The 113,279-nt window shown below is 45.5% G+C and overlaps 1 protein-coding gene across 7 annotated transcripts; it reads right to left on the bottom strand.

Moving 5' to 3' along the window:
* Positions 1 to 10,804: 10,804 nt before the first annotated feature.
* Iqsec2 (IQ motif and Sec7 domain ArfGEF 2) lies at positions 10,805 to 92,955 on the bottom strand. Of its 7 annotated transcripts, XM_015987494.3 has the most exons (16): positions 91,994 to 92,955; positions 69,777 to 69,806; positions 55,778 to 55,873; positions 34,086 to 34,347; positions 32,937 to 33,338; positions 27,215 to 28,110; positions 25,553 to 25,714; positions 24,963 to 25,085; positions 23,592 to 23,758; positions 20,216 to 20,355; positions 19,353 to 19,478; positions 16,947 to 17,046; positions 16,072 to 16,233; positions 14,224 to 14,397; positions 13,686 to 13,735; positions 10,805 to 13,097 (listed from the first exon to the last, which is right to left on the bottom strand). In XM_015987494.3, the coding sequence occupies exons 1-16, from the start codon at positions 92,698 to 92,700 to the stop codon at positions 12,132 to 12,134; spliced, it is 4,563 nt and encodes a 1,520-aa protein (XP_015842980.1). In that variant the 5' UTR covers positions 92,701 to 92,955; the 3' UTR covers positions 10,805 to 12,131. The 7 variants fall into 7 exon arrangements, with proteins under 7 accessions (XP_015842980.1, XP_006994055.1, XP_015842983.1 ...); XM_006993993.4 differs by lacking the exon at positions 55,778 to 55,873; XM_015987497.3 differs by lacking the exon at positions 13,686 to 13,735 and having other exon boundaries at positions 91,994 to 92,953.
* Positions 92,956 to 113,279: the final 20,324 nt, after the last annotated feature.

Genomic DNA, 113,279 nt, shown 5'->3' with positions numbered 1-113,279 from the left:
GCAGGCTTTCAGCTCCTCCCCAATGTCCTTTACTTCTCCCATGTCTTTTCTGTGTGAACCACGGAAGGCGGCGATTTCGAGGAATCTCCGCCCCCTTCCGCCCCCCCCCCCCCCCGCATTCGGTGTGCCTGCTACTGGGGGAAGACTTACAAGATTTACACCTCTGGGATTTTTTTTGTTGTTGTTTTATTTTTAAAGGAAAGCAGGAAACTGCTCACTCTCTAGAGAATGTGGATTTTTAGAAGCTTTGATTTCACATAGAGTAAAAATATATTATGCTTACCCCAGCATCATTGGCCATCAGCATTTTAATAAATGCTTTCAGCTGTTCTGTATGCATTGAACTGTATAAACACTAAGGGTGTATATACTTTGGTGCAACTACTGCTACAAAAAACAAAAAGCCTGGATGTTTACATTTTTGTTTATTCCATGTATATGCATGATATGTGCGCCTGGTACCAGTCGAGGTCGGAAGACAACGTCCAATTCCCTGGAACTGGAGTTATGAATAATTGAGAACCACCACGTGGGTGCTGGATGCAAGAGTTATAAGTGCTCTTAACCACTGAACCATCTCCCCAAACCCTGTTTTTGTATTTTAACTATTGGATGTTTAAGCAACAGTGTATTTATTTTATCCATCACCCACCAATGACTTCTGTGTAAAACACCTGTTTGCCAGTTTGTGAACCTGTAATGTACTGCTTTCCAAACATTTACATGCATATAGGTTGTAATTATTGTGGGTAGCTGTTGTAATATGTATTTTAGTACCTACTACATGTACATCTACCGTGTGCAGGTTCCTTAAGCTGTTTCTCCATAGGTTCATCCGTGGCAGCTATATATCAAACCAGTACTTTGGTGCTGGAGTTGTAGCTCAATGGTAGACATTTGTCTAGCATATGTAAGGCCCTGGATTCAACCCATAGCACCACACACAAAAAAATACTTGGGGGTGGTGGTGACATATATCTGTATTTGAGGATCATCTAAATTATTCATGAAGTGTGTACCTATATGCACAGATTGTGTGTCCACTGTTTGAGTACCTGTGCACATGCTAATTAAATTTATATTCTCCCATCAGACTGAATTAATTAAGCGCAGGGACCCTTAGTACCTTGTATAGTAAGCAATAAATGTTGAGTAAACAAAAGAAAAACGAATGCATTTTATAACTGATAGCTTATATTGACTGAAAATAATGTACTCTTTGCAAACATTTCTTGTATACTATAAAGAATCTACCATACCTTGAATGTGTTTGAAAAGGAGGAGTATTATTGTTCCTGTTGTTAACTGTTACTAATCACATACAGTAACAAACTAAGTAGATTCTACTTCAGGACTAAGCTTAAGCCATCCTAGCAGAAGAAGTAGGGTACACAGGGAGAAGGTCACACCCCGCAGTCCCACAGACCTGTTGTGGTGGTATTGTGTTCAAATATGTGCACCCTAATAAACTTATCTGGGGTCAGAGACAGAACAGCCACAATATTAAACATAGAGGTTAGGCAGTGGTAGCACACACCTTTAATCCTAGCATTCCAGAGGCAGAAATCCATGTGTTCAAGGACACAGCCAAGCATGGTGACTCAGCCTTTAATCCCAGAAAGCGAGCCTTTAATCTCAGGGAGTGATGGCAGAAAGCAGAAAGGTATATAAGGCGTGAGGACCAGGAACTAGAAGCTTTTAGCTGGTTAAGCTTCAGGCTTTCGAGCAGCAGTTCAGCTGAGAGCCATTGGGATGAGGACACAGAAGCTTCCAGTCTGAGGAAACAGGATCAGCTGAGGAACTGGCGAGTTGAGGTGGCTGTGGCTTGTTCTGTTTCTCTGATCTTCCAGTGTTCACCCCAATACCTGGCTCAGGTTTGATTTTATTAATAAGACCTTCTAAGATTCCTGCCACAACCCTGCCTTCTCATCTCCCTAGCTCTGCTATTTTCTAGTCCTAACTGAAATTGAAATGAGGATGAAAATGCCTGCCTTGCAGAATTGTCTGACAGTACCTAGTGCATAGCAGTCCCTCAGTTATTTGGTAGTTATTATTTTTTGTTTCTTAAAGTTAGCATGTCATTACAAAGTAAAGCTCACTGCAGATCTCACTGTTGTTGCAGTGTGGTGGCTCCTGCCAGCAATCCTAAACTGAAGCAGAAGAACTGACTCTTCAGGCCGACCTGGACTACATATCAAGTTCCAGGCTAGCCTGAGCTTCGAGACCCTGTCTCAAAACAGAAAGAATATCCCTTGTGCCCAGCTAATATTTTCATATTTTTTTCATTTGTTGTTTGGGGTTTTGTTTTGTTTTTGAGACAGGGTCTGACTATGTAGCCCTAACTGGCCTGGAACTCACTATACCTCTGCCACCTAAATGTTGGGGTTACAGGCATGAGCCAACACACCCAGCCTTGGGAAAGATGTAAGTCAAGTTTCCATTCTGTGGAAGAGGAATCAAGTTCTAGAAAGATTTAACAACTTGCCAGTGTTGCAGAAATTGCAGGTTCCTGGTCAAATGTTTTTCCTATCATATGCCCTGCTTAGATACATTTCCTCACAAGCTAAGTAAGGATAAGTATTTAAGGTAATAATAAGATTCACGGATGGGCGGGGGCTGGAGAGATGGCTCAGCAGTTGAGAACATTTGCTGTTCTTGCAGAGATCTGGGTTCTATTTTTAGCACCCACATGGCAGTTCACAATCATCCTCAACTCCAATTCCAGGGGGATCTGGTGCCCTCTTCTGGCTTCCAAGGGCACCAGGCATGCACAGAGTGCACATACATACATGCAAGCAAAACACTCATACATGTAAAATAAAAATAATAAATAAATATTCCCAAAAAATCTTTTTAAAAAGGTTCAAGGCTGGTGAGTTGGTGTATGGCACTTCCTGCCAAGCCTAATGACTTGATTTTGATTCCCAGGACCAACGTGGTAGAAGGACAGACTGACTCCTATTCTCTGACCTCTACATGCACAGTGTGGCACAAACATGCCCACACACAAAACGCACACAAATAATAAATATATAAATGTGATTTAAAAAAGATTCGGGTCCAGAGAGATGGCTCGGTGAAAGCAGTTGCCACCAAGCCTGACAAACTGAGTTTGATCCCCCAGGGCCCACATGATGAAAAGAAAGAACCAACTCTCACAAGTTGTCCTCTGACCTCAACACATGCAGCTCAATGTAGTACACACACACACACACACACACACACACACACACAGAGAGAGAGAGAGAGAGAGAGAGAGAGAAAGAGAGAGAGGGAGAGAGAGAGAGAGAGAGAGAGAGAGAGAGAGAGAGAGAGAGAGAGAGAGAGAGAGAGAGAGACTAAAAAAATTTTAAGAATTCAGGTAGTTAAAAAAAAACCTTGAGCTGGGCGGTGGTGGTGCATGCCTTTAATCCCAGCACTTGGGAGGCAGAGGCAGGCGGATCTCTGTTAGTTTGAGGCCAGCCTGGTCTCCAAAGCGAGTTCCAGGAAAGGTGCAAAGCTACACAGAGAAACCCTGTCTCGAAAAACCAAAAAAAAAAAAAAAAAAAAAAAAAACCTAAGAAAAAACTTTTTTTAAAAGTGGCTCTGCCAGTAATCCTAGCACAAAGGAGGCTAAATAAGGAGGATTTTGAGTTTGAAGCCAACATGAGCTATATAGCAAGATCCTGTCCCACATGTAATAGTAATGATAACAATATAAAGTAAGAGGGACAGGCAGGAGAAAAGTGAGTAAAATTAAGGTTGGTGAGTTTGCTGTTCCTCAGCTAAAGACAGTTTGACTTTTCTACCTGGAGGAGCTCAATAAAGGGTAAAGAACACGAGGCTTTTGGTCTCAGTACCACTCAGTCTTCTACAGTCTTCTCTATTGTCCTTAGCCTAGACATACTACAGGGCAGAAGAAAACTGCACACTCTTTAAAGCCAGTGAGACTGAGTCCATTAATTCCTATTTGTGAAAGTCATACTATGCACCAGAAACTATTGTGAGCATGTGGAAATACAAAGGCATGCCTTCCTGGAGCAGATATGCACTCACTGGTATCTGCCAAGTACCTCATGTCCCTGATCCTTGATTTTCTTGTTCATAGAAAGAACTTAAGTAATCCTTTCATTAGAGATAATTATGTCTGCCTTTCTTTAAGGGCCAGGTGCTATGGAGTAGTATTATCTCTGTCTTGCAGATGAGGAGAATGAAACTCAAGTGCAAGTCACATAACTGGAAAGTGGCAGAGCCAGAATTCAAACCTACAACTGTCTTAGTCCCCCAAAATTCTACCTGTGAAAGTCTCGGATGTTGTTCCTCACACAGAAAAGTGTTTAGGGAAATGAGTTCCGTTTCCAAGCTTCAAGTCTTATTGGGGACCAATCAGAGACTGGGCACTGCAGGCTTCAGAATTAGGAAGCAACAGGGATCTGACTTTGTGGTGAAGGCTGGCTTGGCCTCACCCAGCCACCTGGGAGAGATGGGCTGGAATAGAATATTAGGCAGAGCAATAACTCAAGGTCTTGCCTGGGCTCCCAATCATACTCCCATCTATTCTGTAAATAAAAAGCATGAGAATGACACTGTGCTTTAGTGGTAGGGATGACACCCAGTGCCTTGAACATAGGGTCTCATATATGCTAAGCAGGTGCTCTGCCGCTGAGCTGTCCCTCCAACCCCTATGCCTCCTTTTAATTTAGGTCTGCAAAATTCCAAACTAGGTATGCATTGTCTTTTGTTATTTGGTCTTTGATTGGGGCTGTTTGCTTGTTTATTTGTTCAACATGGGGCCTCACTTGCTATGTAGCCAAAGATGACCTTAAACTCCTGGTCCTCCTGCCTCTACTCAAGTACTGTGTTTACAGGCAGGAACCACCTTGCCGAACTCCCAAATTCTCTGGAATCCATCTCCTCTCACCTCTACCACCCTCTTCTACATCACTCGTGAACCATTTACTATCTTTCTACCATGAAATATTTAAAAACATTTTATTATCATTATTTTATGTATTCAGGTGTTTTGCCTGAATGTAGGTTTGTGTCTTTGGAGGGCACTGGATTCCCTGGAACTGGAGTTACATACAGTTGTGAGTTGTCATGTGGGTGTGGGAATTGAATCTGAGTTCTCTGCAAGAGCATCCAGTGTGCTTTACGACGGATGAGCCTTCTCTGCAGCCTCTATTCTTTTTTTCTTTTTCTTTTTCTTTTTTTTTTCTTGAGATGGAGTAGCACCATAATGTTGGCCAGGCTGATCTTGAGCTTGTGTACTCAAGCAATTCAACTATCTCAGTCTTTTAAGTGGATGGGACTATAGGTTTGTACCACCATATCCAGATTCTACCCTGAACTATTTATTATAAGGGCCTTAACAAGATATATGTGATAGAGAATGAGAGAGTCAGAGACATACTCAAAAAGAAATATAGGTGTATAGTATGTGTATACTTTAAGAAATTAGGAAATAGCCGGGCGTTGGTGGCGCACGCCTTTAATCCCAGCACTCGGGAGGCAGAGCCAGGCGGATCTCTGTGAGTTCGAGGCCAGCCTGGGCTACCAAGTGAGCTCCAGGAACGGCACAAAGCTACACGGAGAAACCCTGTCTCGAAAAACCAAAAAAAAAAAAAAAAAAAAAAAAAAAAAGAAAGAAATTAGGAAATTATAAGACTAAGAGTATTTTATGGTGACTGAAAAAAGGCGATGCTCAAAGAAAGATGGAGACAGATACTTAACAGCAAAACCATACAATCAAAATAATGATAATTCGACATGAATTATGACACTAGTAGACTTTAAATTGATTCAAATAAAAATCAATAACTCCACACTGATATACATAGAGAAAAATAGAGAAAAGGGAAAGTTTGTTTATTGTTCTTTCGGTTTTTAGAGACAGGATTTCATGGAACCCAGGCTGGCCTTGAACTCCTGATCCTCTTGCCTCCACCTCCTAAGGTCTAGGATTATTATATATCACTATACTCATCTGAGAACTTTTAGAATTCTAAAAAAAAATATGGAAGGAATAATGGACCTGGAAAATCATCAATAGATGCTGAAGCTTTTTCCAAATACGATGATATTATTAACGTAGATCTATAATCCTAATGTCTAAATCTTAATCTCTCTCTTTTTTGGAGGTGAGTAGGTAGAATAAGACAGGGTCTCACTCACTGGCCTAAAGGTGTAGGGAGGCTGGAGTTGGCTTAGTGGTTAAGATCCCTGTCTGCTCTTCCAGAGACCTAGGTTCAATTCTCACATGGCAGCTCATAATTGTAACTCCAGTTCCAGGGGATCCAAAGCCCTCTTCTGGCCACAGGCACCAGGCACACATGTATACAGACATATATGCAGGCAAAACACCCCTACACATACAATAAAATAATTAAAAAAAAAAAAAGACAGAGTCTTGGTTGCCCAGGCTGGTCTTGAACTCACTTTTCAGTCCTGTAGCCCAAGCTAGGACTTGTGGTCCTCCATCCTCAGCCTCCAGAGTAGCTGAGATTGGTGGCCAGTGCCATCATGCCCAGCTAATGCATTTTGGACACTAAAATATTGATGTTAATGGAGTCAGGTGTGGCGGTGCACAATTATTCCCAGCACTTGAGAAGTTGAGACAAGAAGAACCTAAGTTAGAGGCCAGCCTAGGCTAACTACATACTGAGACCCAGTCTCAGAAATTGAGAGAAGTATGGAGATCAGAAGGGATGGAAGGGAAGGGTAGAAAAAGAAAGAGAGGAAGGAAGGAAGGAAGGAAGGAAGGAAGGAAGGAAGGAAGGAAGGAAAGAAGGAAAGAAAGAAAGAAGGAAGGAGTGAGATGGGGAAAAGGCTGTGGTTTGAAGGAAAGAGGGAGAGGGAGAAAAGAGAAGGGAGAAAGATTTAGACAGTTAAAAAGAAGCAGTTTGAATTAGAATAATAGGAAAATGCCTTAAGGTTATATCAGAAATTGGTAGGATCCCACTAATCCCAGTCTCAGGAACGTAAATTTTTGCTTTAAAAAAACTGGGTGAGCCAGATGGTGGTTGGTGTACATCTTTAATCCCAGCACTTGGGAGGCAGAGGCAGGCAGATCTCTGAGAGTTCAAGACCAGCCTGGTCAATAAAGTGAGTTCCAGGACAGCCAGGGATGTTACACAGAGAAACCCTGTCTCGAAAAACACCAAAACAAACACCAAACAAAAATCTGGGTGATGAGATAGCACAGTGGGTAAGGGCACTTGCTACTAAGCCTGCGACCTGAGTTTGATCCCTGGAACCCATACAGAAGAAGGGGGGAAAAACAATTCACACAAGTTGTTGTGTTCTCTGATCTCTACCACATGTGCCACTGCCTCCCACACACAGCATGCACACAAACACAAATAAGTACATAAATAAGTAAATATTTTTTAATTAAAAAGAGCTCTGGGAGCAAAATGCTGAGGAGATGGGTCATTTGGCACAGTGCTTGCCACAGAAGCAAGAGGACCTGAGTTTGACCCGCAGCATCCACGTAAGAAAGCCAAGTAATCACAGCACTGAGGTAGAGACAGGAGGATCCCTAAGGACTGATGGATAGGTTTAGTGAGAGACCCTATCCCCAAAATAAGATGGGAGGATGCACAACATCAACCTCTGGCCTACACACACACACACACACACACACACACACACACATACACTCATGACCAATGCTCACACTTCCTAGGGAAATGTTTTCCTACTCTCTGTCATCCTGGCACTACAAGACAGGGAGTGCCATGGTCTAAGTCCCTCATCCTATAGTTGACAGCAGAAGTTGGCCACCATCCTCATGATGCTGATTAATTTAGGTTTGGTTTAGTTTGGGGCTTTCTGAGACAGGGTCTCAAGTATATCTCAAACTTTCTATATAACTCAGTTACCCCTGAACTTCAAATCTTCCTGCCACCACCTCTCACAAGGGCTGTGTGTACAAGCATGTGTCATCACCTGGTTTCTGTCAGCACCCCTACAGGCAACCCTTGAGAGGGCAACAGGTAAAGCTGTGAGGGTGAAGTTGAAAAGTCTGTGGGGATCCCGGGAAGTTCAAGACGTCAGGGAAATGGAAACGTCTGCTAAGGAAAGCTTCAGCCAGCCAACAGGGCCAGCCCAAGAAAGGGGCCATGTGGGCTCCAACAGAAGGGCCAGAGGGGCAGGACTTTCCAGGCCCTTTGGATGCCACATTATGATACCACATGCCCTAGACACCAGACATGAAGTTACAGGATGTAATGTTCACCCTACTTGGTTTTCAGCCTTGCCTTGGTCCTGTCCGTCCTTTCTGTATCCTCATTCCTTATGGAATGAGAGTGTTTATTCTGTACTACCACTCCTTTGGAATTCTGTAACTTTTTTAATTTTAAAAATTCCATTCATCAATTGTGTGTGTGTGAGAGAGAGGGGGGGGCGGGAGGCAGGGGGGACTTCTGAGATCTTGGCTAGGGCATCCTGTGAAGAACTCCTAACTTTTGCACTTATTTCTGTAGTGCTGAGAACAGCTGACTGTAAGTCTGGCAGGAGGTAGGCATTTTACATGCATCAGCTAACAATTGTCCTGTAAACCAGGCTGGGGGGGGGGGGCAGGCAGGTGTCAGGTGAATTGCCAGAGAAGCACAGGTCAGTATCTGAGTGCTAAAGGCTAAACTTTGCCTACATAGAGCCCATCTCCAGCCGAAGGTAGAAAAAATGGGGAGAGACCAAGGATAGCCTAGCTTAGTCCACCAAGGAAGAAACCAAAACATGTTGTGTGGACCCCACATCTGGGCTCTTCAAACACTCAGGTCCAATTCATAGGGAGGCACCAAATGCTTATATGGCTCTAGCTGCTGCTCTTGCTAGCTATCTTCTTTGGATGGCCTTTCAGCATGCTTTACCAGGAAGAAATCAAAGGCACTGATCCAAGAAGTGTATGGTCATCTAAACCATTCTACCTTTTCAGGTTCTGTGAAAGCAGCAAAACTATCAACTGAATATTGTCAGACCCTGCTGACTCTAAGAGCCATTACTCTGCCCCATCTGTCCTGTGCTAGGCTGAGACCCAGGGCATAACTATTGGTGCTAGAAATGGGTCCATTTTACAGGGAAGCAGCTTGGGCCAGTGGAAATGGATCTGGGCTACAAGTCAAGAAAAACCTCATCTTGACTTGCTGTGTGGCTTGTCTCCTCTGTAAATGAAAGATAGCTCTTTGTTATTTAATATCCTAGATGTATACGCAGAGCACATATAAAGAATCTAGACCCAGGCTTCCTGGCTCAAGTCACTTCCCTGCCCTCAAGAACAAAAATATGGCCAGCCATTGCATGGAGGGCCAATAGCAGGGGTTTCAAGGCAAAACCAGGCCAGTCACAGGAAGGGTGAGAACAGAGGCCACATGCTTTCCACATGGCCAACCTCTACAAAGAAGACCAGAGAACTATTTTGCTGAATATCTACTCCATCCTAGCTGCTTGGAATTAGTTAGTTCATACAGTTATCACAGTTCTATGTAACTGTAACTAGCCTGGCAGAAAGGAAAATATTCTTTTTAAAAAGAATTCTTTTTAAAAAGATTTATTTTTATCTGCAATTATGCATATGTGTGTATGCATATGTGAGTATATGCAAGTGAGTGTGTTGGATCCCCCAGAGTTGTGGAATTATAGATAGTTGTGAGCCACCATTTGGGTGCTGGGAATCAAACTCCAGTCCTTAGCAAGAACAGGAAGTGCTCTTAATCACTGAGCCATCTCTCTAGCTTGAATATTTTAAAGAGACAGTTGTGTCTCTCAATCTGACTTTCAGATTATTCAAACAATGGGCCCCAAAGAAAGGGGATTTCCCCAGGAATCTCATGCCAGGAGAACTTGTCTCCAGGAGAGAGATTTTACCTAGTTCAAAGCACCATACAGGAAAGGGACTAAAGCCAGACAAGGAAGGGTCAATGGTGGCTCGGACCTCGCCTTGACCCAGCCTGCTTCCATGTGCCTATCCTTGACCCTCTATATAAAACTTTGACCTCCCTTCAGGACCCTGAAGACAGATGTGGGGGGTTCTCTAGACCTCTTCGTTCTTCTTCCCAATACCGTCACATTGAATAAATCGCTTTTTCATTCTGCTTTCCTTTTTTTTTTTTTTTTTTTTTGGTTTTTCAAGACAGGGTTTCTTTGTGTAGTTTTGGTGCCTGTCCTGGAGCTCTCTGTAGACCACGCTGGCCTTGAACTCAGAGATCTGCCCGGCTGGGATTAAAGGCGTGTGCCACCGCCACTCAGTACTTTCCTCTTTTTTTTTTTTTTTTTGGTTTTTCGAGACAGGGTTTCTCTGTGTAGCTTTGCGCCTTTCCTGGAACTCACTTGGTAGCCCAGGCTGGCCTCGAACTCACAAAGATCCGCCTGGCTCTGCCTCCCGAGTGCTGGGATTAAAGGCATGCGCCACCACCGCCCGGCTCCTCTTTTTTAATTGGCTTACTGAAGACAAGTGGTTGAACCTAACTCTGCGCACAGGTTGTGACCTCCAAATTTGATAGCATAGCAACACGTGGTCATCCCAAGTGGTAAATTTAAGTGACGAAGACTTGGGAGGATGATTCTCTGAAACTCTTGTGCCCAAGTGTGTACTCAGGATATGGACTGGATCAACTCCAAAGCCCACACTCCTGCCACTGTCACGCAGACAACATATGAAATGAGACAGAAACCCGACCCTTGTCTACCCTCCTACCCAACCAAAGCATCGTGCCGACCCAGTTGTCTGAATTACCATTAGCACATCACCTCCCTGGACTGGTGCCTCTCTCTCCATGGGCTGCACGGTGGGGAAGGGGCAGAAGTAGGAGGCAGAGGCCAGAGGTGAGCACAAGGTCTTTTATGAGGCATCAAATATACATTCTTATATACAAGGAGGGAAAAAAGACAATGCCTGAACCCCCGCTCCTCTCCATACCGTCCCTCCCACCAACACCCTCCCATCACCCTAAGCCCCAGGGACCCTTTGACATAGAGGGTCCATCTGTCTGTCTGTACTGCAGCCCATACTGGACAGGGGAGAGGAAGGCAGGGACTGTGGAAGGAGCTGGATGTGTAGGGCAAGAAGAGGAGCTGGGACTTGTAAAAAATATATTTATAATAAATAAACAGGGCTGCAAAAGGGCTGGCGAGGCAGTGGAGATTTTGATGAACAAGAGGGGCTTGGGCATTCTGGCTCGCAGCCCCAGCTCTGATGGCTTCAATCTCTGCCTCAGGAAGGACATCTTGGGCTCAGGGTGGTCCTCTGGGAGTCTTTCCCCAGGGCTGATGCTGGGTGCCCTGCCCCAGTGAGATATGTGTGGGTGATATCTGTAAAGTGCATTGTCTTCAGTTGTTGGTGGGAAAAGTAGGAATGGGGGCGGGCATGCAATATGGGTGAGGGAGGGCAGTACCCTTCTCATCCCAGACCTGAGCCCCCCCCTCCACCTCCAAAAAAAAAAAACCTGTCTGGACTTTGATCAGGATAAGAACATTGCAGGGCAAGGCAGGTTCCTGAAGCCAAAGAGGTCTGGGCTGGGGCCTATTAGGAGAGAGGGCGCACACAGACTGGCTCAAGAGAGGAAGCACTGCCCTCAGTGGGGGCCAGCACAAGCGGGGTCCCACCCACGGAGTGCACTGATGGTCTGTGTCCTCCAGCAGGCAGAAAGACACATGAAGGTGTGTGGCTAGGCCCTGAGGTTTGGCCAGAGCTCGGCAGAGCTCTGTCCTAGCCCCACACAGCAGAGGAGTTTCTAGGGAAGCCTTCCCTCTCACAGCTCCAGGAGCCTGCCTTCTCCACCAGCTTGCAAGGAAGCTCACATTTGTCCAGAGGTCTGAGGTCACCAACCAGACCTCCAGGGACAAGAAAGAGAAGAGGAAGACAGGAAAAGGAGGACAAGGACTGCGGAGAGGTCCCCCCCCCCACTTCCCAGCACTGCAGGGCCTAAGTTCAGGCCGCACGTGGCAAGGGCCCTCCAATCTGGAAGGCAACCCCATGACGACTGCGGGGGGTGGGTGGGAAGAAGGGTCTGGAGATATGGAGGAAGTGGAAAGAAGGACACTGCTGAGTGTATATATAGTTTGAAAAAACCGAGGAAGAAGAGAGGGGGCCAGGTCCCTCTCCCGTGGATTTCCCCAGACTATCCTGTTCCCCAGCACACTCACTCCATTCCTCAGACCACAGTGCTGATCCGGCTTGGCTTGGCCTTGGGGTTTGCACTGGGTGGATTAGCCGTGCCAGGGGGCCCAGAGGCGTGCAGTGGGCCATGGGGGGAGGTGGGTGGGAGGGGTGAATGTGGGGTGTGGGGTGAGGGTGGGGGCAGGGGCGGGTAGGAGGGGTGAGGTGGGATGGGTGAGTGTGGTGACAGGGGCGACTGGGGGTGGTGAGGGTGGGAGTAGGATCCCCCTGGTGGCCGGGACCCAGGGCCCCCAGCTGCACCTGCTGCTGGCATCATCTGTGGGTGGTGACTGAAGATGAAGTGCTTGGGGCCCTGTTTATGGGCAGGAGGGTGCTGTGGAGCAGGGCTGTACAGGGGTAACGGGGATGTGGGCTGGTGCAAGGGGTGGCGGCCATGTGGAGCAAACTGAGGGTGTCCTCCAGCCCCTCGTCTTGGGGCTCTGCCTGGCCGGCCCAAGGTATAATGCTGGGGTCCTGGAACTGGGCCATGGGCATGGAAGTGTCGATGTGGCCCCACAGGTGGGGCTGAGGCAGGTGGTGGTGGAATGGAGCCCAGCTGGGGCAGGGGTGGAGGCTGCTGAGGGGGTGGAGGCAGAGGGGGTTGCTGGGGTGGGAGGTAGGGTGGTGGGGCAGGGCCCGGTCCTTGGCAATACTGGGCATGCAGGGCCTGGAGCTTGGACTGCCCATCAGGTAGCACCCCCAGGCCACCATGGCTGTGACCATGGTGGTGGTGGTGATGGTGGTGGTGGGTGGAGGAAGCAGATGAAGACGAGGCAGAGGCCTGGCCTGTTGGCGGTGGTGGCATCTGGAAGGGCCCCTTGCCTCTCTTGCTTCCAAATAGGGAGCCCAGGAAAGATGAGGAGTTCGAGACTGGCCTCTGGCTCTTGTACTCCTCTGGCGGCGGGGGTGGGGGCGGAGGTGGCATCCTCTGGTGAGGGCGTGGACTGCTAATAACAGACCCCTGAAAGGGGGGAGGGGGGGAAGTCAGGCCAGTCTAAATACCCTAAACCCCCAGCCCTAAACTCCACCCCTGTCCCTGAAGCTGGAGCAACAGGGACCCCAAAGTAACAGCAAAAACCAAACAGCAGTCCTGTATTTGTGGCCAGCTCTGCTCCCCAGCTCTGTTGCCACATCCACTACCTCAGTTGAACCTCAGAGGGCAGAGGAAGAATCAGTAGGACCTCCTTCTCATGACCATTTCTCAGGCCAAGAAAATGTTAGGCTAGAGAGGCAGAGTGACTCGCTCCAGGTCAAAGAGCAGGATTTGGAAGTTAAAGTTTCTTGAGGCCCAAGTCCAAGGGCATCCCTATTTGGAGTTGGCCCTGGGGTTAAGAAGGGACATGGGAGAGTGGAAGACAGACTGAGAGACAGGCAGAGTGAGGACAGACAGAGTTGAGGACAGATGGAGAAAGTGGTTGGCTGGGAGAGGCAGCCATATGGTTCCCAGCACGGAAGAGGGGGGTAGGCAACAGGTCCCCTCCTCCTCTGGGGCTCCATGGCCAGGGCAGGGCTCATGCAGACAATGAGTGGGGCAGGAGCTGACACTTACTTCGATGGTGCTGTCCAGCGATCCCACGCTGTTACGCCGCCCCCGCTTCCCTGCACCCACAAGCAAGGAGCCCAGCGTCAGAGCAGCAACCCTCCCTCCCCACCCTGCTGGGCTCCAGAGCTGGGCACCAGGCCTAGGTCCCTCCCAGGGACAGACACCCCATTACCCCTTTCCCCCATTGAAGAGGGGGAGGTAGGGAGGAAGAGAGGCTGAAAAGGAGGAAAGAGAGGAGGAAAATATGGAGGAGAGGCAGCAAAGGAGAGACAGAAGAGGGATAAGAGGAGAGGGGCTGAGTCTGTGGCCCCACTTTATACTCCCTGGCAGAAACCCTGGGCCCCACCTGTTCTGACCTGGCTACCAGGCCCCCGTGACATAGTGCCAGGGCTCTGAATGAAGGGTGTGTGTGTGTGTGTGTGTGTGTGTGTGTGTGTGTGTGTGTGTGTGTGTGATGGAGGAAGGCTGGCAGCCAGTGACAGGAGGCAAAGAGGACACCTGGTCCCGCATCTCCCCAGCCAGGGCAGGGGCCCAGAACACTTACCTGCATCAGAGAGGTCTCGCAGGGAACTACTGAGTGCACCCCGCTTGAGCCCATCGCCTGCCCCATAAGTGTCCTCCAGACTACTGCGGGCCAGAGTCCCGTTCACCGAGTCCTTGGCTCCTCCAGGCTGTGAGGCATTAGGCCGCATCATACCTTTCTGCTTCTCCAGCTCCGCTGGAGAAAATGGGAAAAGGTCAGGAATAACATTAAGAACCCACCTGATTGACTAGCAGCCTACCTCTGTTTTCCTCCTGCCTTCTGCTCCCTTCCCCCACCCCTACTCCCCTAGTAGTACTCTTCCCCCATCCCACAAACTGCAACTCTTATCTTCAAAGCTCCTTAGGTGCCCAGCCCATCCTACGCCATCTACCCCTTCTTTTTCTTTCCTCCCTGTGAATATAAGTGTGTGCCGACTCTTCTTGTTCCCTTCCCCTCTTGTTATCTTTCATTTCTTTACCCTTTTGTAGACAGGCCTCCCTTAACACCCCTGCCCTTTAAACATGGGCTCTGCAACAGATGACTCATAGTAAGGATGGGAAGACCCTTCTGGCCTATGGTGAAAGACAGTCCTTTCAAAGTTCACTCCGTTCTCAGATGCCCTGCTTCATAGCAGCGGAGCTCTTGGAAGAGCAAGGGCATGAAACTGATGGGCCTCAAAGCCTCTATTATGTGCCAGGCAGTATGCTGGGGACAGCACATACTTGATCCCTCTCGTTCCACATTATGAGCATCATCTACATTTTGCAGGAGAAGAACCCGAGAACTCGAGAAGTCATAGAGTTTGCTCGGGGTTGGACAGTTGAAATCAGTGAAGCCAACACTCTAGAAGCAGGTCTATCCTGCTCCCCTGGGCACCCCCTATACCTCCAACGAGGTCATGGAAACTCTGGTCTAGTGGGCCTCTCCTGATATAGCTAATCTCTTGCCTGGAACCTCAGGGGTTCCAGGACTCTACTGAACTGATACTCCGCCTTGCTGAAAACCTATCAAGGAACTGACTACTGCTTCTGTTCCTCTCTGTCTCCTTTCTCCTCAATGCCACTCAATGTTACTTAACTGTGATTGCTTAGCTTAGAGAAAAGAAAACCTGGAGGATACCAGGAAGAATGAGATCTAATCACCATTTTCCATCATCTATGATCTAACTAACTTGGTGGAAGCCCTGGGTATTGAGCTGGACCTCAGCTCAGGAGCTGATACTGAGGATTGGAGACAGGAAATGATACTGTTGAAAACCATGGATGCACTGGTCTCTTCTCTCTGCCTCTCCTTCATCTTCAACTTCTCCCTCTCCTCTCCATTTTCTCTTCCTCTCCCTACCCTCTCTTTGTGACAGAGACTCAATACATAGCCACGGCTGGCCTGGGAATTTGAAATCTTCCTGCCTCAGCCTCCTCAGTACTGAGATTACAGTACTGAGCAACCACTATGTCTGGCTCCTTGTCAAACTCTGTGAAGATTTCTTTATTCCTGTTTGATCTAAACAAAGGGTTAAGAGGGCCACGAAACTCACCCAAACTTGCCTAGATAACAGATAGCGGACATGAAGTATGAAGCTATAGTCCTAATTCCCATTCCCTGAGTCTTTTCCCTCATACCATTCAATAGAAGGAAGAAAGGATGGGGGTGGAGAGCACAGCATAGAGTCTCCATGACTGGAATAATAATCTGAGGTTAGGAAGTAATGACCCTCTCGTCTCTGAAACCATTCAGGCAGAAGCTGAAGGATTCCTAGAATGAGGGTAGGAAGGTTGGGCAAGCTAGCCCTCAACTCTACAGTTCTCAGAAGACAGGATTCTTGGTATCTGCGGGTGACAGGGGGAAGGAGTCAAGGCTGTAGCTACTCACATTCCACGCGGTACTTCTCCATCTCCTGCACCTCAGCAATGGACTCCCGCAGGTCAGAGGTAAAGCGCAGCCTGTCTTGGAGGCTAGGAGCATTGAAGATGATGAGGACTTTTCGTTCCCCTCCAGGTACCGCAGACAGTAACTTGATCCCAAACTGATAATCTGCGCCAATGAGAGGGGACAGGAGAAGCTGGGTATTTCTGTCAGGTGTGAAGCAAAGAGGCTAAGACAAGAAGCTGAGAAATGATACAGCCCACTCCCCACTGCTGCCAATCATCTCTGAGACAGACTCACGCTATTTGGCTAGTCTCAAACTCCTGGGCTCAAGTAACTTTCCTGCTCTGCCTCTCAAACACTGTCCTACAAACACACATCATCTTGTCCATCTTGGAAATTATTTCTGTAACATCCAACTCTGAAATGCCTCTTCTGTGCCCAAGCATCTTCAGTGGTTTCCCCTTGTCCCCAAATTCCTGGTAGCCTTGGCAACCTTATACCAGACTCCAGGATGTAAAGGCAAACAGAATTCTGAACTGCTTTCTAGAAACCATTTCCTTTGTCCCTCTGCCTCTCACAGTGACTCTGCTCTCTTGAATGGCACTCAATCCTGCTCTTCCCAGTTCAGTACTTCAAAGCACAGTGTGCCTGCCACATCTGCTCACTAAGGAACACATAAAACATTGCTGTTCCATGTCCTCCAGGGGCCACACCCAAATCATACTCCAGACTTCCTTTCATCCTTGGACAAGTAGATACTTGGGAGACTTGAACCCAATTGTAGAGGACTTCAAAGGCTGGAAGCTAGTATAGATGAAGGATGAGCATGGGCTCTGATAAACCCTGGGATGCATGCTAGGGTTCAAGAGGGGACTCACATGAATTTTGGAAGAGCTGCATGTGCATTTCCACCAGGGGAAAGGACTGACGGAAGCTGTATGTCACCAAGATCTTCTTCTTCTGGAAAATTTTGGTGACCTTTGGCAAACAAGGGTGGGAAAGAGATAAGAGGCTGAGTTAAGGGTGGGGAATTTCCAAGCGATACCCATTTCTAGTAACCACCTTCCCCACCTATTCCCAGTAACAGACATATACACATGAGCACATATACCCCCACAAGGGAGAACTGAAACTTGAGGAACAGAGAGGAGGGAGAAAATGCAAGTTCGTGACATCATGAGCATACACAAGCACCTGCAACTTTTAAAAGAACTAAATGAATGCGGTCCCTCTAGAGAGCCTATCCTAATACCTCACATAGACTTCTGTTTCCTTCTTTTGAGCTTCCAGGTTGCCGGTTCTATCTATACCTTTTCTTTTGTCAGACTCTATGGTAGTTCTGACTATGTGATCTCCCCCTGCTGGCCTAGAGGGCAGGGGTCTCGTTTTCTGGTTCTCCCACCTACTCCAACCTCCACCATCCAGAACTAGCTTATAACGGCAACTTCCACCTAGCCTGTGAACAGGATTAATAACCTCTCAACAACCCAAAGTCTTTATCAAGTATTTAGGCATTCTGGATTCTACACTAACATAAGCTCAGACAATCTGCAAGTGGCTGTTTTATTTCGTTTATTTTGTATGCTGGGAATGAAACCTGGAGTCAGACAAGTACCCTTATCTCTAAAATACAGCCTCGTCCCCTACAAATGGCTCTTAAAACAAACGTTTGGTTTTACGTTGGTTACAGCACAGCATGGTGTCAAACACTTTTTGGTGGAATGTGGTGTGGTGGTTGAAATAAGGCCTCCATCACGTAGCCCAGTCTGACTTTAGCTTCCTGTTCCTTTTGCCTCCACCTCCCAAACGCTTAGGTTACAGGGGTTTATCACCACACCATGTTGCAAAACACATTTTAGGTCCTTTGGATTGTGAGTCCCTGAAAACGAGGACTGAGTCTGATTTATCTCCATGTACTCAGTGGCTAGCATAGAGCTACATACACAGAGGGTGTCCATGCATGAAGGGTATCTAACAGTGACTCAGCACCTGTGTGCGCCAGGCATGCCTAGGGTTAAGGTGTGATTGTCTCTTCCCCTTCTTTTCTTTTGTAGTGCTGGGAATAGAACCCAGATCCTTGCATATACTAAGCAAGCACTCTACTACTGAACCGAAATGCCAGGCACTGACTTCTTATTTCATCTTCTTGACAAATCTAAGAGAGAAGGGTTAGCACTATTTCATGAAGCAAGCAACTAAGATTTGGGGAGGATGTTGGCGGCATTTTCTCTAAAGTGGTGATTCTCAACTGGAGATGATTGTGACCCCTGCTTCCACAGGATGCAGATGAATGTATGGAGAAGACACTGCTTTCTTTTCTTTCGTTCCTCCCACCTTTTCTTCCCTGAAGATGTTCTCTCCCTCTCCCACCCCTCCTCTTTTTTGCTCTTCTCTGGAGAACACTTTTTTTTTTTTTGGTTGAAGGTTTGCTGTTGACTTCTAGTAGGTATCTCAAAGAGCAGATAAAATACTACATTGTACAAGACCAAAGAAGGAACAAAATTGCTGTTCTCAAATCCCTGGAGTACTGTCTCAGAGCAGAGGGGGAATACTTATTCTTTGTAATCCCGAGAAACAGTGGAGAACATAGAGTAGGAGGCGAACCACATTAGGAAGCAGATTCTAGTCAGGTGTGGCAGTGCACGCCTTTAATCCTAGCATTCCAGAGGCAGAGGCAGGTGGATTTCTGTGAGTTGGAGGCTAGCCTGGTCTACATAGTGCATTCCAGGACAGTGAGACCCTGTATTAGAAAAACAAAACAAAACAAAACAACAACAACAACAAAACCCTTTCCCCCCAAAAAACCTACAACAGATTCTAGCAGTCAGGGCTAAGCCATCTTGAAGAGTGGTTCTTGCCCAGGAAATCCTGAAAATCCCTTCTTATCCACAGAATCCAACAAATCCCCTCACTAAAAGATGTGTATCTCCGTACCAGTGATGTGCTTTGTTTCAATCACTTCCAACATCAAGACAACTGAAAAGTTCATGGGGCCACAGATTCATAACGCTCTGTGCTACTGTGATGGACAGGGACATTTCCTACCACATCCCAGGTTATAGGTCTTCCATTGTCCCCTGATCCTTACATTGTCTGCCCTTGTGTGGCTGTCACTACATCAACATGAAGGGAAAGGAGGGCAGAGAAGGGTTATGCCTCACTGGAGACCATGCAGATGGCATGCGGAGCACTGGCCCCGCCACACTCCACATACCATGGTTTGCTCTAGAGCCAGCAGCTGTGCTGACTATCTCCCCCCATTTCCTTCTGCCCAGTGCCCATACCACAAGGAGGTCATTGAAGAGGAAAACCTCCCGCTGATGCAGCCCCAGCCTCTGGGGGCGGTTTGGATCTGGCACCTCATAGAGCTGGCAGCAGCAAACCAGTCGACGGTGAGGAAGAGACAGGACCTGGATAGATGTGGAAAAATAGGCGTCAGCAAGGTCACCCCATCAGTTTCAAGCTTCTGAGTACCTTAACAAGGCAAAACGTACATCTGACACACAAAGACTATAAACAACTAAGTCCCTTAAGCTTTTCTGCCACCTTGTCCTTGTCCCGATAGCCATTGGTCTAAAATGCCTTTACCGCCCAGCTCTGCATGGCCGTATTTTGCTCCCCTTTCAAATTGCCAATTCCAAAGTTATTTTCCAAGAAGTCTTTCGGACTTCCCTTGGCTTAAAATGGCCTCTCCCTGATTTCTGTTTCTCTAAATTAGACCACAAGGCCAAAATATTATTTGTGTCTTTGTCTTGGAACCTCACTCATCTCTGAGTGTCCCTAAAGACAGAAATTGTGTCTGATTTCACTCTATGCCTCTGGATTCCAGTAAAATGCTGGGATCAGGAATAAGCCATCCATAAATGTTTGTTGGCCAAAATATATCTGTTTCATAGAAAATATTAGCTTGACTCTTCTTACTTGGGATGGGCAGACAAAACCATAGATGAGAAGAAAATATTTATACAGCACCTACTATGAACTTTGCAATATACTAGATGCATTTACATGGAGAATCTCCCATAATCTGCACCATGATCCCCAATGAATACAATATTTTCCACTTCATTTTACAGATAAGGGGAATCTGGGGCTGGGGGAGGGGAGTGACTTACCACACAATAGTGCCCCCTTCCCAGGCACTCACCGGTTTCTTGCCAACAATCATGCGCTCCACAGCCTGCACCTGAGACACATGGTCATCATTGGTACGCAGTTCACGACCTTGGATGCGCTGGTAGATGCCTACCAGGAGGTCTCGGGGGATGTCCTCACCATTGTCGACCCCTACATGAAAAATGTAACACAGGAGTATGTTATGTCAATATGGAGGGTAGACAGTAGGGGGGTCTCCATAATCTCCCACACCCAGCATGAACCTTAGCAAAAAAAAAAAAAAGTGGGTATTCTTGGTCTTTTAGCTATGAATGGGACAGGGGAAGGTGCTTTTCAACAAAACAGCCAATTACTTTTTTAGCCAGGGTAGGGATTTTGTCTAAAACACTTATAACACACTGTAATTGAGACAATCAGGTACTACTTTTTTCCTTCCATGGTTTTTTGTTCTGTTTTAAGATTTATTTGTTTGTTTGTTTGTTTTTACATATATGAGTGCTTTTGTCTGCACGTATGTTTGTGTATCATGTTGCTGGCCTGCTGTCTTTAGAGGTTAGAAGAGGGTATTGGATCCCTTGGAAATGCAGTTACAGACAGTTGTAAGCCACCATGTAGGTGTTGGGAATTGAACCAGGGTGCTCTGGAAGAGCAGCAGTGCTTTTAACTGCTGAGCCATCTTTCCAGCCCTCCCCCATGAATGACTTTCTTCCTACCTTCCCTTCCTTCCTTCCTTCCTTCCTTCCTTCCTTCCTTCCTTCCTTCCTTCCTTCCTTCCTTCCTTCCTTCCTTCCTTCCTTCCTTCCTTCCTTCCCTTTCCCCCTCCCTCCCTTCTCTCTGTCTCTGTCTCTGTCTCTCTGTCTCTGTCTCTCTCTCTTTCATTCCATCTGCCTATATTTCCTAAGTGCTAGGATTAAAGAAGTGTGCCACCACACCTGGCTATCTTTGCTCTCTTAACTGGGAATACTACTTGAAAATAATATCCAGAGTTGTTAAGAATCTGAGGGCTTTGGCATGGATACTGATGTAACAGTTTCAGAAACTAATCTGGCAGGAGCCTAACTATTCAGACTCATCAATTCCTTTCCAAGGAATCTATTCTAAGGAATTATTCAGAAATGTATGTGAGACTGATGTCAAAGAGTGTTCACCAAGTGCTATTTATGAAGAAATTCTGGAACAGCTTAATTTCTAACAATAGAGAAATAGCTAAGTAAAGGATAGTTTATCTATAAACTTGATGCTTACTAAAATATTTCAATAATGTGAGAGAATCCTTGTAGCAAGTTAAGTGAAGAGTAAGCTAAGAAAATACACGGGGGCCAGAGAGACGACTGAGCAGGTAAGGGTGCCCGCTGCCAAGTCTGACAGCTTGACTTCCATCCTCAGGACCTACATGTGGAAGAAGAAAACTAAAGCCTGCAAGATGTCTGTCCTCTGACCTCCAGAAGAACACCATGGCATGTGTACGCCCACACATCACACACACACACACACACACACACACACACACACACACACACACACACTCCACACCCCAATCAACAAACAAATAAATGTAAGAAAAAAATAATTGTTGGCAGTGCTGAGCATTAAGCTCAGGGACCTCATGATTATTAAGTACAGTCTGTTGCTGAAATAGAGCCTCATGCCCTACATTCCTAAAATTAACATGTATTGTTTGTTTGCTTATTTATTCAATCACTGAAGGAAATATATACAGTTACACACACAATCACCCCCTCTATATCCATAGGCGATTGGTTCTAAGATCTTCCATCAATACTCATATCTGAAGATGCTCATGTCTCATATATAAAATAGGACAGTCAAGTACAGTCGCCAAATGGTAAGGTGTTGGTCTTGTAAAATGTGGTAGTATTTTCATATAGCCTACATACATTCTCTTGTTACTTTAAATCATCTGTATATTACTTACAATAGCTACTGCAATGTAAACTGGTTTTACTGTATTATTCAGTACAGATACAAGTTTTTTTTCCCAGATATTTTCAATCTACAGTTGGTTGAATTCATAGATGAAGAACCCACAGGTATGGAGGACTGGCTGTATATGTGGTGAGCATATGTGTATGGATGAATGAATTATGAGAAACAGAAAATCTACCATCTTTTTCCACTCTTGACTGTGTGCTGAGTGAAACCTTCTCACTCTCCTCTTTAAAGCTTCTGCTATTTAAAAAAATGACTTCTCCTTTGGAAATACCATACTTCTTCCTTGCACAAGTGCTAAAAGTACGTTCTTCTCCCCACTGCCTTTTTACCTTAGCTGCCAGACAACTCAAAGCCTTCAACTACATAAATGATGACAGTCAGCGACTCTCTTGTTCTCCACATCTCTATTTCCCTTTTTTCATTTCTTTTGAAATAATCATATCTGTGCCATTTTAGTAGGCTGCTCTTTGGCAAGAGCTAGGGCTTGACATCATTACAATAGACCAAAAGAAAAGATCAAAGTGACATCATTTATCTGGTACTGGAGAACCTCAGATAGTGGATCCACTTGACCTTCCCAAGTGTTCATCTGCCCCATCTCAGTTGTTCGCTAAACAACTTCACATTTTCTTCCATCTGGGCCTTTGTTATTCTTTCTGCTAGGTAAGCCCTCTTCTATTTTTAGTCTGTCATCTTCGAGTCCTCTGGGAAGTCAGTGGGAGGTAAGATCTCCTTCCGTACAGCTCTGGTTGTCTATTGGCCTCTTTGACATCACTGTTCACTTTCTGTCTTATCGTGGTTATCTAGGCACTACATGTCAATCTCTCCCTTAAGCCGGGAGAGCTCTAAGAACAGAGACTATAGCAGACTCCCCTCCATTGTCCCTGGTCCTCATTTTACTGGGTACACATTAAGCATCCAGTAAGTAGCTGACTGGTTGGTTGGCTCAATGAATAAATGAATGGAGGGAAAGGTATCTAAAATAATCAAATGAGTCTTTGTGGGTATAAATAGGAAAGATAAGGAGAGCGATAATAAGGAATGGATAAAGGAATAACTGAGTGAGTGAATAGTTTAAGAGCTAGGCTATTTTTGTTTTGTTTTCTGAAACAAGAGTCATATTCTACAACCTGACTCGATACTTAGTAAATAGCTGGTTTGAGAGTGAGTACATGGACAAACACCTGGTTTTTCTTTGCAGTTCTGGAAATCAAACTCAGAGCCTTGCACATGCGAGGTAAGCACTCAGCTACTGAGCTACCCACACAGCCTGGCAAATAATTGAGTGAATTAATAAGCGAATGCCCTGGGGACATCCAGCCGTGAGATAAAGTGACAGCATTGAAGGCTAATTTATAAAGACATCTGGGATCTCTCTCACCCTACTCCCATCCCCACCCTTGTTTCTTTTCTCTGATGATGGGCAGGCAAAATAGATGGGAAATTCTGGTCACCTCGCAGGTTCTTAATGAAGTCATCCAGTTTCATCTTGCGTTCAGCCTTGACACTGGGGCTGTACATGTCGGTATTGAGGAGGATGATGGCAAAAGCAAGGATGAAGATGGTGTCTGGGTTCCGGAACTGGCGTACAAGGGCAGGGTTACAGACACAGTACCGCTGGCTGCGAGACAACAAGGGTCAAGTCTAGACTCAGGTGCCAGCAATCTCCACCTACCCACCATTTGCCCAGGGTGCCATCAGAAACCCTTTCCTTCAAGAAACACTCCCTTAGTATTCGGAGTCTGTCTTCTTTGATTTCCCCAATACTACCACGAAAAATCACTACCTTCGCAGAACTTTTCCAGGAGACTTATGTGCATTGTCTCATGCAGTTGATCACACCGCTGCATGATTGCTATTTCCCCATTTCTTTGGGTATGTAGTGGTGGGGATAGAACCTTGGGCCTTGAGCATGTTAAGCATATGCTCTGCCACTGAGTCACACCTCCAACTCCCAAGCAGTCCTATTCTACACAGTTATAATGAAGGCTCAAAGTGGTGAGGTAACTTGCCCAGGCAATAGAGCTGGTGAATGGTAAAGCTGGGGTGAAAACAGATCATCTGGCTGCAAAGCAAATCTTTCTCCCATAATGGGAAATGAGTTCTCAGCAATTCCTCCATCTCTCCTGTAAATGCTCCAAAGGCGTGGAGCAAGATTTAGACCCAGCTCTGTTTGATCTTCAAAGCATTTAGAGCTGAGCACAGATATTATGGCATTAGATACACTCAAGTTCAAATCCTGGTTCAGCTAACTTACTCTAATGTCCCTGAACTTCAGATTTGTCATCTACAAAAATAGAAATACCAACAGAAGCATCTACCTCATAGAATGGTAGCCTTTTTCTTTTTCCTTTCCAGTACTGGGCACAGAAACCAAAGGCTCATAGTCATGCAGCAAGCAAATGCTCTATCACTGTTTTACACACCCAGATCCATGAATGTTACCATTTACTACTGATGTTGTCATTAATATTAATATGCCTATATCTCAGTTGCTAGAGCTAGATACTTTATATTTACTACCTCTGAACCTTACAAAAGGCCTCTCAAGATGGGATTTACCATTTCTGGATTGTTGTTTGTTTGGTTAGTTTTTATTTTGTTTCTTTGAGACAGGGTCTCTCAATGTAGGCCTGGCTAGCCTGGCACTCACTATGTAGACCACACTGGCTTCGAACTCAGACATCCTCCTGGCCCATCCCTCAGCACACCTGACCTTCATTTCTGTTTCATGGTGAGAAAATTAAAATGCTCAGAGAAGCGCCTTGTGGAAACAGGGCACCAAAGTACAAAGGGATGGCTTCAGGAGTGGGAAGCAGGCACACCTGAAGGCTTCAATGAGTCGCTCCACTTTCTGGGCCTCACCCTGAACGCGAATATGGGATTGGAACTTCCTGAGCGCATCATCCAAATCCATAGAGGAGAAGTCCATCTCATCCACCACACAGCTGGAAAGTAAAGAAGTAGGGTGGGTGGGTGGTGGCCTTCTTCAGTTCTCTACACAAACCACTGAGCCACCCACAAGCAGAAGCAGCCCAACACTCCCACCGACATGCTTCCAAACTTTGGACCTAAAACACCTGAGAACAGAAAGTTTGAAGTTTAAGAAAACTGAAGACACATGGTCACTAAGAGTACTTTCCATTAATCTATTCATTTCAGTGATGGGAAACTGAGGCCCAAAGCAAAGTATTAGGTGAGCATGCCCCGTGGGGAACCACTCTTAGAACACTTTAGGAATAGGGTCAAGAGAGCTAAGATCCTTTAGGAGCAGAGGGGTATGGGAACAGGAAAATCTATCCATCTTGTTTTGAAAAGGTTTATCTGAGCCCAAAAGACAGACTGCCCCCTCCCTTCCTCCTGCCTTCCTTTTCCAGGAATCCCTAGCCCGCCTGCCCCATGTTGGGGTCCTCACTCCAACACATCTCGGTTGAACTGCTTCTGCCGGTTCCCCAGGAATTCCCCTATCATCTGCCGGCTCAGGCCTTTCCGCTCCAGGATGAAGTGAGCCACCCCCACAGGAGTGTCCGACAGGAAACCTCGCTCGATCAAATACTGGATACCCTTCTCTGGCTTCCTGCAGAAAGAGAAGAGGTAGGTGAGATAGTTGGTCCTCTAGAACTGTGCTTGGTCCCATTTCTAGAACTGATTTGGGGCCCAACTAACCAAGGCTTCAGAGAGCTGAGGCTCTATAATGTGGTCACAGCACAAGAAGAAGCACCTTTCCCATTTCACAGAGTTTCAAAATTCCAAGGCATCCTCACACTAATTTCCTCTTTTAGTGGAGGCATACCACAGTTGGAAGAAAATAAGTATCGAAATGAGAACCTACTCTCTGCCTGGATAGTTCCAGAAACCATCAGAGTCTTGAGAAAAGGCCTGAGCTCTAGACCAGACTGCATCTCAGGACCCTCAGGACAGGGAAGAAGTGAATAGGTTACTTTGTTCCATGTCCTACATCCTACCCAGCCTCTGTGGCTGTTTCTACAGATGAGGTGCCTCCAATGTTTTCAGAGAGTGGGACCAAAAAACCTGGGTTGGAATTATGCCCTGTGCAGAACTTGAATGCCCCATGAAACCAAAATTTGGAAGTTTGGACTTTGATGTCCTAGGGGTCTCTCTGAGCAATCACTTTCTAACTGTATGGCTTTGCAGAGCCTCTTTTACTTCTCCAGATCTCAGTTCCTTATCTCTAAAATAAGAACATTACTACTGGCCTTGCTGAGTTATTGTGAAACTTAAATATAGGTGGCAGTGTTTAACAGACTATAAAGATGTGAGGTATTACATCAAATGCCTTCCACTATATCTAATGTTTTCTAATTGCATCTTATGTTTTCTAATTATTTTCTAATCAAATGCCACACTCTCACCCCCATTCCTAAGCACCTGGCACAGGACCAGGCACCTAGGAAGAGCTTAGTCACCGTTAGTCACAGCAGCCTGCTGCCAAATACACAACCCTACTTACAGAAAGATGAAAAAACTGAAGCCCAAAGAAGGAACACAAGTTGCCTAAGGCTAGACAATGAGTGAACAAAGGCAGATTAGGGGTCCTAGTCCCCATATTCTAGATTGCCTCCCCTCTGAAAAGGGGGTATAGGGATGACAACACCTGGAAGCCATTTTTGGGGAACATCTTGCCATCTTGCTCAAGATCAGACAAACAGATACTGAAAGCACTAGGACCCGAACTCAGGCATGTTGGGGGCCTCTCTATTTGGCAACCCTGTTTTTCCACCTTTGTTTCTTATTTTGGTTAATTGTCTTTTGAGACAGGGTCTTACTCTATAGCCTAGGCTGGCCTGGTGCTCACAACAGTACCTAGGCTGTCTTCTAACTATGGCAATCCCTTTGACTAAAGTCTACTGAGTGCTAAGCTTTCCAAGCATTCACTACTGCATCCACCTTCTGCCACCCTTCTACTAGTCCTTGATACCTGGACATCTGGGGAGAAATACCATTTCACCAAATGACAGGATGGTAGAACCAAGGTCACTGCTTCGAGCTAGGACCTAAAACAAGGTGCCCATGCAGGATGGGAAGAGGTAAAGAAGCTAGAACTGAGAGCACATACTTATTGAAGAGGTTGAGGCCAATTCTGTAATGCCGCCTCTGTACCACATCATTGTTGAAGGCTGGTGAGTCCCAGCTGTGCCGCGTTTCCCTCTGGTAAGTCTGCTTGCACAGGCCAGTGGCTGGAGGTTCCCTCAGGCTATCCCGAGAAGAGGAGCCAGAGCTGCAGTTGATGGTCTCATTGGAGTTGCTGGAGCTCTCAAGGCTCTCATTGTCTCCACCATCAGAGTTCTCACCTGCTGCCTCACACTTCCCCAACCTCCGACCTCCAGCCACACCACTGGGCCCAGTGCCACTATTGGGGGCTGCTGGCAGGGGCCCTGGCGGGGCTGGAGCTGGACCCTCAGGGGCAGGGTAGTGGCGGTGTGGGATTGGGGCCCTGCCTGGTGGCCCCTTGTGCTTCAGGGTCCCATGGGGGCTGCAGCCATCAGCCTCATACACCAGCTGGCGGTGGACAGACCCGCGATCTGAGCGGTCACTCAGGTCTACAGAACTGTCACTGGGAGGCTCAATGGTAAGGAGGGGAAGGTGTGCAGCCCGGAGCCGGAAATCCCGGCACTCCAAGCACCCAGGACCCCTGCGAGCGCCTTCCTCACGGCTACCATCTTCCCGGGTCCCTGGTGGCATCGGTGGAGGAACTGGTGGGAGGGGAGCTGGTGCCCAGAACTCAGGGCGGCCCTGGGGTGGGGGTTCTGTGCTGGGCAGTCGTTCGGGTGATGGAGGAGGAACTGGGTCATCCAAGTAGAGGGGAAGGTCACTGAAGGATGTGGCTGAGCTGTCCTCTTGATGTTCCTTTGATTCCCGCTTCTCCAGCTGGGCTGACCCTGGCTCCTCAGACATAGGCCCCGATGGGTGGCAGTTCAGAGCCTCATCGATGGATTCAGCCAGAGACTTAACCTGCACACAGTGAAAGGTGAAAAGGGAAAGGGAGGAATGATGACGGGAGGAATGGCACAAGGATCAGAAGGAGAGAAAACAGAAGGAAAGGCAGGGAAAGCTTCCTGGTGGGTCGGCTAGAAAAGCAGGTGTCTGTGTCACCTCCCCCCACCCGTAGGTTCTTTATTTTAAACTTTAAAATATTTATTTATTCACTTAGTGTATATGGGTGTTGGGTGTTTTGCCTGCATGTTATGTCTGTACACCACATGTATGCCTGGTGCAGTGGAGACCAGAAAAGGGTAGCAAATCCCCTGAAACTGGAGTTATAAAGGGTCATCACCCACCATGTGGGTGCTGGGAATCAAGCCTGCCACCTCTCCAGCCCTTTGTTACCCTTTTGTATGTATGTATATTTTTTATTGAAAATAAATTTATTTTCACACAATATATTCTGATCAAAGTTTCTCTTCCCCCAACTCCTCCCAGATCCTCCTTACCCACCCAACACCATGCCTTCTTTCTCTCTTTAGAAAACAAACAAAAAATCAAACAAACCAGAAAAATATAATTAAAAAAAATCAAAGAAAAAGCACAAGAAACACACACATACTTATCCAATCAAAACCCATAAAACACAAAATCAGAAACCATAATACACAAGCAAAAGACCAGTTAGATGAAAAATGTCCAAACAAAGCAGTATGAAACAAGAAGTCTGCAAAAATACCATTGAATTCATTGTGTGTTGTCCAGCCCTTTATTTTACAAGGAAATCTAAACCTAAAGGTTTGTTTGTTTGTTTGTTTGTTTGTTTGTTTTTGAGACAGGGTTTCTCCGTGTATCTTTGGAGCCTTTCCTGGAACTCACTTGGTAGACCAGGCTGACCTCGAACTCACAGAGATTCACCTACCTCTGCCTCCCGAGTGCTGGGATTAAAGGCATGCACCACCACCGCCTAGCTTCCCATAGGTTCTTAATAGTTTACAAAATAACTCCCAGGTAGTCACAGAGTTCACAGAGGCTAGGACTAACAAGGACAAAATGCCTTCACAGACACTCCACTATGTCTATCTCCGTATCAACCCAAGTCAAATAGTACCTCCTCCCTCATTCAAGCCACACTCTTACCTCTGTCATACCATCTCAAATTCCCATCCAGGGAAAACCCCAAATCTCAGCTTCCTCCCAGAGTTCTCTGTGTGAATATCTCTTAGGAAATCCATAATATTTACTCTTGAGGATCTGAACTGCACCCAGTAACTCTACCTCCCTGTATATCTAGCTTCCAAACTGGCCCCTAATGACCTCTTCCTCCTGGTATTCATAATCTTAGATACCACACTGCACTAGAGTTGGTCTGTGTGGCCCACAACACATGGTAGAAATGAAGGTATATCATTTCTGGAATGAGACTGTCAAATTCTGTCTTGCATACTCCCTTTGACTTGTATCCTTCAGACTCCTTGCCTAAGGGAAGCCACACTGTGAACAGTCCTAACGGAGAGGAACTGCCAACAGAGGAGTTAACCTGCCAGGCCCCCTCCAGCCTTTGGAGACTGTGTCCTACACAGCATGACAGCAGCCTCCTGAGAGATCCAGAAGCAGAATCATCCAGCCATGCCCCTCACAGCTTCTTGGCCCTCAGAAACTGCATAATAAATGTTGGTTGGTTGTGTGTGCGTGTGGTGCACACCTGTAATCAGAGCACTTCAGAGGCTAAGTTTGAAGAAAAAACAAAGCAAAGAGATAATTTGTTGCTTAAGCTCAGTTCTAATGTCAGGGTTTCTTATTTGTTTTGCAATTTATTATGACTGTGTCTGTTAGCACATGATGTGTAGGTATAGGTACAGAAGCCACAGCGTGTGTGTAAAGGTCAGAGGACAACTTGGTGGCATTGGTTCTTCTCTTTCCACCTTTATATAGGTTGCAGGGATTGAACTCAGGTCACCAGGCTTGCCCAGCAAGTGCCTTTACCCACTGAATCATCTCACTGGCCCCTAAGGTCAGTTTTAAGTTACTAAATTTTGGGGTAGTTTGCTGTACAGAAATAGGTAAGTAATACATTTCCCCCACATCTGACTTAGATAGCATGGAGTGCTAGATCAGGCCTGGTTCTTCTATCTCTTCCATCAGATGCTATTCTCCTATTCTCTACTCTTCCCTTGAGGAATAGGTGCGAGCTCAGTTTCTATTTTAGATCAGCTACTGCTTGACACAGAAAAGATGCTTAATTATCATATAAATGAATGGATGGATGATGCAGATCTTCCCTTCATTACTTCTTTCCTTCCCTCCATATTTTTACTGGCCTCATAGAAGCATGCATAGACCAATGACAGGGTCAGATAACAGAGCTCAGATCACAGGGATTTCTTCTTTTAAAAAGCCTGATTCATTCAATAATTTCTACCAAGTACCTCCTTAGTTTTAGGAGAAAAAAAAATCCAACTAACTTAGCAGTTACCATATACCAGGTGCTTTCATGCATGTTATCTAGTTGAATGCATCTTCCCAACAGTTCTGCAACAGCACTAAAAAGAAAGCTTTATCTCCCTTTTGCTGGTCAAAAGGTGAAACTGTTTGTCCGAGGTCATACGGCTGGGGAATGGCACAACTGGGATTTTCACCCGCAGAGCCATGCTAAAATATCCTTAGCTTAGAATGACCTCCCATTCCACTCACTGCCATGTCCATTCCCATCATTCCACATTTTTGCCTGAGCAAACAATGCCCTCCTCAACATCTCTAACTAGCTACATCTTTTCAGTCCTGTAAGGCCTAGTTACAATGCTGTCTTCTCCAAGACACTTCTCTGGTCCTCCCAGAATCCCTTCTTGGTTCTGAACATACTCTGTTTTAGGATACAACCATGCACCTATATGTCTTCTATTGTCTACCAGACTGGGAGATCCTGGAGAATATGAACCAGAGCACAACAAGCCTTAGCCTCAGTCTCCTCCTTTAAGAAATGGGGAAAATAATTTCTACCTTACAGATCTGTTGTGAAGCATACAGAGAACCTGGCATCCACCAGGTGTTCATTATCTGTTAGTAAATCCTTTATTTGCTGTTATAGCAAGTTTCAAACAGTGGGGACTTTTTGTTTTCTTATCTGTTCTATAGACTCATATTTTATTGCATTATTGCATTTATTGTGTGTGTGCACTTGCATGTGTGTGCACTTGTGTGTGTGTGCACATGTGCTTGTATGTCACGGTGCATATGCGAAGATGAGAGGAAAACTGTCAAGAATCATTTCTCAGGGCTGGAGAGTTGGCTCATCTGTTGTTACTTTTCTAGCCCCAAGTTTCCAAGTCCTTCCACAATTCTCCCCGAAACATGGTCAAGTCTATCACAGCAATATCCCATGAACCTTGTACCAATTTCTATTCTAGTTACAGTTTCTATTGCTGTGATAAAACTATGACCAAAAGCAACTTGTGGAGGACAGGGTTTATTTCATTTTACATTAGGTTGTCCATCATCCAGGGAAGTCAGGCCAGAAACTCAAGGCAGGAACCTGGAGGCAGGCTAGCTCAGCCTGCATTCTTTCCTCCTTTTTGCTTGTTTGGTTTGGTTTCGATTTTTTGAGACAGGGTTTCCCTGTGTAGCCCTGCCTGTCCTGGAACTCACTCTGTAGACCAGGCTGGCCTTGAATTCAGAGATCCTTCTGCCTCTGCTCCACCAGTGCTGGGATCAAAGGCGTGCGCCACCACTGCCTGGCTCAACTTGCTTTCTTATAGCACTCAGGATCACCAGCCTAGGAGTGGCACAGCCCACAGTGATCTGGACCCTCCACATCAATCATCAACCAAGAAAATGCACCGTGGGCTTGCCCGTGGGCCAGTCTGATATGTGCATCTTCTTAACTGAGGTTTCCTCTTCTAAAACGACCATCTGTCAAGTTGACACAAAACTAGCAGCACAATGGTTAAGAACACTTGTTACTCTTTCACAGGACCCAAGTTTGGTTCCCAGCACCCATGGGTGGCTCACAATCATTCATAATTCCAGTTTCATGGGATCAGACATTCTCTTTTGAATGTAACAGGTATCAGGTGTGCACATACATACATGTAGGCAAAACACCCAAACATATAAAATAAAATAAATAAATCTTTTTATAAATCAGTTTTTGTGGACTGGAGAGATGGCTCAGTGGTTAAGAATATATATTGCTCTTGCAGAAGATTGGAGTTTGGTTCCCAGCACCCATGCCAGATCCCTAATAACCACCTTCAACTCTAGCTCTAGGGTACCTGACATCCCTTTCTAGCCTCCTTGGGCAACTGTACACACCTGGCATACACACCTGGCATACACACAGAGATACACAAACATAAAAATAAAGTACTCAAAATAAACGCTCTGTTCTCTCCTTCCACAGTGTGGGTTCTGGGGATCATCAAGCTTGGCAGCAAGTGCCTTCAGCCACTGAGCCATCTTGCTGGCCCTATGCCCCCATATTCTAACATGCTTGTTTTAACAATGTAGTCCCCCCCAACAGTACTGGAGATAAAAACAGGACCTGGAAAATTCTAGGCAAGAGCTCCACTACTGAGCTACATCCCTGCCTTAGGGTTTTTTGTTGTTGTTTTATATAGGTGTTCCTAATCCTCCTGTCTCAGCCCTGCCAGTGCTTCTATTATACACTCAGCTGTAACTTTTTCTCATGTTAACAATTCTCTCTCATCACTCTCAAACTCCCAATTCAAATCACTGCTATTTGTTGCTATTAATTGCTCAGTAGTGCACGTTCTTGCAGTTTGGAAACTAGATAAAAAGCAGTAGAAGCAGCCAGAGCCTGGGAATGGAGAAGAAAAGCCCCTTTCAGGGCTCCTGACCTGTTTGGAGAAGGAGTCCTCGAGCTCTGTGATGTCATTAGAAAACTCTCCAGATGTGGTGACTGAACTTCCACCACCATCGATGCCCCCACCACAGGAGCCTCCATAGGGGAGACCCCGTTCAAGCCGGTGGCTCCGGGCACCAGCCATGGCACCCTCATCCAGTGAGGCAGGCTTGCCCTCGAAGTATGCAGGGTTCTGTGCTTTTTCGTACTCCTCAAAAGAGAACTGCATCCGCATGTTGGACAAGATGATACGGCGGGACATGCGGCTCTCTGAAGCTGAGCTGCGCAGCCGCTCAAAGTTCTTATTCATACGATACTGGCGAAAGGCTGTCTGGATGGTCCTGGCAGCCCTGCGGCTCAGGAAGGAGCCCCCATACTTCCTCTCCAGCATTTCCACCTGTCAGAGGAACAAGTTCAGAAAGTTGCCAGAGCCTCACAGCCTTGGTCCTCAACCATACCCCACTCAAGTTACAACTAACTGCGGGAAGTCCTGACAGGCCCTGTCTGTGCCCAGTGTTTTCTCACTTATAATCCCAGGATGTATATAGGCGCAAGAAAAAAGGAAACATAGTTTTTAAAATCAGAAAACGCTTAGAGAAACCAAAAAATGAAAGAAAGGAAACAGTAAATGAAGAGTAATAAGTTGAAGGAAGAAGAAAGAGAATCAGAGTAAGAGAAAAGCAGGAAGGAAGGAAAGACGGGAGGGGGCGAGGGAGGATTCACCTGCAGTCCAAACATCTAGGCATAGCCATAATTAACATGTTGATAACTGCCCTTCCAGGCTCTATTTTTCTGGTCTTGTATATTGTCCTCCCTTCCCGCCCTCCCTTTTCTCCAGCCCCAGCCCCTCCAGACAGTGTATTGTATCATACTGTGAAATCGTCATGTTATGTGTGTGCCTCCCCCCTTAGACTGCATGTCTTTGAAGGCTGGATGCAGGTCTCTCTCCTTCATCTTTTGGACCCCATTATTGGAGCTCAATAATGTCTGCTGAGTGCAATGACAGGCCCTGGAGTCAGTCTTCTCCAGTTCCAGCCTTACTGTCCCTCCCTGAATACCACCCTCAAGTACCACACCCCAACCTCCCTCCTTTGGCTCTCTCTGTATCCCACTCCCATTTTTAACCACAGCATCTCTTCTGCACCTTCTTGTCCTGCAGGTCTGTGGAGAGTTCATAGCTGTCTGACAGGGCCTTGGAGCGCTTTATCTCCTCCTCCTCCTGCTTCCTCAGGGCGACACTGGCCGGCTGGAGGCGTGCCCTCTGAGCCCAAGGAAGGCCCACCCCAGCAGGCGGGCCCCCCATGTGGCTGCTGGTGGGGGGCAGCTGGCTCAGTCGGTAGGGGGGTTGGCTCCCAGGACTATCAACCGCTGTGCTCAGGTCACTGCCTGGGGCATCACCCTCCACACTGTGGGGATGAGATAAAAAGAGCTAGGATGTGGCAAGGAGAGAAGCTTGCTAGGCCCAACTGAGTGAGTACACTAGATCCTGCCCCCCAACCCCATCTTCTCCCATTTCCTCAGATACCTAGGGACCCCAACATTTAAGAGACCGTCCATCTGTTTCCTCACTGCCTGCTTCCCTCAAGTACCCTTGTTTATCTTCATCCCCTTTCAGTTCCTTCCCTTTGGAACCCCATCTCCATAACTTCGTTCTGAGACACATTCCCTCCGGGGTGTTTCCTCAGTTCTGTCCTCAGTCCTTCCTACCCACCGCTCCTCACAATGTGGTCCAGTCACAACCCTACCCCTAGTCTCCTCCCACTCCCGTCCCTAGCAGCTCCAACCTCAAATCTTCCTTCCCCTGATGGCCTAGTTTCCCCCTCCCCCCACTTCTCCCCCTCCCAGCTCTAGCCCCTCATAACCCCATGCAATGATTTCCCAGAACTACCCCCAGACCAGTTTCCTTGATGTATAGCCCCCTCCCAGTCTTGTTTGATGATTCCTGTTCCCTGCCCATCCAGGTTCTCCCCTCCCCCCTCCCCAACCCAGCCCTGCCCCTGTGCCCTGCCCCTGCCCTTAGCAGCCTGGAGTCCAGGCCTGGCCAGTTCCCAGGGTTCCCAGGCTGCTGCGGCTGCTGCTGCTGCTGTTAGTGCTGCTGTTACTGCGGCTGCTGCTTCTGCTGCTGCTGCTGGTGAGAGGGCAGGGTGAAGGCACAGGCTGGGCCACAGTGGGAAGTGCCTCCCATTCAGCATCCTCACAGGTAAAGAGCTGCCCTGCGGGGAAGCTTCCTTTTTCTCCTCATGTCCTCCTCTGCTCAGCTGGGGGAGGAGGGCAGGGGGTTCTCAGGTAGAAAGGTGGCAGGAGCCGGGTCCCAGGTCTTGCCTGTTGTTCTGCCCGACCTGCTCCCACAGTGCCATGGCAACCAGGCTGCCAGGGAACCCAGGTGGCGGCAGAGCTCCAGGGCATGGTGAGAAGCACAGAGGTGGGGAGAACCAGGAAGGCTGAGGAGTGGAGGAGGCTGTGGGAGAATGGGTGTGGCTGGGCTAAAAGTATGATTTTTTTCCCCCCTGGGGGAAGCAGTACAGGCTGTGGGAGCTCCTGGCTAGTAAAGGGATTAAAGGACCTCTCCTCAGCTTCTATCGGCAGAGGCCAGGATGCAAGGCAAGGGTAAGTTGGGTGGGTGGAAGGGGTTGCCCACTAGCACAAGAGCTTACACTGTCTGGGGACGGCCAGCCCTCTGTGCTGGAGGTCAGAGGCAGTGGAGCTGGGCTCTGCCCTGGTGGGGATTCTTACTCGATGTTCATCCTCCACCCTCCCAAGTACTAGTCAGAATGAGACTGAAGGACTGCTTTCCACCCTAAATTCTCCTTCCTCTCTGACCTCAGAGACCCCTGCTGCCACCCCCCACAAGTTAGACCCAGCCCAGTATCAAAGACACTCCTGTCTCCCTCGGGATGGCAGGATCCTGCTCACCAACCTCTCACACCTCTCCCTTGGCAGTACACATTTCAAACCCAGCTTTGGTCAACTATCTCCTCTAGCCACAAAAACATCCACTGCTCACACTGCCTACAAGTTAGTCCAATTTCCCATCATTCTGGCATTAAAGGCCCCTCCGAGGTTCAACAGACAATGAATGCTTTCTAGAACACTTAGTATTTAGTCATCGTTCTGACCACTTCGTACTCAATAACTTGGCTGCTCTTTCTAACAACCCTATAAAGTTGTTATTTGTCTTCATTTTATATAGAAAACAAAGTCCAGGGAGGTTAGCTACCAACAATACAAGCAGGATTCAAATCCAGGCAGCATGATTTCAGAATTCACACTCTCTGTAGACCACGCTGGCCTCAAACTCACAGAGATCCACCTGGCTCTGCCTCCCAAGTGCTGGGATTAAAGGCGTGCGCCGCCACCGCCCGGCTGTTCACACTCTCAATCATTAAGCAGCCCCTAATATAACTCACCTGGGCCTAGATCCTGCTTTTTCTCAGATGTTCCTCAGTCCCTTACCTCTCAAACTGCTCATATACTATCTTCCACTCCCAAGGCCATCCCCATCATTTCTGGTAGCACAATCTGAGAAATGCCCCCACATGCTAGTTCTGTTAAGATTCAAGTCATATGCCCCTACTGAGATGCCCCTTAAATCTTGCCACTAGCCAGAAATGACTGCTGATCTTGCTCAGAGCCCCTACCTTTGCACATGACTCCTTTTCCTGGCACAGATTAGCTTTGGCAAAGAGTGCATGACTCTCAGTACCTCAGCATAGGAAGAGAATTTGGTAAATGCCTATCTGGCTGGCAAAGGATATGGGGCATAGACCAGAGTAGGTGTTTCTGGCATGAGGGAGTCAGTGAATGTTCTTGGCGACTGCTCTAATAAGATTCTCACCCGAATTTGTACCCCAAACTCCACTCTATCCTGTGGATAGGGAGAACGTTGAAACATACAAATTAGCCCATCTTGTTTTCTCATCAAATCCTGCCACAGCTTCCTAGAATTCACTCAATAAACAATAACCAAGTGCTTTCCATGTGTCATGCACAGCACTAAGCACCGGAAATACAATAAAAAAGCAAAGCCACCAAATTATTTCTTCGGGAAGGTGATATTGGAGTTGAGGAAAACAGACAAAAGAAAGGAAGAAGGAAAGAAGGAAGGAAGGAAAGAAAGAAGCAAATGTCTATCATTTCAAGTAGAGCTAAGCACTAAGATGGAAAATAAAGCAGAGTGTAAAAAGGTGCTGTTTTAATCGTGTGTGCGTGAGACAGAGACAGAGACAGAGACAGAGACGCAGAGAGACGGAGACAGACGAGCGATAGAAGTCAGAGAATTATGCAGACTTGGCAAGCTCTTTACCACTGGAGCCATAAACCCAGCCAAATGTGTTATTTTAGACGTGGTGTCCAGGAAAGCCCTGGCGAGGGGGTGGGGATGACACAGAAGCAGAACCCTGATGGAAATGAGGGAGTGAGCTGTGCTGAGCTGTCTGAGGCAAGAGAGTAGCCAGTACAACATGTCTACATGCTTAAGGGTCAATGAAAAAGACAGGACAGCCAGAACATAGTGAACAATAGAGAGTAATGAGAGATAAGACAGGCGATGAGATTTGTCCAGGTTAGTTTCTGTCAACTCGACACAAGAGAGAGTCACCTGGAAAAGCAGAGCTTCAACTGAGATTTGCCTCCAGCAGATTGGCTTGTGGGCATATGTGTGGGCATTTTCTTGGTTTATGAGATGTGGGAGGGCCCAGCCCCAGCCCACTGTGGATGGTGCCACCCTGGGCAGGCGGTCCTGGGGTGTATAAGGAAGCAAGCCATTAAGTGGCATGGTCTCTGCCTCAGTTCCTGCCTCCAGGTTTCTGCCCTGAGTTCCTGCTCTGACTTCCCTCAGAGATGGACTGTTACCTGGAAGTGTAAGATGCAATAAACCCTTTCCTCTCCAAGTTTCTTGTGGTTTGTGTTTTATCACAGCAACAAAAGGCAACTAACACAAGAGACACTGAGCCTATCATAAAGATTTTGGCTTCTGATCTGACTGTGATGAACATAGAAGGGATGTAACCTAACTTATCATCAATAGAACAGCCTCCAGCTTCCTTACTTGGCCTGAGTCATATATCACACCCAAATCTGGCTACCTTCTGCTCACACTTCGACATTTAGCTTAGGTGTGCCCTGCCACACCTGCCTGCCTCCTTCATACAGGTTACCTTACATACATGCTACTGTAGGGCTCTGCAGTCATCTCTGCTCCCTGCAACGGGCTTTGCTAGCCCCCTTCAAAGTGAAGAAAGGGAGAGTGGATATCATTGTAACTCAGGGCCATATATTGTTATGAAGTAAGAAAGCCAGGATGCAAACTCAGAGACCAGACTGCCCTCTAATGACATTTCAGCGCTTCTCCTAGTCCCAGGCCTGTGCTGCTCCGGGCTCTCTGTTCCTTGGTAATTCCTCTCTTGAGAACTTGCCCCATTTTGGTTGCAAAGGGAACAGTTGCAGGGACTGTAGGGTGGGAGCATAACCTCCCATTGGAGAGACTGGCCAAAACAATGGAGATTGCTTGAGACATTGCTCCTGCTATCATACATACAGCAAAGGAATCCGGAGGTGTGGAACGCTTCAAGTCAGAGCCCCTAAACACTAAAACACTTCAGTTACAGGCCAATCACATGGAACCCCCCCCCCCACACACACACACGAATAAGTATAACATCACAGATGCATCCATAGCCACACGGAAGTAAACATGAATACATGTCGACCCAAACACACACTGCCTGCTGGACTATTCTTTAGGGGGAAATGAGAGTATCCTTTGCAGAGGGGGAGAATAAGCCATGCTACACAAATAACCACAGAACAAAGTGGAAAGTTATCAGGGCTGGGGAATACAGGAAGTGATGGGGGAGTAAAGGAGAGAGATTCCTTCTGCTTGGGGGTGGCTGAGCAGAATAAAAATAAACTGGTACTTAACTATGCACCTACCCTGTGTCAGGCATTTTCCACACATTATTTAATCTGCATGGCAAACACAAGGGGAGAATTAGGATTCCTGTTTTACAGAGGAAGAAAACAGCTCTAAGAAGGAAACTGACTGACGAAGGTCACAGAGCTAGTAACTGGCAGGATGGGGATTCAGACCCAAAGCCTGTGCTGGCCCTCCTGCTGTCTTGAAGTCTTCCTGGGAGAGGAAGCTCATGGACTGTGCTTTGCCTAGGAGGAGTTAGCAGAGATGAGAGTAGGGGACTCTTGTAAGCCAAGGCTCTAAGATAGGGAGAAGCAGGATAGGATGCCTTCTAGGGACTTGAGGCTGGCTTGACCATGAGAGAGGGTGGGGCACTGACCCTTCCCAGATGCTACTCCTGTTTAGTGTGGGGATGTCTTCTCTCCCTCCGTCTCTTTATTGGTACTGCCCAGAGCCCGGAATTCAGCAGGGAATGGGATCAGAATGCAGTTGCCATGGAAATGAATGGAGACTGTTGCTATGGATACCATAAGATGAGGGCAAGAGGAAAGCAAGGTTGCTGAAAACTATCCCCATGACAACTTAGGTTGGAAAGGGAAGGGACTGGAAGTGAAATACAAAAAAACAAGAAGGTGAGGTTATGGAGACGGAACCAATGGCTTTAGGCTCTAGAGGGAAAAGACTGGGCAAGGAGGTTGGAGCTGACAGAGAATGGCAGGAAATACTAAGGAAAAGCAGCCACTGCTTGACAGCTCTTCTGCAAGATGTTTTTGCTGTCCAATCCAGTGCCACAGAGAATCCAATCCCAAATTCATCCTAGACTAACTAACCACTAGCCTGAGGGCTTACCAGGTAAACAGTGGGAAAGCAGATTCTGGGAGCCCAAAGACCTGGGCAGGAATCCTGAATCTGCTCATTTGAAGCCCCAGAAAAGTATTAGTTGTAACTTATTTATTCTTTTCACTAGGTCTAGCAACTGTGCAAAGTCTGAGTTTTCTCCCTGAAGGAGATACAACATAGATGGGAATCTGAGGTACAGAGAGATGAACTCAGTTGCAGAGTCTCCTACAAGTAGTGGAGGAGCCAGGACTCAAAAGAACACACGAGGCGGGAAGTATGGCTGAGTGGCAGAGCATTTGCATAGCATCTCCAGGTTTTGGGTTCAATCCCCACATCCACACACAGAAAACAAGAGCAAGTCTGCATACAAAGTTCATGTTCTTCCTGTCCCTTTCCACAGTGTAGTCCCTGCACAATCCATCTCTCCATTTCTTCCCATAGTGGCACACAAGGGACTAGACATCCGGTAAATATTTGTGGAGTGGTAAGCGAGGAAGCAGGAAAGCCTGAAGTTAGATGGGAAAAGCTCCCGCATTTAAGAACAATGATTCATGGCTTCTTACATGAGATCCACGGAGCTGGAGTGAACTTGACCAACAAATTTTAAGAACTATCCAATCCCACAGATCCAGGTGAAGCCCAGACAGTGAAAGTGACCTCTCTTCAAAACTTCCCTATCTCCTAGCCAAAAGTTGCACTTTGAGCTACAAAGATCCACGCCACCCCCACCCCAGCACTTCCTGTTGCCTCTCACTCTGCCTTGTATGCTCCAAAGAGGGAACAATAGGCTACTTGCAATTCCTCTATAGCAAGCTCATCCATCATCTTTCCGGGCTTGCATTCACAGACTTGCTTTATTTTTCCTGTCCAAAATGTCTTTTCTTCCGTTCACCTTTGGACTTAACTGGCCTAGATGAGCTCATCTTCATTTTGTGTACCCTGAGCAGGCAGCTCTTCCAGCCAAATCAGTTCTGACTCACTCTCACCCTCCCCAAAACCAACAAGATCAGGTACTGTCTCCTCTGTGTCTCGTGTTCACCCACCTCCTGGTGGCCCTTACCACCAGCTAACGTGATTTTCTCTTGAAGTATGCATTGCCCACTCTTGATCCCCATATCTGTTTTCCAAGAGTAGTGGCCTGGCATGATTCACTTTCATGGAGCTACCATGCCTAGGTCAGGGCCAAGCATACATCTGTTGCTCAGCTACCTTGTTCCCTAAATCCGCTGGTAACATATGCCTGCATGTGTGTAACCATCTGTGTGATAACTGTTACCCTAAGAGCCACAGCCCCATGTTTAAAAGTCAACCATATCTCACCCTTGTGATTACATTCACTGGGCACATACATAGAGACTTCTAGGTACAGAAAGCCAGAACCTCACACAGAAACCTCATATTCTCAGAATTCCTCATGCTGGCTCACACAATCACATTTCCTTAGATCTACAACAGCTCACAGTCTCTCACTACTGTGAGACCTGTGCAGCCTCACACACATGTACACATAGATACACAGACACATGGAGGTATATTTTTCTCACAATGGATATAAGCCTGCTCCCTTCCCACACCACAGAGCCTGTTTGATCCAGCCAATTCAGTTGCCTGAATGGGAGTTACCACTCTTCCAGTTCCCAAGATGACCACCTGCCCTTGACTTGCTCTCTTCCTTCCTTCAGTTAACCCCTGCCCACTTCCTCTATTTCCACTCAAATAAAGCATAGATGATCTCCTTCTCCCAGTCACAGGTCACCTAGACTCACACACCCTGGAGAGACATTTGAACACATTAATTACTCACCACTGCCCAACCTGACCCTGGAGCACCCCTGTGGGTATTGTTTCCCCCATATGGTCCCTATTCCCTGTAATGTCTTCTCACTTCTTGCCACCTAATCAAATCTTTCCCAATACTTGAGACCCAGTTCTTACCCTTCTTCCTCCAGCAAGCCCTCCTGGATCCTACTATTACCCACCCACCTTTCCATTTCCTAATATAAACACATCATGGAAGGGGGAGCACAAATCCATAGAAGCCACTGTCTTCTCTCCCAACAGCACCCCTTAAAGCAGTGGTTCTCAACCTTCCTAATGCTGTGACCCTTTAATACAGTTCCTCATGCTGTGGTGATCCCCAACCATCAGATTATTTTCTTTGTTACTTCCTAACTCTCATTTTGCTGCTGTTATGAATTGTAATGTAAGTATCTGTGTTTTCCAATGGTCTTAGGTGATCCACAGGTTGCGAACCACTGCTTTAAAGAGCCAGGTCAAGGAAATGTTTACATTCATGTTGGGGAAATGGATTCTTCTCAGAGATCTTAAGTTACAGTATCAGAACCAAGGAATCCGAATATTCAAATCATATCATCAGAATTTTTAAATGGTAGAATTATGAAATTTAAAATCATAGGATTGGACAATCCAAGTATCATAACACTGTAGAAAGAGAACTCACAGAACTGTATGAAATATGTCCCTGCATCATCATATTTTCAAAGCTCATAATTACAGCTTCTTAAAATGGTAGCATCTCAGATTCAGAATGTCAGAGCTGGAAGAACTCTGGTGACCCTGGTCAATCCACTCTCCCCATTTTCCAGATGGGTAAACTATATGTATTGCAGAAGTCAAGGGTCATGTCCAAGATTAGCCATTTTGAAGATGCCTCCAGCTAGTGCACTGAAGACAGTAACAGGTGTGCTCATGCTGGGAGACATTCACACATTTATTTATTGAATGACTTTTAGGTGTTGACAATGCCACAAATCAACTCCTACTCTGTCTTCCAGCCCATTACCAGCCCTGGATAGGAAAGAAGGCAAAGTTCTGGTGGGAATGGAGACAGGGAGATGGGGTGGGGTGGAACATACATCAGACAGAGAGAAGAGATCAGCTTTTATTGATGGAAATTTCTTTATACATAGCAACACACATGCTGAAAGGCCTTTTCCTCCTGATCATGTTTACAGAGCGCTATGGGAGTGATAGGGTTGGGGAGAGGGTATGAGGTGAGGCCTTCAAGCAGTGGAGTAAATGGCAGCTATGGCCACAGCAAGGAGCAAGGGGATGAGTGACGGGGAACTAGGCAGGCTGGGTTCCTGCTCCCGTCTGGTCCTCTGAGCCCTAGGCACCCTGCATCTCTGTTTGTGCTCACAGAGGACAGAGGTAGGTCCTTGGGGTGTCATTTGGAGACCTCTCCAGTAGTAACAGGCTCCAGGGTGCCTGGGAAGTAGGGGTATGGGTGCAAGAGGGTCCAGGTTCCAAGCTTCAAGCTCCAAGCTCTGCTTCTCCCATATTTTAGTAAAATCTAGGACTCCAGCTCTTTAATTCAAGGGCTAGAGCCTAGGGGAGACAGCAGGGGTGGGGAGGAATTCCAAGAAGGAGGTCGGGGAAGAAAGAGCATGATGCTTGCCCATCTGGTTCCTGAAGCAGGGGACAGGGTCCCATGAGGGATTCACAGAGGCAGGGGGCTGGGGGCTGGTTAAGGCTTTTGCTTCTGCATAGAAAATGGCCCTTGTCCTCTCAGTTACCGAGAGGAGGGACTACTGCATTCGGAGGCCGGACAGCAGAACTGGTGAGCGTCTTCCTCTTCCTCTTCCTCAGTTTCCTCCTCCTCCTCCTCTTCCCTGGGGCCAGGAAGGGCGGGGTAGAGGCCACAGGCAGGGGTGACAGAGAGAGGCAGAGACATTAGTTTGCAGAGAAGGGGAGATACATGAAGGGCCAGAACTGGGAGGTTGGGCTAGGATGGGGGTCCAAATGGGGAAGCCAGTGTGACACATTATCCAGGGCCACATCCAACTCAGTCTCCAAGGAGCCTATGGGTGGTCCCCTTGTAGAATAGCCCTCCCCAACCCAGCCTCAATCTTAGGGTCACCTTCACAGTATAGAAACACAATTTTTGACTCTGACAGGTGCCCAGCCTTCATTTCCCAATAAATAACAGCAACCTGTTTTGAGCTAGAACTTTGTATGCGCATCTCATCTAACTCCTGCAACAACTCTGCAGAAGCAGCATTTTAGAAATGAACTTAGATAAGTTCACAAAGTTAGATACACTGACCGAGGTCACACAACCGTGTATAAAATACAGTCAGGGTCTGAATCAGGAGTTCTTAGAGTTTCAGGTCTCAGACTCAGTCCTTCCAGGTTTTGTGCTAGAAATATATTCTGTCCTTACAGAACAAAGATTTGTATTTCCTTAAGACTCAAGGTCAGCAAAACCAAGAATGATGCTTAGAAATCACGCATGGAAATGCACAGCGTTAGAAGCAAAAAGACCTGGGTTCATGGGTTAGGGATGTGGCCCAACGCTGGAGCGCTTGCCTGTCACATGCAAGGCCCTGGGTTCCACTCCTAGAACCACAAAAAAAGGGCAAAGAAAGAAAGATATGGAAGAAAGAAGAGGAGAGAAGAGGAGAGGAGAGGAGGGGGAGAGGAGGGGAGGGAGGGAGGGAAGGGAAGGGGAGGAGAGGGGAGGGAAGGGAAGGGGAGGAGAGGGGAAGGGAGGGGAGGGGAGGGGAGGGGAGGGGAGGGGAGGGAGACCTGGGCCTAAACCCAGGCTCTACACATGCTTCTATGTTATGTGCCCTTGGGCATTATATTGCCCCACTTGGGAGTTGTTACCTCATCTGTAAAAAGGGGCTCATGCTGCCAACTGCCAGGACTGCCAACTTCCAGGACTGTTGCAAGGTCTAGAACAAACATTAAATGCCTAGCAAACAGTCCAAATGGAAACAAGAGCAATGGGGGATTTTGTTAACTGTTTCTACACCTCATTTCTAAGGGGCCAGGCTGCATGTGATAGTCACTGGAGTGGGGCTACAGTGTCATGGAGTGTATGGATAGATAGCAGAGCTGGGAGGGCATCAGATGTTTCAGAAGTGAAAAGGTGGGTTTTCTGGGGACAGCCAAGGAAATGGCAACATCCCATTCCCAGACTCCTCAGTTCAGAGACTATAAGAAAGTCTGGAATCCAGGCACGAAAAGGATCAGGAAGAGATGAGGAGGAGAGACAACAAGCAAGGGAAGGCACTGTGGTCCACCTAGCAGACAAGCACATGCATGAACACACACACACACACACACACACACACACACACACACACACACACATCCGTGCACACACCCTTCTCCAACTTGGAGATCCCTCTGACACACTGTTCCACATACACACTGAATCAGCAAAATCACATGACCCAGGTCTCAAGCCCTGAGCCTTAGTTTCCCATTCATCTCTACAACGTGATAAAAATGCCACAACTCTTAAAACTGTCATGAGGAAAACGTGACAGTCCAGTCTTACTGTTCATTCCCCTCTTACCAAGGACAGGCTCCTGCTCTTTCTCCCTCTGACAGCCCCCTTCTCTTTCCTTTTTAGCCTCCCTAAAGTTCACCTTTCGGCACCAACCTCTTCTGCTCATCTTGGCTCCTCATTGTCTGCTGGATAAAGTTAAGACTTCAAGTTGGCATTGAAGGCTCCCTTATTATATGGGCTCAGATGGCTTTTCTGGACAGATTGACTCAAACAGGCCTGAGTTTCAATACCAGCCCCACCACCTACCAGCTTGTTGTGCTGGGATCCATTTCTTCACCAGTCTGGGACTCATTTTCCTTATCTGCAAAACGGGGAAATATCCATCCCATAGGGTATGGTCGGATTAAATGAATCCACAAATGCTAAAGCATCTACCGCAGGAGAGGTTTGGTGCTTAACACATGCTAACATTATTATGGCTGTCATTGCCAGTGGCATCCACATTGTTATACTCACTCCTGCCCAACCGTCATCAAACTAGTTCAATATTACATCTGCATGCCCAGCCTTTTCAGTCCTCTATGCCTTTGCTGATTTCATTCACGCTTCATTTCATGCTCCCGATCCGATGCTGCTTCCTGAGAGGTGTACTCCCTGACTCCCAGCCACAAGTATTCTTTCCTTCTAGCTGGCTCCAGCATTTCTGTGCTTGGGCAGGCTTGTTGATGTCTTTGAACTTCCCTGAAGCATTCCTGGCACCAATCTCGATGCACCTATATACCCATTACCATCACTACTTTTCCTCTCTGGCAGAAATAGGGGCGCCCTATACGACTCAAGGCCAGGTTCCACCTGAGATCTGGGCTCTCTCCTTGCTCTCTCATGCACAGCCACCGTTCCTTCTATCCCCCATATTCTTAACTGTTCTTTCTTTGTTGCCTCCTTCCTGTCCCCATTTATAGAAGCTCAAGTCTTTCCCATCTGGGAATCAAAACCCTCTACCTGCCTCCACATCTCCCTCTGTCCCTCTTTCTTCTTCACAGCTAAGCTTCTTGAGAAATTTGTCTACACTGGCCATCTCCACTTCAGTACCTCCTACGAGTTCTTCAACCCACTGCAATCTGCCTCTTGCACTCATCACTGCATGGAAAATGTTTTTCAGGAAGGTTGCCCAGGACTTCCTGATGGTTAAAGCAATACATTCACTTCTGCCCTGGGCTTAACTCCTCCTGTCCACAAGACTTAACAGTCTTAACAAGGCCACTTTCTTCCTTGGTGAGCCCACTCACAGTTGGTTTTCCTTCTCTGGCCCATCCCTCCACCTCTCCTTGGGCCCATCCTGCAGGTTGGTACCTCTACCCCAGTTCTTCTCTCGTATTTTCTTTCATCTCACTCTCCTTCAGTGACGTCATTTCATTTCATAACTTCAGGTGTGGCTCTATCTAGCACAGATCTTTCTGCTGGGTCTAGTACTTGTGAGCCAGCTCCAAGAGGACAGCCTATATAGCCCTCAGATGTCAGAGGGACCTCTCCCACAACCTTATCAGTGCAAGCCTTGCCTCTTGCATTTCCCACCCGAGTGAAAGCTACTGCCATACACCTAGTCACTTGTGCCCAAAACACACCTTGAAGACCCTATCAGGCAAGTCCAACCTCTTGACATTTTGACATGGTGACATCTACACAGTTTGTACTTAAAAACTGTGCAGTCACATTACAAGAAAAAAAATGCAGAAGGTCTCACAATATTTTTAAGCAAGTTTAAGAATCTGTGCTAGACCACATTCACAGCTATTATTGGCCAAATATGGCCTAAAGATTGCAGATTGGACACACATACTTGATTCTTCAGTCACTAAAACTTGCTCATTCTACCTCCTAAATAGCTCTAACATTCTGCATGTTATCTTCTGCTCCCTTTGCTCCTCATTCAACCTTTTTCAAATTTCATTGTCCTTCCTACACTTGTGTCCTTCAAACACCTGCACCTTCCATCTGGAGTTCCATCTCCTACATTTGTGCATGGCTTGCTGCCTGACTTCCTTCAAGTCTCTGATCAGCAATTCACCACTATAGACTCAACTCTTCAAGAGGCACCTATTCACCACACACACCCTGTGGTTTATTGTCTTGTCTACAGTAAGATCCACCAAGACAGGCATCTGTCTTGTTCAGTGCTCCATTTCTCATGCCCAGAGCAGTGCTTTACTAAGTATTCATGCAATAGATGAATCCATTGCCAAGCCTGAAGACTCCAACCAACTGTGAACTACATTCTCAATCATGTCCACCTCCTCCTCCATCTCTTCTTAAGCACCAAGTCTCTGACTCTGGTCCTTCCTTTTGCCCAATCACTTCTCAGCCCACCTCCTCTGCTCTATGCTTGCTGTCACTTTCCTAGTTTCTCTTCTCTTGGATGACTACTACATCAACCTCTTCCCAAATCTTCCTTCCTTCTAAAATGTTAATTTGATAATGATACTTGCCTATTCAAGAACTGCTCCAAGCTCCCAGCTGTCCCCCTTGAAAAACATAACAAGCCTATACTCCCGAGACAACTGCTTGAGACATGTCTAAACTCTGCCCCCTCTAATATTTCTTTTTGCTCTTTCTTACCTCCAAACTCTGTGCAGACCCTCAGAACATCCTCCATCATCTATTTTTAGCTCTTGACATCACTATGGATCTTAAGTAACTAGCTTAGATGTTACTTTCTTTGGGAAACTGTCTGACTCACAACTTAGAAGTAATATACCTCTCTCTCCCTCTCCCCCTTCTCTAATCCACAGGAAAATACATGTCTCTGGTGTTACTTGGGATCTCTAAGAACAAGGAATAGGTTGGAAGTTAGTAATTATGTATGAGACCAGGGACTTAGGATGATGGATGAGCATTGATGGAAGTTCTTGTTTCTTATACTATTACCCTGGACTGGGCTCTGGTATTCTGTTAATGTCTATTCATTTCTGCCCTCCTATACCTCAGCTTCACTACCTATAACCATTTCTATCACCCAACAATTGAACTGAAGCTATCTTATTAACAACTCTCAAAGGATTTGGATTCCAAATTTTGAAATTAAAATGCCTCTGAATGAATGGTGCCCACCAGAGTCACAAAATGTACTAAGTGTAACTGGCCTTGCCTGACTCTACTTTTTCTTTGCCAGTCCCAAATTAGAACTCACACTGGCCTCTGTGTACACAATCTACTTTTTGCAGACAAGGTTTTCTGTATCCCTGGCTGAACTTCAACTCTTCATATAGTCAAAGATGGCCTCCTGATCGTCCTGCCTCCACCTCCCAAGCGCTAAGATTACAGATGTGTCCCACCCTGTCCAGCTCCAATGATTTTTCATACTGACTGCTAATGTGACAGTTCTAAAACACAAGTTTTATCAAATTATACTACCATTTTTCAGATTCTTTCACATGATACCTTCGTACCAATAATTTTGGCTCTCAACTTTTCTGAGGGGATACAAATCCCTTTATGCATTTAATGAAAGCCATGAACTATCTTGCTCATAAAATTATGTGCATAGTTATACACATGTAGCATTTTGATTCAATTTCAGGAGGTTCGTGGGCCTCATGAAGCCTACCAGGGAGCCATACACTCCACTCTCTTGCTTGATCTAAAAACATCTAGTTCTTTTGCATATGTTATTCCTTCTGCCTAGAATGTTCTTCAGTACTTCACCCATCTGGCTAATTCTTACTTATTCTTTAAGACCCAGAACTCAGGGTGAGTTCACCTGTGCCAGCCCCAGACAGGGCTGGAGCCTTTCCTTTCAGCTCCTATTCTCTACCCTCTACCCCATTGTGTTCTTTTATGTCACAGGCCTTCACAGTCTTCCCGCAGCTAACTGGGGATTCACAGAGGACAACAATAACCTTGCAGAGGCAGTACTCTGTGTCTGCTGAAATAAGTACCAACAACAACAACTCTACAGAGTACCCATTGTGTTCCAGGGACTTAGTGATATGAATTCTGAACGAATTCATTTGAATGGAATCACCCACTCCTCAGCCAATAAAATCCATGATGCTGTTGGCAGTATTCTGTCCTTTTCAACAGAGAAAAAGGGGATTAAGAGACGTGTGAAGTAAGTTGTTCAAGTGATTGAGTTTGGACAGAGCTTGCCATGGTTGTCATGGCAAACAGTGTTACACCATGCCTTACTGCTCTAGACTGTGAGGTTACAAGAGAGCATCAGCAAAAGAAAAGGATTGAGAACTAGGACCAGAGCTATAATTCCCATATATGTCATGCCAAGGCCAGGCACCTGGTGCTCTCGTTATTATGCCTCCTCCACCATCCTCATGTACTATGTTTACCCTCCTCTTTCCCCAAATTCTGCCTGCTATGTTCAGGGCCAGTCTTTGATTCAGAACCATCTTCACACATGTATTGTGTTACACACTTTGTTAGTGGCAAAACAAAATCTGAGTACTCTTTCCTCTTCTATAGTTGGCAGTCACCTGCAGTTTCACATGACCACTTCCAATCCCCAAAACAGCCTTGAGAGGTAGGCAGGCATTAGCCTCACGACTAGATTGAGGAAAGAGAGACCCAGAAGCTAAATGATTTGTCCAAAGTCACAGGAAGTGGAAACTCTTGAGCTTAAACTGACTCGATTTTTCCCCCAATGAAGTTACCATGTTTGGAACAGTGAAAAAGAAGACATGGCCATTCTTCATAAAGGAGGAGAATGAAAGAAAGTTATTTTTTTCAACTCATTAAAAATGTCACCTCCTATAGGAAGCCTTCCCTAGATGCCAGATGGAGTTACATGCCTCTATTCTGGCAGCCAGCTCAGCCTAATTCAGTCCCATTCCAAAGTGCGCTATGCTTCTTTTCTCCCTGCTAGACTAGAACTCCTTGAAAGTAGGACCAGACACACTCCATTCCAAAAGAGCAGCACGTGCACTTAACTACTGACTCATCTCTCCAGGCCCAAGAATATATATATATTTTATTTAAAGTGTAGATAAAAGTTATTTCCATCGCTTTAACAAGTGTATAAACTAGCTAAAGGTAAAGGTTATTCATAAATCCTGCCTGTATTTAAGAGAAGCATACATTATCTAACCTATTAATTAAGAGGTGGTCAAAGGGCTGGAAAGACGGTTCCATGGTTAAGAGCATTGCCTGATCTTCCAGAGGATCTGGGTTCCATTCCCAGAGCCCATATTATCTATAACTCTAGTTCCAAGGCATCTGATATCCTCTTCTGGCCTCTATAGGTACCAGACATGTATGTGGTGCTCAGACATACATGCAATCAAAACACCCATGCACATACCCGAATTAATGAAAACAATTTAGAAGACTTGGTCAAGAGTGGTATTCGAGGCTGGAGAGACTGCTCATCTATAAGAGCATGCTCTTGCAGAGGACCTGAGTTAGACTCCTGGCACACACGTCAGAAGACCATAACCTCCTAGATCTCCATCTAATGCCTCTGGCCTCTAAAGACACCTGCAAGCAGCCTGGTCTACATAGTAAGTTCCAGGACTACATAGTGAGTTCCAGGACAGCCAGATCTATATAGTGAGATCTTGTCTCGAAAACAAACAACAACAACAAAGACACTTGCACTCACATGCGCCACTGCATGACCACACACACACACACACACACACACACACACACACACACACACACACACACACAGAGTTAAAATTAAAATGAATATTTTTTTAAAGGAGTGATATTCTACAGGGGTATTTAATAAGGAGTTGCACAACAAACTTTATGTTTGCAATTTGGATTGGATATTTTAGAAAAGGTTTCTGCCTGGCTAAGCTGGGCTTTCTCTCAGTAAATCCCGAGAAAAATCTTTCTCTGAGGCGTGGTTCTCAGCTTGGAGGAATGTACACATTCAAGATTCTCATGCTTGAGATATCCAGCATCACAAGCCTGTGATGTTAGCACTCAGGAGGCTGAAGAAGGAGAATCAAGAGTTTCTGCCCAGCTGGTGCTAATAACAAGACCCCATCTCATAAATCCAAAAAGGAAAAGAGAAATTCTCCCAGCAACTGACAAAGTGGCCCTACAAAACAAATAAACAAAAACCTGTATTAATCTGTACTCCAATCAATGTACATAAGAGGTTCTGTTTTGATACAATCCTTCTGATCTTTTTAAATGTTTACACTTAAAAAATGGTGCTTTGTTATGGTTTCAAAACCTACAGTTTATTAACGAGTAGTAAGGTAAGTGCCTATTCATAGTTATTACATAATTATCTATTTCATTGTTGAATCATCAAATGGTGTTATTTAAACATTTTATTTTACTTTGAGACAGGACCTCACTCTATAGTGTAGGTTGTTCTGGAACTCACAATGTAGCACAGGTGGGTCTCGAATTCATACAGGTAACTGGATTACAGGTAAAATTCTACCAAGTTCAACCTAATTCTCCATTTTCAATGGGTTGTGTATCTTTTTCTTACTGACTTCTAGAACACAATCTAGATTTAGACAGAGATAGCAACATATTATGTATTAAACTTTCTACTGCCATTATTTATTATGTATTAACTTTGTGTACACCATCTTTCTCCATACAGTTTTAAATGTTAATGAAGAAAAATATTACTCTATTTTATGGCTTCTGGGTTTTGTTGTTGTTTGAGAAGGGATCTGGGATCTCACTATGTTGCTCCTGCTAGCCTTGAACTCCTGACTTCAAGTAATCTTTCTGCTTCAGCTTCCTGAGTATCTGGGACTACTGGCATGCACCATCACAACTGGCTTGGCTTCTAGATTTTGTTTTGGTTTTTTGTTTGTTTGTTTTCTAGACAGGATCTTACTATGTAGCCCTGGCTGTCCCACATACTCACTCTGTAGACCAGGCTGCATTTGAACTCACAGAGATCTTCCTGCCTCTGTCTCCCAAGTGGTGGGATTAAGGCTATGAAACACTCACTGCACCCAGCTTTGTCTTATAGGTTTTAAAGTCTCACATTGCAAGGCCTTCTGTATCTTAATATTATAATTAAAATATTCCAGATTTTCTTCTGGTATCCTACAACCATATTTTCATATGGTCTGAAATGCCTTTTTTTTTTTTTAATCACAAACTAATTTCCCATTTCAACATGTGGATTTGCATCTAAACTCCCTACTTTGTTCTGTTTATATATTCCTCTATTTCTGTGAAGACACAATATTTGCAATTACTGAAGTCTTTAAATTTTTTTTAGATTTATTTATTTTATTATTTTATGTGTACTGCACATCACAGGTATGTTTGGTGCCTATGGAGGTCAGAGGAGGGTATTGGATCCTCTAGAACTGGAGTTATGGATGTTTGTGTGCCACCATGTGGGTGCAGGGAATTGAACCCAGGCCCTCTGTAAGAGTAACCAATGCTCTTAACTACTGAGTCATCTTTCCAGTCCATTAATGCACTCTTATGGTAAAGTTTGGGTACATTTAATAGGTAAATCTCCTACATTATTTCTCCTTTGCAAAAATTTAATTAATGAATATTTACTCTTTCCAATGAACTTTAAAATGCAATTGCTCAGTACCAAAGAAAATACCACTGATATTTTTATGACAAATAAAAATTTTTATGATCAAATTTTGATCAAATTGGTGGAAAATATCATTGTTCATCATATTGAACCTTTCCTCCTCAAACAGAAGATAATGTTTGATAGAGTCAATTCTTACAGCCTTCAATAAAAACTTATAGCCCTCTCCAAAAAATATTTCCTGTTTCATGTAAATTTCTAGGGAGTTTATAGACTGTTTTTACTACTGTGAAAAGTATTTTCTCTATTACATCTTTTAGTTAGATACTACTGGTATTCAGAGATGCTAATGTTTTGGGTACATATTTGTCCTGTATGTACCTAGCACATTGGAATTCCTTAGTAGTTGAAAGAAGTTTTCATTTTATTCTCTTGACTAATTAGACAATCATATCATCTTCAGATAATGCTAATTATGAGTCATTCTAATATTTACACTACTGATTTCTTTTTAAATTCCATTGTTTATAATTGGAATGAAATACACATGTGTATGAAATTGTCAAATAACAAATTCAATAAAAGAAATACCACTGTTTAAGATTCCCAAAAATTAATTAAGCAATAGTGATAGCAATCATTCTTACTTTGTTCTTGAATTTAATGGAAATGTATTAAGTGATTCATTTTTACATTTGATGATTGTCTCTGCATTCTTATAAAAACAAACCTTTACCAAGCTAAGGAAGTTTTCACTAATTCCTAGCTTAAGGTATTAGCTATCTTTTGCTGTGTAACAAATTATTCCACTGTAGCAAGAGAATGTAATGTAAATTTACCAGCATTAATAAATAACTAAATGATCTTTCCTATAAAAGAGAAATATTGCAATAAATTACAATAACAGAGTTCCTAATATTTATCATTATCATTTATTACTACTATTATTATTTTAATGTATACGGGTGTTTTGCTTGCATGTATTTCTGTGCACCAAGTACATGCCTGGCACCTAAAGAGGCCAGAAGAGGGCATTGCATCCCTTGGAAGTGGGTTTCAGAAATTTGTGAGTTGCCATGTGGATATGGGCAATCGAACCCAGGTCCTCTGGAGGAGCAGGTGGTGTTCTTAACCACTGAGTCATCTCTCCAGCCACCAGGGTTCCTAATGTTGAACAATCCTTGCACTCTTAGGAAGCCTTCATTTGTTAAGATAATCTCTCTCGCCCTCTCTTTCTCTCTAAAGGTTTCATGTAGCCTAGACTGGGTTCAAACTTGCTATATAGCCAAATCTGACCTTGAGCCCTTCATCTTTTGGCCTCTACCTTATATTCAAAGTGCTAGAATTACAAACCTATGCCACCAAGGCATAATACTCTAATAGGTTCTTTTTTTTTCATAATACTCTATTACAGTATTTGTTACATCAGGTATGGGGGCACAAGCCTGAAATCCCAGAACTCAGGAGGTAGAGGCAGTAGAAACCCGAGACTGAGGGCAGCCTGGATGACATAGTGATTTCGAGGACAACCTCTGAATAACTTAGTAAGATAAAGGAAAAACGGGCCAGAGACACAGCTCAGTCTAACATGCACAAATCCCCGCATCTAATTTCCAGTCCTGATAGATAAAGTTGCTCATTGACATATAATTGTGTGTGTGTGTGTGTGTGTGTGTGTGTGTGTGTGTGTGTGTGTGTGTGTGTGTTGGGGGTAAGGGGTGGGGGTGGGGGGATAAAAACCCAGAGCCTTGTGTTCTGCCATTTAGCTTTATCTCCAGCCCCGTTCTGCTTTGTTTCTGAGAAAGGGTCTCTTTACATTGCCCAGGCTGACTTCAAACTCCTAGGCTAACGCGACATTCTTGCCTCAGCCTGTTGAGTATCGGGGACTGCGGGTGTGCCACTGACCAGCCTTACATCAGGAACTGGGAAGATGGCTATCTTTTCCTATTATTTGACCTTGCCAGATTTGATAGAACTTTCAGAACCTCCAGAAAAACAACTGGACATGGTATTATTTCTCAAGAGAAAAAAATGCCCACTTTTTTCATTTCATTCCTCACTTTTCCATTCTATTCAGGTTTGGGTTTTTCCCCCCTTTTTAAGGTACTTTCAGTAACTTACATGTTTCTAGAAAATCACCCAATTAAATTACATTTTCATGTTTCTTGGTATAAACACACACACACACACACACACACACACACACACACACACAGAGCATTTTCTTATAACTTTTCAAAAAAAAACTCAGAATTTATGGTAAATCCTTTCTTAAAAAAATCTTTTTTTGCTTTTTCCCCAGTCATATCTGCCAGAGGATCAAAACTTTGGTTTTCTGTTTCATTGATTTCTGGCTTCATCTACAGTAATTAGTGGATTCTGTTTTCCTTTTGTTGTTCTTTTTCTAGCTTCTTAAGTGGAATAATTAGTTCATGTAATGTAACCTGCCTTGCTCTCTAATAAAAGCACCGGGAGAGCTGGGACTGTGGCTCAGTCATACAGTTGTCTGCCTAGCACTCGGGAAGCCCTAAGTTCAGTTTCCAGCACCACAATAAATAAAGAAATGCACTGGAAACTATAGGTATTCTTCTAGAGCCCCTATGACACACCTCATAGGTTATGAAATGCAATGGTCTCCTAAATGAACTTATTAAAAATAGCCTATAAATTCCATTCTTACTTCCTTTTAAATGCAAGGTATTTTGTTTATTTGTTGAGGTGGGATCTCACTGTGTAGTCCCAGCTAGCCTTAAACTCATTGTGTAGACCAGACTGGCTTTGCACTCACAGAAATCTGCCTGCCTCTGCCTCCTGAGTGCTAGGACCAAGGTGTAAAACACCACATTGCTGGGCCTCCTTTTATTTTTTATGTGGCTGTTAATACTTCCTTTTGTTGAATTCTAATCAGAAATATTAAAGAGGATTTTCGATTAACTTGGAAATAATGTTTTCTCCAAAAATGTAGGCAGATCCTTCCCTCTGCCTAAACATCCTTCCACAGTCTACTCAGACAGCAAACTCCTATTCATACTTCAGAACATCTTTCAAATGCCACATATTCCAAGACCAACCACTCCTAGCTATGGAGACAGGCCTCTGAGGATGGACTTCTTAAAAAAGTAAAATTAAAAAGAATAAAGGACAAATAGATCCCAAAGGTCCTCTTTAGTCTCCAAACCTGATCTCCCAAGATCCTCAGACATTCAGACAACCACTCCACAGTCACTCGGGGGACTAAGGGACACAAGGCAGGGGTGGGGGGTGTCTGGCAATGGTGGTGCATATTAGTTTGGAAGGGAAAAGGATTCGGGGAGGGTTAGGTCTAGCTCTTACCTGCTCTCTGCCAGCCTGCCTGAGGGGGTAAGCTTCATGGAGTCAAGGACCTGAGTAGGACAGCAATACTGGTGTAGAGTATGAGACGCTGTGGACCTGAGAGACAGCAAGAGACAGGGAAAGAGAGACAGAGAAAGAGACAGGGAAGGAAGGGGGAGGCAGGGAGGGCAAGGGGGACAAGGGGGTCAGAGTAGGTGGGGGATGGGGAAAGGGAAGGTGCAGAGGAAATGAAAGGGAGGAGGGGTGGGAGGGAAGGAGGAAGGAAGGAAGATATGGTGGGAAAGGAGGGTGAGAGGGAAGAAGAGTAAAGGGAGGAGGGGAAGAGGAAAGAAAGGGAAGGAGAAAAGGAGGGAAGGAGGCATGGAAGGAGAGGGGAGGGAGGAAGGAGGAAAGAAGAGAGGGAAGGAAGAAGGGGGAGGGAAAGGGAGGACAGAAGGAAGGAAGGAAGGAAGGAAGGAAGGAAGGAAGGAAGGAAGGAAGGAAGGAAGGAAGGAAGGAAGGAAAAAGAAAAAAACCACAAAGTCAAGAAAGAGAGGACAGCACTCAACCACAAACAGAACACAATGACAACAGGGGGCAGTAGAGACAAGAGCCAGGCTTGGGCCTCCTGTGTTCCAGGTGACTCCGTGGGGACCTGGGTTACTGAGAGACGCTGGGACACCACAGCAGGGAAGGGGGAAAGGAGCCCTCCTCACAGCAGACACCACAGGGGAAGGTAGGAAGGAAAGCAGAGGGAGATGAAAGAGAAGAGAAAGCTGTGTGGGCAATGCAAGGGCTCCCCTTCGAGAAAACCCTTCATAGGAGGGGAGGGGAGGGCAGGGGAGGGCAGGGGAGGGCAGGCAAGGGTGGAGCACTGAAGGGCAGAGGAAAAGACAGAGAGAAACCGAAAGAGACAGAAAAGGAGAAAGAGGAAGGGCTAGACAAAAGACACAGAGAGAAGACAGGGAGAGCCAAAGAATGCCAGAGCAGAGGGACCGAGGGCAGAGAAGGCTGACAGAATCTCAGTGGTCTTGGCGACAGGATGGGACTCAGAGCTTGGGGCGGAAGGGCAGGCAAGGTAGAGGACAGGGTGGTTCCAAGGAGGAGTTTTTTTTTTTTTTGCTTCCAAGGCTGTTACTGTCCCCCACACATCCCAAGGCTGGGCCCACACTCCACCCCTCTGCTGCACCCCACCCCCACCTCCACCCCTCCGGCACCTGCTTGATGTGATTAAAGTCCAAAGGATGGCAAGAGGGAAGAGGAGCGACAGTAAGTAGGGGGGCTAAGGGCCTTGTCCCTGCCCTGCCCAACACAGTATGGTTGCTGGGGGTCATATCAAGTGGCCACAGCCAGGACAAGCTGAAAGTGGAGCCTGCCCCTCCAGATCAGCCAGCCCCTGTCTCTGCAAGTCCCGAAAGGTAGATGGTCAGTACCAGCCACTCAAGAGCCCAAGTAAAAGTCAGATATGGGGCTGCAGTCCAGCCCAGCTGCCCATTCTCTAATGTAGCACAAGCCCAAATGTTTACAGAGAATCTTTGAATGTGCGAGTTCTTCTCTGAAGCTCTAAATGGCTCTCATCATCTTCAGAGTGGCTGTTTCTCAAGTACCCCCTATGTGCCAGTCACTGGCTCGTCATCTCACTGCATGTGAGCCTCAGACACCCTCAGGCGGCTGGAATGTTGGCATCAGAATGTCAGTGGCTGGAGCATGCAGGCTGCCGGGTGTGCCAGGCTAACGCCAGGGCAGTCACAGAGGTCACCTCTCACAGGCCATGGGCTGTACTGCTTGGGGCTCTAAGATCCTGAGCAAGCTGGCTTTCAGATGCCCACAGACTCACTCACTCAAGTCGGCTCCCTCTCCTAAACCAAAGGCCTTCAAGAGTACAAAAAGGGAGCCAGAAACCAGGAAGCCAGAAGGCAGCTGAATCATCAGGCCAGGCTGTGGGTCTAGGTCTGAGCAGGAAGGAAGGGAGATCAGGCTAAGTGGCCCAGGTTCCTACCTGCTGCGCCTCCAGGGGGGTTCCATGAGTCTGGACCTGTCCCAGGGGCAGCCCCCCTCCCTACTCCCTGCCAGTGCCACCCCGTCACTATTCCCACCTCCTCTTCCTCAGTCCTTCCCCAGAAGGAGGAGCCAAGGAGGAGGGGCCAGGCCCGCTGGGCTGCAGGCCAGGCTGCAAATGGAAACTTTGCTCCTTCCTTGCTCTCCAAGGGTTGGGAATTCCTCACAAAAGGAAGCAGTTTAGAGAGCTCTCTAATTCCTCACGGCCAAACTTGGGGCTGGGCCCCCTATGTACATCTCCTCTGCTATCCCCACAAGCAACTTGTCTCAGCCTGAAAGGGTTCTGTCACGAGGCCTATTTCAATACCTTCTGTAGAAAATTGAGATGCACAGCTTGGTAATAGTGGCAGAACCCCAAGATTAGGGCTTAATGTGGCTATTCCAAAACCGGGAATCTGTAACATCAGTTCTATTACTACTTTGTACATCTTTTAGCAGAGGCTTGTCACCAACATCTTCCACTCAGCACATTTACAGATGAACGTAGACTGTCCTAGACAGTCATAGCAAGTAAGATTTAAATCACCCAGTTTCAGATATGACAATGTGTCCCTGAATAATATTCTTTAGGACTATAGTAAGCTCTCAAAAAAAAAAAGAAAGAAAGAAAAGAAAAAAGAAAAGCACAATCATACACAGGCCATTTAAAATAATCCAGAGGTTGTGCGTACACTGGCCAGTTATAAACCAGAGGTCATACTGGGCGGTGGTGGTGCACGCCTTTAATCCCAGCACTCGGGAGGCAGAGGCAGGTGGATCTCTGTGAGTTTGAGGCCAGTCTGGTCTACAGAGTGAGTTCCAGGACAGCCAGGGCTACACAGAGAAACCCTGTCTTGAAAAACCAAAAAGTAAGCAAATAAACAAACAAACAAACAAATAAATAAATAAATAAGCCAGAGGTTTGCGTACACATGCCATTTATAATCCAGAGGTTGCTCCTCCAGGAAGACTGTGCAGCCTGATTCTACAGGTCCAACAACTGAAACCTGGCGAGGAGCACAATCTCAGCAAATTTCATACAACAGGGTACAAGTGGGTGTCTGGCACCTGCCTACCCACCATGGCACTCCACTCTCTACCTGGGTAGCACCAGAGAAAACAGGTTTGGGGGAGTCTGAAAGATGGGCCTGTTCCTGAGAAAGGATAACAGGTCCAGCTCAGAGCATCCTAGCCTCTCATGGCCCCAGAGGCCAGGCTCCTGGCTGTTCTGAGCAGAAGGCTCCTGGGGAGGGCCAGGGTGGTCAGTGATCTAGAAGAAATAGGAGCTGACAGGCTACAGGCCAACCTTCCTGCCTCCCTACCAGGACAACTGGCTCATCTGAAGAAAGCCAAGGCTGCTAGGAAGAGAGAGGCCCTCTGAACCACTACAAACCTGGCATCTGTGGGACTTCTGAAGCCTCCTCTCTCTCTGCCCCTCTCCTATTACTGGGTACTCAAGCCCTTACCTCAACCTCTGCTTTGTTCGCTTCTCTTGGACAACCTTCCCAGCTCCTGCAGGTGCTTCACCTCTGGCCCAGACCTTCCTCTAGGCCTGACAGGGGTCGAGGACAGAAACTGTAGTCCTGACTGTCAGGCTGATGATGGAGGACCTCAGGCAAGCCTCTTCTATTCTCTGGGGAGTCCAAGAGCCTACACTGCAGATCCTTGTAGAATTCAATGTAACCATTTATCTGGGCATATCCCATGAGCCTCAGTTTGGTTCTCTATAGAAGAACGATGAAAGTTCCCTACTCCATAGGTTTGGTTTGGTTTGTTTGAAACACAGTCTTGCTAAATAGGCCAGGTTTGCCTCAAATTCATAATTCTTCTGCTTCAGTCTCTCAAGTACTGGGATTACAGGTCGGGCTACACTGCCACGCTCCGCTTACCTCATAGGGTTGTTTGTTCCTTTGTCAGTTTTGAAATGGGGTCTTGCTACAGAGCCTTTGGCTGGCCTGTTACTCATTATGTAGCCCAGACTGCCCTCAGACTCACAGCAACCCTCCTGTTTCAGCTTGCTGAGTACTGGAATTATAGGCATGTGCTACTACCCTGGCTTACCTCCCAGTTTCTTGTCAAGATTCCATAGGCTTAAGTAAGCCCATGATGACAGAAGGATCTCTGTTTGAGTAAGAGAGTCTGATTCCGGGAGTGGTGGCACACGCCTTTAACCCTAGCACCCAGGAGGCAGAGGCAGGTGGATCTCTGTTTTTGAGGCCAGCCTGGTCTACAAAGTGAACTCTAGAACAGGCAGGGCTACAGAGAGAAACCCTGTCTCCAAAAACTAAGAGGCTGACCCTTCTCCCAGTAGATGTGGGGGGACTTGCAAGAAGCCCTTTGCTTCAGAGATGAGGAAGAATTCTAGGAAAATACCTGTTAATGAACCGGGGCCTTTGTGTAATTCAGACCTAGCTAAACATGTTACATAAATTTATATGATGACTCACCAGGGGCTGAATGAATTCAGAGTGAGGAGCTTAATCCAGCCACAGGGCACTGGTGAGCCCTTCATTCGACAGATACTGTGGACTAGGCACGGTGCTGGGTTCTAAAGGTACAGTATGACCTGTCTTCGGGAAGCTTATGTCTGAGAGGAGACAGACACTCCGTTCGTGTGGAGACAGGAAGCAGGAAGAAGAATTATGTGCAGAAGAAAGGACCTAAAATGCTGCTTCCAGGAACGTCCAAGAGACCAGTGTGGCTGAGTGAAAACTTCATTGAGAGATGCACATGGGGCCGGAGATGCAGGAAGGGTTCAATCTTACAAATCCCTGGCGGCCATGACAGGGATTTCTTACTTACACTAGGGTTATTTTGGAAGTCTGTGGTTCTTGGATAAACATGGGAGGGAGTATCTCTAAAGCCCCTGGAGTTGGATGAGAAGTATTCTCCGGCAAATATTACTTTCTAGCTTTCATCAGCTACTCAGATGGGCGTGTGACTCCAAAGGGTAAAGAAGCTTTCAACGTGATCCCATGCTTTAAACACCTAGTAAATGAGCTAGTAGCGGGTCCCGTAGATCCTTCAGTGACCTAGCCCCTATCTCCCACCCTCAGCTGATCTGGCTCTTCCTCCATTTGGGGGTGGGTGGGTTTTGCCTTGTAGCTCAGGCTGGCCTTAAACTCAAGCTTCTGCTGCCTGTCCCTTCTCAGTACTGCGGTTACAGATATGTAGCACATTCCCCCGCGAGCTGCACCTCACCCAGACAGGATTACCTCTAATTACCTGAGAGGCATATGTAGCTGCTCCGTGCCTCACCTTAACTAGTACTCTCCCTCTGGGCCCCTACAACCACCTCCTCACCTGAACAGCACTTCCTCGTTCTTCAAAAGTCAGCCAGAAGCTGTGTTCTCTGGGAACCTGCCCTGATCCCACCTAGGCAGGGTGGATCGCCTCCCTAGATTCCTTCCACTCTGTTCCTCTCTCAGCCAGCTTCTCACAATACTGTTCACGGTTTCATCTACTCAATTGGGAAATCTGTAAGAATAGGTGTCTCATTGAGCCGTGTCCCCAGGAGCTAGCACAGGTCCACCTGGTTATATATTTTGCTGGGAGACAATGCACACAGCACGGGAAGCTGCAAGACGGGCCAGTGGACACTAGAGGGCACTGAAGCCCTTGCAATTCAGTGGGTACAACTGACCAGGGCCCCAGTTGCAGCCTTCTAAGGTAAACTCTCTCATTTCCAGATCCTTTCTCAGAACAATCCACCCCCACGGCACATGCAGCTTTAGTTCCTCATAAAGGGGTGCCCACCACCCCTCCCACATGTCTGACCTGTAATACTGTCCATTTCATCTCACACCACTCCATCCTCCCTCAGATAAGTTCTACTCATCCTCCAAGTCTTAGTTTGGATGTCAGCTTGGGTATCTTCCCTGACCCTCAGGCTGGGTTAGGCATACTTCCTTGATGTTACCACAACACACCACACTTCTCTTATAATTGTGGGTAATTTATGTTTCCTAACTAGACAGTGGGATTCAGCACAAGGCCCATCACTCTATGATGCAACATACTATTAGTCAACTGGTATTGGTGGGTACTAGATAAATCACCCTTGAATAAAAGACAAAAATGCATGAGTGGATAGATTAATGATTTGGGCAAGTCACTTACCTCCTCTGGATATATGTTTCCCACCCTTAAATCACCCCTACATGGCAGAATGGCCACGGAAATTAATGTGTGTCAAGTGTTCCCTAACATTACCTGAAATTCAACAGATTCTTTTCAGAACTAAAGCAATAATTAATATTTGGAACAATAAAAACAAAGGAAGAAGAGGAGTTGAAAGAGACTCTGCCTGAGCCTTGGATAATTTCTGTCACTTAGACTTAACAGTAATAATAGAATGGTCACATTTATTAGAATAACAGCAGCATCTCTTATGTGCTGGAACAGAACCAGAAGGCCCCAGATGAGGCTGTAGGAAGACTCTAGTTTCAATCAGAAGATGCTAGGTCAGGGCCAAGTCCAGAGCTGTGGGCATTGCCCTCATATCTGGAGACCAGTCATTACTGGCACAGCTGGTTCCTAACTCTTTACTAATAGGTGAAAACTTGTCTAAGGGGTCATTAATTCCCTCTGTAATTAATGTAAAAACTGCAGGGTTTGTATTAATGGAAAAGTAAGCTCAAGCGTCACGCTGGTAATATTGATAATGTGTGTCTGTAATTATATACTACAAATAACTATAAATTTAGTCACTGAACTAATAAAACAGAAAAATACCTAAAGCCACCACAACCTTGGTAGCAACTGTACCATCAGTAACATCATGGCGGTTGTTCTGAGGCTATGAAAATCGCCACAAACTGGTGGCAATGGTAACTTACACCATGCATTTAAAAGATGTTTGGGGGTGGACATGGTGGCACATGCCTTTAATCACAGCACTCAGGAGTGCTCTCAATCTGAGTTCAAGACCAGCCTGGTCTACATAGAGAGTTCCAGGCTAGCCAGAGATACATAGTGGGAATCTGTCTCAAAAAACAACAATGAAACAACTTTAAAAGATGTTTTGACTTAAAATAGAGAAACAGCGTCGCTCAGGAATAGAGCATATGCCTAGCATACATGAGGTCCTGGGTTCAATACAAACATCATAAGAAAATGTGAAAAATGATTTTAGATAAAATGGTGTGTTTTAATATAAGAACATGGAACTTGAAAACAGAGAACAAAGGTCACCTGGAAATAAGTAGGAACCAAAAACTGGATGGATGGGCAATCTTAACATCATAGGTACCTGCACAGAATATCTCCAGGCTCTGATCTTAAATTTTTTATTTATTGTTTTTGTTTGTTTATTTGCTTGCTTGTTGGTTTTTAGAGACAGGGTTTCTCTTTGTAGCCCTGGCCGTCTGGAACTCACTCTGTAGACCAGGCTGGCCTTGAACTCAGAGATCCACCTGCCTCTGCCATCTGAGCGCTGGGATTAAAGGTGTGCGCCACCACCACCCAGCTCCTGACCTCACTTTTGTGCACATAACCCCTCTGCTGAGTACAGAGGAAACACCAAGCTCTAAGCACTTTACCTCTCTACCCTCATCCTTTTCCAAGAGGACAGAAACCCACCTTGCAGTCTTGTATTACCAGAGGCGGGGCAGGATCTCTGCAGTTAGATGATAGAGACCTTAAGTCACATAGCAGCTTCCAGGTTTGTGGCCATGCTAGGGTGCACAGCAGCAGAGGAAGCCACAGAAAGCATCAGCGAAAAAGAGAGGAGAGGGGTCAGGCAAGCTATGAAGAACAATCTTGGCCCTTGACGTCTGGTCTTGATTTTGGCTGGTGAAAGGCATGGCTATCGTTCATTTACTATTCTTAATTTTGTGAGAGGTAACCTCATCAGAGCCCTCCCCTCTCTATTTTTGAGCTAGCGCAGGTCAGCTTCTGTTCCCTGCAACAAAATGTATCCAAACTAAGACAAGTGAAATTTGGGGATACAAGCGCGGGGCTTGTATAAGGGAAAACATAAGAACGCTTATGTCAGGAGAAGTGACTGCAATTATTATGGCATTTGGGTTTGTTTGCCCAAAAGCTCCCTCCCTCATTTCCTGACACTTGCTATCACAACCACACACTACAGGCAGACACTCACACACACAGACATTCAGTGACACACAGAGACAAACGCGGCAACCACCAGGTATGCTTACATGCAGACAACCTGACATGCATGGCCTTGGAGCAGCATGCAAAGTTGCCCCTGCGCTTATCTCAGCAGCAATGACACGGAGCCTCCCTGACATGCAGCAATACACACCCACACGTATGAACAGAGTGGTGCTGCCTGTAAGGCTCAGGGCAAGAGTCGAAGCTTAACTGGGCTCTGCATAGCCTCCCTCCCCAGCTGCCAAGTGACTCATCCCTAGGGCTGCTAATTAAAGCCAGGACAGAGGGGACAGAGGCAAGGGGAGGGGAAGAGAGGGAAGGCAAGTTTATTTTGGTGCCAACCAGGCACTCAGCCAGCGTAGGGGTCACCCACTTCCGGGGGCTGGGCCAAGCGGAGGCAGGAGAACCCAGAGAGGAAGGGGAGAAGAGGAACCATTTGCCCTATCTCATCTCTCTGGAGCTTCTAGAAAAAGTTCCTCCTTTGGGAAAATTACCCAGCTCCCCTTGGTCCTACCTTCTGTCTTGTTATCAGGAGCCAGATCAATCCCTCCAGGCTTCTGTTCTCATACACTGGCCGTCTACCTCGTTATCACATTCTAAAGCTAGCTCATCTTTGTAGCAACCCTAGACTAAGAGCTCCCCATGGACAGGGGTCCCAGATTACCCCCTTCTGTGTCACCCTCCTCCCAGATTGTCCACCACAGGCCTGCTACTTAGAGAGTGGATGTTGTACATGCTTCAGGAAAGCAATCAGGTTAAACCCATAACACTGTGGTGATTACAAATCTGATGATCTAGATTCCCACCTTAATTTTTACCATGGGGCAAATTATCTTAGCTTTCTAAGCCTTAGCATCCTTCTTTGTAAAACAACAACAATATATAGCCTTTAAGATTATACTGAAGACAAAGTGAGAGACTACATGTGAAGTGCCCAGCTATCACTTGGTAGGGCTGCTGCTGCTCAAAATGAAAAATCACACCTGCACCCCAGGTGAGCGGCAGAAGGAATGATACAGAGGCAAGTTCTAAACCTAGATCGACCAGAAGGACCTCAGACAAATCCCAGGAACTTACTGAAGACAGTCTTACGTAAAGTGGGGAATCACAATATTTCACCATAAATCTACCCGCCAAGTATCATGTGGCGAGCCCAGCTCTTAGAAGTAGCTCAATAAATTGCAGTAGTGATCACAAAGGATAGGTAGCAAGAGAGGCCCAGACCTTTGACGCCTGGGAGGCCTAGGACGGAGGAAGCAGTCTGGGTGGATGAGGGCCAGGCTTCCCACAATGGACAGGATGGGAATTGCTTCCCCCCTCCTCAGCCAGAGAGCGTGTTGCAGGCAGTAAGTAACAAGGTTGGAGGCACAGGAAGCAGTAGGAACAGAGAGTTGGGCAGGGTGGGCAGCCAGGCAGAGCTGAACAGGAAGCATATGGGAGGGAAGAACTGGGCACAGCTGGGGCCGCTCTGGGGATTGGGAGTATCTCAGATATGTGAATGGGGGAGCCAAGGGAGGACTGCAAGGTCTTAGTCATCTTCGTCAACCTAGGAGGTCACAACAAGGAAGAATCTTCAAAATTACCTAAACCAAATTCTCAGTGGGACAGATAGGGACACTGAGGCCCAGAGTGGGAGGCCTCCTCTGGGAACAGAGCCAGCCATTGCTCCTCCTCCCACTTCTCCAGACATCAGTGGCTTCTGTTGCCATGGGGATGTCCCTGGCTCTGAGGGTGTCAGTGGCTCCCCTACCCCCTCCCTCCTTCCCTAGCAACAGGCCACCTCCTCTTGCTCTTATCATGCCTAGTAACCTCAGCCTGGTCCCCGGGGCCATGGAGTTCCAGCCTGACCTCTTACAGCCATGATTGCCTCTGAGACAGCTGGGACTCCCTCATCTTCTGCTGATGGGAACAATCTAGCCCCTCCCGCCTGCCTGTTTTTAAGTTCTACACTTGGCCACATTTTGCAGCATGACTCTAAATCATACAGTCACTTTCAGAGGCTGGGCAGCACAACTGGCTGAGCCGCTATTTGACGCTGAGCATAGCTTTACTTCAACTTCCCCCAACTCAGAGAAATCAGAACCATCGTTCCCAGTTTATAAAAGAGAGACAAAGGAGCAGAGATTTAAGTGACGACAAAAATCAGACTGCTAGGAAGCAGGCTGTGCTGACAGCTTTGTGATCTGTAGCTATGGCCTGTCTCACTCTGGACTTCAGGTTAAGGTACCTTTAGGTCTGACAAATTCCGTTGGATATACAGGAAACCCAGACATCCATCTTTGCCCCCTGCCCCATCACCGGCTCTTCAGCTTTAATTATACTCTTGCACTCAATACTGAGGGGTCCTAAAGCCTCGGCCCTACCATGGGGTGGTCTGCGGTCTACCTGCCCTACTCACTCCTTGCTATTCAGTTTTCACACTAGCTAAGGCCTAGTTTTCTTCTTGGCTCGCCTAACTCTTTTCCAGCCACACATGCACCCATGTATGTACACACTCATGAATGCAGGTGCTTCCTGGATAAGGAAACGGGGGTTCTACAAGAGACAAACAGATATGCTGAGTCAAAAAACTGGAAAGCAACCTAGCCTCAAATGGAGCCCTTAGCCTGGATCCAAAGTTTCTACCCCTTTTTATGCCACAGAACTTCCTTTAGTTCCTGATCACTCAGGTGTGGACAACCTGTAGGCCACAGGCTGCCTATACTCCAGGATAGCTGTAAATGGTGCCAACACAAAAGTATGAACTTGTTTACAACATTATGAGATTGGCTATGTGTGTGTGTTTGTAGATACATATGTATATGGGTACACAAGGACGTGTGTGTGTGTGTGTGTGTGTGTGTGTGTGTGTGTGTGTGTGTATGAAGACCAGAGGCTGATAACAGATGTCTTCTTCGATTGCTCTTCTCTATTTTTGAGACAGAGCCTCTCACTGACTTGTTAAGATGGCTGGCCAGCGAGCTCCAGGGATCTCTGTCTCCCTACCAGTGTAATTACCAGAGCAGGCCGCCACGCTCAGCTTTTTATATGGCTTCTAGGCATCAGCCTGGGGCCCTCATGCTTACATAGCATGCACTTTACCAAATGAACCATCTCCCCATCTGCTATTATGAGATTGTTTTGTAAACATCAGTTTACATGGTTCTTGTGTGTGGACTTTGTAGATGACAATATCATGTCGTGGAGCCAAAAGGCTGGACATGCCTGAAGAGATCTGTGACACATCCTTGACCCAATCAGGGTTCTGACCTTTAGAAGTTGTTCTTTCCTGCCCACATCTGTTTTAGTCCAGCTGACTGGTCCCTGGCTTTAAACACATCCCTTGCTTTCCTACTCATGCTGATTCTACATCCATGGGCTCTCCTTCTGTGAAATCAGTCCTCTGCAGCCCAGTCTGCTTTGACACCATCTGCTCCAAGAAGCACTCCCTAACTGTAGTGAACTTGAGAAGCTATTATATGTGGGGCCTGCAAGTATCCGCAGAGAGCCCCATCCAACTGTGGTTCCAAATGAGAGGGTCGACTCACTATTCCGTGAGACATTGTTTTATATGTGCTGTTGCTATAGGCTCTTCTGCTGCCCTAGAGCAACTGCTGTAGCCTGAGTTGGAGTTGCCTGCTGAGTCCTCAAAGCTGCTATAGCCTCCTTGAATATGAACCCAGTATGCACACCAGGAAACAAATCGGAGTAAAGTCAACACTAGCCCCATTGATCTTCTTTCCCTGGGTGAGGCACTGACCATCTTGGGATCTCCTCTTCCTCGTTTGTCTTTGTTCTGTTTTTGAGACAGGGTCTCACTTATACAGCCCTGGCTGTCCCGGATCTCACTCTGTAGACCGGGCTGGCCTTGAACTCACAGAAATCCACCTGCCTCTGCTTTCCGAGTGCACCACCATTAAAGGCGTGCACCACCATTAAAGGCATGCACCACCATACCAGGCTCCTTTCCATCATTTGTAAATCAGACATCATAATCCTTGCCTAATGTAGCTGCTGTGAGCATTTAAAAAAAGATCATATTTAGAGTGATTAGTATATGAAGAATCAATGATAATTATTATGATTACTAATATTTGGGTGATAGCAAGGATGATCATCATCTACAAAGCTGTCAAGAAGTCTTATAGTGACAGTATAGGCAGGAATCTGGGCTTGGTGCCAAGCAGACTGGAGTTTGAATCCTGGCTTGTTTCCTCAACTATAAAACACAGACGATAAGGCCAGCACAGGTTCCATCCACAGTGTCACTGGGTGGATCAAATAAAACAAATCCTTGACAAGTTCTGTAAGTTATAAAGGCCCAACATATGCCATCACGTGACTCATGATTATGGTTATTATTAACTACCATGAGCAAAAGGTTCCAGGAACTCCCCAGCGGGGAGGAGCTGACAACTAGAGATGTGTTCAGTCTGGTTCCTCCACAAGTTAGCAGGCACACCAACGGGGATGCTATGGGAGGCCTGGGCTTGAGGTCATCCCAGGTTGCCTTTCTTCAAACCCACAGTAAGGACATTGAGATCTATGCCCTTTCTTAGACAAGTGCCCTCCCAAGTGTTAGAACAAGCTGTGCCTGGCCATGCTCCTTGGCTGCATGCAAGGATTAATTATGTGCCATCACAGACCTCTTGCCCAGACACCAGGGCTGACTATATCCACCACATTCTCACTGATTTAATGTCGGCCTCAGCATGTCTCCCCCACCCCCCACCCCAGACACACACAGCCCTTCCCTTGGACCTGGGCACCAATGTGCTCACCCCTAAACCTCCTGCAAGAGATGCTAAGACAAACTATCTATACACAGGCCACTTCTGACCCCGGCTCATATCCACTAACTTGCATGACAGGAACAGTGCTGCTACATATGGTTGGACAAGCTGTGCCCCACCCTAGGGTTTACAGCTGAGAGGTAGCAAATGGGGGTTCGCATCCCATTTGTTCTGTGTTCACCAACCCGGAAAGCCTGGTGAGCAAGATTCACAAGAAAGGGCCCATTTTTCCAATTGGTCCATTCAGAAGGAAGAACGGCTCCTTAAGTGAACTGTTTTCTACTCATCACAAATAGGTCATCTTTACTAGTGCAGGCCTGGACTGCACTGACTGTCCCCACTGTGTGCCTCTACTGCCTGGGCCCGTCTCATTTCAAAAGCCAGAGTTCCCAGTCCAGATGCTAAGACTAGAGCACACCCTGAACCCCCTCACCATCCCTACATTACCTCTATTTTTGACACTTCTGACTTCATGGGGTTTCTGACAGATGAGGGCCAGAGGGATGCACAAAGAGCTCCAGTCCTAGTCCAGTTTTACCTCTTCTTCCTCAGCTGATAACCTTTACACCTTACCAAAGCTTAGAAACTTTTAACCAAGCATGCAAAGAAAAAAAAATGTTTCCTCGTCACCATATATAGTTCTAATGTCTCGAATGTATCACATCTAAAGTCAATCTAAGTCCCATCACTTGAGACTGCCAGAATTCAGGATAGAGAGGGAAAATAAGACCAGGCAAGCCCAGCATCCATTGTTCCCTTCTTTCCTGGAAGAAGAAAGTAGAAAACTTCCTGGATCTGGAGCTGACATCCCAGAGATCAGCCTCTTACGTGCCCCTGCCCTGTGCGCCAAAGCTCTCAAGTCCCCTAGGACTGCAAAGACTGAGTAATGATCTTTAACACCATCATGTCTATGCCTGCCATGTTCTCCCTGTCCTCCCTTCCACTCCACACCCACCTCTAATACCAATGGGGAAAGAACCCTGCCATTGACCCCTGCCCATGGATCCCAAAGTAACAGCCAGAAAAACCCTCCACCCCAGGCCCAGCCCCCACCCCCCCACCCCCGAGTACTACTAAAGAAACGAGGTACTGACCTGACTGTTCTGGAATTCTCACCATCAGATCTGAAAGAGAAACAAGAAATAAGCAACAGTCAATATAGGCTCACCACTCTTTCCCCTACCCTACCTTGAGGTCCAACATATGTCATGAAAGCATGAACACGTGTTTCATCCATGCATGGAGAAGAGCAAGTGCAAAGGCCATGGTGGTGAGGGCTAGGTCAGTTGGAGCAGTAGGGAGAAGGACTGGTTGCCTAGGTAGGCAAGCAAAGGGCCACTGGAGGTGTGTGAAGTCAAGGAGGTAGCAGCAATCACAATGAGCGTGGCTTTCCTTGGAGTGTGGCCTGAGAAGCAGCCAGAGATAGCCAGGTTCAGATATTGTCTCTGCTAGTTACTAGCCCTGTGACTTAGGCAAGCTACTTCATTTTTCTGAGTCTGAGCCTCAGTTTCCCTCAGTTCCCCAGTAACACAAGGTTGATCCTCAAAGAGCTGCCGGGATGATTAAGCTCTTTGGAACCAAGCAGACAAATGCCAGATATTATTAACAAGATACAATAGGCTTTGCCAACTGCCTAGTCCGACCTGCTTATTTTCCAGATGAAGAGAATGAAGCTGAGCGGGTAAATGAGTCAGCTGCTGGGTTCCTTTCTACTATACTGGGCTGTCTTCTTCATTATGCGTGGCCCCAGATGCAAAAGAAAGGTGAAAGAGAATGGAGTGAGGGCCAGCTCTAAGAAAAGCCAGGAAATGAGCAAAACCAGGACCACTCCCTTCCCCTCACTCCTCCTCCTCGGGAACAAAAAAAAATGTGTGCTCTTCGGGGAGCACATGCCTGTGCAAGCAATCACATGGCTATTATGTGTGCATGTATGTGTGCACATGCTTGTGTAATGGAAGTTAGGACAGAGAAGCTGTTTTATTGGGAGCAGACGAGGAGAGAAAGGAGAACCAGGGCCCCTGGAAGTGGGAGAGTATTGGGAAGTAGTCTCCCTCCCTCTTCACCCCACACCTCTGGTCCTCTCCCAGGCTGAACTGGAAAAGGCACAGAGATGAACACATGAGACTGGCCTCAACTGAGCGAGCCAAGATATAATTTTAGGGTTTTTTGGGGGGTGTTATCTATATGTACATTGAGAGGATGATTTTAGAATAGCATTTGTTGAGAGAGTGAGTGTGTGTCACACACACACACACACACACACACACACACACACACACACACACACACTTACTCCAGCAAGGTAGGGCAGGCAAGCACCAGGGTGCTAAACAAGTTTGCCTGCTTACTAGCCCCATTATCCTGAAGAAGTCACCTTGCTATCTAGGACCTCACATTCTTCACACAGTAAATGGGGCAGTATGGGGCAGCGGCAAGGAACCCTCCCTTCTTGGGATGGCTTTGAGGATCAAAGTGCCTGACACCTGGTGCATGTTCATTTGATAACAGTGGTACCAATCTGCTGCCTTTTTTGTCCCCTTAAAGGGACAGAAAACCAAGGCCACAGCGCACCTTATTACAGTTATTCAAACTTTCCATCACACTCTATAGCAGCAAGATGGCTCCTGGAATCCCAGCTCAGTTATTCTCAGGTGTCAAGTCTAAGGAGCCAAACTTGAATGACTCCCCAGCTGCCTACAGAATGGAAGCCAGAACCCTCAGCATCTCTAACACTAATCCCCTGCTCCAGGGAGGCTGGTCTACAAGCACCCATCTCAAAATCCTGAACACATTTACTCACACTATATATACCCTAGGCTCTAACCTGGGAAGACAACTGCCTACTCAAGGAGTCTAACTTCATCATGATCATCATGAACCATCACTGAGCATCTACTATGTACCAATCATAGTATCTCTGCTTCTAAAATATCCCTCTGATGTTTCACAGTTCTCAAGATGGCAGTAGGGTTGGGGGAAATGTCCAAGTCCTGATGCAGAGTGCATTAGCCACTTCTTCTCACATTGGACTGATTCTTTCTAGTTTGGGAGGACATAGCATCATAAGATCCAAAGTGTGGGTGAATCCCACCTCATGGGTCTATCACTAAGCATTTGGTATATTATATATTGATAACAATAATGCTGGTCAGTTTTTGTCAATTTGACACAAACCTAGTCATATTTAGGAAGAGAGAATCTTAATTGAGAAAATGCCTCCATGAACTTGGCCTGTAGGCCAAGTCTATGGGGACATTTTCTTGATTAATGATTGATGTGAGAAGACACAGCCTATTAGGGGTGGTGCCACTCCTGGGCAGGTGGCGCTGGGATATATAGGAAAGCAGGCTGAGCAAGCCAAGGGGAGCAAGCCAGAAAGCAGTGTTCCTTCATGGCCTCTGCATCAGCTCCTGCCCCAATTTCCTTTAGTGATGGACTGTAATGTAGAAGTGTAAATTGAAATAAACTCTTTCCTCCCCAAAAGGTCATGGTGTTTTATCACATCAATAGAAACTCTGGAACAACAATCATCAATATAGTGCTATCTGGCACCTCTTCAGGGAACAGTACACTTTGACCAATGGTCAATCTGCCTCCTACTTCATGAAGCTGGGCCACCATTCTTCTGGGGGGAGAGTATAAAGTGGTAGAAGATAGGATATATTATGATTTGGTCCCTAACAGGCAGTATTAACTTTGGTAAGTCACCTCTCTGGACTTTTGGTCCTCAATGTGTAAAATGATGGAGCTGTGTTAGTTGACTTCTAAGCACTCTTTAGGCTTTAAAACATTTACTTTCTGCCAGGCAGTGGTGCCCTGGCACCTTTAATTCCAGCACTCAGGAGGCAGAGACAGGCAGATCTCTATGAGTTTGAGGCCAGCCTGGTCTACAGAGTGAGTTCCAGGACAGCCAGAGCAACAAAGAGAAACCCTGTCTCAAAAAAACAATTAACTTTCTTTAGAACCCCAAAGTTTATTTCTTTTATCAACTAGAGTAAGCTGTCCACATGTGGAACCAAAACCCAGGGACCACACCCCACTTTTTTTTTTTTACACTCAAGTCAGTAGAAGGGAATGGCTGTCTGTCTGTCTGTCTTTATGTATGTGTGTATACACACATACACACCCACATCAGCCCATATGTTCATATCTATTTGTGTGTACCCTTTTCTCCTTAGGCTAACCTTGGGCCCAATGAGTAGACTTAGATAATAAGACTACAATTCCTAAAGGTAAGCTTGAGAAATCTGGACAGGGAATTGCAGTTCCAGATAACTAGAGTATGGTCTAGAAGAGATGGGATCCTAATGAGTATGGCTCCTTGACTCCACATGTACTTGCTTGGTGGGGAGGGGTCTTTGAAGTTTGGGGCTCAGGCCTCTGTTTCTCAGTACAGTTCATGATACTGGGATTTGTAATAAATAGAGCCCAAGATCCGCCTCCTTTGGCTTCCTTAGCTAGGTCCTGCTTTGCAGATCAGGGAGTAGGGATGCCCGAAGGGCCAAGGCCTTCAGGATGTGTGCCCAGTGATGTATGCACTGCAAACCCCACTAAACAAATACATTGATTCTCAGGTTCTCCACTGGGGTATTTCATTCATAGCTCTTTCGGTATATTGATCTTCACTTCTGAACAGCTTTTTTTTAAAAAAATGTGCACTGAATGCATTCTTACATTAGACAATCTAGGAACTCATGGAAAAAGAGAGGGAAAATGTGCACAATGACATCACAGAGACAGCGACCACTCCAAACAGTTGCCCTACTCCTCTCCTTCTCTGCATGCAGGAGAAATGATTTTGCATTGTATGATTTTTATTGCCTTTTCTGTTACATGCTTCCCCTTGTACTACATAGTCTTCAAGATCATTATTTTTATTTGTCATGATGTAGTTAACCATCCTCTGAATATAGAGAATAGACACAGGTATGTTTTTCCATTGGTTTACATTGTGCTTTGGTAAACTTTCTTTCGCACATAGCTTTAAAGCAACACATGGCTTTTAGGAAACTAACCTTATATAGGAGCAATTGAATCCAGCTTACTTCTCTTTCTAGATGGTCATTCCCTCTAGCTATGTCTGGTTTTATAGTCATTCATTCATTCCATTAGCACATATTCACTCTATACTTCTATGAACCGGATCCCAAGCTAGAGCTATGGGAAGAAATGAGGCATAGCTCCAGACCACCAGATGTGTCAGTCATGCTTGAAATAGGCAATTTCAGAACATTCTGATTATGACCGAGAGGGAGAGAAGAAGCGCTTATCAAGGGAGAACAGAGAAGGGTCTCCTTAACCCACTCTATGGACATGATCATAAACTCTTTGAGGATATGGTGCTTATATGAGTCATGGACGATGAATAAATACTAGTTGGCTAGAATGAAGAAGGAAATGTTCACTTAAGTACAATGAGTTGAATAAACTGATTTGTCTCTGTTACTTCCCAAATACCACTAAAATGTGAGTAAATAAATTAAAAGAGAGAGAGAGAGAGAGAGAGAGAGAGAGAGAGAGAGAGAGAGAGAGAGAGAGAGAGAGAGAGAAAATCTAGGATGCTGAGCAGAAGTAAACCATTCCACTTACAGAACTTCTTCAGTGCTCAGGGTTTGGAGGTACTGTATACCTCAGAAGGCAGAGTGAGGGATAAAGCTAAAATTAGTGAATTGCAATGCTGTCCTCAATGCTGTCCAGTCAGATTCTCTCCACCTCCAGCACCATCCCAGCAACCGGAGGCTTTGGATTTGAGAACACCAGGTGCAGTGGCAGATGGGGTGAAATAGAGCTAAAAGCAAAGGGATCTTCCTTGGGAAATGGTGGGACCCTAACTTCCTTCTACTCTCCTACTTCCAGCAGCAAAGTCGGGTGCACACAGCTTCTGTGCACCTACCTGTGTAGTGTCATGGGAGCCCTTCTCAAAGCGTCATCATGCAGAGACACTTAAGTTAGGGCTCCCGTTTTTAAGGTTCATTTAGTTTCGTGTGCATGAATGTTTTGTCTGCATGTATGTAAGTTCACTGCATTCATGCTTGATGCTGGCAGAGCCCGAAGAGGAGACCAGATCCCCTAGAACTGTAGTTATAGGCGGTTATAAACTGCCATGCAGGTGCTGGGAACTGAACCTGGGTCCTCTGAAAGAGCAACAGGTGCTCTTAACTGCTGAGCCATCTCTCCAGCCCCCAAGCTAGGTATATTTTGTTTTATGTTAAATAAACCTTAATAAAAGTCATTATTTTCAAAGGAAACAAAGTTCTAGGCAATCAAAGATTACTGTATGAAGCAAAGCTATGTGAGGGAGACCACCAACCTGGAAGGCAGATGGACAAAGAAAACAAACCAAGGAAGGAATTTGGAAGGAACAAAGACAATGAAGAAATCTGGGAAATGAAAAATAGTGAGAGCCAGAATAAAAATGTCAGCGGGATAGAAGATATAAGGTGAAGAGATATCCTAGGAAACAAAATAACACAATAAAGAGGACGACAGAAGAGAAAAGATGAGAAAATTAGAGGATTAATTGAGGAATTCCTCCATCTAACAATAGGGGTTCCAGAAATAGAAAATGGAGGAAACAGCAGGAAGGAAATGCTCAAAGACACAATGTAAGAATGTTTCCCAGAGCCGAAGGAATGAAAGGCCAACGAGATAAAACAAAACAAAGCCCCATATCGGGATATGCCGCTATGGCATTTCAAAACACCGAGGATTCAAGAAAAGATATTAAATGCTTCTAGAGAAAAAACCCCACTATGTAGAAAGGGTCTTTAGTTTTTCTATGGTCATTGTTCAACATAACTCTCTGAACAAGTCTGGAATAAAAAAGGTGATGCTATGGTGGTGATGATGGTAAAGATCAAGTCATACTCCCAACTAAATATTTGTTTGTATTTATTCTTATTTTTCTGAGACAAGATTTCACCAGGTGGCTCAGGCTGGCCAGGAAGTTCTGAGCCTCCCATTTCTGCCTTCTAAGTACTGGGATTATAAACATGTACCACTACACAGGGCTATCACTTTTTAAATGTCATGTTCCAGAACTAAAGAGACAAAGATCACATTGTATTTATATCTTGAAGAAAACCAATAGACTACAACCAAAGACTTAAAGAGCATACAACAGGGTATGAACTTTGCCTTATAATTGCTGAGAAGTACCAGGGAGGCTTCACCCAAGGTATGCCTACTTTTAATCCTAAACAAGCATTATATAATCATAATAAATATAATAAGCAGGTATTCTTGGTCTTTATCATAGCCAAACTTACAATAACCCAAATAATAACAACAGCACTATTTATTACATGTTTATAATGGTCCAATACTCATGCTATCTCCCTAACATCTGCACAAGGTAGTTAGTTGTTCTCATCGTACAGATACAGAAATCAAAGCTTGGAGGAGCAATGTGAATTACCCACAACCATCCAGCCAATAAGTGGTGGATATGAGTTGAAAATCTGTATTTGTCTGATGGCTTGGCTTTTTGAGACAGGATTTTGCTATGCAGTGCACACTTATGGGGAACTTGTGGGCCTCCTGCCTCTGCCTCCTGAGTCAGTATGTGTCATCATACATGCTCACAACAAATGCCTTTAACTGCCACAACTTTTGCTCCTTTCTGTCACACCAGAGCCAGGAGGCACTTCATCTCCCATACCAACCTGCAGACTTGACCGACCTGTCGCCTATCTCCCCTCCACACAAGCATAGCTCAAGGCACCCTAAATCAGAAACATTTAACAAACATGTTTATTATTTATTTATTTTTGTTTTATGTGTAGGATGTTTTGCCTGTATATGTGTCTATTCACCATGTGCATGTCTGGTACCATCAGAGACCAGAAGAAGGGGTCGGATCCCCTGGAACTGGAGGCACAGATGGTTGTGAGCCACCACGTGGTTGCTGGGAATTGAAGTCAGGTCCTCTGGAAGAGCAGCTAGTGCTCTTCACCACTGAGCTGTCTTTCCAGCCCCAACAAGCACTCTTAGAAGATGCACAAAAGGGGGCACCCAAAAAAGAAAGTGAGGGTAGGTACAGATGTTACAGATGAATGGGGGGGCAGGAAAAAGGAACTGGCTCTATTGTCCTTAATTTCTGCCCCCTGCCCCTGTCTCTGTTGGAAGTTCAGCCATGATGGGAAAGTGTGGGTGAAAGGGGGAGCAACTAGAGCAAGTCTTCTGTTGTAGAAGCCTAAACTTGGCCTCCAAGCCCTTTCCGGTGTACTTGGGGATCATCTCTGGCCCAGCTGCTTTCACTGCTGGAGTAAAGAAGATGGGCTGCCCTCCAAGCACCTAGCCAATCCCAGAAAAGCCTGGCTCACAGCAGACCAGAAGCCTACCAAGTCACAGATGAGGCACCCGGGGAGATGAAGGAGAAGGCTTGAAGGCTTCATAAGGACGCAATAACCAGAATGGGGACAGAGCCCAGGTATCTGTTCTGCAGCTGAGGCTCCTTGACTCTATAGTCTGGATAGAAGAGGTTAAGGAAAGGGATGAACCAGGGGTGCTAGATGAATGTTCATGGCCAACAGTAACATAGGGTCAAAACAAGCTCATCTAAGCTTGGCTATTAGGAATGTGGAGTTACTAATAATTTCTAGTTTCAATCAGACTTAGCTAGAACCAAAGCCTATTACTCAAGAGCATAAATGTGTATCTCCTCTCTCCCTGCAGTAAAACAAAAGTAAAGGAATAAGTACATTAAGTATGAACTCATATAAGGAAAGATGGGAGAAGATGGTATCATCAGTGAGTAAGAGATTTCAACAAATTTCTGAAAGAAAAAAATTAAACAGAGGGCTAGCAGAGTTGAAGAAGAGCCAACCCTGGTAGGGGGTTGCAGCTGAGGAGGGAGACCCTTGGTACAGGAGAGCCTTAGCCAGACTTAGCCTTGGCATGTACGGAGAGGGGTAGACACCACCAGGAGGGCAAATGACAAGGTATAAACTGACAACATACCAAATCCTTTCAGCCCAGGGCGATGGCTCAGCATGTGAAGGTACTTGCTATGGACATTTGCTCCCTAGACCTTGCACGATGGAAGGAGAGAACTGACTTCTGAAAGTTGTGCGCTGACATGCACACCATGACATGAGAGTGCTTGTGCTCACCTCCACATGCGCCACACACTAATAATAATAATAATAATAATAATAATAATAATAATAATAATAATAAAATCATTCCTTCCTTGCCACCCTAAGTGCTGGACTCAGAACACGAGCTGCCTGGCATTTACGCAAAGGCGAAATGTCACAGGGCTGCTGGAGAAAGGAATTAAACTCCGAGGGATGCATTAGAGTATCTAATGACATTTTAGTGACCCCAACTAAACTGCTTTTTATTTTGGTATTTGAAGGACACCCATTATAACAATCATCTCCCTGCTGGATCACCAAATAAGACCAGTGAGTGCACAAGTGATTCTGGATATACAAACATCTCCGTAAGCGTTTCTATTAACTCAGTCATAGTTTGTAAAGCAGAAAATAGGAGAGGGAGGCTGGAGAGATGGCTCAGCGGTTAAGAGCACTGACTGTTCTTCCTGAGGACCCGGGTTCAATTCCCAGCACCCACATGGTAGCTCACAACTGTCTGTAACTCCAGTTTCGGGAGACCCAACACAGACATACAGGCAGGCAAAATACTAATGCACATAAAATAAAAATAAATAAATAATTTTTAAAAGAGAATATAGGAGAGAAAACTATTACAATTTGAGATGGGGAAAGGAATTCAGTGTTACAAATAAGCTAAAAGAAATTTTAAGGAATCTTTTTGTTGATCCTCTTCGCTACTCCCCTCCCCTAACCCCTCCCCATCCTCTGAGTCCTCTTCACACTCTGCTAGCCCCTCCTTCAGCTTTCTGTTACCTTCTTTTTTCTTCTCCCCACCTCCTCCCTCCCTTAAGATCTCTTTCTCATTCTTCATAGTCCCCTTTTATATGACCTACACTCATTCTCATATATATGTGTGTGTGTGTGTGTGTGTGTGTGTGTGTGTGTGTGTGTGTGCGCGTGTGCGTGTGCGCGCGCATATATGTGATATGCATATAAGAGAAAACGTGTGTGGGATCTGCCTTTCTGGATCTGGGATGCTTTGCATAAATTCACAATTTCCAGTTCCATCCACTTTCCTACAAATGTTATGATTCCATTTTTCTTTACAGCTAAATAAATTCCATGTGTATATGCATCACTTTTTCTTTACCCATTGATTTGTTGACAGTATGTATAAAAATCCCATAATTAAATCCATTACTTTGAGTACAATTTTTAAAGTAAATGAAAATTAAATAGCAAAAAAGAGAGATAATATTTTCAGTTTATAAGTGAGGAAATAATTGTTAAAGCACGCTACTTAGAAGCATGAAGTCACAGGGCTAGTGAGATAGCTCAGAGGTCTGGGGTGCTTGCCACCAGGACTAAAGACCTGAACTCAATCCAAGGCGAAGTTGATTCTAAAGAGCTGTCCTGCCAGGCGGTGGTGGCGCACGCCTTTAATCCCAGCACTCGGGAGGCAGAGGCAGGCGGATCTCTGTGAGTTCGAGGCCAGCCTGGGCTACCAAGTGAGTCCCAGGAAAGGCGCAAAACTACACAGAGAAACCCTGTCTCGAAAAATCAAAAAAAAAAAAAAAAAGAGCTGCCCTTTGGCCTCTAAATGCCATAGTACATGCATGCGTGTGCATTTGTGGGCACGAGCACACATGCACACACGAAAACGTAATAATAATAATAATAATAATAATAATAATAATAATAATAATAGATACGAAGTCACTACCAGAAAAGCTAAATGATAAAAGTGATCATATCCAGCAGCTGGGCATGGGGGCTCATGTCTATAATTCCATATATACTTAGGAAATGGAGACAGGAGGATCTGTAGTTCAAGGCCAGCCTCAGCTATATAACAAGTTCAAAGCCACCCTGGACTTCATGAGATTCTGCCTGAAAAAAACAAGAGCCAGGCATAGTAATCCATGCATGTAATAGCAGTAATCAGGAGGCCAGGCAGTACGAGCTTAGCAAATCTGAGGCCAGTTTGATATATGTAGCAAGTTCTAGGCCAAAAGGGACACTTAGTGAAATTCTGTCTAAAGGCAAAACTAAACAAAAAACAGCAACAACAAAAAGAAATGGCCACCTCAGGGTCTAGGAAGCAAGAGGCAAGCCTTTTTATGACAGGTTCTCCCTACATATCCCATCCTGGCTTTTTTTTCCCCCAGAAATCTTTCTTCCTTAGTCTCCCAAGAGCTGAGATTACAGACATGTGCCACCATGCCTGGCAAGACACTGGCTTTTTATTCTACAACTCACTCATTTTAAAATGTGTATATATGCTGCATAATCTAAGTTAAATGTCGAAGCTAAGAAGTTCATCTCTCAGAAATACAGAACAGTATAGTGTTTACCAAGACTGAAAAGAATGAGAAGGGGACGGAAAGAAGATGGTTATTGGGTGCTAGATAGAAGGAATAACTTCTACTGTTCTATAGCGCAAGAGAATAACAATAGTTGACAAAAACTAATGGAATATTGCAAATTATCTAGTAGAGGGGGTTTTAATGTCCCCAACACAAAGAAATGATAAATGTTTGCATATAGGTTAATCACTCTGATCTGATGATCACATATTATATATATATATGTATTAAAATGTCACATTGTATCTAATAAACATGTGTAATTATTGTATCAATTAAAAATAAAAATAATATTGTATATACACACTGCTTTGAGCTGTGCTGATTGGTTTTTGTCATATTTGAGATGAGGTTTTGACTGTGTTGCCCAGATTGGTCTTGAAATCCTGTATGTACTCAAGTGATCGTCCTGCCTCAGCCTTCCAGCTGAGGTGGCTGCCACCTTGACTGGCTGGTATAATTTTTAAAATTCTAAAACCAAGTCCCTTTCCTTTCTTGGGTTCTCTGTCTTCCACACTGTACATTCCGAGCAGAGGGGGTGCTGATTCCGCCAGAATGAGGTCCTGGTCTCCAGCGTTTGCTTCTGGTTAAGTACAGGGCCAGACGCTCTAAAGCAGTGATTCTCAACATGTGGATCACGACCCCATGTGTGTGTGTGGGGTCGAACAACCCTTTCACAGGGGTCACATATCAGATATCCTCCACATCAGACATTTACATTATGATTCATAACAGTAGCAAAATTAAAGTTGTGAAGTAGCAACGAAAATAATTTTATGTTTGGGGGTCACCACAACATTTATGTTTGAGGGTCACCACAACATGGTGAACTGTATTGAAGGGTTGCAGTATTCGGAAGGTTGAGAATCACTGGTCTAAATTAATACTTTGGCCCCCCACAACAATCCATACAGCTGTCTTGAAATTTCAACCAGATCAGCCTGCAGTACCTTCTGGTCCTCTTCAAATATTCCAGCCCCTCCAGCCTTCCATTTACTCAACCACTTACACCCAATAATTATTTATACCTGCCTGAATCTCGAAGGATTTCAGATTATTTATTCCAAGAGCACAGATAAGGACAGACCAGAAACTAAACCAAAAAAAATGAGAACTCAGAGAGCTCAGCAAAGATGTTAGAGCTATACATTCAAGTTAACTGGTGCCTGAGGCATAAAGGAAGATACAATGAATGATGAAAGCTCCATCTTGGCAAGGAGAAAATACACCATTTTGAGGAAAAGCAAAGCTTGGCCTAGCACTGGATTCTTCCAATTACTGTCCACAGGAGATTTTAGAAAGAGAACAAAAATGATTGTTTATCGAGTACAAACATCAGTGAGTGCAATTCAAATGATCTCAGTTAATCTTTGAGCAGTAGGCATTGTTATTCCATTTTAAAGACCAGGAACTAAAAGCTTATAAAACATAAAATGGCTTCACTGAGGTCATCCAGCACGTCGAGGCAGCATTTATATTCAAACACAAGTCTGTCTTTCTCAAAAGCACAGCCCTCCTTTGTATGAAAATTGAAACGGGGGCAGGGGGTGGCCAGGCCTGGCTGTCAAACCAGAAATTGCTTTTGAGCTGCCTCAGATACATCAAACAAGTCCTAGCAAGACAAAAACTAGCAGCAAGAAGTTTGGTCCTGAGCTGGGTGGAGAAAAAGAAGAAAGAGTTCCTATCCCAGCTATGAATCAAGCACCTTGGTTTCTGAGGCGCCAAATCAGAGCAGAAGACCAGTCTCCCTCCCATTAGAGCAAAAGCCCCTTTAGGAGATGAATCCTCTTTGTTGCTTCATCCCCAACAAGCCACCCAATCTCTTGGAGCCCTAGTTTTCTTCTTTCTTTCATTTGGTTTTTCTATAAGTAGAACACAAAAACAATCCTAAGATTTTTAGAGCAGCACATTCGACAGAAGCTGTTTTGAGCATTGGCATTAGTACTACAGCGACTCTTCCAGTCCGAATGCTTTCTTCTATGCACACTTGCAGGGCCTTAAACAGTCTTTTGTCACTTCTGGTAGCAATCTTCTCACCTGTAAAGTAAATCACCTTCAGCTGCATACTTCAGGCCCTTCCAGCTCAAACATTTGACATTTACAACCCTGCTGATCATGAATGGCTGCTGTTCCTCTGAGCTCCTGCAGTGTGCTGTGTTCCCTTCTCTGATGGCACTTGAAGAGCTTATTGTCATCACCGTTCTCTCTCCGGCACCCAAGTGGGCAGGTCTTTTCTATTCTTTTTTTCTTAAATGAGATCTACTCTCTTAACAAATTGTTTTCTTTTTAAAATTAGTTTCATTGTGTCACTTTCTTTCTTTCTTTTCTTTTTGCTACAGGGCTATGTAGCCCTGGCTGTCCTGGAACTCCCTCTGTAGACCAGGCTGGCCTGGAACTCAGAGATCTGTCTGCTTCTGCCTCCTGAGTACTGGGATTAAAGGTTCATTATATCATTTTCATACATGTATGAAATCATGTATGAAATCATTTTCATACATGTATTTTTGTCGTTTGCTCATATTAGCTCCCTAACGCACTCTCTTATTTTTCCTCTCCTCCCTCCACTGGTCCCCTTCTCCCTTCCAAATAGTCCCATTTCTGCTGTCATGTCATATATAATTGTGTATGTGTCTGTTCATGTGTGTGTGGTGTATGTGGTCACTCCAGAGGTTGATGTTGAGTGTCTTCCAAAACAGCTCTCCACCTTATCCTTAAGACAGGGTCTCACAGAATCTGGAGCTCACTGATTGATTAGAATGACTAGCAGGCAAAGCCCATGAATCCTCCAGTCTCCAGCTCCCCAGCACTGGGACTACAGGAGGGCACCAACACACCCAGCTTTTCAGTGGGTGCTGGGAATTCAATCTCAGGTCCCCATGATTGTACAAGCATTTTACCCAGGGAACCATCTCCCAAGCCCACATCCATCCATCCATCCATCCATCCATCCATCCATCCATCTATCTATCTAAATGTAGATTCTGCATATAAAAAAACATACAAAATTTGTCTTTCTGAGTCTAGTTTATTTTGCTTAGCATGGTTTCCAGTTCTATTCATTTTTCTTACAAATGACATTATTTAATTCTTTTTGGGGATGGATAAAACTGCACTGTATATATACACCACATTTTCTTGATTCATCTGTTAATAGGCATCTTCACTGCTTTCATGTCTTGGCTTTTATGAATAGGAGTGTAGATCTCACAGTCTCTCATCGAGACTGTTACATGCACTTCCTCACAAGACGTTTTCAAATCTCTCTTCCAGTCTGCCCTTCTAGGGAGACTGCTCCAAAATGTGACTCTCAATGTACTATGCCATGGGCACCTCTCTCCCTAGTTTAAACCCTTAAAGTTCCCTATACTGTCATCCTTATGTCTTCATGATCTAGGCTGACCAATTCTCCAGAATCTCCTCCTCCTTGATGAACTTCCCTGCCTCCCATCTCCTGCTTGAGTTTGTTTTGACCATAAAAGTCTTTCTTCTCTTTGCACATACGTCATGTATGGGTATACTTAGGCTGTTCCCCGTGCCTGAGCCTCCCATTTGCCCCCAATTCCCAACAACCCACATATCGTCTTCGTTCACCTAGTTAACTCCATTTAGAGATCACCTCCTCTAGGAAGCCTTCCCTGATGGTCGGTAGCTACCAATCCTTAGGGCACATCCTGGCCTTCCCACTGGCAATACAACATTGGATATCACTTTGTATTCATCTGTCTGCACAATTGCTTTCTTCACTCTGAAGCCAGAACTGTGCAGTGTAAGTCACCAAACTCTACCTGTTAGGACACAAGGTGCAATGTGCCCTAGACACATGCACTAGACACACAAATATTCACTGCATTAACCCCTCAGAATTCTGGGGAGCATCTCCTCGGCCTCTTCCTTCTTCCCTTCATATAGCACAGAGCTTTAGAAAGTTATCAGTGATAGTAAGGTTTACCAATGAATAAACACATGCTGTGTGCTGAGACTAGCTAGGCCATATTCAATTCGCACAAGCACAGTTGAGTTGGGCTGTGCAGCTGTATACGGATCCACTTAGGCCCTTTGCATCATATACAACAACAGGAATTTGTTTTTCACTGCTGGGAGTAAACTGAGCTCCTCCCTAAAGAGGAAATAACTAGTTTGTTCACAATTCTTCCTCATGACCAATGTTTATTATTCTTCAGGGAATACAACAGAAAATGAACCCAGGGCCTCACATATATTAACCAAAGACCAGCCCCTAATGACAGTAATTCTAACATGGCTATACAGAAGGAAACATTCGTTTGATTCAGGTGAGTGTAGTACACTGTGTCTTGGGATCCAGTAGGAAATCATAAGGCCTGGATATGCAGTCATCCTAACCCTTTAAGAAAACATAAAATTCATACATCCTCACTCTAATTTCTATGTGCCAACTAAAAAGAAATAAAACCTATAGTCTAAAAAAATCACACTATACCATAGAAATGTATCTTGTATGAGTGAAGGGTACCTCTTAGGTGATGGTGGTGATTAATTTATTTCTAAAGCATCAGAGGAACAATCCCTACCCGTCCTGTAGCTCTGGCTAGCCATCTTTGTTTTGGATATGATGGGACTGTTTTCGTGGTGTTTGTTACACTTCGCCTCTAGGGGGCAGGGCAGTATCATCTATTCTTTTCTATCCTTGGCTCTCTTGCTTTCCATCCCGACCAGCACCTTGATGAATATGAGGAGCAGGCAGGAAAGTTTCTGACACACTGAGGGGTGGGGGTGTGGTAAGGGGATGGGGGCTAGTATGAATCATACATGTTAGAAAATACAATTTTATCCCCATGTACTGCTGAGGGGGAAAAAAAATAGAAACAGGCCCTGCAAGTGAAATGATGCTTAAAGACTCACATGAAGTCTACGTTCCAGAACATCCCACTTCCTTCCTGCAGATTCTCCCAGGTAGTATTCAGGGTTCCCAAGCCCCACGGAGCTTCAGCCACTAAGTAGCCAAGATGGGCTTCCTGTGTACGTGCTTTCAAGGGTCCGAAAAACTGGACACTTTGGCAGACAGTAGAGAGCAGGGGAAACTAGACTACTTGGCAAATCATCCTCCCCCGCCAAGAGGAAATAAGTCATCTAGTCCTCATTCTCTCCTGTGACCGATGCATACGACCCTGCCAGGGAAAGAGCCAAAGAGGGCAAGTCTACTCCCACTCTTAAGATGCTGTGCCTGGCCTAGCGTATGATCTCAATAAAAACTGATGGATATTAAAAAAAGAGGGGAAAGAAATGAAAAAAATGTGCCAATAAACAACTTGTAACTGGACTTGGGCAAAGTGCATACAGGTCCCATATAGGACTCCCTGGTTCATTCAGGAGAGAAGATTTTGCACCAAGAGTCAAGAATGTGGCGTGACATAGACATGGCCTGCTAGGGAGATGGAGTGATGAGCAGATTGGCCTGTATACCTCTAAAGTCTCATGCAACTCGGCTTCTCTGTCACTGTGTCAACTGGGAGAGCACTGGGTGGAAAAAGTGGAAAAATCCTAAGCCCATGCTTCCAGAAAGCAAGAGGAAAAAAACAAGAGGAATTTGAAGTTGACATTTCTCTCAACAGGAGTCCAAAATAAAGAAAAACTGAGGGACCTGGCCATTAGTTCACCATCACTTGATCAGACATCCTTATGTCTACTCAGAATTGATTGAGCAGCTGCTGTGTGATGTATTTCCAAGTGTTTCACTCCTTTCTACACCCCCAGCACCAAGCACCAAATCTGATATAGAACATGTACTCAATACATGTCAGTTAAATCTGACTCCTTTTAGACCAGCGGTTCTCAACCTGCCTAATGCTGCGACCCTTTAATGCTGTTCCTCATGTTGTGGTGACGCCCAACCATAAAATTATTTTCATTGCTGTAATTTTGCTACTGTTATGAAATTTAATGTAAATATCTGATATGCAACCCCAACAAGGTGGAGACCCACAAATTGAGAACCACTGTTTTAGAGGCTAGTAGGAGGCACAAGATATGAACAACTAAAAAAATAGATAGATAGATAGATAGATAGATAGATAGATAGATAGATAGATAGATAGATGATAGATGATTGGTAGAGAGATAGGTAGACAGATAATTGATAGGTAGGTAGATAGATGGATGGATGGATAGAGAGATATGATAGATAGATAGATAGATAGATAGATAGATAGATAGATAGATATAGATAGGTAAGTAGGTAGGTAGATGGATGGATGGATGATAGATATGATAGATAGATAGATAGATAGATAGATAGATAGATAGAAGATTGATATGTAGATAGACAGATAGATGATGGATAGATAGATAATTGATAGGTAGGTAGATAGATGATTGATAGGTAGGTAGATAGATTAATATTGACAGAGAGAGAGAGAAAGAGAGAGAGAGAGAGAGAGAGAGAGAGAGAGAGAGAGAGAAAGAAAGATAGATAGATGCTAGTCTTGGGGTTAGAGAGATGGCTCAGTGGTTAATAGCATTGGTTGCTCTTGTAGAGGACCCAGGTTTAATTCCCAGAAACCACAATCTGTAACTGTGGTCCCAGGGGATCCAATGTCCTCTCATGCAGGCAAAACACCCCTACACATAAAATAACAATGAAAGTTAAAATATAAAATAAAAAGACTAAACTTCTCACTGCAAATGTCAGGGATAAACTGAGCATCATGACGGACCAACAAGGGCTGGAGAGATGGCTCACTGGCTAAGAGTGCTTAAGGCTCTTCTAGAAGACCCAGGTTTGATTCCCAGCAACTCCCACTGCAGTTCAAAGCTTCAGTTTCAGGGGATCCAGTGCCCTCTTTTGGCTTCCATGGGCTCACATGTGGTGCACATACATACACGCAGGCAAACAATAAAAATAAAAATAAAAAAGCCATACACATAAAGTAAAATAAAAATAATTATGTTTAAAAGGACCAGCAAATAAAGATAGGAGAGGTGACAGCTAATTCCACCTTCGAAATAATAGTAAGCAACCAAGGAGTAGGGAACGGTATTAGCCATGTCCCAGAGGCCATCAGAAGGCGTGGGTGGGCTACTGATGGCAGCACACCGCCAGGGTAACTCAGGCATGGTCTGTAGAAAAGGGATTTGCAAAAAAAATGAGAGAAGAAGGGGAATCTGTGGACGGAAACAGACAACGAGAACAGAGGAGCCAGACTGCAGACATGGCTTGGCTCCAGCAGATTTATCAGAGGCTTGACAGAAAAAAGAGAAGTAATCTCTCAGGACACCATGGAAAAACTCAGGAGGTGATTTCGAAAGGGAACCTCGGAGGGAGGCAAGGCAGAGTCACGCCTAGAGTTCATGTCTTTAACCCCACCCCCCGACCCCCGGACGGGAGGGGGCAACAGTGCCCGGAAGGATTGGAAGCCATACAGCTCTTGGTCTCAGCCAGCTGTGTAACTCACTGCTCTGAAAAATGAGGATAACAATAACACCCACCTGGCAAGGATTCTGTGGAAATGAGATAAGAAACAGGGCTGCCGGATGAGTAAGAATGCCAAGAATGCTACAGACCTGGAGCCCAGCTAGCCCTTCTGCAGTCCTGCCACTTATTCACTCAGGAACCTTGGATATGTTACCTCCCTAGACCTTAGTTTCTTCATCCATAAAATGGACTTAATAACAATTTACATGAAAGGAGTCATGTGAAAACAGAATGAATGACTATATGGCAGGCACTTAGAATGAAGTGGCCAGCACACAGTAAATGCAGTGGGAAAATGTTAGCTATCATTACATAAAGCTGCACAGGAGAGTGCCTACCACACAGAAAGCTGAGACTCACTCAGTCCACATATGGCCTCTTCACCATATGCTCCAGGCCTTTACTCTGCCCCTGGAAAATGTAGAGGCCGTAGTTGGCAGGGGTGGACAGAGGAAGAACAGTCAGCAAACACCACGCCTGGTGTGTCCCCTCTGCCACACATCTCAACTGGCCATCAAGGGACTGTGCACACTTCTTCCAAGCACCTTCCTCTTCTGCCCAGGTCCTCAGCCAGTGGCCTTGCCTCTCTTGATCCCTCTGTCCTCTGAGAACCCCCACCCTTTCCGTTCACTTCGCCCTCACTACTGTGTCTGTGGCCTGCCTAAGCCCGCAACCCTGTCTTCCTGGCTGGTGGGAAGAGAGCTCTGCGTGCCAAGAGCATGGTGTTTGCTCAGCCTGGTGGCCCCTCCTGCTCTGTGAACACAGCCAAGAAATATTTGTGGATGACAACAACCCCATTCTTGCCCCAGATCTAGACAGAGAAGCAAGACTCCTAATTCTCATTAAATTCAACATTATCATTTTCTCCCACACCAGCATAATGCTCACAACACAGTGGAGGGGACGATAAATAGTTTCCCTCGTGAAAGGAAGGAGAGACACCCTAGAGAAAGAATCCAGCATGCCAAAAGGAGCCAGACTTCCCCCAGAGTCTCTCCCGGGGCTCACTCTCACTTGCTCGTTCTCTCTCTCTCTCTCTCTCTCTCTCTCTCTCTCTCTCTCTCTCTCTCTCTCTCTCAGTGGCCTCAGTCTCTGTAGGGAGCATGCTGGCACCCCACCACCTGCAGCAGATGATAGTTCAGCAGTGATGCAGTAGACCACGCATCGCTCAGGGTGTCAAGCGCACCAGGCTGGCCCCTCTAGGTTCAGTATCCAAATGGGAGCCAGCTTGCAGGGTGGGTGGGGGCAGAGGAGAGACGGTTACCACCATATTGGCTTCAGCCCACCACTGCATACAGCAGAGATGGAGCTGGGCCCGTGCAGGAAATGTAGGAACACAGCTCTCTTCAGCATGGGACATTCAGCAGTGGGTCCTAGCCTCCATAAATCATTCTAGGTGTCAGAACTGTAGGGGGGAATCAGACCAAGCTTAACAACAAAAAGATCTCTTTTTAAAATCATGCCAGGAGGTGACAGTTCCAGGTAAAAAGATAAGCATTAGTCAGGTCAACAACTAGCAAGCAAATAACTAAATCCTCATGTACCAGTGACCAGAAGGAGGTAGGGATTCATGTTGCTTTCTGTCATACTAGGAAGACCACACCCAGAGCCTGGCAGAAGAGATTCTGGCATCCTGGAACCTGTCCAGTAGAGCAGTATGGAAGGATGAGGGAGTTCTGGGTAACTGATATGGATATGGGTGGGTGATACCCAAAGCCAAGAAGGCAAAGTTCACAGGAACATGTTGTGTATGTTGTGTGAGTAGCATGACCTCTGATGGACTTTACTTCTCAGGGCCCTCCGTTTCTTATGCTGTGACGTGACGGTAGTGATAGATGCACAGGGTGGTTGGGAGAACTGAGTCCCAGGCAGAGTGGGCTCCCAACCAGCTCTATCTTGACCCAGGCCCTATTTCTCCCCGGTTTGTCCACCAGAGGGAGCCTGGGGCCCAGCCGAGCCCAGCCTGTACCAGCTCTGCCTGTCCTCCCCCAATGCTGCAGCCTCAGCTGCTGAACTCCCACCCTGCCTGCCCGCGCTTCCAACAGCAGCCTTCTCACCCACTCCTTACAAACCCAGAACAGGCCTAGCAGGGGAGTCGCTTGCAGCAGCACTGGTTCCAGCAATGGCTACAGGTTCTCCTGACATCCGGCAAGGAGGAAGGTGGGAAAGAGGAAGGGAGCTGTCTTGTCTCCCCATTGACTCCTCCACTCATCCCAGACCCATCTCTTCTAGTTCAAAACCTGGAGACCTAAGGCTGTCTTCGCTTTTCCCAGTTCAGTGCCTCACCAGGTCCTGAGGCCAAGACTCCTTGGGGTGCTTAAGCTCTAGGGAACAAATAAAGTGCCTTTAAGACAGGCAGACTTCGATTCTAGTCCAGCTCCATTAGCAACTAGTAGCATAACCTTGAATAAGGCCCCCTCGACGACCTGAAGCCTCGGTTCTTCCTTCTCTAAAATGGAGCTGCTGATGCTCACTGAGTGGGCTTTGTTGTGAAGTCCAAATGAAGTAATCACAGATAGGCAAGCAGTTAATATGTAGTTGAGAGACATTCAAAGTGCTATTTAAACCTCTTTATTAGCCCAGTAGGAAATGTGATGCAAGGGATTCCAACAAGCCACCTGGAAAGTGCACAAAAAAGAAGGAAGGAGTCTGAAGCAGGCAGAAGGGCAAATGGGCTTCCAGCCAGCCCAGAATTCAGACCTATGTCTGCAGGATGGAGAAGCTGAGAGCAACAGAATTCTGAAATTGAGGAAGATTCGGGTCTTTCCCCTGGGCTTAATGCCCAAATCAGGAACGATATGTTTCTTGCAGCTCGCTCGGACCCCCTTTGGCCCTCAATTGGACCTGTCCAGCCAGCCACCATCCTCATCCCTTGAAGCAATCTACTGCATCACAACTGGCTAGGTTAAAAAGTTCTCTTGATTTGATCTTAAATGTTCCCACTGCTCCTGGATCTGCTCCCTGGAGTCAGACATAATGAGGCTGCTCCCTCCATCACAGGCCTGACCCCCTCTAGAGAAGTCTGCAACCAGACTCAAGGACCACGAGGCCCCATCCAGTCTTTCTCTGCCCCCATTCTGGGGCTGTCCCTCCACCCCAACACTCATCTGAGGGTGCACTGCAGTGGAGCCCAGCCAAGCCCTCAAGCTGCAGCTGCTGCTCCTGGGGCCCAGCCATCTCAACCCAGCACCCCAGCCTGCTGCCTCACCATGGGGGAGTTGCAGAGAGCTGTCTCCCGGCAGATTTCCTGAGGCAGAAGGCTTCCCCACCCCCAGCCCAGCCTCCAAGAGACACTCCACTAGTTGTGGCACATGGTAGGACCAGCTGAGCAGTGAGAGGAGGGCTAAGCCTGTCCATTTGCAAAAGGACTTCAGACTTGCTCTCTGGTGTGGCTGGGTTAGTAACATAACCATTGAATCTCAGTTGGCAGACCTTGCCTTTAAAAGAAATGTAGGGGAAAGGATGGACTGACAGAAGAACGGACTCAGTCAAGGTCACAAAGCCAATCTGCAACAGAGCTGGAAGGGAGACCCAGTTCTCCTGTCTCCCAGTTCAGTGTTCTTTCCACTATAGCAGCAAAGCAATAGGAGAGCCTTCAGGGCATCCCTGTGAGCCTTCATGCCCTTGACTCACAGCCTAAAACATTTATCCCAACCGGCACACAATGGGATCCATATGGGAAAAGTGGACCCTGCCCATGTCCCATCAACTCAGAAAATATTCCTATCCTGTCTCAGACACATGGACAGACCCCAGCACCGGAACTGAAGCTGATCCAACAGATGGGAGATCTATGGACTTCCCTTCCTGGTAGGGCTCTTTAAATGGGTGTTGTTTTTCTTGAAGGGTGGAGACCAGCTGGACTTTGAGAAACTAACCAAGGGCCTAGCTTCCATCTTTGCTCCCCCATCTTTGCCACCATCACCCCCCCTCCATGCCAATATGTGCTGCAGTTCCCCTCAGAGGGATCTCAGCCGCCAGAATCCATTCTGGTCCCCACTTGCCTCTAGACAAGATTAGCCCCCCACCCCTCAAAAAAATAAAAAAAGATGTGTAGGAGTGTTTCTCTCCTTTGGGGCTTTGAGTTGATACCACCTCTGTCTAAAAAATATTTAATCCATCCTCCAGAAAGGATACGGCTGGGGGTTGAAGAAGTGGAAGGAGGTAGTGGGGATTGCTTTAGTCTCTAACTGGCCTTGGTTCTGAAGGGGAAAAAAAAAAAAAAACCTGCACTCCTCTGACCAAACCAGTGTGTGGTGGCTAGGGAAAGCATGTCAGCTGGTTGAGGAGGACCTGGCTTCTCCCGATTGGGATAGGAGAAGCAGGAAATGGAATCAGGCATGGGCTTCATATACTTTATCCACCAGATAAGTTGAAGAGGAATCTAGAGAGGAAGGGAAGGGTTGGGTGGGGGTTGCCAACACATTCCTTACTTTCTCTGGAGGGTTGTAGCCGGGCTGGTGCTGGTACTGGTGCTGTGACCTCCGCCCGCGCCAGGGCTGGAGCTTCTGGATGCGCCACGGCTCAACTGGCCTCGCTCCCGCGGTGGCCGCTGCCCCACGCCCACCGCCGAGGAATAGCCGGCTTCCTTCTCGCGGCCCGGGTGCGCTGGCCCAGCCTCCCTCCCGCCACGCTCGCGACCCAGGGCTGGGTTCTCGTGGTGCAGGTGGCACTGGGCCACGTCGCGTTCGCGGGCTGTGTAGCCGGTAGTGTCCTGGAGCTGATAGGAGGCTTCTCGTTCCTTGTCCCGATAGATAGCTTCCCGGTTCTGGTAGGCGCCATCCCGGTTCGGGTAGCCCACGTCCCGGGACGCCTGGTGGAACTGGCTCTCCCGTAGCTCGCGGTGGTGGAACTGGGTCTCACGCAGGTTCTGGTACTGGCTCTCGCGGCCAGGGCTATCCCGCGCGCCAAGGGGGTCCCGGTGCAGTTCCCCGCGGTGCAGCTGGCTCTCCTCCCGCAGGTCGCGGTTCTCCTGGGTGAGCTGGTCCAACTGGCCCTCCAGCTCTTCGATGCGCCGCCGCTGGGTCTCCAACAGCTGCTGCTGACTCTCAATGATGTTGTTCAGCTCCAGCAGGTACTCCACCGCCCGGTTGGGGCTCTCAGATCCCGGGCCACCCGGGGGCCCGGACCCCGCCTCCATCCTGGCGGCCCAGGGACAGGGGAACGGGCAGGAGAGCCCAGTCCCCGCTCGCTCACGGCGCCACCCTCCCCCGGGCCCAGCCGGGGGAGGGGGCCGGCGGGACGCGAGGGCGCGCACCGGGCTCGGGGGCCCGGGGGCCCTGGGGGGCCCGGGAGACAGCGCTGGGGCCGGCGGCACGGGGCGCAGGAGCTGAGGCTACCGCAGCCGCCGCCGCCGCCGTCACCGCCACCACCACCGCCGGGGCTCGGAAGGACGCGGCCCACGGCGCTCCGCCCGCTGCGGAGTCACTGCGCAGCGCGGCCGCGCGGGACCGCCCCGGCCGCCGGCCCGCCCCCCGCCCCTGCCCCCACCCAGTTCTCCCGACCCGCCCCCGCGCGCCCCACCTGCAGTGGCCACCAGCACCAGAGCTGGACCAGCCCCAAGGCACTGGCACCTCAGCTGGAGGTCAGCCTTAGCTCAGTCTGCAGGAGGTATCTCCATTTCAGCGGTCCTGGGGTCTTCACCTAATTGCCTAATGAAGTCCTCCTCCAACCTATTCTAACATGCGCTGGTCCAAAAGGCCCAAGATCCAAGCCATCAAAACAGCCATCCCAGGAAGTCTCAAGACTCAGCCAACTCAGACTTCGATACCTCTCATTCTGCCAACCCCAAACAATATCCCATTCCCTATCGCAGCTGGCTTCCTGTCTCAGGCGATCTCCTTCCAGCCCCATGTCACTTTCTTGATTTTTCATTCCAACTAGTCTATAGATCCATCCCTCCATCCCCGCACTTCTGTGTTTCTCTAGCTCTATGATCTTACAGCCCACCCAGTCCTACTACCCTATCCCCTGGAATTCTACTCCCATCACCACCACCACCAGCAGCTGCAGCAGCAGCAGCACTACCACCACCACCACCACCACCACCACCACCACCACCACCACCACCACCACCCCACGAAACTTCATAGGCATTTATTTCCAGCCACCCTTTAAATTCTCCATCCAAATCAATGCTCGGAGTCCAAATCCTCTCCAACCTCAGGATTCCCCATGTTAGCCAGTCACTGGGTCTTTTGACCAAGGCAGCCTCAAGCTCATCCATTCCAACAAGCCCCCGGACTCCCCATCAGAGTCTGACTTGATGTCAAAACATCCTTCTTCAACCATCATTTTCTATTCCCCATGGAAATGGTATCTTCATTCACTCCCTCATTGCCATCCAATGAAGTTTTATCTATCCATCAAGACTTAAATTATTGCTCAGCATGGGTCTAAAATGCTTTCACTTGTAAGGTTGAGGCAGGAGAATTGCCAGGAGTTCAGGGCCAACCTAAGCTAAATAATGAGTTCCACACCATCCTGGGCTGTCTCAAAAAATCAATATAACAACAATAAAAACAAAGAGGGCTGGAGAGATGGTTCAGAAGTTAAGCACACTGGCTGCTCTTCCAGAGGACCTGAATTCAATTCCCAGCACCCACATGGTGGCTCACAACCATCTGTAACTTCAGTTCCAGGGGGATTTGACACCCTCTTTTGGCTTCCGTGGGCACCAGACACTCTACATAATTGCTAGCAAAACACCCATACACATGAAGAAGGAGAGGAGAAGAAGAAGAAGAAAGTCGTAAGTCAAATGCCACTTTTTTGAAGCCGTTCCTCATTTTCTCAGTGATAAATGTTCTGTATTTCTGCAGAGCTCCTGAAGAGATTGAACAGGAACGACAGACTGAAAGGTGCTGAAAAGGCTGTGACTAAGGAGGAAGCTCAGTGACAACAGAATAGCCAGCTTTCTGACATGAGGTTGGATCCAGAATGGTTTGAGGGCACAGCAAATGCCCTCTGAGTCTGTACAGCAGTTCTCTAGTGTGCTCAGGTGGCCACTGAATGCGGGGCTTAAGTTCCCACTGCTCAGGATTGCCTTGATAGAAACAGATACAGAGTGCGTGTTTTTATGCTATCCTTCCACAGGCTGTTGACCAGAAAGTGAAATAAAGTTAACGAAAAACAAAATCACTTTCTTTTTAAAGGTTTATTATTATTACTATTACTATTGTGTATGTGTAAGTGTATGCTACATATGTACAGGTGCCCTTGGAGACCATCGGATCCCCTGGAGCTGGAGTTACAGGTGGCTGTGAGTGGTGGGTGCTGATATGGGTGCTGGGAAATGAACTTGGGTACTCTGGAAGAGCAGCAAGTGCATTTAACCTCTGAGTCCCTAAACATCCGTTTCTTAAACATACACAGTAAGATACCACATGCTCTATGATGGCTAAATTAAAGGTATTTACAATAAAAAATGTTAGCATGGACATGGAGAAATTGAAACCCTCATTCATTGCAAGCAGGAATGTAAAATGGAGCCATTGCTTTGTAAAGCAGTCTAGCTATTCCTTAAAAGGTAAAAAAAAAAAAAAATAGAGCCAACTGTTCTACATCTGGGTATCTGTCCAAGAGCAGTGAAAATGTACAACTATACAAAATCCATGGAGTATTCATTGTTGCCTTATAAATAATAATAATAACCCCAAAGTAGAAACAACCAAACAAATAAGTTGATGACTGGTTAAACAAATTGTGGCATAATCAAAAATTGAAATATTGGGCTGGAGAGATGGCTCAGTGGTTAAGAACACTTGCTGTTATTGCAGAGGACCTGAGTTTGATTTCCAGCAACAACAAGGCAGCTCACAATCATCCATAATTCCAGTTCTAGGGGATTCAACACCTTCTGTGGGCACCAGGCACATACATGTTACACATCACATACATGTAGGCAAAACACCCATACAAATAAAATAAATACAGCTAAAATTAAAAACAGAATGTTATTTGACCATTAAAAAAAATGAAGAGTCTAGTGTGGTTGTATGTGCCTGTAATCCCAGGAGGCTGAGGCAGGAGGATTGTGAATTCCAAGCTAGCCTAGGCTACATAGTGAAATTCTGTTTCAAAACAACAGAAATAATGAATTATTAATACATAAAAAATGTGGGTGAGAGGGGAGGTGGGTGGGGACTAGAAAGAGTAAAGGGAAACTGCAGTTGGGATGTACTGAAAACAAAAAATAAATTTTATATATACAGTGGGTGAACTGTAAAAACATTATACTAAGAGAAATACCAATCACAAAAGACAAATATTGTATGATTCCTTTTATATGAAGTTCCAAAATGGACAACTCTATAGATATGAAAATTAGAGGAGGAGGAGTAGAGGTTGGATAGGTTGGATAGATAGTAGAAGGTGTCTGCTAATGTGTATGCAACTTTATTGGAGGGGATAAAAAGATCTTTAAAGTAGATTGTGGTGATGATAGTCCAACATTGCTTGTATACTAAAAGCCATTAAATGGTACTTTTCAAAAGGTCCAGTTTCCACCTCTAATCCCAGCACTTGGGAGGCTAGCTTGGTCTACAGAAAAAGTTCCAGGACAGTCAAGGCTACACAGAAAGAGTCTGCCTTGAAAAAAAAAGCCGGGGGGGGGGGGGGGGGAGGCAGTTTCATAGCATGTGAATTATATCTCAATAAAGCTGTTTTAAAAGAAAAGTATTCTACAAAACTAGCACGTAACAACCACAGCTATAGTAATAGTTATTACTGCTATGGTGCTTCCTATGTTCTGGGCACTATGCTAAACAACTTAAATATATGAGCTTGCTTAATCCTCATGGCAATGTTATGTGGTAGGTTCTGTTATTGTCTCCATTCAATACATAAGGAAAATAAAATGAAGGCTGAACGACTTGCCCAGAGTCACACAGAGAGATAACCAGGATACTTATTCCACAGCTTCCTTCTCATTTCTTTGTATATTCTCCCAGTGCCTTGTACAAAAGAGGCACTCTGTAAATGTTAAAGTCATATATCTAGTGAATATTTCTGTTCATCCAGCAAACATTTGTAAAGCATTGTTCATATTCCAGGCAACACCTGCATGCTCATCCTTACCTGCATCTGTCATTCAAATTCCCTCTGGAGTTGGAGGCAGATAGGTACTAAGGTTCATTCACAAAATGCTGTGTCTACTATGTATCAAGCATTTCTCTGAACACCGAAGATATAGCAATGAATGAAACAGACAACAATTTCCTAGTAAATTCAGAAGGTACACCCATAAAGTCTCATCAACATGACTGCCCAAATGTGAGATGAAAAGTACAGCATCAATGGACATGCCAAAGTGGATGGGGTGAAACCCACAAGTCCTCGGCCCTACACAAAGAACTACAGGTAACTGAGGAAAGCTGGGAGTGAATAGGGGGCCTTACCCAGGGAAGAGCAGCACACCAATGAGTTGGCCAGTGACAAATGGTCAGCCCTGAAAACATATATAGAAGTAACATACATGTATACACATGCATATGATAACAGTTAATTTTAAAGATGAGGCCACAAATTTGAAGGAAAACAGGGAGGGTGAAAAGGAAAAGAGAAATGTTATAATTATACTATAATCTCAAAAAAACCCCAACCCTAGAACAAACAAACAACAAGTCCCAATCTTCTGGTGCTAACATTCTAGCGGGTTAGAGAGACAATAAACAGAACATTGAACATTCAACATTGTGTTGAATAGTGTTCCTCCATAATCCATGTCCACCCAAAAACTGTGAGTAACCTTATTTGGAAATAAAGGTTCCTGCAGATTTAATCAAGTTAAGATAATGTCCTGTGAAATTAATGTGTTCTAATCCAATAGTGATTGTCAGCTTGACAGGATTTGAAACCATAATAAAAACAAATTTATGGGAATGCTTGTGAAGGATTATCTAGATTATTTCAACTGAGGTAGCTTCCGTGGGCTGGCAGTCTGAACTGTCTAAAGATGAGAAGGTGAACTGAGTGCAAGGATGCATGTCTCTCTGCTTTCTGACTGTGGATGCAATGTGGCCAGATGTTTCAAGCTCCTGCTCACTTGACTTCCCTATAATGGCGGACTTGTACCCTCAAAACTATGAGCTGAAATAAACTTTCCCCCTTAAATGGCTTCTGTCAGGGATTACAGCAACAGGAAAAGTAACTAATATATAAAATTGGTACGAAAAAGTGGGGCTCTTTTTGTTTGTTTGTTTTTGTTTTGTGGAGTTTTGTGGGGTTGTTTGTTGGGTTTTTTGTTGTTGTTTGGTTTGGGTTTTTTTTTTTTTTTTTTTTTTTTGAGAAAAGGTTTCTACACATACCCGTGGCTGTCCTGGAACTCACTCTGTAGACCAGGCTGGCCTCGAACTCGCAGAGATCCATCTGGCTCTGCCTCCTGAGTGCTGGGATTAAAGGCGTGCACCACCACCCAGCTGAAGTGGGGCTCTTGCTATGATAAACCTGACTATGTAGTTCTTAGGCTTTTGGAGCTGTTTTGTGGCTGGAATGTTGAAAAGTGTGGTTCTTGGGGCTACAAAAACTAACATGCTGGAAGTAGGACTTAGTGGGCCATTCTCATGGGAAGTTGGAAGACAAGAGAGCTGAAAGGAATGTGAATAGTGAAATCCCAGTTCATGAGGTTTCAGAGAGGACCAAAGATTCTTGGAAAAGTGGCCTCAGGGGGCTATTCATGTGATATTTTGGTCAAAAAAATCTGGCTGCATCCTGCCTGTGTCCTAAAAACAGGAGTGAGGTTTGATTTAAAGGTAATGAATGAATTAACTTGTTTGGTGAAGGAAATTTCAAAACAAATTGTATTGGGGCTATGGCAAGGTTACTGTTTATTGTTCTGATCCAGGTCTACAGTAAGAAAGGAAAAAGTGAAGCAGAAAGACATTAGAACCGTGTATTTTAGTGAAGAAAAGAATGCAAGCAAATTTAACCTTATAGACAATGCAGGTTTGAAAGTAGCTGTAACTGTTAAAAAGATTAGCATCATTAAAGAGAAACCCCATGCTTTGCACAGGGACAGTAAGAATGATGTCATGAAGACAGGAAAACACTCATCAGAGGCTCCATCTTATAAAGATACAAATCATTTGAAGGAAGAAAGTCTAAAGTGAAAGAATTCCCAGCTCCTCAAAGGTAACAGCCTAAAGAAGTGTTCCCAATGGTCAGCACACAGAAATTGAAACAGCTGTGGTCCAAGTGGGTGATCTGGCAGAACTTAGGGGTAGCATCCATGTGGTACTAGTTTGAAAGCATGAAAAATACAAAGTCGAATTAAGAGATCATAGAATCTTATTTCATGGTTTCGGGGAGCCTCAAAGGCCAGGCAATGTGGATGGGGTTGGAGACGCATCAAGGAAACCCTGAGAGGCCATTGCATGAAGCTGAAAAGGTAAAGTCTAAGTTGCAATGGAGACCCCAGGATGTTGGAGGTGCCAAAGCCATTTGACATCCGCTGAGGAAAGCTGCAGGCATAGGGTGGACTCAACCCAAAAGAGAGACTATATGTTCTGCATGTGACAAACTAGAGAAGCAGTGCCACCTAAGCCATTTAAAGTCTGAATGATTCCATCTGGAAGCCCAGATGTGAGATGTGGAGCTTCAGAGTTTGATATTATCTCTGCTGGGTTTTTGGTTTTACTTCATTCATTCCTTGTTATGTCCCCATTCTTCCCTTTTAGAATGGGAACATTTATTCTGTGCCATTATATATGTTGGAAGTGCGTAAACTTATTTTCTGGTGTTATAGGGACTTGCAGTTAAGAGATTGCTTTGAGTCTGAGATGGGACTTGGATTTTTATTTTTTTATTTTTAGGATTTATTTTTATTTTATGTGCATGAATGTTTTGCTTTCATGTATGTATGTGTACTACATGCATGCTTGGTACCTGCAATGCCTGCAATGGCCAGAAGACAGCATCAGAACTCTTGGAACTATAGATGGTTGTGAATTACCATATGGGTGCTGGAAACTGAACCCAGATCCTCTGCAAGAGTGTAATTGCTCTTAACTGCTGAGCTCTCTCTCTCAAGCCCTGACTTTGGACTTTTAAACATTGTTGGGATTATTAAATGATGTGAAGATTTTTGAAGTTTTACTTGGATGTATTTTGCATTATGAGATACTGTGAGTCTATGGGTAAAGGGGGTGAAGGGTTAATGACTTTGATCTCACATAGAAAAGGAGTGGAGTTGTAACTGTTGATAATGACTATCAATTCACTAGGATTCAGAACCACCATGGAAAAAACCTCTGGGAATGTTTATGAGAGATTATGGTTATTAGGTTAATTGAGGTGGGAAGGGAAGACATATACTCCACAAATGTGGACAATACAGTTCCATGGTCCTGGACCAAATAGAACTAAGGAAGAGAAGTGAATGACTAAGACTTCATGTGCCATGAGAGGAGAGGAAGAGTCAGAAAAACACAAGCATTTTGGGAACTACAGATTAAGGGAGAATGAGAGACGTGTGTGTGTGTGTGTGTGTGTGTGTGTGTGTGTGTGTGTGTGTGTGAGAGAGAGAGAGAGAGAGAGAGAGAGAGAGAGAGAGAGAGAGAGAGAGAGAGAGAGAGAGAACATGAGTGTTGTAAGGGAGAATAGATGGGAAAACATTGCCTGATTAGCTTGAAAATTCTATTGCCAAGCTAAAGAATTTGGACTTTCTCTTATAGGCAATGAAAAGTTTTTTTTAACATGTTAGGTGGGGCACCCACATGGGTATCGTAGGAAGCAAACAAGATGACTTCAGCATTGGTTTGTTATTGTTGTTCAGCAGAAACCGTGGTACTACATCTCTTTTTGCCTGCCACCTCCCAGAGTCATTTCCCAGAAGCCTCTGTAGCCAGTGAGACTGTTCCAATTCTCCTTATCCAAGGGCCGCCTTTGCCAAGGAATGTGTGCTAGAGGAGGAAAGAGCCCCCAAACCACTTCTCACCACTGCCAGTATCCAGTCAATAAGAACTTGTCGTGATGTTGAGAGCCATGAAACATTTTCCTCAGATGGTGGCATCTGTTCAAATTGGGTCTTGTCTACTAGATTCTCACAGCTCTATCTATGCACAGACCTTCTCCTACACCTGTTAGCTGCCAAGTACAAAATGGGAATATCAAGATTAAAAGAAAATCAGAATCTGAGGGTCTCTCAATGGTAGAGCATGTTCTTAGCATGTGCAAGTCTCTAGGCTTGCCAGTCATGGTGGTGCACACTTTTAATCCCAGCACTCAGGAGGCAGAGGCAGGAGGATCAATGCCAGCTTGGTCTACAGAGTGAGATCTCATCTTAAAAAAAAAAAAAAAAAAAAAAAAAAAACAGCCGAGCGTTGGTGGCGCACGCCTTTAATCCCAGCACTCGGGAGGCAGAGCGAGGAGGATCTCTGTGAGTTCGAGGCCAGCCTGGGCTACCAAGTGAGCTCCAGGAAAGGCGCAAAGCTACACAGAGAAACCCTGTCTCGAAAAAACAAAAAACAAAACAAAACAAACAAAAAAAAAAAACCTTTCCCTCAGGCAATTTAGTGTCCAGAGGAATCCATTTTCGAGGTGAAGACACTGAGAATCAGAGAGACTGACTGCATCTAATTGCTGTAGCCAGTGACTGCTAGTCTAGTAGACTACTACTTTAGTGCTTTTCTTGGGCTATTTCCTGGGGCTTGCTGTTCCAGAGAGACGTGAAGCATGAGCACTTAGAGAGCAGAAAGGTAGAGAAGGGACCATTTGTGTGGAACACAGAAAGAAAGAGAGAAAAGGACTACGCTTTTCTCTTGGGTATCCTTACAGAGATAGCGGTGCTTAAAACTAAGACAGCTCTTAGCTAATTAATTAACTACGCTGCCAGCCCCCTTCCCCCTAGTGGGGATGGGGTGATATGTAACCAAAGTACTTGTCAGCCTCTAACAACGGCAGAGAGCAAGCCTAATAGGCTGCTGTGGAGTTTCGTTTTAGAAGAAATTTTCTCTCTGAAGATGATTTGTAAGCTTGATCCTGTCAGAACATAAAACCACATAACCCATCATGTTTCCAATTTTGTCCTAGCTGCCATAAAACTTTGAGCCAAATTCAGAGTCCAATTATAATCCAGTTCATTTTAGGTACCTGGCAACATCTATTTGTGCTTCCTTTCCTTAGTCGCTGGTCGGTTTCCTCCACGTTTTTATCCCCAATTGTCTTTCTTTAATGTTATAAACTGATGAGTCGCCTAATATCCTCTTTAAAGTAGGCGAGATAGGAATCTCACATAAACTAAACTATATCTACAGATGCTAAGGGGATTTAAAACAATGAAGAACATTTGAAGAAACAGATGATATTTGGCCTAAAGGAAAGCAGGCTTCTAAGGACATGATTACTGCCTTCAAATATCCAGTAGGCTACCAGGAGAGTAATGTACGAGAATTATTCTGCATAGCTCCAAAGTGCACAGCCAGAAGTAATGGGTGAAAATTACCAGGAGGCAGAGCCCAAGGGAAGAAACCTTTTCCAGGGAGGCTTAATCAACAAGGTGAGTTCACTATCACTGGAGGCCTTCAAATAGTGACTGGATAGTATCATTTAGAGGGACTCTTGCAACGGAGAATGGAAACATATTAGATAGGATGGTTTTAAAGTCCCTTTACAGCCCTAACATGTGCAAGACATCATCATAGCTGTAAATTAGAAGACAGGAGGGGAAAGAGGAAGGTATGGAGGGAGAACAGGAAAGACGCGAATACTGGGATATTCCAGCCAAAATGAACCTTGACCGCTTCAGAGACACTCACAAGTGGAATAATGGGCTATAAACAGAACCCAAGCCTGCACTAATCCATTCCTATTCCATGTGATTCTTACAAGGGAAATTGAAAAGCCCTTTCCATTGCTCCTTACACCATCGGCTGTTATTCAAAGAAGAATAGGCTAAGGCTGTTAAGAGTTTAAAGGGACCTTAGAGATCATGTGATTCAAATCCCTCATTTTATGACTCACTAAAGAGACTCAGAGGAAGCTAGCTATAGTGGCTCATGCCTGTAATTTTGGCATCTGGAATATTACAAGTTCAAAGCCAGCTTGGGTTTATATAATGAGACTCCATCTCTAGATAGATAGATACAACATAGATAGATAGATAGATAGATAGATAGATAGATAGATAGATAGATAGATAGATAGATAGATAGATAGACAGACATGGAGGCAGGCCTCAGAGAATGGGAGTAGTCTACCCATTGCCCAATTCACCTCACCAAGAGCTTCTCAAGGGCAAAATCAATTTCCATCTTTCAATCCTTCAACAAGGCTTGGTGTTGGATCCTTGTACGTGGCGGGTACACAATTAGCATTTAGGACATTGAACTGAGCAGAATTGTCACAAAGTGCTGAAGCTAGAAGTTGGACCTTACAACATGATCTGTGATGCTTTCTATGACAAAATACCATTCAGTTCTAGTCAGACAAACAGATTGTCTCATCTCTGTGTCAGAAGCCTGGAGTCATACAAGAGGAGATGTGAGATAAGCTGTGCCCTCAAGGAGCAAATGCTCTGTCTATGGCCTGCAATTTGCTGTCATGGAAAGCTTCTTCCACACTTTTGCATACGTCCTGCCTGTTTACCCTTCAGATCTCAGGTCATCAGCAGCCCCTTCTCTCATTCTCAGCGCAGGCAGGTCCCTCTGATAGATGCGATCTGTGAGTCCTTTTCCTCGCCCAGCACAACAAGCTTGGAATTGCATATTGACGTGTGCAGTTCTTTGTTGCTTAGCATCTGCTTCCTCCTTTGGACTGTTAGTATTTCAATGGTACGTACTCCTCTCTCTATTGCTGCACTCCCCACTCAACGCCATAGGTATAGCAAAAACCTTGGTATATGGTAGGTAACCAATAAGTGATTCCTATCTGTTGGATGCCTGAATTAACACCCTAATGTTACAGTATGTAGATAGATATATCATGATTACAGTTTAGTACAATAAGGGTTTTGGTAGTATATAAAAATCACTTCCTTAGGAAGGAGATAGACAGTTCAGGGATCAATGAGGCTGATCTAGGGTGACCTCAGAAATGCCAGGCACCCATAGGAAGAACAGCACAGCTTTATGAAAGTGCCTCTTCTTCAGACAAACCCAGGTACATTTCAGGATTCCTTTAGTTTCCCAGTTCCCCGAGAGGCAGACTGCTCTGCTAGAGTGGGATAAACTGGGCACAGCTGGCAGTCAGACCCCAGAGGGCTGCCCCAGGAAGCTCAGAGACTTAGGAGTCGCAGCTTGCTCTGTTTCTTAGCATTCTCATCTCTAGGAGCAAGACTGAGAACAATGATTGGTTCTGGATTCAGGAACCCGTTCTGCACCTTTGGTTAGGGTAAGCCCTACCGTCAGGCAGAAGAGTGTTGCCCTCTGGTGGTAATAATAATGATAATGATGATCAAATGATCATTTAGTGGGTATGATCTTTGCTAGAATGGCCAACCTTTCCAGCTTTCCCAGAACTGCTTTTAATCACTGAAGACCCCAGAGCCCATGAAGGCTCTGAATGCCAGGTAAACCAGGACATTTGGCCACACTACCCCTCCGTAATGTTCAACATACCCTGCATACACTTGATCTCACTAGGTAACCCATGACTCCCAAGGCCAGGAATCAGGATTCAGTTTGGACAGAGCCTTCAAGACCCAGCCCATTTTCCAGATGAGGAAACGAAGTCTGAAAGAATGGAAGAACCTTCTGCGTTTGGTATCTTGTTAGAAATTAACAGCAGAAGCAAGAATCGTATCCAAGCTGCAGACCCACAGCCTCGTGTTCTTTGCCCCTAGCTAGCACTTCCTCAGCTACGTGCCCGTTTGGGAAGTTCTCCAATCTTCTAATAGGTCTTTCCTAAATCACTTGCTCTGCTCCTTCAGCCTTTCAACTCCCCCCTCCCCTTTAAAAACTGGTACTGTTTTTTACCCTTTAAATGTGTAATGAGGAAAATATTTCCCAAGAAAATAAGCCAAGAAGATGGGTCACTGCCCACAGGCTTGCCCTGACGGACTACTTTGCCCTCATATGCTCCCCCTCCTTTGCTTCTTCACCCCTCCCCCTCTCGTCTTTTTTAAGGTTTTCTTTTTTATTTTCAGCCCCACCCCAACTCCCATCCCCAGAAATACTGGAGAGGAGAGCAACGTTAGTTTAGGGCAGTCTCGGATTTTTCCAGGGGCCCCGAGGAAGGGCCTCTGGCACCGCAGAGAAAGGAGAGATGGGGAGGGAGCCTTCCGCAATCACCAGGTGGGATGGATTTGAGAATCAAGAGCTAAGGAGAGGTAAGGAGGCCTCGCTGCAGCCAGCTGCATCTTGCCCGACTTCCTTACCCTAGCAAGTCTGTCACGAGAGAGGTCCTAGTTTCCTGACCGCCTAAATTTCCATGTCCTTCTTTGTTCCCTTGGTCCCTGACAAGGACCCCCCCGCCCCAAATCAGCTCCTGCCTCTCCCCTCCACTGAGACAAATTTGCAAACTCCCACATCTCTGTGGAAACGGCAGAGAGCAGGAGAGAAGAAAAAAGGAGAAAAATCCACCCACATGCCAACAAACTGGAAAAAAAATAACCCAGGCCTTGTCTCACTCAGCTGTTGGCTTGCCTCTCCCTCCCACTGTGGCGGCTGCTCCTGCCTCCTGGACAGAGACCTGGATCTGTTCAGCTCCCTTTCCTGTTCCAAGCTGGCTTTTGTCAATATCCCCTGCCTCCAACCCCACCCTAGCTACCAGCGTGAGAGTCCTGGATTCCAGGAGCAGGAGCGCTAGAAAGGAGAAATAGCAGACCCATCAAGCGCTTGTAGCAGGCTGTGGACCCTGTACTCCCAAAGCATACGGGGACCTTCTTCTTGTCCCACGAAAATCAGTGAAGGAAGTGGGTCCCTACTCACGAGTTCTCCCTGCCAGGCCATTTGAGTCTCAAAAGCTTCCTTATCTCTTCACCTCTCCTTGCCACCCTTTTCAAGCGCTCTTTTTGGTCTGATTTCATGTGTTTCCATCTTTTCATGCCCTCCCATTTCTTCACAGAACGCAACAAAATGGAGTGTGTTGCTAGGAAAGGAGCGATCTGGAAACCTCCATCAGGAACTATTGAGGAAAGTGGGAATGCCTGTGGGGATGAGATTAGGAACTCAGAGAAGCACAGGAAGATAGAATCGCAAAGAGCTTTTGGGTTAACTTTACCAGATGAGGTGCCCCCCTGAAGGAGCTATTATATGGACACCCCCCCCACACACACACGCGCACACTCACATGCACACACACGCACACGCACACACACACACATGCACACACACGCACACGCACACACACACACTCCAGGGAGCAGAAGGCATAGTGAGTGAAAGATGTGAGACAGGAGATTTAAATGGCAGCTTTGTTTCTTCTTCCCAAATTCCGGTTCTTGTTATTTTATTCCCTTGTCTTACTGTGTGGGATCTCTAAACTGTGGAGACGGATACACATTTTACTGTAGCTACAGCTAGCAAAAGAAATAAAATGGACATCTTTGTTCTTCAACTAAAGGAAAAAGAGTTCCATGTTTTACCATTACATATGATGCTTGCTAAAGGATTTTGAAGTACTTTTTTTTTTTAAATCAGGCTAAGGAAAGTTCTTCTTACCCCTAGTAGCTAAGAAGTTTATTTGTTATGAACATGGGTTGTCTTATTGAATACTATCTTTCTTTGAATCTTTCATAATGATCATGTATTTTTCTCTTTTACACACATGTTCAAGAATGAGCTCAGGGATGGCAACATAGTTCCATGGGTGGAGATGCTTACAGCCAAGGCTGACAAGCTGAGTTTAATCCCTGGGTCCCATGCAGTGGAAGGAGAGAAGCAACTCCCACAAGTCATCCACTGACCTCTACATGCATGCTGTGACAATGGATCTCCCTTCAAAAAAATTGAACAAAAAAAGGAACGAGCTTGAAAGAATAGATAACTTATAATACACAAACTTGTCCTAAAGATACACTGTCTAACTTCAGGGCAAAAGTCACTGGGGGAAAACTGGAAGTGTTCAAATAGAAGCGTAGCCATAGCCAGGCATGGTGGCCTGTACATGTAATCCTGGCAGTAGGATTATGTGAATTCAAGGATAGCTTTGGCTATATAGGGAGTTCCAGGCCATCCTAAGATACAGAGGGACACGCTATCTCAAAATAATAACAACAAATCATAAGTCATAGAAAAGTCCAAGCAATTTGTAGACATCCCCCAAACAATCTATATTTAAAAATCAAAATAAAATGAAATCCCCAGTGACTAGTGAGAGAGTATAGCATGATCATAAAACAAAGTCAACATGCAAAAATCAACTGCTTCTTATATGCCAACAGTAAACAATTAGAATTTGAAATTTGAAGGCAGCAAAGCTATTTTCAATGGAATATTGTATTCAGTGAAATACTTAGATATAAATACAACAACAGAATAGGTACAGGATCTTAGTGTACAAAACAAAACATTGATTAAAAAATCTAAATAAAGAATTACTCTATGTTCATGCATAAGCAGACTAGATATTGTGAAGATCCATCCTTCCCAACTTAATACCTAGATACAATGTCATTCCAGCCAAATTCCCAGCCAGCTTACATTGTGGGTATAGACAAAATGATTCTGAAGAAAGGCCAAAGATCTGGTACAACTACAACAATACTTAAGAAGGACAAAATTGGAGGGTCCACACTATCCTGTTTCAAGGCAGCCACAATAGAAGTGAGTTACAGTACACAAAGGAGCTAAAGAAGGAATATACACATAAATCAATAGAGCAGACTAGAACAAATTCTGAGATACATGCAACAGAACTTACTGGAAATAGGAGCTGGAGAAAAAAAAAGAAGAATCAAGTCAAGAGGCAGAATTTCTTTGTGTAACATCCCTGGCTGTCTTGGAACTAGCTCTGTATACCAGGCTGGCCTCGAACTCACAGAGATCCACCGGCCTTTGCCTCCCTAGTGCTGTGATTAAAGGTGTGCGCCACCACTGCCTGGCTCAAGTCAAGATCTTATACAAACTTCTCCATGAGCTAGAGGAAGGTTGCTGATACAGTCTCACACTTGACATTTCCTTTGTTAAACAAGCTTCTTGTCACATAGTCCATACAAGTGAGCAATGGGGGCTATGCATCAAATACAAATTTTCTTCATGGAATAGAATGTGTCCAGTTCTCTCCTGTCACTGTAACTCCATTTTAGAATTGGCGTAACAAGGATGAACCTGGTGGCGATTGGTCTATCACCCTAGCTACTCAGGAGACTGAGGCAGAGTCACAAGTTCAAGGCCTACCTGGGCTACTGAACAAGCAACCTTGGCAACTTAGTGAGACTCTGTCTCAAAGCAGAAAGTAAAAAAGCGGACTAGGTGTGCTGTTTAGTAATAGCGAGTTTTCCTAGCACGCGTGAGGCCTTAGATTCAGTCCTGAGAGAGGGAGAAAAGTGGAGTGCAAAGAAAATAGAAAGAAAGAAATGGGAGTGGGGGGAAGGTCGTGCTAGAAAGCTGAACTTTTCTTTCAAAGATTAAGGCTTGTCCTTTTGCCTCTGGTGTTAGGGAATGAACTCAGAGCTGTGTGCTTGCTAGGCAAACGCCTGACCACGGGGCTCGATCCTCAACCCTCAAAATTTAAGAATTAATATAAGATTATGGTGGAGAATGTGGCTGAGTGGTAGAGTGCTTGCCTAACACATATGGGACCCTGGGCACCATCCCCAGCATCATAGAAGTAAACACTATAAGGTAGATGATTCTTTGACTTGTCCTCCCTAATTCTTGGTGCTAGGGGTCTCTCTTCTTATAGACACTATACCTCCAAGCCAAAGCCTTACTCCCTTTTCCTACTCTGTGGAGGGGATGCCAGAGACTCTGCTGGTGAGAGTTGATGAAGAAGGTCAATGTTGTCCTGATTTTAAGAGGTTACAAATCTATGGCCATAGAACCCTGAATGTTCCTCAACCCATCATCTCAGAAGCTAAGCAGGATGGGGCATGGTTAGTGCTGCCAGGTAGAGTGGTGCATTCATTTAATCCCAGTACTTGGGAGGCTGAAGCAGGTGGATTGCTGAGAGTTGAAGGGCAGCCTAAGCTATATAATAAGTTCAAGACCAACGTGGAATACATAGCGAAATCCTATCTAAAAGGAAAAGGAGAAGAAGGGGGGCAAGGAGGAAAGAATAGTTCCAGGACTGAGATGGCTTAGTGATAAGCGCACTGGCTGTTCTTCCAGAGGACCTGGGTTCGGTTCCCAGTACCCATCTGTTGGCTAACAATCCTCTGTAACTCCAGCTCCAGGGGACCTGATGTCCTCTTCTAGCTTCCATGTACACTACATACATGCGGTACATGAACATATATGCAGGCAAGACTATTCACATACATAAAAGTCTTTTTTAAAAAGAGAAAAATTCCAAGCTTTGTGCGATAAAGATCGCTTTGCCCTATAATTTGTGTATTAATGAAGCATGAGATAGAAACTGAAAAAAGGAAAGAGACTGAACTGAAAGAGAAAAGGAGAAGACTGATGGAGGAGGGGAGGAAACAGAAATCAAGTGAATGATCTGTTAATAGAAAGGCCAGCATCTAGAGCCCCCTTAGGCAGGCTGTACCCAACACTTTGGTCCTTGACCTCAGCCAAATCTCCTGATTCGCCAATCCATGTAGGGAGTACACTTCATCAGAGCGGAAAGTTGAATAAGTAAAATGGATAAATGAAGAGAGCTGCTTCTTAACTTTTTGTTGAGTTATTCATCTGTCTGAGAATGTGGTAAAGGCTCCAGCCTGCACTCTGTCCCCCAGAAAAATTGCAAATCACACAGCATACCAAATTTTACCTGTAATTCAGCATATCTGAGTGTGTTCTGAACTACCCAGTGCATGAACACCTGCAAAAGATCTTTGAGTTAGAGAATGTAGAGGTTTTGAATTGCCTGCATGAGTGTCAAGTACAGCAGTAAATGCCTGTCGTCCCAGCTGCAACAAGAAACTGAGGCAGAAGGAGCACGTGAATGCAGGAGTTTGAGGTTAGCCTGTGCAACATAGCAGGGACCCATTCAAATAAAAAGGAAAGAGAGCAGCATGACCAATAAGTGGATTCCATTGGTATACAATCTGCTTGCTCAAAGAGGAAGCCTAGACTTATGGCTGAAGCTTCTAGATGGATGATGGAACCTTTTGCCAAGAAGAACACCCAAACGGGAATAGGTGTCTGAAGAAAAACAAATTGAATGGCCTGCTATGTCTTATCTGCCTTCGGGAAGACATCCATGAGATGGACGTGGGATTTGGTGTTCAAGAAAGACATGTAGGCTGGAGCTACAGAAGTGGAAGCCATCTTGTAGGGGATTAGTAAGTACAGGGGAATGGATGGATCACCTGCAAAGGCTACACGAGCGAGTCACTGAATATACAGATGGGCAGTGTGGGATTACATATAAAACAGAACTCTGACACATAATCTGCAGCAACCGGCCTAGGAAACCTACCCTTTACTTACAGTAAACAGCCTAGGAAGCAAACTCATAACAAGTGAGACTTGTAAGAAGTTAGGTGGTTGCCTCTAGTGACCTTCTAGGAAGCTAAATAAATAACTTCCATAACAACTGACCACAAATGATTAACTGACTTCCCAAGTTTTTGTCCACCCCCTCAACTTAGAACTAACAACAGAAAAGCAAATATGTACCCCTAACTGATGACATAGGATACCTTGCTTCTAGCTGCTGATGGCTTCCCAGGCCAAATAGCCTCTAATCAGGGCACACCTAAAGCTGTCTCTTTTCTATTCTGAACCTTTCCTCCTCTACCTGCCTCCGAGTCTCTACCAAAACAAAACGGTGGTAGATTTCCTTGCTATAGCAAGCTCTAAATAATAGCTTTTACTGTTCTCATTTGGCTTGTCTCTGCCCTCCCTCCCCCACCCACCCAAGAATGAGAAAAGGGCTTGAACACAGCTTTATCAAACAAAAACATTTAATAAAGGGACAGAGAAAGAAGGATCTACAAAAGTGACAGATGTAAGAACCAAGGAATAAAAAGCAAACCCAGGAAGAGTGCGTGTCATCAAAACCAAATGGAGGGAGTGGTCTATGGTGCCAAATATTACACAAAACAAAGTCTGAATCAACTAGATTTAGAAACAAGACCATTGGCAGTCTTGCAGAGAGCAGTTTCCATGGAGTAGTGGGCGTGGATGGCAAATTACAATGGGCTAAGAAGGAAGGAGTCTAAGGCGAATGCAAAGGGGTTAAGAAGTGACTGAGGAGAAAAGATTCAAAAGTGGAGGGGAGGCGAGGAGGTGGGGCAGTAGTGCTAACACCATTCTCAAGCTGTTTGTCTGTGACAGGGAGGAGAGGAAGAGGGAAGAAGCTAGAGAGCAATGAACCCTGAGCAGTGATTTTGCTTGTATGGACCTTTACTGATGCAGAATTACATAGCATAAACTTCATGTGATTTAAGTACACACTTAAATTAGTTTTACCTTGTTTACAAAATTGTGCGATCATCACAATTCACTTTTTTTTTTCTTGAGATAGGAGTTGCTGGCCTGAACTCCTGGGTTCAAGTAATCCTCTTGCTTCAGTAATCTAAATGGCCAGAACTAAAAGCACAAACTATCACTTCCAAAACCCCAATCCTTTTTTCAAACATTTCTATTTCCTCCAAAGGATCACTCATGCCCATTCAGTTCCCTCCTATCCACACCCTCACCCCTAGTCAATTGCTTATCTACTTCCTGTTACTATATATGTGTATTTCATGAAGAGTTTCTATAGGTGGAATGCTAGTATATGTATGGGGGGGGGTTGTCTGAGTTTTTTTGACTAAGCAAAATGTTTCTGTGGGTCATATATGCTGCACCATGTATCACTGCTCCATTTCTGAATAACACAATTGCACTGTGTTTTGTTTAGGTGTTCACCAGTTTTGGTAGAAAATTGGACTGTTTCTACCTTTTAGATAGTTTGAACAAAAAGACATCTGAATATCATTTTCTTCTACACACTAGGGTTTTCATTTGTCTTGGGTATTTAGAGGTATGATTATGGAATTGTGTGGTAAATTATGATTAGATTCTTAAGAATTTTGGAGCCAATGCTTTAAAAGTTTTTCAATTACATTTTTTTAAAATTTTTATTTATTTATTTATTATGTATACAGTGTTCTGCCTGCATTTCTGCAGGCCAGAAGGGGGCGCCAGATCTCACTACAGATGGTTGTGAGCCACCATGTGGTTGCTGGAAATTGAACTCAGGACCTCTGGAAGAGCAGTCAGTGCTCTTAACCTCTGAGCCATCTTTCCAGCCCTCAATTACATTTTTTTATTGGGGTGGGGGTGTGCTTACTACATTGTGCATGTGGAGAGCCAAGGACAACTTGTGGGACCAGTTCTCTCCTCCCATCACTTGGGTTCTAGGGATTGAACTCAGGTCAGTAGACTTGCAACAACATTTTTACCCACTGAGCCATCTCTCTGGCCCAGACAATGCTTTCATTAGTTGATTAAAAGTCACAAAATTGCATGATTTAATGGCATTTATTACATGTATAATGTGCAAGCATCACCCCTTCGTAGTTCTACATTACTTTCATCATTTCAAAAGGAAACTCCCATACTTACTTATTTACCAGTCATTCTGTATTGCTCCCTAACCCCAGCCTATAAGCAGCCGCTAGTCTACTTTGTGTTTATATACATTTCCTTTGTGTGGATATTCATATAAATGTAACCATGGAATTGGTGACCTGTTGGGTCAGGATTCTTTCACTTAGCATTGTGTTTTCAAGGTTCATCTGCATTGTAGTATATATTAGTATTTCATCCCATTTTATGGCTGAAAATATTAAACTAAACTGCATATGTCACATTTAATTTATTTAGTCATCAATTTATGGCCATTTGTGCATTTTAAAATTCTTGCTATTGTAAATAACTTCTATAAATGTTTGTGTATGTACATTTGTTTGAATTTCTTGTCCTCAGTTGCTTTGAGTACATGCCTAAGAGTGGAATTACTGGCTTATATGGTAATTCTGTTTACTCTTTAAAAAGAAATATTAGTTTTTCACAGGAGCTCCACAACTTTGCATCCACGTGAGCAATGTACAAATATTCCAGTTGCCAATGCTTCTCTTTTAAAAAATTATACATACCCTAGTTGGTGGGAAGTGACTTTGATTTGCATTTCCCTAATGGCTAATGGTACTATTAATTTCTTTGTTTCTTTGTTGAGTTGTGGTTTCTCTATGTAGCTGTCTTCATTAGGGTTTCTATTCCTGTGAAGAGACACCATGATCACAGCAACTCTTATAAGGAAAACATTTAATTGGGGTGGCTCACTTACAGTTTCAGAGATTCAGTCCATTGTCATCAGGCTGGGAAACATGGCGGCATGGAGAGAATAATGGTGCTGGCTACGTCTTGATCAGAAAGCAAGAGGACTTGACTGTGACATTGAGCGAAGTTTAAGCAAAAGAGACCTCAAAGCCTACCCCCAATAAGGCCATAAGTACTCCAACAAGGCCACACCTCCTAACAGTGCCACTCTCTTTGGGATTATGGGGTCCAAATACATTCAAACTACCACATTAGTCATGGCTTGCTTGGAATTCAGTAGGTAGACTAGGCTGGCCTCGAACTCACAGAGATCTGCCTGCCTTTGCCTCCTAAGTGCTGGGATTAAAGACTTGTGTTATCATATCCAGCTACGAATTTATTTTTTCAGGTACCTCATGGCCATTTC

This window comes from Peromyscus maniculatus, chromosome X, assembly GCF_049852395.1.
Source record: "Peromyscus maniculatus bairdii isolate BWxNUB_F1_BW_parent chromosome X, HU_Pman_BW_mat_3.1, whole genome shotgun sequence".
In the NCBI taxonomy this organism is placed as follows: Eukaryota; Metazoa; Chordata; class Mammalia; order Rodentia; family Cricetidae; genus Peromyscus; species Peromyscus maniculatus.
Note: the sequence above shows the minus strand (reverse complement) of the source record. Positions and strands in the feature narration are given on the sequence as shown.

Bases quoted from the DNA above. Each gene is read 5' to 3' on its own strand.
- Iqsec2 (XM_015987494.3), bottom strand. From the start codon at position 92,700: ATGGAGGCGGGGTCCGGGCCCCCGGGTGGCCCGGGATCTGAGAGCCCC. The intron at 28,111-32,936 runs GTCAGGAGCCCT...CACTGTGTGCAG, and splicing joins AGGACTCCTTCTCCAAACAG to GTTAAGTCTCTGGCTGAATC. The intron at 14,398-16,071 runs GTGAGTAGCTAC...CATTTTCTCCAG, and splicing joins GGAGAAGTACCGCGTGGAAT to CGGAGCTGGAGAAGCAGAAA.